The sequence below is a fragment of the Uloborus diversus genome, chromosome 2 (genome assembly GCF_026930045.1).
Source record: "Uloborus diversus isolate 005 chromosome 2, Udiv.v.3.1, whole genome shotgun sequence".
Taxonomy (NCBI): Eukaryota; Metazoa; Arthropoda; class Arachnida; order Araneae; family Uloboridae; genus Uloborus; species Uloborus diversus.
The window spans coordinates 132,170,140-132,314,318 of NC_072732.1; the positions used below are offsets into that span (position 1 = coordinate 132,170,140).

A 144,179-nucleotide genomic window follows, 5' to 3' on the forward strand; every position below is an offset into this window, starting at 1 on the left:
CGAAATGTGGTTTTTCAAACCGCAATTGTAACAAATTTTTTCTTTATAATTTTCGTTGTTAGTGTTATATTGCATCTTCTCATTTTTTTGTTCATAGTGTATCTTATTTTTATTGTTTAAATCTCTTTTGAAATTGGAAGTATACCCACTCTTTTTTAACCCATTCATGCCGGTTGGTACAAAAATATACCAACCGGGAAAAAAATTATAATTCGTCCTCACATGATGCTATCTCCCCAATAGCTGTACATTTTACATAGTAAATAATCACAAAAAGGGGAAAAAATATGTTTACTGTATCTTTGTTAAAAACGGTCGTAACAGTAGGCTTAAAACTTGAATAAATCATAACTCCAAAAGCATTCGTCTTCCGTCAAAAAGTAAAATGCAAGTTTTGCATGTATTTTAGTAATTTAAAAAAGGTTTAAAAATTGTACCATAATTGTAACAGTGTATTTGATTCAGATATACTTTTAAAACATTGTTTTTATCTTTGTTTCGTGTTATGAATTCTCTTTTACTTTCAATGGTAGAAAATTGTACCAACCGGCGAATATGTAGTCACTGTCTTGCTTCGGGCAAAGGAAGTGTTTAATCTAAAATTTGTACAAATAAGTGATATTTTTAAAAGATTTTTTAAGTATTTTAGTAGTGTTGTTAATTTATTATGGACGTCATGGACACAAAAAGCTGATAAGAGGAAATTCAATTAGATTTGAATATAAGCTGTGGGTGTTATTCTCGTAATACGGACTTTTATTTTTTTCGGTACCATATTGCGTCACCTAGATGAATTGGTATAGCATAAAATATTAGTATTGGTATAGTATTTGTATAGTATATTGGTACAGTATGGAAAAATAATAAGAACCTAAGTACCAGAGGAAACGCATGCCATTATGGGCAATTTTTTACTTTTATTCCTGTGCTAAATGATATTCTTTCAACTTATACATTGAAAGAGTATACAAATGTATGTTCCATTGGGTTCAAGAAATGAAATGAAGAAATACACACACAATCAGCCAAGAACAGCATGTGGTAATGCTGCAATAAAGATGATGCTGTAAAATGGAACGGCAGTACTGCAGTAGCAATTACAAGCAATAAAGTATTCAGGACATGATGTGAATCAAGCAGTAAATGAGATGCTTTTGAGAAAAATAATTTTATTATTCCAATATCGTAGTTATTGAAACACATAGCAAGTGCATCTGTCGGATAGACCTTTTTGATCCGTAGAAGAATACGGTATTAGAAATAGTTGCAAAAAAAAAAAAAAAATGTGGAGGTCACTTTTTTTTTGGGGGGGGGGGCAATTTCTGCAAAGTGCTGTAAAAGAATGGCGAATGTTCCAGACTTTTTGAAAAGAAGATTCGCTATTCATTCCGAGAAGATTGTGATGCATAAATATTCGGTTAAAAATATATTCAATTCGAAATTTTACTACATTTTTAGTATTGATTTTTTCAAGTTCATATTTCATAAAATTTTATTTTACAAAATGAACACATTTCTTTTTTCTTTTGAAATAAATGAAATTGTAATTAGAAAACTCTTTTATGTAAGTGTAAGTAATATTCTACAATTATAAATAATTATAAGTGGTAATCAATGCAATTATTGCAATCAAACAATAAATGTAAAATTTGCAAACAAAATGTGCTCACACCATACAATCGCCGGTTGGTAGAAAAATCGACCATAAAAATAAAAATAGAAAATTTAACGGGAAAAATTAAATTTGTATATAATGCACTTACTAGACATAAAATAAATAAATACTAATAAAATTATCACAGTTTATTGTTTTTTTTTGAAACCGGCATTAATGGGTTAAGCGATCATCATTTGACATTTTCAGCTTGGTTCTGTCGAAAGGTTTCTCATTTCTAGCTAAATCATTTTTCATTACTTCGTATACTTTGAGTTTTTCTTTAAAATCATTTATATCACGCGCTCCATAAAGAACTGTTTTATTTTCCGGATTATCTTGAATACCCTTTATTACATAACTGATAAGAGATATGTCATCAATACGTCCAGAAAGAGCCAATTGTTTCATCTTTAAAAAATATTCTTGCGTAGTCTCAGAATGTCGCATTTTACGCTCGCTCATTAAACTAAGAAGCGAAGCCGAATTAACTTGTGTTGAGTATTTGCTAATTAGCGCTTTCTTTAATTTTTCATAAGAATTAATATTTTGTTCGGTTTTGATAAATAATGCGGCATTTCCTCCAAAACAGCGTTTAGCAAAAATAAATTTTTGAACTTCAGTAAGGTTAAATAACTTTGAAACACTTTCAAAAGTTTCTGCCCAAGAAGAAATGTTCTCATGCGGTTCTTCATTTAAATTTCGGCAGGGAGTGTTCAATATCAGAATAATGTAAAAGATAGCTCGTAGCCAAAACATTACCTGAATCAGAATAATTAATTACAGGCGGTGGCACTACTTTGTTTTCAATTCCCACGGATAAATCGTCACTAATAATTTCCTCGTTCTCACCGGACTGTTGCTGATCCGAGAATGAATCATCTTCTGACTCGGAATGTTCGGCAAGCTTTGCCAGCGCAGCAATATCTGTCAGAAAAGAGAGAATGCTTTTTGCCAACTCAGCTTTATTTCCTTCCAAGGGTATGTTCAAAAAATTCGCAATACTTATTATTTCGTTAAGAAAAAAAAATTCAATGTCTTTTAATTTATTTTTGAATTCATCTGATTCTGGGTTGTATTCAAATCCCGTAAAATTTCTTAAGCGCTTTCTGTTGGAACTGTCCCCGTTATCAGAAAATATAAAACGGTGGAGAAGCACTATTTTTTCTCGCTTAAAGTTTCTGAGCGCAAAGTCAATGTTTTTAATCTCTTTCAATTGCATACTTGAAGAAAATAAATTCACAATTCACTCACCCCTTTTCCGGATGCTTTAAATCAGATAATCCAACAGGGAATTTCCGATAGTTCACAAGGCACAGTCACATTTCACTCAGTTCTTTCTCTCTTTTTTTTTTTTTTTTTTTTGCAATTTTTCGGAAACAGTTAGTATCAATCAATTTTCCAGTTAATCACACTTGCAAACATTATAGTCCAAAAGAATTTTGGTGTAGGCGTTCCTGATATCGATCCCACTTCTGAATTTTTGTGGAACGCCGAGCTACTGGTAATAACTATGAAAATGCTTGCATTCACTTATAAAACCACTCATTGATGACATAATTTTAGATACTAAATATTTAATGATAACTAAACTACACGTAACTAATATTTACAAAAATGATTACAATGCAGGAGTGCAGCCGTCTTGCTGCTCGTCTTTATACCACGTCTTACATCTTTCGTCTCCTCAAAGTGACTAACTAATCAAAAAAGTTTTACTGCCCTTGGCGCTGTTCGTTCTGTCGCCGGACTCTACGTCATCATCTCTTGGCGAGTTTTACATATAAAAAAGCTAAAATGTAAGAATGGCTATGCAAAGTGTACCAGGGTGTACCAAAGTCGGCACCACACATATATATATATATATATATATATATATATATATATATATATATATATATATATATATATATATATATATATATATATATGTGTGTGTGTGTGTGTGTGTGTGTGTGTGTGTGTTAAGCAGTGGAGTACATAGCAAGAGTGACACCCAGGGTGGTAATTTGTGGTACCCCCCTCCATACAAACGCAAAAAAAAAGTTTTCATATTCTATGAAAACATGAAATTTATACAATTTTTAGAAGCGATTACATTTGTGTTATAACGAAATTTTAAGTTATTTAATGTACAAAAGACAAATAAAAATATTAACGCTTTCTATATAACTTCCCGTCGACGCAAATGTTTAGGCGTCTCAGAAGTCAAAAAGTAAGGAGGTGTATGAAATTAATAGTACTTAGTTACTTCAAACGTATCTGAAGCGCCGAAAGAAATACTGGAAGGTTGCTTTCAATGGACCAGTTCCATGACTAGGCCGCGAAGATATTTCCTGCCAGAGTTTTCTGAGGCACTAAATCAGTTTTATTATCTTCTTTTGTCTCCAAACTGGTCCAGTGCAGAATCGTCAAGGAGCTTGAATAAATAGATCATATCGTTAAACGTCCAAATAAGATTTCTACTGTTCACTAACTAATGATTGACATTTACATTTTGTTTTTACATGCTTTGAATATAACTGAACAACTAAATGGGGACATTGACTTGAAAGAGTGCATTTTCAAGTACACTTCCCCATATTTAAAGTTTCATCATGAATCGTCACAGCAGTGACTACTATGAGAACATTCAAAATGACGTAGTTGCTATCATTGAACTGCTAGGTGGTTCTATGAATGAACCAGCTAACAAATGGTTTATTCACGGAATCTTACAAAATTTATTAAAGTTTCAGCTCAATTATCTTAAATAACTGATCAATGTTTTTAAATAAGTATGATAATAATAAAAAATATTTAAAAAAAAAGTTTTGGAAACTCCCCTCAGTTATTATATTTTCAATTCAAAAACTTGTATAGTCGATTCATTACTTGTTACAGTAAATTTTATTACAGTTTCAAGTACGTTTGTTGTTCAAAAAAAAATATACCAAAATAAGTGAAGTAAAGCCACTAGATAACTGAGGGCAATCAACGTGCTCTAGAAAAATCCTAGTTGTCAAGTAAAATCTTTGTAAATCAAAATTTTTGAACTTGGATGAAACAGGACTCCTATTTGTTCAAAGGAGGCCCCATGAAATTTCAGCTAAGAAGAGTAATTCACATGTTAGAAAATATCATGTGGTGAAAGAGGTGTGGTGAAAGCAGCTGTGTTTTGTGAGTCCTGAGGGTTTTATGGTTCTACTGAGATAAAAAAATCATTAAAAAAAAAAAAAGTTTTCTCTTTTTGAATAATTAACTATAATTTGTATTGTTTATCTCCTGTAATAAATATTTATATTTTTACTGTTTGTTTTTCTTATTTGGGCATGTGGTCCATCGTTGGAAACTCAATGGTCCATCCATAGCAAGTGGTTCCCATGAATATACCACATGCTAAAATATTTATTTTCAATTTTTAGTATTTATTGAATACAGTTAACACAAAAGCGAATATTTTTATTAAAGGCGAAATATACTGAGTAAATATTCATATTGTCAGTATAAAGTTTGAGTCTGAACTAATTTCTTAAAAAAGGTCAAAAGTGTAACAGTAAAGTGTGGCTGCTTGAGCCCTTAAGGGCTACTTGAACCCATGATAAAAAAAAGTGTTTAAATTCCGTCCTGCTCCTATAAAAGTCAATGTATAGATTTAAATTACCTTCTCCGTGACAGTTAGTAATATTAGTGAGAGGCTTAGAGCAGGAAACAAAGTTTCTGCTATTCCTGCCTTATTCTAATTAAAGTTATGATTGCAAGTTGTCTAAACAGTTGTTTTAAGTGCTTGCAAACTTTCACATTTAAGTTCATGGAGTTAGTAAAAGTGCACTGGTTGCTTTAAAATGGGATTATTTGAACCCAGCGTTCAAAACAGCCCTAGACCCCATTTCATTACTAAATTCTGTTAAGTAAGGTTTGTAATCTTTTTTTTTTTTAAAGGTTAGTTACCATTTATACCCATTTATTTGCAGATCTGTAGATAAAAAGGGTCCGAAAGTAAAAGAGAACCCTTTGAAGTAGAAAATATGCAAATTATTAAGAGGAAAAATTACAATTGTGTCCAGATGCAATTAATTCCGGAGAAATGTCTTGGAGAGTGGCATCAGCCCATTTTGACTTAAATATATCAACTCGAAAAAAGAAATTAAAAGATCACTCACAATACATGCCTGAGCATCCTCCAGTATTTGTAGCGAGGAAAAGCAGGCAACTAAATAATATCAGAGAAAAGAAATTCACCCAAGCCATTGAAGAGAGGATTTTTCATTCTTTCTAATGTTTAAAATAATGAGCATTTCAATTGGTTTTAGCTGTAGTTAGATTATATTTCAATTTGCGAAATTATGTATGCCTAAAAAATGTTTTTATGAATGTGCGTTGATTTATATTAATTTATGTAAATAATTTGCAATTTCTATACATAGTTCGCTTACTAGAAACATATGTTTTGAGTTTTTTTTTCAAAATCATTGGTCCTTCTTGATACCAATCACCTATTTTATAGCTTTTTTTTCTAATGGATTTGCTGAGTGGGACCAAGTAGCCCCAGCGCGGGGTTACTTGAACCCAATTTTTAAAAATAGAAAAAAAAAAAGAAATATTTAAAATTGTTGTTTAAAAAAAAAGCTTAAGGTGATAGCGTAATGTCTGAAAATTGGTAAAAAACAAGGTGATCAGTGCGCATTATGGGTTTAAACCCAAAAATCAGTGTAAAACTCGCAAAAAGTATGAAATTTCCGGTCCAAGTAGCCCTAGTTTACGGTATGTGATTCATTGACGGCAACCTTCCCCTAATGGAGCTCAGTTTTTTTTTTTTTATAAGAGGAAGTCACTACTTGATCTAAGTATTCAGAGTATGAACCTAATCTTGAGTATAGTATTAACTCTATGATCTGGGGTAGGACAGAGGGGGTCCGCTGATTTTCCCCTGGGAAAATTTTTCGAATTTGCCATCTGAAAAAATGCATTTTAGCTTCATATATTTTCAAAAACTTGCAATTCAGCATTGAGTGTCGCACCTCCACCCCCCTCCCAGACGGGTGACACCTCCGTAGCGACGCCACTGGTTTAAGTGTTCGTCTCTCTAACTCTGTTCTAAACATCCGACAATAACGTTCTGGTATTTTTTTCGGTTTAAAATTGAAACTGCGAAAGAGATTTTTTAGTTTTAATCACCAATTTAACCATAAAAAACTTGAATAGCTATAGACTATAAACTCATCATATTAGAAATCACGAAAAAGAATGATATTTTTCTTTGAATGAATTTTTTCCCTTCTGGAGAATATTTTTACCCAAAAAAAAAAAAAAATAATAATAATAATAATTTGAATTTTTGGCATCTTGAATTCAAATTATGTTTTTCGCAATCACGAGCGTGTGTGTTTGTGTAGGCGCATGTGTGTGGGTGCGTGGGTGCGTAAGTGTATGTATGCATGTGTGTGAGTGAGTGTTGTGTACGTGCGTGTGCGTGTAGGTGTTCGTGTGTGTGTGTAGGCGTTCGTGTGTGTGTGTGTGTGTAGGCGTTCGTGTGTGTGTGTGTAGGCGTTCGTGTGTGTGTGTGTAGGCGTTCGTGTGTGTGTGTGTGTAGGCGTTCGTGTGCGTGTGCAGGCGTTCGTGTGTGTGTGTGTGTATGTAGGCATGTGTTTGTATCTGTGTGCAGGCGTTCGTGTGTGTGTGTATGTAGGCATGTGTTTGTGTCTGTGTGTAGGCATGTGTGTGTAGGACATGGACGCCACCGCCCAGCAAAAGTGGATTCCGGGGGACAGTGCTCAAGACCAACCGCGCCGCCGCCGGTGGACGGTGGTGCTGCAGCCCTGTCCAATCTGAAAAAGGAACCGGAACATCAAGGACGGTCAAATGAGAACAATAAGCAATCGTGATTGCTCAAAAAAAAAAAAAAAAAAAAAAAAACAAGAAACTACAATTTCAAAGGAGCTTTTGCGAATTTAAAAAAATTTTCTGCGAAATTATATTTTGCTTATCTTTAATGTTTTTCAATGATTAAAAGAAAACCCTAATTTTTTAATAAAAACGAACTTATGTATTTTTGCTGTTTTCTAAGAATACGTTCCTTGTATTATCGCTTGAGGGTAATGTGCATAAATCAGGAAAATCACACGATCATTTTTTTTAGGGGGAAAGAAACAAAACCCCGGGCAATTAAAACAGTTATAACATTTTGTTTCGCACAATAATGCAATTTTTCTAATTGGATTTCTTACCGGAAATTACATTGCTTGCAGCTCTAAGCTGCCACTCTAAAGTGATCTGTTTAATGCATTTTTGTTACCTACAGTTTTTTATTCTTTTATGCTAATCATGCACGAATTTAACATATATAATGGCTAAATTTATAAGCAAATGTTGTTACTTTTATTTTGATTTTATTTGTAGAAAGTTATTAAAACTGTTCTTTTTAAAGTGAATTTCCTAAAATTGTGTTTGCAAAAAACAATTTTAGGAAAAAAAAACATTTTTAATAACTTTCTACATGGAAGTAAATTGCCTTTTTGTGAGTAAACGAGCTGATGTGTGCATCACATGACTTTCTGTATGCACCCATTTAATACTAATAGTGCCTTGTAATAAGCAAGGAAACACTTTAAACACTTTCACCTATGGTAAATAAAATATATATATATATATATATATGATGATTAAAAGAAATACGATGAATTATTCAGAAAGTTATAAAGCAATACGTAGTAAAGAAAATAATAATTACTTAAAGTTTATGCTTCTACTTTTTAAGTTTTTTTTAAAAGTTTCATTGGGATTTCAATTGATTTTTTTTGAGTTCTGCCCTGCTTCGAACTTGCGTCCTACTCATTATCAGAATAACGCGCTATCCTTTCGCGCCACTGTGTCTTCATTTCCGGATGATGTTTAGTGAAGTCAGTATGGCATTCAATTTACTAATTGAATGAAAAAACAGAAAATAAAAGGTTTATATGAATATTAAAATATTTTTTTACGTACGTTTGACATGCACATCACTAATTTAATGCAAAAAAAAAAAAAAAACAAATAAAAGGTTTAAATTCATATTTAAAATAAAAAATTGCCAAATTTGTCGCTAATTTGGCGATATATTTCCAATTTTCGGACAAAACTTGGCAATATATCGCCAAGTGCTCGCCGAATTATAACATCACTTGAAATTACATTGATATTAACACTGATTTCCCCCCAAAAAGGTGTAAAAGACATCCTTCGGAGCATTAGAATTCGACCAAAAGGGAGGTGCACAACTAGACCCCACTAGGAATCTGCGTGCCAAATTTCAACTCTTTAGGACATACTGTTCTTGAGTTATGCGACATACATACGCACATAGATACATACGTACATACAGACGTCACGAGAAAACTCGTTGTAATTAACTCGGGGATCGTCAAAATGGATATTTCGGGTGTCTATACGTTCTTAGGATCTTGTCCACGTGTGGTCGAGTTGAAAAAACAATCAAATAAAAAGCAAAATGGAAGTTTTTTCGCGAATATAATACTTCCTTTTTTGTAAAAGGAAGTAAAAATCGTTGACTTTAATAATAACAAAGTGAAGTTTGTAACATTTTAGACAGCATGTTTAAGAAATTACTGATTTAAGCGTGTTTGGTATCAAAACACAAGCATCTAAAATGCCTAAAATGTGTTTGCAAGACTAGAAATGCTCCTGCATTTAGGGAAAGGTTGCTGTCAGTGGACCGGTTCCATGACTGGACTTCGAAGATATTTTCCACACCAGAGTTTTCTCTGGCACGAAATCAGTTTTAGTGTATTCTTTTGACTCAAAACATTCGAATGCAGAATTGTCAGGGAGCTTATTGTGTGATGAGATTGCATCTAATCAAGTTAACGCACCGATGACTAATTTAATTAGTGCCCTTTTGAGTTGCAGAGTGTTATCGGAGTCCTTTGCAGAAAACAATACCTGTGGTTGAAATTATATGTTTTATTTCCCCCATGGTGATATAATGCAATGATATCCTTGGCGAGCTATTTACGTATGAAATTGGAAAATAAGTTCCCTCGAAGCATAGATAATTTAATAATAATAATAACGTACAACACCATATACTAAGTTTAATAATAATAACGTCAAAATGCACAATTTGCAGATTACTGCAGCCACGTGTTTCGGCGTAACGAGGAACGCCAATTTTCAATGGAAAAAGAGCTTATGGATGAAAAGACATTCGACAAAAGTTGATGTCTTTTCATCCATAAACTCATTACTTTTTGCATTGAAAAGGCGTTCCTTGTAACGCCAAAACACGTGTCTGCAGTAATATGCAAATTGTGTGTTTTGACGTTGTTATTTCTTACTTTACTATTCAGCACAAAGGTATTTATTTATTTTATTTATAAGATATCTTATCATAAGTGATTTATCTTAAGCGATAATAGTTCTCCCTCAACCATCTTGAAATTGCTTTTCTTTTTAAACTTATAATGTTGGTTAACTGCTTTATGTGTAAAAGAGAAATATATACCTATAGCATTTTAATAAATTTCAAATGCAATTTTTTTTTTGTTTCGTTTTATAATTTTACATCCTACAGATTTAAATCTCAGTCCATATTTCGTTAGCGGATGCATTTACAAAAAAATATTTCTTATCAAAAATGTACACTCTTTATCAAGCACGACTAACTACCCCATTTTTAGATATGCTTGCTTTTAAGTAAAGTAAAAGGTGTGTTGCCCACTAACCCATTCGTATGGGGCAAGTGGGACAAATCATCTATTTGTTTTCAAAAAAATAAGATCGTTAGAAATATTTAAAGGATTATTTTTTTAAATGATGATTAACTTTTGTTCATTAATGAAGGCCAATATAAAATGGGTCAATAAGTTTAAATATTTTTGTTTCAAAACTTTTATATTAGAGTTCAAAAACAAATTGTTCTGAAAACAACGTACCATATACCCCAAATTACCCTACCTTTCCGTTTAATGTATTTAGTTTCATCAAAATCAAACACATATAAAAAAGATAATATGATGTATGAAAGATATTCAACTCCGATAATGAGCTTTAAAGATTAAATAACGCAATTTTGTGAAGGAAAAAAGAACCTATTCTATTTTTCAGGAAAATTACAATCTTACATAATACAAGAGTATATTTCCTGAGACTTTATGCGAGACTAATTACTCTGTTTCCACCATCAGTGATGCAAAGCAATTAGGACCAAGAAAATGAATGCTTTAGGCATTCTAAAACATTTCTTTAATACGTAACGCAATGGGTTATTTCTTGAGGTCATTATATTTTTGTGTAGGTTTCTAGTATAGCATTTCACAATATTCTGGTTCATTAAGGTTTGCTTTTCTTATGGAGGTTTAATAAATAAATAATCATCATATAAGTTTTAAGGCGTAAAAGCGGGAGATTTTTTAAGCTGAATCTTTTTTATTTCCGATACATTTTAAATAGGTGAACCCGGTTAAATTAATAACCTGCAACTTCGTAACTATAGTAGTATTTTAAAAGTGTTTTAAAAATTTAAAAGTTCGATTATTTAAATTATAGCTTATTTAACTAGGTAATTTTGCATTAATAAACAAAACAAATGCTTTATAGACTTTTATTTAATTATATTTTTTTTAAAAATGGAGCAATATATGTTTTGAAATAAGCTGAACTATACATAAGTAGATTTTTCTACTCATTAAAAATAGTAAAGAGTGGCCACAAAACGAACGAAAATAGAATGATCTGCGTTGAGTTGCTAGTACCTTGAAAATAAATAATAAAAAGTAGAGTGTGTTTTTAATAAACTGCATAAAAAGTTATCTACATTTTTTCTTTGTTAATAATTATAGATTGTCAGATCCAATATATCAGAAAGATAGGCAAAGTGCGTAAAATGTCGCAATATCGTTCTCATCCAGCGTAGAACACATGTACATTATTTATTGTTGGGTACACAGTACATAGTTCAAAAACTACTAACGTTTCAAAAAAATACTTTTTCATTAAAATTTTGATATCATATGATAATTATTTCAACTACTGATTAATAAAAGATATGTGTCCTTGACGTTTAGTCTTCAATTTTTTATCTATATATTTTACAACTTTAAAAAATCCTTCTTCTACAGTTGATATACATACATAAAACTTTTTCTGATAATCTTCTAGAGAGTGTTCTTGGAATATACTTAAGACAGTTCATTGAAAGGAGAATAGTAAATAATATTTTCTAAAAACATGAGTTGCAATATTATCAGAGCACACAAATTTTCAATGTGAGTGAGAAACTTCAAAAGAAAATAAATACTATATAAGTATTTCAATGTACGAAGCAAGGATAATATTGAATGTATTTTGACCATTCCATGAAAAAGTCAATACTTTGTCCCGCACGTGACAATTCATATATTTCATTGAAAAGCAATAATTTTAAAGGGTATGACGAAATTTTTTGCTTAAGAAATTAAGTTTGTAATTTGTTAAGCAAAGTTTGTTAAGAAACAAATTGTTCAATAATGATTTTAAGTATTTTTGATGAAATATATGTGGCGTCACGTGCAGGACAAAAGGACAGTTCTTCGTGGAATAGCCCAACATTGTTTAAAAAAAGCTGTTTGTTTTTAAAAGTATTTTTCTGAAAGCAAAAGCAGTTATTCAAACGATTTTTTAAGGAAACATTTACATTGCCTGTTTACGAACACTCAAATGCGTTCTTTGCCAATTCTGAATCTCAAAACTGCTTTCAGAAATAATTTGTTATTTGAAATAGTTCTAGGAGCTTTTCCACATAATTCAGATGCAAATGAAGTTTTGAAGAAGGGGAGTCTTAACATCTAGTGAAATTTAAGTTTAACATATTTAATTATGTTTTTTTCTCACAAAAGTTCAAATTGTCTCTACAGATAATTTTTTTAATTACCTTTCTCTTTTATGTGTTTTACGCGAGATATTTTCATCCCGTTTTACTCAGTTTAATTGTCCTTTAATTGATAAATATAAGTTATTATTCGTAAGCTGCTCTAGTAATAAACAATAATTCTGTAATATTTCATAGGGAACCAATTCTAGTTTTACTCTAGTAATTGTACAGTAAAATATTTTTGAGATGTAAATTAGGTACAGAAAAGAACTTATTTTGGTTTATTTGAGGGGGGGAGCAGTTTAGACCGGTCCAAAAAAAAAACTTTTTTTTTTCTTTTAATGTCATAAAAGGTTAGTAAAACTACTCAAGAATATGTTGCCAAAATTTCAGTGAACACCTCCGATTAGTTACTATGCTATGAGCATTTAAAATGACTGTGGAGGTTTTGAAACGCTCACGGCACCTTTTTTGAAACACGTTTTCTCGAGAACCTTTTTTTCAACTATTGGGCATTCTAGCTTAAAGAGTTATTGACCAATCTTTCTGAAAATTTCTGTAAATGTTCTTAATTTGAATAAAATCTGTATGAACCTACTTCTTTAACGATATTATTGAAAAAGATATTGTTTTTAAATGCAAGAAGTGTGAAAAAAATAGTAGGAAAAAAACACTGTAAACAAAAAAAGTGCAATTTTCAACTTTTTTGATCGCAATTAGGTTTATATACAAGGGAAATATGCTTTTCACGAGAAAAAAAATGTAATGATTACAGACAAAATTGTTGCTTCGATAACCCCCCCCCCCCCTCCAGCAACAAGCATGACTGCCGATGGACAGTAGCTTCTAACTCCAGTAATTCTGGTATAAAAAACTTTAAAAAAAAAGTTACAAGGTGTACTTCAAAAACTGAATAAAGTATCCTCCAAGTTTAAAAAAATTCTGATTGTTTCTGTCCTGTTAAAAAAATTCACGAAAAACGCTAAAAGTGTATTCTACTAAACTAGTTTCCCCCTCTACAAAAAGTCCAATAATAATATCATACCCACGGGATTGGCAATATGCTTGTGGAATTTAAAAGCATATGCAAAACGAGAAGTGCATTTACCTTAGCCTTTAAGATACATCATATTAAACTAGTATCAAGAAATTGTTCACTCTGCGAATTTAGACTTGATTCATTTAGCAGTAATTGCGTTTTTCACAACTTAGTAAAATAGTTAGTGTACAGAAATACTTAATATGCAATTTATAATCAGGTACAGTCATTAAGTAACTAGTTTGAGAGTGTAATATTGTCTGTAATTTGTTATTTTCCAAATGTATACGTGTGTAAGACTTCGAACTAAAAAAAAATTCGAGAGCACTTCTTAATACGACTGAATGATGTCAATGTGCAATAGGGTGGATCGAAAAAAACGAAATTTCGAATCTTAATTTGGAATACCCACCAATAGCTGTGCATGTGTAAGTACAATACACATGTAAAATATTATCAAGTTTGAACACCTCCTTGAGGGTCCTACCAAGGCTTGAATTATTCCAAAAACAGAAAAAAACGGTCAATTTTCCAAAAATTTTATCAAAATACTAAGTTTCAAAATTTTTGTTCTAATCCCATTAAAATGCTTACTTTTAACACTATTTTCATGTATCTTCAAAATTATTTACATTCATTGCAGTATTAAGTTCGCACATAAGCCGTAAAATTTCACGAAATTACCAAAAACTCTTTTTTCAAGCTTTTTTGCACATTGCAATATTTCTTCTTTTAAAGTTCAATTTTTTTTTTGCAATGACTGTGGAGAATGCAGTTTGAAATGGAAATGAAACTATACCGTATTACATTAACGGCCCAGCACCCACTACAAGAAGCGTAATTGCTTTAACTGGGGAAAGTGGTAAATTGTTGCATAGGTAATTGCGACTATTATATGTAATTTCCCTTCTAGCAATCTACGTATTGGTCCTAAAAATTCACGTGGACCGGTAGTTTCACCATCAAAGAATGCGATCCGTTGACGCAAAGGCAGCTGGCATGCAGTTGGTAGATTAATCATTAAACAGGATGTCCAATTTTATTCTCTATGGCCACAATTGCACCGATCTTTCTTCTATTATTCGTGTCCGCGCCATCACAGCCAAAAGCTAAAAGTTCCTTGAGGCTTAAACCATTTTTAGTGCAAAAATGTTGCGACATGTTTTCCCGTTCCAAAAGTTGACGTCACGTGTCCCAAGAAAAGAGAACTGGGTTTTTCAATCTGTCTCCAACCATTTCTTTTTTCATAGGTTTGTCTTTTCGGCTATCGAAAAATATACTTTTCAAACCACTTTCACTTCTAGTTTACAGGTTTTGAAAAGAAGCACGTGCTTTCTGTCGCTATCTTCGAACTTTGTTCCTATCAACGACTGTAGAGCAATTAGTACTTGAGTACACCGTACCATTATCCTGCAATGTTGCTGAAGCAATAGCTGCAGCACATCTGTCAAAAATTCCGTGCTGGTCACACTCTTGATAGAGTTGGCAGAAAAACCTGCATTTGTTCCACTTTTGAACTTACATCAACACCAAAAGATGTTGATGGCTCTGTGTTAGCGAGAATATGGCCGTTGCACATTTTTCTTCTTCTGGAATTGAAACAAAGCTTTGCCATTCCTCATCAGTGTTTTTACAACATCTCGTTATCTAAGTGAAAATCTGAAAAAAATTATTGATCTTGTCATTCAATGAAATGCTTACTTTTGCCACCCGGAAACCATTCTCTTAATGATCACTGATAAACAAAAGCACATAAGATAACTCGCTTTTCGAAGAATTTGGAAGGCCAGACAAGTCGTGGCTTCTGTTCATGAAGAAGTAAGAGAATTCCGTATTCCAAAGATTAACTTTAATGCATAATTAACTTTAATGCAATAACTGCTCCCCCAGTTTTAGCTGGCATATCTATTGAAAGTGTTCAACAATCGATTGAAAATACCAACTCCAATTTAGAGTTTGTTCAGGTCCCCTGTCACACTCAGGTGGTGAAATCAGGTGGTGCGCTGTGTTAAGATAGTGACAGAAGCTTCTTTGTCTGTGATTAGTCAATCGGCAAGATATGGCTTCACGCGAGAAAAAAATCAAATCTCAAAGTATCATGTCATCGTTTGATTTTTTTTTTTTTTTAATGATTTGAAAGTGGTTTCATGAGTGGATGTCATGAACTGCTGTTTTTTGTCTTGAATTAACTGACACTTTTAAAGTTCTTCCTTTTGTATGTTGGAGCAACTACGTATGAGTAAATACACATTCTTTTTACATAATGCTCTTCGAACTATGTTTTTTAATTAATACTTCTAAGTCATTTTGATGGTTTGCTTACTTAATACATGTGGCTGGGCAGATGGAAAAGGCAGAATGGAACTCGAAATGCAGTCACTGCCTTGCAGTGGGTGCTAGGCTGTTAATATAATAAAGTATAATTTCACTTCCATTTAAAAATGCATTCTGCTCAGTCATTGCAATAAAGAAAAAGATGCTTAAAAGAAAATAGATTGAAATGTGCAGAAAAGCTTTAAAAAAGTCAAATTTTGGTTAAATTCACGAAACTTTACGGCTTATATGCGAACTTAATAATGCAAAGAATGTAAATAATGTTGAAGAAGCATGAAAAGGGTGTTCAAAGAAAGTATTTTCATAGAAATTTTAGAAAATTCATCTTTTTTTCTATTTTTGGAGAAATTTAAGCCTTGGTAGGACCCTCAAGGAGTTGTTCAATCTTGAAAATATTTTAAATGTGTATTGTACTTACACATGCACAGCTTTTGGTGTGTATTCCAAATTAAGATTCGAAATTTCGTTTTTTTCGATCAACCCTAATGTGCAAAGTCAATGATAATCACATGTACAAGGATTCAACATAGTGTGTACAAAGGCATTCAAAGATGCTTAAACTTGCTTCGTTTTTTTCCATTTATGCTTCCTTTCATGCAAATGTAAAGGACAGCTTTCGTTCAGTTTATTGTTTTTCTTAAATGAAGTATTAATTGAGTTTTTTGTTTTTTTTTTCTTACATAGTTTATAAAACATTTACGCAAATGAGAAAAAGCATTATAATGCTCGTGAAAAACTCATGTATATGAGATCACTTTTCTAAAAATAGATATAAATATTTATTTAAAGTGATAATTGACCATTATATCGCATTCTGTATGGTGTTAAAATTTTTCTTTTAACTTTTCGGAAGAAAATAAAAATTCTATCATTATTTTCCGAATTTTTCTAAAAGAGTATTGAAAATAATGAGAATATTGCTCATACCTATAGCAGTAGTATGTACGATACAGAATGCAATTTCCTACCATATCTTAAGCAATTTGCTAAATTTGAAGTCTATAAAGTTGTTACATAGGTCAATTTCACTCTCGAAGTCCTGACGTATATGCAACTAAACGGTATAGATAAGGCTTCATGTTGCATATTCTTCTGCGTAAACAAAACCTTGAATCTTGACATTTCTCGTTGCACCTTATGCAATTAGTCTTTGCTTTAATATCGGTTGCAAATCTTGATGATAAGTGAATAAATTACGTGTAATTAATTTTCAAGTACGTTGACTTAACTTTCCCATAAGAAGTGAAAGAAAAACGAAAAAAGCATTAAAGAAGATTTGATGCTTTCTTTTCTTAAACGTTTTTTTTTTTTTTTAAAGGTCAAAAATAAATAAAATAATTAAAAATTGGAAAGTAGAGATTCGAGATGAGGAAAATGTGTGTCGGTCTGTCTGTTGTTGATCGCTCTGCCCCGCACCAAGAACATTTGGGCGAGTAACTTTTAACCTCTTACGAAAACTATTTCTTTAAGAGTAATAGACAAAAAGCTACCTCTCTCTCCCCCATAGACCTCACATCTTTTACACAGGCAACATTTTTCTCCGCTTTCCGCCCGATTTTAATTGTTTTTGTACTCCTAAGCATCAATGTGGCGATCCATATGGTAGAAAAATTCATTACGACGGGCCCACAATCGAAAAAACCTGCTACTGATGGAGAAGCTGCAATTTGCTGCAGAGCCTTCTTAGAAATCATAGACACAATTGTACTAACTTCAAACAAAAGAACATAACTTCCAAAAAATGTAAAATGTTGCCTCAGTTCATCACATTAATTCATCAAAGGTATCTCGTTTCCTAATGGACGTAACAACTAATGTGTTATCAAGGATCAGGTGTTTGAACAAATTGGTTAATCAATGCTCAATGCATATAAAGATGACTTGCAATCTATCGTTCCCAAGATTGTAAATCCTTAATATTTTCTAAATATGCGAAATATGTTTACAAAAAAATCCTTACTTTTTTCTCTGGCAAAAAAAAAAAGTTGTAATATAGAATATTTGTGCTGAGACACTCGATTTTTTTTTTTTTTTTCAATTTTTCTAGCTTTTAAAGTTCTGGTGAAATTTAAAATCAGTGAAATTTGTCTTTTCGCAGAGAAAATCTAACTTCTATAGAAAATAAGAAGCATCAAATGTCAACATAAAAATGTAATACAAGAAATAAATGGAAATCGGAAACGATTCGACTTTGGAATTTAAGTGATCATTATTCAGGCACTCCACCAAATCAAACATTGCGGTTAAATTTGTTCGTAAATTCGATGTATGGGGAAACAATAACCATAATGTTAACTGAAAAAGCATTTTCAGAACAATAAAATGCAGATCATAAATAAAATAGCGACATTTTCTTCAAGTGCGTTTCATAAACAAAAAGGTTGTGTTAGACTAGAGGTACCCACTGGGAGGAATTGTGGCTCAAGTTGCGCCATCAAAATTTGAGAGGGGGATAGTTTAATTTTTTTCAAATTATTTATTTTAATTAATTTATTGATTTATTTTTAATTTAAAGTTTTTATTTTGATTTGTTTGTATTTTATTTCATTCATTTGTTTAGTTTATGTGTGTATGTCGCTGGAATGGCACATAACTTTTCTTAAAAATAATAGTAAACAATAATAATTAAAAATAAATAAATAAATAAATATATATATATATATATATATATATATATATATATATATATATATATATATATATATATATATATATATATATATATATATATATATATATAAATTAAATGAAAAAGTGAGCTGAAAACTAAATAATAAAAAAAGGAAAGAAGGTTGAAAAAAATAAGGGGGGTGGATTTTCGCCATTGATCTTAGGAGGGGGGAGGGGCACCCCTGTGTTAGACATCTTCGCGCTTCAAAGTTTTAACTACTTTTAAAACAAAATAAATGTTTGAACTTAAAATCTTAAAAAAATTAAGTTGAATACTGAAATGAAAAAGAAATAAGAGTCAGAAAATAATCAATTACTTATTTGTCTAAGCATCTGAATGAGGCATACTAATCAGAAAAAAAAGCGAATACCAGTATTTTTTTTTTAATTTTTTTTGTCTACCAGAGATATCTGTCTCTGCTATTATAATTTTTGTAGTTACTTAGTGGAAGTTTTAGCCATGTTCAATAAAGTGCTGAGAGAAAGTTTTTATTTTTTTGATCAGCAAAATCTAAGAAACATAAGCTATACGAGTTTCATGAATAGAGTTAGAAAAGAGACAAAAAATACTAACGGGAAACGAAATGAATTTTCGTAAATTGACTGTAACGTAAAAACTTTTTTTTTTTCATTTACTATCATTAATAGAATCACATTTTTTAACCCATTGCAAAAAAACACAACTTTCTTTATTAAATGTGGAGCATGGTAATGTAAAAAGAATTTTTTTCTTAAAGGTAAAGAACTTTAAAAATTGCTTTGCATTTCTTTTTCCTTTTTTTTTCTACTGTTTTACGCTATAAACATACGTACGCAAAATTGTCAGCACTTAGTGTTAATTCCTTTTCATACAACATTTTATGCAAATGCAAAAGAAAAATGCAAAGAACCAAATATACTCCCCCGTAAACAGCCCATGAAAAAACAGTAGCTGAAAATGTCATTTCTTGTCTCGTTAGCTAATAAATCTTTCATGGGAGAACAGAACATCTGAACTGATTTCACGAATAAATTTAAGTACTGGGCAAGATTATCTCACATAACGTGATATTTGTTTTTCTTCGCTGCATTTACATTGCATTTAAAAAAAAACCTTGTGCGAAGGAGAAATATGAAATAAAATGCATATTTTAAAAAAAATCTGAAGAATTAACCATAAAGTTGATTATGAAAAAAGGAAAATATTCTGAAGTCTTGTTTTAATTTCCTTCAAAATTTCATTTCAATCTGATTTACTGTTATTTTATTTTCATTTTTAACAAACACAAGTAAAACTAGATTGCAGGAGCAATAAACTTGAATCAAAACTAAAGTCTTAATTTTGATGATAAGCCATAGTTGAGGAGGTACCGTGCAAATGCAAACAGGTCCACTTTGAAAAACTTTCGGGGAAACCCGAAAAATTTATTTCTTTAATGTTGGACTTGACACCAAAAAAATTTGTTTATAATGTTCAGTTTGTACCAAATTTTATTATTTTACTTTTTGTTTGAATAGAAATATGCTAATTATTTATTTCTTAATGTTAAATAATGGATGTGTCCTTTTTTGCTTGAACTGCTTGCTTTGTTGGATATACATGAAATACAACGCCAACATAGTCCTTCCAGCCGAGGACTGCATTTTCGTGCTTATTAGCACTCATCAGCCCGGCATAGGAAGTGACTGAGCTGGAGATGGAAAACCTCTTAAGAAAACCGAGAGTGCCAAAAAAACTGGTAGCTAATATAGAATTAACACAGACCAGAAGAGTGACCGAAACAGTAGTTTGGTTCAACTCGAAGATTGAAGGCAAGGCATGGTATTTTTTGTAAGTTACCACCTATAGCAGGGGCTAAGGCAAAAATACACCACTAGCTCAGTCATTCCATCCAAGGACTGCAGTTTCGTGCTTTTTAGCATTCATTGGCCCGTAATAGGAAGTAACTGAGTTGGAGGTGGAAAACCTCTTGAGGGACCAAGAGAGCCAAACGAACTGGTAACTAATGTAGAATTAGCACTCCAGACGAGTGACTGCAGAAATGGTGCGGTTCAAATCAAAGAGTAATGGCAAAGCTAGGTATTTTGCAGTAAGTTAACGCCCTAAGCACAGGCAAAGGCAGAAAGACATAAAATACACCGCCAGCTCAGGGCCTGTTCACATATCGGCCGTCCGTTCCGTCCGTCACGTTTCTTTCCTCCAGAAACAGGTTTTCTTTGCTGGTTGCCATGACAGCAAGCCGTCTTGGACGGGACCGGTTTCGATCAGAAGAACCTTGGTATCTGACGGCCGTCAAAAGTAGGACAGCATTTCATTGGTTCCCGCCAAGCAGCGTGCTCTTTTCTCTGGTGGGTGAGTTCAGCCACGTGATTGATGTACGGTGACCGTATGTGAATGCTACTCTATTTTCGTCGGCAGTCCGTCACGTCAAAAAATGGGATGGACGGGACGGACAGCCGTAGTGTGAACAGACCTTTCAGTCATTCCATCCGAGGACTGCACTTTCGGTATTTTTAGCACTCATCAACCCGGAATTGGAAGTAACTGAGCTGGATTCGGAAAACTTCTTATATAAGAGGTTTCCCCCCCCCCGTGCTTAAGGTGGTAACTTACTGCAAAATATGATAAACATTGTTGTAATGCTCGTTGAACACATTATAATGCGAAGAGTATAATAGAAGTATATTAATTAAGATACCATACATATAAATGAATATACACTTTTAAAGGCACATTGGTATGTTTGCACGTTAGTTTTTACGTACATTTTTTTCTCAGCAAATGAGAAGCTTTTAAAAGGATAAACAAATCATTGTCGCATTATTCGACACTAAAACAGGTAAAGTCCTTGCAAAATGGAATGACACGCTTTTTTGAAATTTAAAACTGAAAGTTTCAGACGGTAATAACTAAATGATGTAATCCTATATTATGCGCTGCATTGCATTTATTGTCTAAAATAATATGCAGAGAAAAAGCTGTTATTAGATAAAATTAAAACAAAAATTAAAATCACTTTATGGATTCTGACCATAAGCGCACAAATTAAAATAACAAAGAGAAATAAAATAAAATAATAGATGTGCTGAGAATAAAGCGGTTATTTTAACTTTCCCTGGAAAAAAAAATCACAAAGCTTTTGAGCGCTTCGGAAAATGATTTTACTGATGAGCACCATTCATTTTTTTGCGTAATTTAGTAAAGCTGTTACTCGATATTCAGCAAAACAGTTTCCGAACGCAATACTTTTTTGAATGAAAAAAACTCAAACTATCAGTAATAGTGACGCTATTAAAATTAGAGTGTGTAATAATTTAAGTAAAAAATCGAAGAGCTTTTCTCTCTCAGAGGAAATTCGATCAATCGGCAGATGCGTTTTTATGTACCTAATGAGTCTTGTCAGTTTTTTTTTTTTTTTTTTTTTTTGTAAGCAAGAAAAGGTACTTGACTCTTATGACCAAATGTTCATTAATGAGTAATTTAACCATAACGGTAAAATTTTCGTAGTCGCAACATAAGTGTTTGTACCCAATTAATTGCATCAAAAATTTTTAAATGTTCCGCATTTTAGAAATAAAAAAAAAGTTTTAAAAAGTTTCATCATAAATTACATTCAGTAAATGTCTTCGTACTGTCAACTAGATAACAGTTTATTCAGTAAGTTACTGCCCCTTTAGTCAGGGCTACGGCAGAATTACATGAAATACACCACCAGCTCAGTCATTCCGTAAGAGAACTGCAGTTTCGTGCTTATTAGCCAGGCATAGGAAAAGACTGAGCATGTTTGGCACTCTTGGCTTCCTTAGAGGTTTTCCACCTTTTTGCTCAGTCACTGATGAGCGCTAATAAGCACGAAACTGCAGCCATCGGCTGGAATGACAGAGCTGGCGGTGTATTTCATGTATATATAAAGGTTTGTTTCTTTGGTACTGTATGATGTAAAATTTTGCAACATGAGGTAAAGTACCGTTGCAGAACTCTTTTCATAGACAATTGTTTCTATCACCGGGATTTAAAAGTATACCTTTCCAGTAGATTTTTTTATTTATTCCAGTCGTTTCGATCAGTTAAAAAAAAATTTACTTTTCACAGCATAATCTTCTGTTTTGGCTACTTCTTACTGTTTTTACTTTGTTTTCATAATCCAATAACGTAGCATGTAGGTTTATTAGGGCTGTTCAAAAGTAATAAAAATCAAAACATTTTCGAATATTTAAGTTGTTTATGCAGAGACATACCGGTTGTAGTTCTCAATTGAACAATCTTATTCAACGAATGGTTGAGCAAGAGTAGTTGAGTGTTTTCCAGTCAAATACAAATTATCGATACAACTCTGCAGAACACACCATTGCTCGCGTGCTTTCTTGAAGTGTTACAACACGTTCATATTTTTTAAGCTAATAACAAAAAGTTATTTTCTCCCAACAAAATTTCTAGGTAAAAAAAGGCAAAATAACTTTTGGGTGATAAATAAGTAAAATTTCAATTACAAATAAAATCTAATTTAAGCATTTTAAATTATTCAAAGTGCATTGTTGGAATGGTATTATTTTGTGTTTTAAAACAGTTAATAATTATGTATGTCAAATAATTTTGTTGAGGAATGTTATGCGCATTTCGGCGGTGTTAGCTTTTAACAATTACAAATTGGGGAAAGGGGCCAATACCTTCGATTAATAAGAAACTGTTTAAGACAAAACTGTTAAATAGGTGTTGTTAAAGATGTTAACTAAAACAGCTGATTTGGTTGAACACAAGATTTCGTCACTTTTTACGGTGGAAGTGAGACCTACATTTTGTATAGTCCATGTTTTTAATGAGATTAACCTTTTATCATCACAAATTGGGGAAGCGGGCAGATACCTCAAATCCGATGAATTCAAAGAAATATTCACTACAAAAAAGGTTAGTTGTTGATAAATTTAATTAGTTTTTCAATTTAAAGAAAGTTGACGCATTTGAATTTAAAGGGAAAAGGCTTATAAACATTAAAGATTTCGATAAATGTCTGGTTTAATTTCTACTTACTCAATCAATGTGATTTAAAAATCGTGTGCAGACGCTTTAATATCTAATAAGGCATTTGTTCAACTTTTAACTTTAAACTTTTGTAAGAACAAAAGTGACTGTATGCAAACGATTAGATTTTAATGATTAACATGAGCTAATTGTTTGGGTTTTTTTTTCTTTTTTTTTCTTTGCGGTTTTAAAACACGTTCAGCTTATCCTTTAAAATTAATTTGATATTTGCAATTGAGCGTTTTCTTAAATCTTCCTAAAAAATATAATTGTAAGTTATTCTACACTTTTATGCAAATGAAGTCATATTTGCTATTACCTAATCTATGGCTTTCCCAGACTAAGCTCTTAATCGGATTATGTTCCCATCCTAATAATTCCCTCAAACAGATTAGACTATCGATTTTCTCAGAGTTTGAAATCTGAAACTTTTCTAAAAACAGGTAGCATTAAAAATCATATCTTTACAATGTGCTAATGATTTATCATAAGGGTTATACTTCAGAAAGCGTAACTTTTATGTCATGCGCCTTTTACAGAAAAAACTTTACGAAACAATTTATTTAACAATGAGTTTTAATTTCATAAAAAATATATCTATTTAAACTCGCCAACAAGTTTTTAATAATAATTTTTATTTTAGTATATTTTTGGTTCACAACATGTGAATTATCAACTCCGTGGCATTCCACATACCTTGTGTGACTGTTTATGTTGCTTAATAATTTGTTTAATTAAAAATACATACTTATTTATTTATTATTCCTTTCACAAGTGTCTCAAATACTAATTATTTAAGTATATTTAATTTTTTAATTTTGTGTTTTAGTTCGTTTTATAAGGAGAAGTCATGTCACACAATAAATACTCACCTCCAAAAAGTCACCAAATACTCATATTGACCTAAACTCAAAATGCCATTCCTCATTAACACGTGGAAGTAATGACATCAAATTTTATTTCCCGTGATAGAACGGAGCCCCCTTGTTTATTTTTAACCATAGTTGAAGTTATGATATTTTTGTCGAAAACCAAGAAGATATATTTTGCTTTAAAAACTTAGTCTGGTTATTCTGACGTCTCACCTACATGAACTTGTTTGAAATTCAATTGTTTGCTGTGCACTCAAAAAGGTCTACCTACTGGTAAAACAGTTTAACAAACGGTAATTTTACTGTTATCTATAAAAATTGATACATTGAAAATAACTAAAAACGTCAAATAAAAAAAAAACATACATTATTTCGGCTCTCTTAAAAAGTGCCAATTCGTTTCCGAAATTTGCAAAGTTTTTTGTTGTTTCTTTCCCGAAAGAGCATGTTTAAAAACATAAGATTTGAACATTTTTAAAACAACTTTTAAAAGTTTTATGTTTTTTTTTTGAGCAATCACGATTGCTTATTGCTTTCATTTGACTGTTTTGATGTGCTATCATTTTATTTTCCCACCAGCACCCTCTGCAGCATCACCGTCTACCGGCTCCTCACGATGCTGCTCCTATAGCGAGAACCGTCTCGAGGTTGCGTCAATATCCTACACTTACAAGCATGCATACACGCACCTACACACACACACACACACATATATATATATATACATACATACATCTACACTCACCTATACAAACACATACATACAGACACCTGCACACAGACACAAACCCATATGCCCGCACACAAACACACATACCCCACACACACGCCTACATACATACACATACACACACTCGTGATTTCGAAAAACATAATTTGAATTAAAGATGTCAAAATTCAAATTATTTTTTTTACACTTATTTTTACCGGTGCCCCAAATTCAGTTTCATTTTTTAAGCTTTTGCACATGACAAAACAAGTGATGGAATGACATTCACTAATGCCATTAGCGCCGAGCGCAATATTTAATTCGCTTCTTTACTCAATTGTACTGGGCACAATATGGTTGATAGGAAGCGTAGAGCACAATACTTAATTCGCTTCTTAATTATCATAATCTGGAAACGCGGTAGACAGTAAGCATAAGCATTCGGCGAGCCAGGGGAGGAGCGTGCCAAAGTTCATCACTTGACGTCATTAAGACCACGCCTTGTTTGAAAAATCGAACATGTAAAAAAAATAATTAAACATTAAACGTTTTAGAAATAAAAGTTTTTCTTCATCTATGTTTATTATTATTATTATTCTATCAACTTTAGTGACTAAAAGTAGTACTTTTGACTGACGGAAACAACTCCATTTTCGCATTCGTTGGTTTAGACCGGTGCTAGCGATATATTCAGAGTTCATAAAAAGTATCCAAACTTCATTAATTACTTTCATTAGTTCAAGGTTCAAGCTTCAATGATGGATCATTCCATACAGATTCAACGGATGAGTTCGCTCGACCATTTTTAATTTTTTTGAAACTCATATCCCAAAAAGATGCATATGAATGATGTTTAAAACCACTTTTATTTTTTCTCTAACCTTAACCCTTGGTTCTTTAGGGGTCCTCAAAAGTGATTTTCGCAGTCAAAAACGGGACCTTTAGACCTTTGCATTTTGGTCAAAATCTATTTGAATTACATTTATGGCAGTTAATTTTACGCTTTGATGTTAAAGTTCATAAGATGATAGTCTCACATGCTAAGTTACGAGGCTGTAACTTAATAGTTAAAGTAATGGCAACAGGTTGAAGTTCAAGGTCAAATGTAAAATTTTTACTCATTTCAAAGTGTCATAACTCGCTTAGGGGACGGAAACACAAAATGAAATATGGCAAAAACTAATCACTGGAGTCACACTAATGAGAAAATATAGCTGTAATTGTGTTTTATTTACCCTTTATAAATTACAGCCCCTCAAAGATCAGAAAGTTGAGAAAAATGACATTTTTAGAGCCCTAAAAACCAAAAGGGGATGGAGTTAAAAATGAAATTTCTTGACCAATTCAATATTCCATTCGAGTTCTATACATGTTATATATATTGTTTTGTGTATTTCTTTTGTAAAAATGATACAGGTCTTTGAAATTGAGCAATTTTGCTAGTTAATTCACGCACTAAAACAGAAATAAAAAGTGTGAAAACTTCATTGCACCTTCTTAAATTTCGTATATTGTGTTCTATGTAAAATACTGAAAAAACATAATGTAAGTATAAAAATAATTATTTAATTTGAAAACTTAGAAATATTTGGACATAAATGAGTAGTTCATACATGACAGCTTAAGTAGTTAATTTATAGACTATCTACACACACAAATTTTCAATACATACAAACATACGCTCTGTACATTAACTTATGTAACTTGCCTAAACACATGCAAAAGCATTATCTACATAGTTGAAAGGGAAAAAAAGCTGAGTTTTTCATTTCTTGCTTCAGTGTAGTTTTAAGAAAATGAACTCACACAGTAGTACAATAGTTCTGGTGGTGACACAGCATGTGGCGTACTGAAATACTTTACTCAAATACACAACAAAAATAGAAAGTGATAAAGTTTGGGTACTAGATTTAATGGAGATTTATGAAGACACCAAAAGATAAGGGTTTGATGAATGAGTGCTGGTTTATTGTCACAATAAAAACATTATATGCCATGATCAAAAAAAGTATAGTGGTGTGTACATAAATTATAGCCATTACTAGAATAAATACTGTTTGACCTTGCTGATCAGCAAAAAGATTAAAATGATAATTTACATATCAGAATTAAAATATGATGAGCATTCAAAAATTATTATACTACATTTTAGCTTTAAACTATTGCAGCACAGGTGATCTATTTACAGATGATATGGAATGCTACAAAAATAAATCAAACATACAACCTCTAATGTCCAGACGCACGTGGATCGACGACACTTTCACTTTTCTAACTCAAAGTGCTATTTTCACAAGAAAAACACACAAATCGCCCCGCACACGATTTGGTGAACGGTTGTTGATTTTCTTTTAGCGCTTTTTATTACTGGATAGTTAAATACTTTCCCGATGCATGAGGATCTCCATTCGTGAGCATTGTGCTCATTAGATGCACGTGAGCCGGCAAGGAAACTTTGACCGTTCTTTCTATCTTTCCATAAGGCGTCTGCAAAAAATCAGGCGATCAAATCAGGGATCCGGATCTCCACATAAAGATCACTAAGCAGCATCGGCGGTTGTTGAGGTATATTTGTAACACTTCCAAAAATTCTCTTTTACACCATTGCAGCTGAGACAGTTCCACACAAGTTGTGTGCGTGACCCCCGAACACCAAAAAGTGCCGGGGAGTCGATGAGACTTCTTAACAAAACTACATTCTTGTAGAAAATTCCACGAATTACTGAAGAGTCGGAAAAACTGAGACCACGCCGGAATCTCACAATTAACTGTGCGGTTGCAGTTACAGATGGTCAAAACCGCGAGGTAGAAAAAGCAGCTTGGTGCGATAGAGTTATCACATGCGTGGAGGATGAAAATGCAGTTGGGGACAGGTGTGGCAAATCATGATTGTCACATTCCTCCCCCCCAAGAAAAAATCACGTAAAAGGTTAAATAGGCATTTCTTGAATAATCACCCGAAAATGAAAACATGAAAATTTGGTATATATAGAATACAACATGACAAACAATCAATACACAAATAAACCAGCAAAAATGTATACGTAAACACAAAACATAGGTAATACACATAATACCAGAAGTCACTTTAGACTTTCGTAAAAAATCTATTTAATGGCTAAAAAGACAAAAAACCAGCGTGAACTTCGATTAAATATGTTAAAAGGAAAAAAAAAAAATTCAATCACCCATAACAATTTTTTTTTTTTTTTTTTTTTTTTTTTAATACAGTACTATGTTGGACAAATTCTAATTATCTTCCATCACTTGCAATTTGCCAGACTGATTAACTTTTGACACATGAAGTAGTGAATTTCAATTGAATTTTCTCATGAACAAATTTTTTTTTTTTTTTTTTTTTTGCAAATCATAATTTTCATATTCATTTTATGATTTAACTTTCTTAATGCAATGATTGCAAATGATATTTTGCTTATGCGCATAAACTAAAACTTCAGATGTTCAAACAAAATGTAATGCAGCTAAATAATTTTGTATGTTTACATAGAGAAAAAATACATTTTTTGTTTATTTGCCAGTATTCATATTTGGTGGAGTAATGCAGTTCACAAAAAACTTTGTCTCTGTTGATCTATGAAAGCAAGATACCGACTGAAGAATGTGAACACAAGATAAATTTAAAAAAAAAATATTTTTGACACTTTTGAAAAAAATATTTTCTCTACAATCGAAAATTCGGACCAGCCAGACAAAAAACGACTGCGTTTTGTGAGCTCTCAAAACACTAGAAAATACCATTCCCAAAAAATATCAAAAGAGAAGAAAAAAAAATTATGCACTTATCACCTATGTGTTGACAAAACAGATGAGTAAAAATTTCACTATGCAACAAAAACATTTTTTGTGGAAGTTTTTTAATTCATTAATTTGCTAATTGCCATTTATGCGACATCATTGTTTACATCATTTTCATTATATATTTCATTGATACTTTCATTTTGAGCATTTGTCAATTTTGCATTTAGAGGTACTTGTAAAAACAGTTTGCTAACATGGTATTTTTTAATCAAGTCCCTGCTATCATCATGAAATTCAATGAGATAATTGTCATTTCTCAATTTTCTAGTGATTGTATGAGGACCATCATATTTTGCACAAAAGGTGTTTGTGTGAGAAGGTATTTCTACAAATACTTTATCTCCCACTTCAAAGTTAGGAATGGCACGACCCTTAATGTATTTCAGATGTTTAGAAAAATACTCATTTTCATTAAATTTTACCATTTCCCTAGTCTCTAGAATATGTTCTTTGAGCAATTTTAGATATTTAGATGGGCTTTCCCCTTCATTAGATTGAGTAGTCAGTGTAGAAGGTAAGTTCAGATTCCTACCAAAGAATATTTCAGCAGGTGTAAATTTTGCAACAGAATGTTTGGAACTATTATAATGAAGCTTAAAAAAAGTAACCTATCAGAGCACTCACAAACAGAGTTGGACATAGCAGACAGGCTTTCTTTCATTATTCTGTGAGTCCTTTCAATAACCCCGTTACTCTGTGGATAGTATATAGATGAATTTCTATGCTCAATATTGAGTGATTTCAAAAAATGTTCTAATTCCAAAGACTTGAAGTTAGGAGCATTGTCAGACAGCAGAGTCTTTGGAATTCCAAAACGTGAGAAATACTGATTCAAGGTGGAAATTATGGTGGAAGATTTAATGTTGTTTAAGGGTACAGCTTCCAAATACCTGGAAAAATGATCAATGATTGTTAAAATATAAAATTTTTGATCGTGTGACCTAGGTAGTTTTCCCACAACATCAATTGCAATTACTTCCCCACAGGTGAGATCTCTCTTTTGAATAAATTTTGTTGTTGTCAATTTTGCCTTAGGTTTATTTTCCATGCAAGCACTACAGTTGTTACAAAAGTTTTTTGTGTCTTTTAGCATCCCGTACCAGGAGTAAGTCTTCTTAAGAAAATCATATGTTTTAGTAATACCAAAATGTGAAGCATGTGCAGACTTAAGGCATTCTAAGATTAAAGAGTTTGGCATGAAAATTCTGACTAAAGTTCTATGTGGCTTGTGTTTTGGGTTTATTCTGATCATAAGTACATTGTTATCCTTATTAATAAAAAATTTCTTACAAATAAATTCATCGTTGGCATCTAGTTTGTCAATAATACATTTCGTATCTTTAGACTCCCTTTGTTTTTTGGCTATGTTTTCCAAAGTTAAATTAGGATTTGCCTCAAAGATATTAATGTTGTTTACAACCAAATTAGAACTAATTACTCTTGAAAGATAATCAGAAGGATTTTTTATGCCTATTATGTGTTCAAGTCTGTAGTTAAATTGCTGCAAATACATAAACCATCTTGCAACAATCTCAGGTTGCTTATCCAATTTCAAATGATATGTTAAAGGTTTTGCATCAGTTAATATTACAAAAGATTTCCCCCCAAGAAGATGTTGTTGAAAATGTTTAACAGAATCATAAATAGCCAGCAATTCTCTTCTAATTGAAGGATATCTAGATTCTGAGGGTAAAAGTTGTCTTGAATAGAATTCGACTGGAAAAAATTTATTGTCATGCTTTTGCATGAGAATTTCACAAAGAGCAATTTTACTAGCATCCGTTACAAGATAAAGTGTTTCTGATTCGACAATATTTTTCAAAGTAGGTTTTTTTAGCAGAGCATGCTGAATGGTATTAAAAGCTTCCTGACACTCATCATCCCATATAAATGTAGAATTTTTTTTTTGTTAATTTTACAATTGGATGGACAATCTTAGCAAAGTCATAAATCATGTGACGAAAATAATTGATCATTCCAAGAAAAGCTTGGACCTGTTTTACATTTTTAGGAATAGGTAATTCCAACAATTTAGTTACATTATCAGAAGATGGTGAAAAGCCATTTTTATGTACATTAAATCCCAGATAGGTTATTTCCTGTTTACAAAGTTGTAATTTCGCAGGATCGAGTGTTAAATTAAACTGAATAAATCTGTCAAAAACTTTTTGAAGCCATGAACAAAGTTCCTGAATTGAATTCCTTGCAACAATAATATCGTCGAGAAAAAACTGTACATTGGGACCCTTGATATCTCCTAGGCATTTTAGAATCAAACTATGAAAATACGACGTTGAATTGACACTGCCAAAAGGTAATTGTTTAGGAGCAAAATTTCCTAATTCACAACAAAATGCAAGCTTGTGTACATCTTCATCCCTAAGTTGAATTTGGAAGAATGCCGACTTTAAGTCAAGTACACAATAATATTCCTTTCCAGCTATGTCGTGTAAAATGTCTGTAATCAAAGGTAAACAAATTTTGAACGACTGAGTGACGCAATTTAAGAGACGATAATCTATTACCATTCTGAATTTTTGTTTTTTAGGATCGACCTCAAATGGTTTTTTTCTTACAAAAATGACCGGAAAACAATAATTTGAAGAACTTGGGATGATAATTTCAGAGTCGAGTAAATTTTTTATTTCCTGCTTGGCAAAATCCTTTGCAATGCTAGGAATCGGGTATGGTTTTGATTGAATTGGAAAATTATGCAACAAATTAAATTCAGGTGTGACAGCATTAGTCGAGCCAAGAGTTTGGTAAGACTTTGAAAACACCCTACTGTTTTCCATAAGTAAATTAAGAATATTACTCCTATCAGGTTCCTTAAGGTGTTCGATATTGAAGTCAGATTCATCGAGTTCTTTTTTTCTTAATTCAACTACCTCTTGCATGGTTAGACTGTTTACATGGTAATTATGCTCAGTAGAAGCAAAAATATTGTCATAGTCGACATTTTCAAGATTTCCAATTTTTGTATTCTTATTCACGACAATGGTCTTATTAGAATTATTTTCAATTATTGTGATTATTTTCCCATCATTGACAGTATGAAGAGATTCAGAAATTGTGTAATTCAATTTGTTCTTAAGAGGGTTTAAGATGAGATGAGTCTTTAGCGACAAAGATTTTGGAACAGAAAGTGCTACAATTTTGGAAGAATTTGGTTCCAAAGTTATCTTTTCAAAAGTTTTTGCAACAACTTCCTCAGAAGGAGCTTTTAAAATGTTATTGCAAGCATTACTATTATTTGGAGATTCTTCGAAAAAGTCAAATTTGTCATTCCCCATAATTAATTGCTTATTTGGGATGTCTAAAAGAACTTGGTTGGATTGTATAAAGTCATATCCGAGAATAATTTTGTATTTATATTTCCAATTATTTTGAGTGATAAAAAAAACATTACTGAACCATTTATTGTTGATCTTGAATTTAGAAGAAACTGCAGATAATATGGTACAGAAATATTGTCAATGGTGTGAATTTTGACGGATCTAGAAATATAACTAACTTTGGCATGATTTTTTATTAAAGTTAGTGTACTAGGTTCAACCAGCGATAAGTTGGCACCCGTATCAATAAGAGCAGGCACACAAAAATTTCCAAAATTTAGATTAATAATGGGCAATGAATCAGAGTTCGACCCCTCACATGACATTACATGTTTCTCCATCACCTCATTTGGAGTCTGTGGGTGGTCTTGTGTCATAATGTTGTCAACTTTGTGATGGTCATTGAATTTATTTTGTTTTGAAAAATTTTGGTTCGCAAAATCATCAGCATGGGTCCTTGTGGACAAATTGTTTGAAAATGAATCACAAGAACCCCTAACTAGTTTAAAGAATTAGAATTGCTCCCATGAAAATTTTCCTTAGCAAAATTTGAGTTATAAAATCTCTTCCCCCTATTGTTCCTGTTCTTTGCTTTGAAAGAATTTTGATTTCTCCTGTTTGGGTTATACCAACAATCAGCAGTACTATGTCTTTTATGGCAGATCCCACAGGAAATTCTTTCCACATTTGATCTCTGTCTACTTCCCTGTTTGAAAAATTGACGACCCCTAGAGAATGATCCCTGGACATTATTTACATTCTTGCTCTGAGTGTCTTCTAATTTTTTGTTAGCTCCTGAATTGCCTTGTTATTTTCAATTTGGTTTTTTAGAATCATTTCGATTTCAGAATTTTTTGAAACATTGTTGCAAACTAAATCTGTATTGTTAAGTGCAGATTCAATATTTTTTGCAGCCTTAGCTACCTCATCAAATTTGGTGAGACCTGACTTAATAATATCAAGTTTAATATCTGGTCGGAGAGCATCAATTAATTTTTGCGACTTTAATTTCTCAGACAAAATTATGATCTCTGATGAAGAATTATCATTTAAGTCAACATACTGGGCAGTAATTGTTGATATTTCATCGACCAGGTCAGAAACAGACTGATTTGGCTTTTGATGAAGGTTGGAGAATTTTGTCATAATTTCAGAAAAATTTGATGTTTTTGAAAATTTGTTCTTAAGCGCCTTTGAGAGATTTTTAAAATTATCTAACTTCAGATTTTTAGAGGCATTACTTATGAATTGAAGTGCTTTTCCTGTTAAATTTAGCTTAAGAATGAGGAATTTTCTGTCCGAAGACCAATTTTCAAGCTGTGCAACTTGTTCAATATTTTCCAAGAAAAATTCTAAATTTTCCCCTTCTTCTCCAGAAAACTTTTCTATATTATATGCTAGCGACATATTTGTTACACTACTATGACTCCCCTTTTTGTTTGCCATGATGTAAATACAGGTGAAAACACAAATTCAATTTAACAAGAAATCATACATAGAAAAACAAATCCCCCAAAATTTTGCATCACATAAAATTCAATAAAATTATACTATCATTTCATGATACTGAAGGAAAGATTGTAAAACATATCTGAAATACCATCATTCAACAATTCAATATGATCAAAATTTACCATGAGATACAATGTGTGATACCATGCAATATCACTTCAATACACATTTTTTTTGTTTTTTTTACTGCTACCCCTTACAGTTTGCATAAATGCACATATACGAAAAAGTTCATTTTAACCACAATATGGAAAAATATTTGTAGGATGATTGAAAAAACTTGTATTTTGAAATTAACATTTTGTTACTAACAAATTTTTTTTTTTTGAAAAAAATTGTTTCAAACAGCCAATAACCCGGCACGAAACCAAACGGCACCAATGATAAAGATTTTGGTACTAGATTTAATGGAGATTTATGAAGACACCAAAAGATAAGGGTTTGATGAATGAGTGCTGGTTTATTGTCACAATAAAAACATTATATGCCATGATCAAAAAAAGTATAGTGGTGTGTACATAAATTATAGCCATTACTAGAATAAATACTGTTTGACCTTGCTGATCAGCAAAAAGATTAAAATGATAATTTACATATCAGAATTAAAATATGATGAGCATTCAAAAATTATTATACTACATTTTAGCTTTAAACTATTGCAGCACAGGTGATCTATTTACAGATGATATGGAATGTTACAAAAATAAATCAAACATACAACCTCTAATGTCCAGACGCACGTGGATCGACGACACTTTCACTTTTCTAACTCAAAGTGCTATTTTCACAAGAAAAACACACAAATCGCCCCGCACACGATTTGGTGAACGGTTGTTGATTTTCTTTTAGCGCTTTTTATTACTGGATAGTTAAATACTTTCCCGATGCATGAGGATCTCCATTCGTGAGCATTGTGCTCATTAGATACACGTGAGCCGGCAAGGAAACTTTGACCGTTCTTTCTATCTTTCCATAAGGCGTCTGCAAAAATCAGGCGATCAAATCAGGGATCCGGATCTCCACATAAAGATCACTAAGCAGCATCGGCGGTTGTTGAGGTATATTTGTAACACTTCCAAAAATTCTCTTTTACACCATTGCAGCTGAGACAGTTCCACACAAGTTGTGTGCGTGACCCCCGAACACCAAAAAGTGCCGGGGAGTCGATGAGACTTCTTAACAAAACTACATTCTTGTAGAAAATTCCACGAATTACTGAAGAGTCGGAAAAACTGAGACCACGCCGGAATCTCACAATTAACTGTGCGGTTGCAGTTACAGATGGTCAAAACCGCGAGGTAGAAAAAGCAGCTTGGTGCGATAGAGTTATCACATGCGTGGAGGATGAAAATGCAGTTGGGGACAGGTGTGGCAAATCATGATTGTCACAGAAAGAACTTTCTTAATTTATGTAATCACGAAACGGATGTCAACTTGAGAGCTGAATGGCATTTCTATGCAATATCACACGGTAATGGACATAGTAACAGAATCTGAAGATCCGTAAAAAGAATTGATACTACTAAGACTAGCTTGCAAAGAACTACTAGAAGTCACATTTTAGTAGTTCTTTGCAAGCTAGTCTTAGTAGTATCAATTCTTTTTACGGATCTTTTTACGGAAGTCACATTTTAATTCCTACAGAAACGTATACCTTCTGCATTTTCGCTACTAAATATTGCATGTATCCTTGTGAGCATTCAGTATATTAAACTAGCTGAAAAAATGCTACACGAAAGGTTTGACTCTGCAAATAAAATTCCCAATACAACATTTAATCACTGCTTTATGCCACCGTATTTAAATATTATCACTGTAAAATTATTGTCCCCTAGCAATAAGTATGAAGAATAGCGTGTTACTAAAAAGACTATCAAAGGAAAATGCCCATTATTGTCAAAAAAGTTCTTACATAGCTTCTCTTGATCACTAAATTTAGAACACCTGTCATTGTCTTGCTCCTAGTACATTTTCGAAGTATCAAATTATAAATGTGCCTTGGTAAAGCATTTTAAAACGCCATATACTTGAGTCACCATTACAACTATAGGACTACTAGGTGAGTTCATTTTTTCAAAACTACACTCAAACAAGAAAAAAAAAACGCACTTTTCAAAATTTAAATTTTGTATATATAATGTTTTTGCATATGTTTAAGTCAATTTAGATATGTTAATGTACAGATCATATAATTGTGTGTATTGAAAATTTGTGTGTGTAGATAGTCTATAAATTAACTACTGAGGCTGTCAATCAAGTATGAACTACTCGTTCATGTCCAAATATTTCTAAGTTATCCAATTAAAATAGTTTTTTTTATACTTAAAATATGTTTTTTTCAGTATAATATATTATATAGGCCATTTAAGAAAGTGCAATGAAGTTTTCACACTTTTTATTTCTGTTTTAGTGCGTAAATTAACTAGCAAAATTGCTCAATTTCAAAGACCTGTATCTTTTTCACAAACCAAATACACAAAACAATATATATAAAATGTATAGTACTTGAACGGAATATTCGATTGGCCAAGAAATTTCATTTTTAATTTCATCCCCTTTTGGTTTACAGGGGTCTAAAAATGTCATTTTTCTCAATTTTCTGATCTTTGAGGGGCTGTAATTTGTAAAGGGTAAACAAACACACAATTACAGCTATATTTTCTCATTAGTGTCACTCCAGTGATTAGTTTTTGCCATATTTCATTTTGTGTTTCCGTCCCCTAAGTGAGTTAGGACCCTTTGAAATAAGCAAAAATTTTACATTTGACCTTGAACTTTAACCTATACCATTATTTTAATTATTAAGTTACACCCACGTAACTCAGCATGTGAGACTATCATTTTATGCACTTTAACATCAAAGCGTAAAATTAACTGCCATAAATGTAATTCAAATAGATTTTGGCCAAAATGAAAAGGTCTAAAAGTCCCATTTTGACTGCAAAAATCACTTTTGATGACCCCTAAAAAATCAAGGGTTAAGGTTAGAGAAAAAATAAAAGTGGTTTTAACCATCATTCATATTCATCTTTTTGGGATATGAGTTTCAAAGAAATTAGAAATGGTCGAGCGGACTCATCCGTTGAATCTATATGGAATGACCCTTATGTTAAAGCACAAGTCTTAAAAATTCAAGATTATTTATTTTTACATAAAATTTTACCGTATAACTCTAATCATGATTTCAAAACTTACTCAATTGCCTGAAAAGGACTGCATCACAGCAAGTGATTACGGTCATATACAAAGGCACAAGCACAGAATTTAATTGCATAAATAATTCTAACAATCTTCAGGATGGAATACCATTTTGTGAAGTAACATTTCAATTGCATACCAAGTATGTTAAAAGTTTGAAGTACGAACTGTAATTCTATACATTTAAAATACATTTTGAAACGTAAGCTGTTTTTTCCCCTACTTTCCCCTTCCATCTTTTGTGATTTTTTTTTATTGCACTGGACATAGTTATGTATAGTTCTGCTATTCTCTAAATCAAATGCTAACTCACAGACTGTGTTTCAGGTTGCAAAAATAACCATTCCTTGCAGTAAAATTAGAATTTCGCGAGTGAAAATTGGGGGCAAATGACAATTTCAAAGACTTTAAGTATTCCTCGAAAACAATAACGCAAGAAAGAGACAATAAGACAGTTCAAAGCATATGAACCAATCTCTTTTTGTACTGTTCAGAGACATAAAAACAAGCCAATGTTTTTTTATGATTTTTGCAAGATACCGTTTTTTTTTTTTTTTTTTTACTAGCACTCTGTTACAACTAGCAAGTATGCAGTCCATTTGCACGTTATGAGCATATTTGACTGCATTAAGAAGCAGAAACAGCATCGGTTCCTAGAATTTCAATGTGTTTAATTAAAATCAACTGGCAGTAATATTTTACGTATAGGGGAGTCGGTATTGTGTATATCATATTATTAAAATGCTAAACTTTATATCCCTGTTTTAAAAAGTTTTACTGGTAGAACATCCGTTTCACCGTGTTTTCAAAAGATATCAAAGATCCTACTAAAGTAAAATTTTAAGTCAATTTATTTTTTTTAATGGTTTATGAAATTTTATTCAATAGTCACCATTAAAATTTAAAAACAAAATTGTACCATAAAAACAGCTGTTTACGAAAAGTGAATCCTAAACCGAAACTATTTTCTAAGTATAATTATAAACATGCAAATAAAAGGTGGTGGAAATTTCAAATCAATATGCAAAGTAGTTTTCTAGAAAAAGGTTTAAAGGTTAAGGAGTTTTTAAAATTAAAGTTTTGAGAAAACCGCGTTTGAAAGTAAAATTGTACTTACGTTTCAATGTATTCCTGCCCCATTAATATTTAAATTGAGTTACTGTTAATCGACATATAAACATGAACTCAATGTCATTTTAGAGCTCTTGATTTGAATATTTTGAATACATAAAAACTTTTTTTAAAAAACGTTTTTAAGGTTTTAGTACTAACTGAATCGTATGGATTAAAACCTTTCTTTTAACCTCTTTCTCTTTCCATTTTCCTATATAAAATATTTAATTTATTAATGAACTCTATTTTTTTTACTTGCCTCATTCTAAGGAATTGTAAGAATATTTTAAAGGGGAAAGGCTTCTTGAATTTTTACCAAGACACGCTAGTTTTGGTAAAAATTCAAGACATTTCAAGAGAAAAATCCAAAACATTTTCGACATTCTTTAGCCTGAAATAGCGCAAAGTTTCGACACGTAAGAAAAACAATTATTTTCATGCATAACTAATTTACATATTTTTGATAGGTAAACTTAAAATTTAATGGTAAAAGAAACAAAAGAAAAGTTAAATTCCAGGGTCAGACACCGCAGCGTCTCTGATAATTTCCTGCGCCTAGAAAAAGTCTTAAAAAGACAAATATAACAAAAACCTGATTTAGAATCCTTCTTCTTGCATTGGTTTAGTCAACAGATTTCCTTACCCTGAGAGGATTTGCGATTCGATCTTGATACATATAAAATGACTGTATCGAAGTCCAATAGATTTTCTATTAAGTCAAGAAATCGAGGTTTTGTCTTTTTTCGAAGTTTTGATCCCGAGGGTTATTATAAATTCTTAGAAGTTATCAGGAACTAGTATCAATTTATTATCTAAAATTATACAAAATGAAGGTATTATTTTGACAGCACGTTGTTGATGTGTCTATTGTTTTCGATATTTTTCCTTGAAGTGGAGCCACAACAATGTTTAAAGAACGTAAATATAACAATTTCAGCAAATTCTAAGAAAAAATTTGCATGAATAAGTGTATTCTACTGATACATAAGATGCAGCATGTGTATTTATCACCTTACTTTCATTTGCTTTTTCTTTGTTTTTTATTATTTATTTTTTTAAATTTTATTTTTGATATTTATTTACTAATTATTGTAATTTCATTTATGAATTTCTATAATAAATTATCGGATCGAAAATTTTCTTTTTTAACACCAGGAAAACATAGTGATAGATTCTCTCCGTCTCCCTCTCTCTCTCTCTTTCGGCCTTCTGTTATGTTCAATATATAAGAAGAGGATAGTGAAAATTCCATAATTTGAGTTTTACTGTGTCACAAAAATACATAAATATTTTTTCTTAAATATTGTGTAATTTTAAGCAAAAGTTTCTCATAAATTCAGAGAAAACAGTTATCCCATTCTTTTTATTAGGATATCAGTTGAAATTCTATTTTATATTGATAAGAACATCCTAATTTAAGGTTTAAAAACAATAAAACCAATTGATGGTGAAAATTGAATAAACACTTTTGTGCCGAAATCTACTAAATAGTTAAATAACGTTTTAGAGCATAGATTTTCAATAAAATTTCACATCGTGTTATGGGATTAAATAGAAGCCCTTTGACAATGCAAGCGATGTGAACTTACAAGCACGTGATAAAAAATGTGCGAAACATGTAGTGTGGCAGAAATAAATCAGAAATAAAATCATTAAATATTTTTCTGCGTTACTGTTAACAATTCTACTAGCTATTTGTAAAAAAGCTATTTATTTTTGAAGCTAAACTTTTTATATGCGGGCTTTGAAATTCTGATCGGAAAACTTTTGTATGATGGAAGTGACGTAGTTGTTTTTCATCCGACAAAAAAGACTCACGTGCGCGTTTCTCGTTTTCTTTCCTTCTTCCTCGTTGCCCGTGGTTGCGTGCACTGCGTTGAGTGCATCTGTTGTTTATAAAAACAGCGTCCGGTCAAAACAATTAAAAAGAGATAGTGGAGGGAGAGTAGATTTCAATTCATGAAGCAAAGATCCCAAGTCATGTGATAGATTTAAAAAAACAATGCTTAAAAGGTTAAACATTAGGCACAAACTTAAACTTGAAGTTAAATATTCGATGGTTGAAGCTATCCAGATTTTTTAAAGGATCAAGTAATAATTTCTTTTTAAACGTTTTAAATTTAAAGTAGAAAAAGAAATTAGAAGGTTGCAATACTTGAAATTTCGTTACAACAGTATAAAGAAAAATCTTGCTAGAAATCCCTTGTTTTTTCGTCTCCTTACAGCTTTTGATTTCAATCATTCGCATATTCAATATTTATCAAGTTCGTGCTTTTTCATAACCAATATACTCCAATTATTTATTTTTTTAATATGCTAGCAAGACATTTTTTCCCCACTAAGAGAGGAAAATGTGCCGGAATACCTGAGTGGTGTCTGAACCCACAACGCTAGTCATAGACAGGTTGCAAAGCAAGACTTTTTACCTTTTAGTCCACAAAGGCCGGTCTTCGTTTATCAAATAAGAGTTTACCAGCTCTAAGCAGATGATGATCTTTACGCATGGTGGTACATCAATGGTACTACATACTCCAGTATTTGTGTAAAGTTATTCCCATCAATACTGTAACCTTTACACAATTTTTTAGTGATTCACATGAACGAATCATTTACTCACATTTTAATTTTTGGCAAATGATGCAGGGTTTTTTCTGTTTTTTTTCCTTGTGTGTGTGCACCACAAAATTTCACTACATTTTATTGCGAAAACTATTTGGTTTTAAAACATCATTTCATTCTTCGAGATATTAGGATTAAAAAACTTCCAAATCCATACAAAATGTGAATAGAAAAAACTTTTTCACGATTTCACAAGGATGCATTTTTTGAGCAATCACGATTGCTTATTGCTTTCATTTGACTGTTTTTGATGTCCTATCATTTTATTTTCCCACCGTCACCCTCTGCACCATCACCTTGGACAGGCGGGCTCCCCACGATGCTGCTCCTATAGCGAAAGCCGTCTCCAGGTTGCATCCATGTCCTACACACACGCGCATACATTCACAACTACACACACACGCGCACATACACACACACACAAACACATACACACACAAACACATACACCTACACACACTTAAACGCATACACACACATACACACACGCATACATACACACACTTACACACAACTACCCACACATTCATGCCTGCACACACACACAAACACATATGCCGACATACACATACGCATACATACACACACATACACACAACTATCCACACATTCCTGCCTGCACACAGACACATATGCCTACACACATACCCCACCACACACACATGCTTATACCCCCCTCCCCCACACTTATGCCAGCACACAGACACAAACACACATACCCCGCACACACAAACACCCCCACACACACAAACACACATGCCTACATACACACACTCGTGATTGCGAAAAACATAATTTGAATTCAAGATGTCAAAATTCAAACTATTTTTTTTTTTTTTTTTGTAACCCGCTTTATGCAAAAATTGAAGCAACATTAAGTAGCATAGGTATAAATTACAGGCACGGAAAAATAATACAAATGATCAAAAAAAAAAAAAATCAGTGAATGTAAAATATTATAAATAAAGCACGGTTTATCTTTAATGTTATACTTCTTAAATCCCAATTGGAAAAAAAAATCACATCGGTCGTAAATTATATTGGAAAAATTTCTAAAATAATATAACTTCAGAAGAATTTTGAACCTGTCCCAACTTCAGAAAAAAATACACATTTGATGTGACACTTAAGTAAGCAAACAGTAATTACTTCTTTTCTTCTTCAAATTTTCCTGCGCAAACACTTTAAAATGAGTCAAGACCTAGTGTAAATATCATTTCAATAGATTTTTTTTTTCCTTTTTAAATAAAAAGGAGGCAAAAAAGTACGTTTAGTAAAGTCTCGCAAAGGTTTGGCAAATATATAATAAAATAATTATGGTAATTATAAGTTTGTGCAAAAAATTCTTTTTTTATAGTATCATTTCAAATAGTTATGATAGACAAAAAAGAAAAAAATAATAATTAAAAAAATTCTTTAGTAAGGATAAAGGCACGACATGAATAAAATGCATATGCATATGCGTTTTGGAATATAGAATTCTTAAAAACTCAAGAGAGATCTGAAGTTTTACTGAAGTTAAAATTTTCAAGCCCATAAAATACAGAGTAGTTCTTAAAGAAAAAAAGTTGTAATGGATTATACGATAATTTCGTCTTTTTTTTCTCGTCTTCCCTTGCATTATCCCGATCATTAATTTGGTGTCTTAGCGGAATTTGAAATTTATGTACAACGACAGGATTGGTAAAAATGAATGCTGCGTCGAAACTTCTGATTTTTGTATAACATGCTGATAATTATGAAAATATTCGCCATAAATTACAATATATGACTTCCATTTTTTTTCGATCTCTAAAACACTTTGCATGAGACAAAAAAGTTGGAGACAAAAAGTTGGAAGTCAGACTGATGCTCAGCAAAAAATATTTTAACACTTCTGGCATGAGGTACATTTACACTATCGTCCATGAAGTATCCGTAGCCTTCAGGATAAAAATAGAACATTGCAGGGTGCACTTGATTTGCCAGTATATCTAGGTATCGCATGGCTTTTTGTTTACCCTCGAAAAACACCAGGTCTCCGATTTTTATTCCAGCAGAACATGCTCCATATCATGATACTCCTTCCAGACCCTTGCACAGTGCACGCATTCAAATACAAATCTCAAAGGCTTCTATTGGCCAGTGAGTGTAGTTTGCTTCGAAAATCAATTGATTTATTTTAGTCCAGGGTTTGAGGTTTTCATGCTAGATGGTAAAAGGGTGTTGATAACAAGGATTCAAGACACTTTAAGAAGTGTCACTGATAACACTTCTTCAATAAGTGAACACTTCAAGAAGTGTATCACTTATTGAAACTAAGACTTTTAAAAATTTATGTGCTTGAAAAAAAAAAAAAAAAAAACACGACATTTTATTTTTGATCCCAAATATGATTACCTGCTGCTTATGGCGAACGACTGTTGTGCTAATCATACATTTATAGCAATATCGCAACAAAAGTTTTAATTTTCACCATTTAAGTGAATTTATTAACTTAAAAGCCGCTGAGGGAACAAGAAGTTATCTTGAAAACAGAAAACTAAAACGTGAACTGCAGTATATTCCCATTAAAATGTATTTTGAAAATAAACGAAAATGTAACACTATATATTATCTCTGCGAAGGATGACTTTTGTTAGATTGCTGATGAATTGAAAAAGGTGTTTTTCTGCAGGAACATTACCACTTTGCGGGGGCAACTAGAACATAATACTACGTCGTAAGATTGTACCCCTCTCCTCTCTCACAGAAGTGTTACGTATAATTTCTGCCAAAATATTAAACAAAAAAGGAGTAAAATCGAAATTTTTAAGAAAAAAATTGATAAGAATCACATTAACGGAGCGTAAATTAAATATCTGTTAGCCTGTATTTAGAAAGGACAGAGATGGTAAGACAAAAATACATGATGAGTTATTATTAGTAAATATATGTTTATAGAATGGTTACCAAAATTGAGTATTCTTTACCTGTCTCATAGTTACATCGCTTGTTTCAGTTTAAAAAATAAAGAATAACTTAATGTAGTAAACTTCTTTAAACTTTTAAGTTTATTATGCCTTTCTGTCCTTCAGCAAAACATTTAGCTTCGCATTTCAAAACAACAATCTTAATATGCATTTAATTTATTGGCAGGTGCTTGAACAGAAAAAAGAATGGAAAACCGAAGCTGTGGTTCCGGAAGAGATGTTGTATGTGAGGAACCCACAAAAATCTTTTTTGAAACACCAGAAGATATGCTCAATCCGCTTGCGATCAATCCATCCTTTATGCCCATAGTGATAACGCATGCAATTATATTTCTCCTCGGAATCATCGGGAACACTGTTGTTATTGTAACATGGGCAGGATCCAAGCCCACGAGGTAAGTTCTGGCAGTTCATTTCCACTTGTATCACCTGTTCCTATTGGTGTGGTTTTTATGGACTTTGTTCCACACTGTCACACATGGGCAGTTCCAATTTGATAAATAAATATTTTGTTGCCATAAATTCTCTACACAGACTTTCAATATGTTAGATTCAAGTTTCATTCCATGCACTTTGAGAATATATAGACTTTATCTATATTCTGCAAAGAAGTTCTAAAGGTTTCTGTAAACACTTAAACACTAATGAAATCAGTGGTTCGTGAACTACTATAGGTTCGGATGCAAAAAAACAGTTTGAAATATTTATTAAAAAACATATTAAAAAATAAAGCAGCAGCATGGACCTTAGTGGAGAAAAAACTGCACACGTTTGGTTTCCCAAATGTTTGATATGTGTACTTTTCGGAATTTCGTTTTCGCAGATACCAAGTCCAAAATCTAATTCATGTTCACTCGCTGTAAAAATTTACAAGCAATGGTCGCTAATTTTTCGACACCCCATAGATGTAGTATAACTAGACACACAACAAGAAACCGGTTCCATGGGCATCTGAATAGACGGGCAAGCGTCCGAAAAGCAAATGCGTGCAAACAACTATTGCCGAAGATTTATTCGGCGTTGCATTTGCACCTACTGGAGATTAGTGGTTGCAGTTGCATCCTGAGTAGACTATTCCTTTGTCCGTCCAATTCAAGACTCGCACGTTAAATAGCAACTGCTACGGAGTCGTGTATCTAGTTATACAATATCTATGGGGCACTCCCCATTATCTGGCATGCATTTTTTATGCTGTTACATTAAAGATCTTGTGTTCGGGCCCCATGTGCAAGATTTACGCCAAAAGATCGCAACCGCATTTGCTGCCATTGATCGTGATTTGTTATAGCGAGCAAAACAAAAAATTAGACTTTTTGACATTGTGTCGCATTTTTGTATTTCGATATCTTAGTTTCGATAATGGGCGCATTACGGAAGGTTCACATATCGAGCATTTAGGAAACAAAACTAGTCAGTTTTTTTCCAGTTAAGTTAAAGTTGTTGTTAATATACTGGTAATATGTTTTCAAAAAAGCCTTCAAACACTAAAGGAAATTGTAACATACAATGCAAATGACTCTTCAAAAAATTATACCGAATCTAAGAATTTATTTATACGAAAGATATTTAGTCCAATTTATTTAGAAAGTGGCTTTCACTTTTCGTTTGTCTGCTTAAACCCTTACTTTTTTTTTAAAGCACATTTTTTTTCCACTCGTGTGCAGCAATTGAGCACAATTTTTACTGAAAAAATAATTTACTTTCTAAACATTGTTTTATGCATTATCAAACAACTTTTTATTGTGATAAAGTTTATTTATGTTATTTTCTTGTGACATTTGCAGGTAATGCAGAACATAAAAGGTGGTCAGCAAATTTTTCACACAACTGTAACTTTTAAAAGCGCACATTGATCAGCTTAGAACATACAAACTATAAAAAAAAGGAATAATAATATTTAAAAACTAACAAAAACCTGGCTTCAATCTTTGATGGCAAAAATCTTAAGTTTTAAGAATGAAGTTGAAATTTTGTTCAAGACAAGCTTTGTATGGGCATTCAAGTGTAGTGGGTTAGTCCTTTTTTTGGTGGTAATGGTATTCCTGCAGATAAAAATATTTTAGATATTCCCACAAATTTTCTGCAAAATAATCTTCAACCCCAAGCGTTTTCGGAAGAAATTCCACTTGATTTTAACTGACTTGGATAAACTGCTGGACAAAATTATAGACTACAAAAATATTAATTCTGTTTTATTTATAACTTAACACAGTAAATTTTTCTTCATTAAAATGAAGATTAATATTTCAAAAATCCAATATAAAAAAACTTATCAAATAAATATTTAAAAAAAAACTTTATTTAACAAAACTTAACTGTAATATTTTATCATTACGGAAAAAACCTGGAGGATAGTATACACTCAATGGTAAAAACTAGTGGATTGCAACACAATATTATTCGTAACAATCTATTAAAAAATATTACATGAATCATGTGAGCGTAAGTGACTTTATTTTTTACATTAAGGAAAAACAATGAATCTATGAATTGAAAATGAAAATTCTCACATATAATATACGTTCTAAATTTCTGATCTTCTCCATTAAAATGTGTTTTGTTGCTGTAAAAAAACTTTCAACATTTTATTTAGTGAAGGTTTTTTTTTAAATATTGACATCAAGGGTTACAAAATTCAACTTCGTGCAAATAAAATATTGGATCAAGAAGGTCATAAGGCTTCCTAGATATTAATTTGACTTTTTAGTATGCTGCAACAATAAAAGGTTGATTAATGACTGCATAAAATAGCATGGTAATTACAATCGTACTTGGAAAACCTGTTTTACAATTACTGTTTCCATACACTGTGACTTATTTACGTGAGTATCTTAATAATAATTAACACAATGTATGTATAAGGTAACCAATAAAGTTCTTGCCGTTTTTATTTTGCTATTGAAAGAAATGATAATATGTATGCAAAACTTGCGTATCACTTGGTGTAAGCAGCTCTCAGGTATCTAAATTAGTGTATCACGTATTTTAAACACCTGTCAGATGAGATTAGTTTTAGCGGGAGTCGTACAGTAGAATACAGAAATGGAAGTGTTAAGGGATCTTGTTCGATATTGTTTGCTTTATGGTTTTAAAATAGACTTTTCAGCAGCTACATCAATTCGTCGAACGTATCAAGCGTTTGAGGACAGTGCGGTGAGTGAACGTACAGAAAGGCAATAGTTTCAAAAATTCAGATCTGGAGTTTTGTCTCTTTGTAATGAACCTCCTTAGTGGACGACCACTAACCTTGGATAATGAAGCCCTGGAGTCTGTCATTAACGAGGACAGTAGCCTAACATGTGGTGAACTTATCAAATTTCTGATAAAACAATTATACTTCATCTGAACAGGACAGACAGGAAAGTCCGGGTTTGAATCCTGGGTCGGGCATGGACTCACTTTCTCTCTCCTGTCCTTGTCCTATCTTTGTGTGAATGTGTTGTTATGCTGTGAATGGTTGCTTACTCCATAAACGGGCTCTTATGGCATGTGTGTAATGTAGAAGTCGGACTTTACACCAAATTACGGTACAGTTGGAAAAGTGAAGCAGCGCACCCCAAATTGCCAGCCTGGCTGGCACACGACGACAACAACAACAACAACAACTTCATCTGCAACGCTTAGGTAAGTCTTATAGGCTAAGCAAGCGATTTCCATGCCAGCTGATGGAAATTCACAAGAACCAATGAGTGTCAGCCTATATTTCGTTGCTTAGAAGGCACTGTAGTGCTCACATACTCGATCGAGTGATTTCAAGTGATGAAAAACGAGTCCTGTATGACATTCCCAAGTGTCTCAAGCATTGGGTTGTCATCACAGGTCACTGCTTCTTACACCATATGGCCACCCATGCACCCACACGAGATCATGCTTTATTTCTGGTGTTCTAGTCGCCAAGTTGTTCGCTATGAGCTGATTCCAATGCCCAAAACCATCACTACGGTCATGTACTCACAGCTACTGGAACGTGTACAACAAGCATGGCAAACAAAGGATACATCACTGGTGAAACGTAAATGAGTTCCTGCATGAAAACGCACAACTGCATGTGGCACCGGTAGCCATGGATACTATTTGGCAACTTTATGCGAGAACTGTGACATCTTTTGTATTCATCTGACTCTTTGGCAACAAATTACCACATCTTTCAATCCCTGCACAATTATCTTCGGGGAAAACCCTTCATGAAAGTAGATGCTCTGCGCAAAGCACTCAGACTTATTTGCATCAAGACACCCGAGTTTGACCTGAAAGGGATTGCACAGCTAGAGACACGTTGGCAGAAGATCTTTGATGACGATGCAGAATACTTCAAGGACTAACAATAAGCAATAAATTCTCTAGGCTATATCTTTTTCCATCATTAAAAACGGCAAGAACTTTATTGGTTACCTTACATAAAACGATGCTTTGATTCCCCTAGTTTCAGCGAGAATGATTCTGATTTTCTAAAATTATGTTTGCGAATGGTTTCGAGAAAAAAACATTATGTTTGCACAAAAAAGGAACTTATGAAAAATAATCTTCTATCACATAAAAAAAAGTTTCTTTCTTTTTTTTTTGTATGATAAATCACCTTAGCGTTTAAACGCGTTATGTTTACTATTCTTTAGCTTTACTAACTCCCGCTCCTGCATGATATTCAGTCTATTCTTTTATACAGTGACACTAAGAAAAGGTGTATTTATGAATGGGCTTACGTAATGACTGACGATTACAAAGAAAAAAAAAACAACTGAAGTTTATTCATCCGTTATGCATAAGTAATTGTCGTTCACGTAACGAAATCTGAAAGTAAATGGTAATACTTCTTAGCGCTTAATCTATTGAAAAGCCCTGGTTAAAGCTTGGGCCATTCTCACATAAATGATATGAATCATAAATAATGAACAAAAATCTTTGTGCTTGAAAATTAAATGAATGACGTACCGACGTATTAATGCACAAAATTTGTAAATTTTGTGCATTAAAACGTTGGTAACTCATTCATTTAATGATACAAATCATGTGCAACACTTTGGGTTTTTTTCTCAGTTTTTGCAATTACCACCAATTAATCATGTATTTCATTACCAGTTTTATTGTTCTATTTAGAATCAATGGTTTGTGCATAAGTAATTTGCAAGGGGCTTTAAAAAAATATTTTAGAACAAGAAGGACAATATTAGGTATTCCAGATTCAAATCGTAAGGACTTAAAAGCTATTTAAAATAGTGCTAAAACACAGCAAGAGTGGAAAATATCACACGATTTGCATCTTTACATAAGAATAATTATCGCTGTTAAATTTGGAAAAAAAAAGGATACCAAAATTATGTTTTTTATTCATGATCCATCATTTTTTATGTTTCATATTGTTTACACTGTTATAGCCATTTCGTAAAGAAGTATAGAGTTACATTGAATCAAATACAGTCGAGTCCCAACATACGCGAGGGATACGTTCCAAGACACCTCGCGTAAGTCGGAATTTCGCGTTGTGGATCAAGGTATGTTTAGTAATTTTTTATAAGCATACCCAATTGTTTCAGACGTTTTTAAACATCTCTCATATTGTTTCAAACCATTTATTAACTATATATTGCAGTATCTTTTACAAATAACCGACGTTTTCTGTATTTTAGAAAAAGCGTTATTATTTGACATAAAATTCTGTAATTTAGCACAAAATCAACGATTAATGGGGGAGATAAACATAAAATAAAGCAGTATGGTACTTGCAGTATGTACACTACGGTATTATTATAGCACTTAACAGTATAGATATAGTAAATATATTTATAATTTTAAAAATGAAGAAGGTTTATGCAGCGCGATCAGAATGTATTTTATCAACGTTCATATGTAAAATGAAAAAAAAAGTTAAGAATCGGAGCGGTTATTTGTATGAACTAAAGCAAAGCGTTGTTTAGACTAATACAGTGGGTGAACTTCCGCTTTCAGTTATGCTAAAGGGATGAAAGTCCATTCACAAAACCAATTTTTAGTGTCAACTAACTAACGAATTCTAACTCTCCACCGCTCTTTTCCGAAAAATTTCATGTTGCAGGAGAGTAATTTGTGTCCTCACTAGAAAAATCATTACTCATGAAAAACTCGCGTTATAGCCATATCGCGTAAGTCGGATCGCGTTGTAGCGGGATCTGACTGTAATATATTTTAATAAGTATATCTTGTTTTTTTTTTTTTTTTCTTTTTTTGCTTTATTAGCTTATTTAATTTCTACAGATGACAGCAAGGTGAGTCTTATTTTTTTCCGATAGTTATTTAAAAATCTCGAATATGTCTACTCCTACTACAGTTACTATATTTGAAGTAATAATTAATAAAAAAAATATTTAAATATTCAAAAACAATAAGTTTTATTACCATTATTTCATGGCATTCTTGTTTTGTAAATGTAAGTTTTCTTTACTATTAAAACGATTTTTTGAGGCTAATACTTTTACTCAGTTACACGATGTGGACAAAATATTTAAACTATTCTTCATAAATTACATAAACCATTAATTGTTTAAAAATACACACAAATAAACGGCTAATAAAATTGTTAAACGCCAGTAAAAAGTGTCGCACATGATTCGTACTATGCGGGGTGCCGGCAAACCAACCCATAACCAGAAAATTGATTCAATATTTATTTTCAAACCATGATTATGCAATTTTAATTTAGCAGGTACACAAAAATTCATGGACTTGTTATTGAGAAACACATTATCTGATGCGATTAAGGAGACTGATTAAAAAGAAAATTACATTCGAAATCTAAAAACATTAATGAATGATCCTTATGCATATGCTGTTCATTATTTCATGAAACAAGACAGTAAAACATATTTTCCGTTTTAGTTTACCGCACAGAATCGCAGGTAACTTTCAACATTATTTTTCAATCGAAACGTTACTCTTTTGTTTGATAGATGAACGTATTTGAAAAGCATTTTGAAACCTGTTAGCTCAGAACAGTGCCATACACACTAATTCAATTTTATGCTTCCTGGTAGAGGATATCATTTTACACATTCAAAAAATACGCGTTACGCTTTAATCGTTATTTGATATATCATGACATGAAAACATATTGTCTTTATTTTAAGAATCCCCGATTACTCGGATATTAAAATATTTGTATCAATATGAGTATTTCATCTAAGATTTTGTGAATTTTCTCAAGTTTATTCATAAAACATCCTTATCTCTTTACGGTATAATATTTTTAGCCCCGTTGTTTAAACGCTCAGTATTAGTATTATTTCTTTACTTTGAAGTAATTATTGGCATACAACTATTTTCCTAAATTGTTTTCCTAAAAGGCCAGCAACTGCATCTTTTGATTTGATAACATATTTTTCTACTTTTTTTTTCTTTTCCCCTCCTCCTCCTCCTTTTCAGTTTTTGATAAAGGTACTCCAGACAAGTTGTTTCCTCGTTAATCTGCTCTCGGATAAGTAAGAAATTATTGTGGCTTAGTTTCGTTTTTCTTTCTCTAGATTAAAGGAATATAGATAATATGCATTGCTTCTTGACGCAAAAACTTTCTCTTGCATAATCATAAAGGTAGCAATAATTATAAAGATATTAGTAATGAATGACTAAATTTTAACTATTCATAAAATTAAAAATTATAAAAAGATATAAGCATTTAAAACATAGCATAAGTTCTGTAATGTTGAATGGCTGCCGTACTTTTTAGCCTACTTTCCCAGTAAAAGTGAGAGAAAGAAGAAAAAAGCATGAAAGAAGGCTTAATGCATTTTAAAAATATCGCGAAAAATAAAAAAAAAATCAAAAACAAATAAAATTCATAAATAAATATCGAAAAATTAAAAATTGGAAAGTAGGGTATTGAGCTGGGGAAAAAGTCTGTCGGTCTGTCTGACGGTCCGTCTGTCGGTATGTCTGTCTATCTGTCTGCCCCCCCCCCTAATAACTTTTGAATGAATAGTCTGACTCGAACAAACTTTTCTTTTGTTCGAAAGATCTCGGCGAGGACACCTCATTCCCATATTTCACTTTTTGATTTGAACTATTTTTTGTTTAATTTTGAACAGTTCAAAAAAACTTAACATTAGCGCCTACGGGGAAATTCAAGGGAATTCCGAACTGGGAGGCGAATTTGCTTCAAACAAACTTTGTAGGAAAATGCTTTTGACGAAAAACTTGTATATAAAATATCTTTTTGATTTGAACAATTTTCCTTTCAATTTTGAACAGTTCAAATCCCTTAACATTTGCACCTACGGGGAAACTGAAAGTCAATATAGATTCCGTACTTGAAGGCGGATTTACTTCAAACAAATTTTGCTGGAAATAGCTCTTGACGCCAAACTCCGGACTCCGACTCCAAGAATTTAGGGGCACCTGACTCCGACTCCTGTGCCCGATAATTAATCGGACTCTGACTTCGTAGCTTTGGCAAAAATTTATACACGGAGGACAAATGACTGACTCCGATTCTTGGATATTCGACTCCGACTCCTTTATCCCAAAATGAGATTGACTCCGACTCTGCAGCTATGGTTTTAACTGTGAAATAATTATTGTTGATATGACTTGTTTTTATTTTCACGCTAAAGTTTTAATTTAGGTATTCAGTTTTTATCGAATGAACTCGAAGTCATTTATGTTTCCACATAAAGGTATGCGCAGACTTTTTTTTTTTTTGACAATGAAAATTATTTCTTTAAGTTGACATTTTATTGTTTTTATTTGTTTTGGTAAGTGCATTAATTCATTTAAAAAATTATTTTTGGCAACAGGGGGAAAAGAAACGATTTTTTTAATATGATGTTTTTTTTTAATGAGCTTATTAATTTTAATTATTATTTTTTCGTTTTCAAAGCTGTTAAATTTTTTTTTAATGGAAAAAAGTGTAATAGCTGCTTTGTTTAAAAAATGCTGCTATTTTATTTGTTCGGCTTTTTTTTACGCATCTAATTTTTTTAGATGAGTAAAGAATATTTTATTCCTAGAAATCAGCTTAAAATATTCAAAAAATATGTTTGAAAAAAAATTTGCGATTTTAGCTATTTTTGGGAATATTGATCAGGTACTAGAAAGTAGTATGGGTAGAGGAAACCCGGGCAACGTGAATACCTTAAGCTTTTCTTGATTATTGTCGTTTAGTCATTGCTTTGGAAATTGAAACAATTGTTTAAAATCATTCTTCATTTAATGAACTTACGTAATTCAGTAACATTTTTACTTAATATAAATTACACTGTTAGATATAAGGCCAGTTTTCAACAATGGTATAAATATCCACTTTGCCCAACACCCCGGGTAAAGTGGATTCGGTACCATGGCAAAGCGAACACCAACATTATTTGCCATAAAACTAAACATTAAAAATAAAATAATCATCGAAAACTAAAGGAACATATCCGAAAAACATTTTTTTGCTACAATGCTAATTATTGTAGTTATTACAAACGAAGAAATTGAATTTAAAAATAAAATAAACATCAAAAATTAAAGGAGCATATTAAAAAACATTTTTTGCTACAATGCTAATTATTGTAGTTACTACAAACAAAGAAATAGAACTAAAAAAAAACAGCATCAAAAATTAAAAGCTCATATAAAAGAATCATTTTTTTACAATACTAATCATTGCAGTTATCACAAAGAAAATCATTACTATTTTGGAATGCTGAACACTTTTTATGAAACCACTGAGTTCAAATACACATTGTATCCGTTGGCCGATCATCTTCTTCAATGAACATTTCATCACAGAAAATGCACCCCCCTTCATCATCAAATTTCTTATCGTTCTTTTATGCAGTCCTATGTTTTTTACCAGAGATCTTTTTGGCAGTGGTCTTTTTAAAAGTCTTTTGAGGAGCTTTAGTTGAAACATCATCTAGTTACTTCATGACAGTCTTTTTTTTATTTTTAAAATTTTTGTTTCTGATTCTCCTTTACTGGAGTACTTGTCAGAAGTGTAGAACTCTGTAGCCTTAGCTTACGTGTTGTTATTGGTTTAGCAGGCTGAGAAATAGGCCGTAAAACTGAAAGACTGTAGTAGTTTTTAGCACATCCAAGTTTGGGTGAAGCGGCAGGAACATCATTGCCTTGGACTTATTCTGTTGTTTCAGGTCCCATGGGAGTATAAGGACGGTCTTCAATGGTAGCATTGTCTTGAGATCTTAAAATTGAAGAACTTCCAGGTTCGGATGAAGTTACTTGTCATGACCGGGCATAGTGAATATGGTATCCACTTTGCCCAATCCGCTTTGCCCTCCAGGTACATTTTTGAAGTTACTAAAAACTACTAAAAAATCAGAGCATCTAAACTCGTCGTCTACGGATAGTTGAAAGCTACATAATCGTACATCAAATCCTAGTCATAACTAAGAACATGTCACTAATAGTATTAAAGTTATAGATGAAACACTAACCTCTGTAAACTAATATTGTTTTCCCCAAAACATACTTTGTTCCGTCACTGGCGTCGCGTGACGCGAACTCGTCCTGACGTGTATGCCGCACACGGAGCGGCAACAGGCGACCGTTGCTATGATAACACGGCTGCCGGCCAACTAATTATTTGGGAGTTATAGGCAAAATTCGCTTTGCCCGGGGTATTCACTTTAGACAGGTTTCCCCTATGCGGGAAAGTAGGCTCGTTTAGTTCTAGACGGAACTTCTTGTTAATAAAGTAGATGTATATAATGAAAAAAAATTCATATCAACTGCAAAACTACTACTTTAATTTTGTAGTAAGTTACCGCCCTATGCCAGTGCAGACAGAAATACATAAAATACACCGTCTGCATATTTTTTCCTTCCGAGGGCTGCAGTTTCGACGTTTTTAGCACTTATCATCCCGGAATAATAAATAACTGAGTTGGAGGCGGAAAACCTCTTAAAGGAGTTAAGAAAGACTTAACAAACAGGTCCTCCGATGGAATAACTGAGCTGGCGGTGTATTTTATGTGCTACGTCAATGTTACTTTTCAATTACTTAAACGTAATTTCAAAAGTTTCTACTCTCATTCAAAGCCAGTAATGTAACGTACTTTCAAAGTAAATATTTTTAGGATATTGTCGCCTATTTCTAACTATATGTTTAATTCTGCTCTTTCAGGTCGCCAACATGTACGTTTCTTGTAAGCCTTGCAGTGGCGGATCTATTACTACTGGTTATTTACGTTCCTCTTGAAACGTTAGGCTACTTTGTAATCACCTGGGATGCAGGAGGCACAGTTTGCAAACTTAGCTCCTACGTTGAAATGTTATCAGGAATGGCATCTGTGCTCAATTTAACAGCAGTAAGCATAGAAAGGTACGTATTTCTGTTTTAAGGGATTGAGAAGATAAGAAAAGGGAAAAAAAGAAAAGAAGGTGAAAGGTATTGGCGTTGCAACGTAAGAACATACTAACGAAGAAACGCGTTAGCTTTTCTGAGAGAAATTAATCCTTAAAACTCAGAGAGGAAATTAGCGCGAGAGAGTTTATGTTTTAACTTTAGGCGGCGCTGAAGATTTATGTTCTTAAAGTAATTTCAGATTTAAATAGGAATTTACATTGCACTGCTTGTCCAAACATTACCGTCGCTGCTCGGAATGCATATCTTTTCCGGATTATTAAAGATTTTGCTAAAAATACATTTGTACGCATTCCCTTATACAATCTTTAGATATGCAAATGCCTCAGTAGTTTATCGTGCTTGGTTGTAGTTTTAGTAACTTTATAGGTGTCTAACTATTTTATTTGAGAGAAAAGTATTCACTTTTAGTATAGTAGTACTATATGAACAACAATCCGCGAAAAATCAGGGAAAATACTTGACATACAGGCTGCCGCACAATATATGATACAATTTTCTCTTTTCCTTTTTTTACTGCACTTAAATTTATTTGAAACTGATTTTTAAAAAAAGTATGTCGAAAAAACACAGGAGCAAAGCTCTTATTTCTTCATTTCTTTACTTTTTAAACTGCCACTTCACTCTTTTTCTGAAACCACGCTGTTGTACCTTTTGTGCCTGGCTTAAGCATATTCACAAAAGTGTATATTTAAATAAATAAAATCTCAGCAAAAACAACCCTGTTGTAAAAATTTCCCCACCAAAAAAACCTTTACCTCATTCCCACAAAAAAGAAAGCCTTCATCCTAAGCCAACAACCCTCTGCCATAAAAAGTCATGATATTTAGTTTGCCCGCCAAGTATCTGCTAAACTATCATCCTACCTGTTCCCCTCTTTCATCACACCTACTTCCATTGGAAACCTCCGCCCACGTTCAACTCCTCAGAAGTATGGATAAATCCTTCATATTGTTTATCTTGTTTGGCGGGAAGCTTTTCTAATTGAGGTGGTTACTTGGTGAGTAAAAAGAGTACAGGGGTGCAAGTGGATTCAAGTAAAATGTTTTGAACACAGTGTGAAATTTTCAGAAGCTCCCCTCCCCCTCATTCGCAAAAGCTCTTAATTTACGCATACAAAAATCACTGGAAAAAAAAACATTTTAAAAGTTTTTTTTCTTTATTAATCATAATTTTTCAGTATCAGAATGTTGCTAGACCAAAATTTACAGAAACGTCAACCCAAAATTTTCGAAAATTTCGGATCACAAACACCCTTGGAGAGTCCTATTCCGCATCGACCCATGTGATTGTAATTCTAAAAAAAATCCTTTGTAATTATTTGCCAGCATTAAAACAGCTCTCGCGTCCTATCTTTTGCATACGCAAAACAACCTTTTTCCTCTCTCATATAAAATCGCGATTTTGTGACTTACATTGCTCCGGCTACGAATTTCAAAAGTTTAAAATGCCTAAAATCCACAAATATCTGCTTGCTTATGTTTAGCATTCTAATTAATTTATTAAGTTTATCAACAAAGCTTACTTTATAATTTCTATTATTTTTCTCTTTTTTTTTTGGCAACAGATAAAAACAACTGCGTCACTTCCGTCACGCAAAAAAAAATTGCGGATCAAAACTTCAAAGCCCTCGCATAAAAAGTTTAACTGCAAAAGTAATAAGCAACAACAGTGACATAGCTGACATGGCCCCCCTAAGAGGCACATGTGAACAATTGAAGATATTTTATAAAAATCCCATAAAGAAATAATATTTAAAGAAATCTGAAAAAATCCAGGGCACAAAGTGTAGACTACTCAAGCATGGAGACACTTTTGCTCTGAGAAATTGTGATAATATTTTTAGAGAAATCAGGAAAGGAAAAAAAAAATTGTTCTCATGTGCTTCCCTTTCTCCTTCCTAGCTATTTATCTGTAGTATACATCTTTATTTCATCGCTATAAATTACGTAAATTTGCAATTTAAAATGAAACAAAATGATATTTATATTAAATTTAAATTATTATCCGAAACGATAGGATAAAAAAAATACTAAGATGAGTAACTCTACGTAACTATACCCAACTCTAACGTCACGCGATATAAAAATTAACAAAAAAGAACCTAATATAACATTAATTAAATAATCATACTTCAATCCAAATTGAAGATGAACCTTTTATAAATTTTAATTATTGAAAAATACATAAAACTTAGACGGATATAAAATAAAATACATTCCTTTCATTTCAAGGGTAATTTGATAAAATTGGAAATACATTGTTAACTGACAATAATAACTTTAATTTCACAAAGCAAAAGCAGATGCAGAAAATGTCAAACATTAATGAAGTTAAACTGATATAAGGTAGCAAGGATTAAACCAGGGAATCAAAAGAACTAATACTTAAAAAAGAAATGAGGATGTAAACGGGCAGAAAAGTAACAAGTATTTTCTAAAAGGGCAAAAATCGGTAAAATTAAAACGCATATGAGCAGAAAGTAAAATTATAGTTCAAGTAGAATCCATAAGTTAGCAATAAAAATCGGCAACTAAACTGTTTCAAATGCAACTTTAGTTAAGATTAGTAAACCAATTCAAATGTAAGAAAATACTAAATAGCTAATAACCCCCTCCCCCCCCCCCCCCCCGAATTGAAAAAAGAAGAAAAGGATAAAGTAACAGAATCGCACAGCTTAGAAAAACTCAAATTTATAGTAGGGTAAAGTGGAGCACATTGTTACCCGGAGTACACTGTTACAGCGCACATGCACATTGCTCCGTCTCTGCCTTTCCTTTTTATGATGTTGGTATACTTGTTTGTCATCCTCACAAGCAGCCATTTTTAAGCAGGTGTCTATGCCGTAGTTTGTACCGCTTTAAAAAAATAAATAACAAAAAATGGTTTTTGTGGGATCAAACTACGAAAAAAAAAATAACTTTAAAGCTTTTAATTTCTTTCCGAGTGTTAGGGTAAGTTATGTGAGTTTTCCTCTTTATAATTTAGTTACAAATTACCGTTAAGTAGTTTTTTTTTTTTTTTTTTTTTTTTTTGTAAATATAACTCTAAAGACTCACTTGAATTTTTGAATCGTTTTACCTCTAAGAAGCACCGTGTGACACTGTACTGAAAAATTACTAATAATAAATATGACGTTAGGTATTTACGTAGAAGTGGCAAAGTTGACAATAAATTTCTACTTTCCTATGGAACCCGATATGGCGACAGTTATCGTACATTATATCGGATATTAAAATGATACCGGATATTAAAATTGTGCTTCCTCTTGTAAATGTTACAGAAAGAAGGATCAAATGTTATGAAGATGTCAACACGTTCCTAAAGAATACTATAAAAAATTTCATATTTGTTAAAAAAAACATTGCAGCTCTTAAACTGTAACAGAGTGCCCCAGACACGGGGCTAAATGTTACGATCGACTTATTAAATAAACGGACAATTTAAATGAAGTAGTTGTGTATATGAAGTAGTTGTAATAATGTTCATGTGTAAATTAAAGAGAGATAGCTATAGTTTATTTTAATTACAAGAATACACTGATTAAAACAATATTTTCGACTCTAAATTCTAATCTTTTTCCTAACACCGTACCGTACTCCACCTTACCCTACTTAAATGGAGTAAAAGTTATGCAACGTCAAATTTGTCTGAGCATTGCACAGATTTATACAAAAAAATTCATTCTACACTAGCGCGCGCGCGTGTGTATGTGCGTGTGTAAACGCGCATTCCACTTAGTATAAGAGTGTACATTCCACTTCGAAAAATTGTCTCCCAAGTGAAAATGTTCTGTTTTTTTTTTTTTTATTAACAATTTAACTTACGCAGATTTTAGATTGCAGCATCATTAGAACTTACAAAACAACGCTGTTAATAGTAGAAAATTTCTAATGTTACTGTTCCTTGAAGAAGGCAGAAAAAGAAGCAGGTGAAAGTTTTCTCAGAATATATCCCCGCCGCATAAGAAGCAAATGATTCGCTAAAAAAACAGCTTAATCCCTCTTCTAAATATATATATATATATATATATATATATATATATATATATATATATATATATATATATATATATATATATATATATATATATATATCATGAAGATATCTACACGTTCCCAAAGAATACTATAAAAAATTTCATATTTGTTTAAAAAAAAAATACTTTTTTCTTATTGTTATTTTTTTTTTTGTATTATTTTTATATTGTAACATTGTTGTAACATTGCACCTCTTAAACTGTAACAGAGTGCCCCAGACACGGGGCTAGATGTTACGATCGACCTATTAACAATTTGAGGTAATTAAGTAAAACTTCTCTCTCTCTCTCTCTCTCTCTCTTTGGCAATGTCTAGCATCAATTATAAAGGATACATTTTTTTTTTTAAATCGGGATAACTAAACTTAAACTCCACTTGTATGCATTCTTAGACAGTTAATTTACAGTTGGAGCTATTACTTTCGATATGGTGCTCACTGAAATTATCTTAGACAACTTTTGAATTGAGATTGAATAAAGATTCGTATTATCTTCTTAGTGTTTTAAAGCTAAATTTATTATTTGATTAGAATTGATTTCACGACATACTTTTAAGACTTACACTATTTCACCATTTTTCACAAAATGAGTTAAAACATTTAACAAATTTACTCATGTTATTAATAACAGCGTATGGTAGTGAAAATAGCAGTAATTCAGACTCAACAACAATCTTAATGGATTAACAAACTCATATATAAAACCAGCGTTTTTAAACTTTACATGACCCACAGACCATTACATTTTTTAAAAATTTCGCAAAACTGGTGAGATTTTTTCACAAAAAAAAGAAATAATAAAACTACACAAATTATAAAAGAACTGTTACCTAAACAAAGTAAAAATATTTTAAGTTTATTTACTTACACTAATAACATAGGCCTGCGATGAAAAATACAAGAGAAGTAATGAATGAGCTTTGTGTACTTTTTGGTGCTGATTTTTGGAAAAAAATTTTGAAAAAATCCTGTTATGTCAGGGTTTTTTTTGTAAAATTCATTATTTTTGCTGAAATTTTCTATGAAAAAGTATTCTCTGAAACAATTTGTTCGGCAAAAGTGGGGGTTTTTTTTCTCATTTAAATATATAGAAAATATCCTATTTTTGGTTATATTGATTCTTCAGCAATCAATTGCTTTTTATTTGGTCTAAATGGAAGAAAACGGATTAAAAATGCTGAATGATTCTCATCCCCGGAGCAAAAATTACTATGTCTCAGGAATAGAGAAATTTCAAGAAAAAAATAAAACTGTTTGTAAGTAAAGAATACTGATGCAGATTTCCTACTAAATTTCATCAAGATAAAAATTATCCGGCACGAAAATGTCAGAAAATTTGTTGAGTTCACATGCAATGACACTGTAATCAGGTTGCACTAACGTCCTTTGGGGGGAAACAACTCAAAGGCGTCTGGAGTGTAAGGTTTTTGCATCGAATTATGATAACAGAAACCTTTTTTTTATTAATGTTTTTGCTTTTTGAAATTTGCTTCAGCAATCTGGACGCAGGGTCATTTCATATAAATGAATTTTTTTTTTTAAACTTTCATGCCATACCATTTTTGATCTTGATGAAATTTTGTAGGCAATCTGCATCAATATTCTCTACTCCCAAACAGTTTTTTCTTTTTAAACAAATTTTATTGCTCCATGGAAGAGCAAAATTTGAAATTTTTGATCCTTTTTCTTACATTTAGACCAATAAAAAGTTACTTGTAGCTGAAGAATCAATATGTATCGCCAATAACATGATACTTTATATGCATCTCAATGAAAAAAAAACCACTTTACCGGATTCATTTTTTGAGAATGTACATTTAGATGAAACATTTCAGCAAAAATTAAATTCAATTTAACAAAACATTCTTGCGTGATGGAAACAAATGGAGATCGAAATCAGCACACCAAACAATATAAAGATCAGCAAAAAATTTATTTTGCACTTTTCAAAAAGTTTAATTTTGCAGGGTTGCGGAATTTAATACAAAAGAAAGTAATTATTTTGAATGAAGTACATAATTAATTCTTTGATGGCAAAAATACTTTTGTGAGCTGCTAGAAAAATAATGAAAAAGAACTTCGCACAAAGATAATTTACTCGTCTTTCAGTTGGAAAACCTTTTCAACTCAAAACATTAAATGTCTACGTGGACCGGTGAAGTTTTTTCCCTGGATCGGTGTAAGTTTCGGATATTAATAGAAATCACATAGCTGCATATGGAGAGAAAGTTTATCCGTGTGCAAAAAAGCTCCTTCCTTTGAAGTCTATACCGAAAATATATAGATATACGCTGTATCTTATACTATCAAGGAATTCTAAACTGAGCAAGAACTTTTTTTTATTTATCTTTAAGTTTTTTAGATTTTTTAAATCATTATCTGAGATCTCAGTAGTATCTTTCTATTTTTTCAAAGAAAAAATTTTATTTTCTGCTTAGTTTCTAAATTCCTTTTTTCCTGTCTTTATTATTATTGCTCTGTTTGTTTTTATTCGAAAGTTAATTTGTTCTACCGAAAAAAAAATGCTTGTACCAGCGAAGGCACTCCAATTTTCATACACTCATATTTGTGAAAAGTGCAACAACATGGAGGACTCATTGAAAATGAAAAAAAATTACTGCACATATTACTCATAGTGCTACAAACAAACGATCAAAATTACAAATCAATGAAGTGAAAATAACTGGCGTAAAATAATGTTTGTATGTATACTAATGGGAATAATAATGAACCCCGCGAAGCTGTGCGAGCCTGTATACGTTTTGGCATCGAATCATAGAGGTGCTGAATGTAACAATTGGGAATAGCATCCCGTATGGCTTCAATCTGAAGCCAAAGTTCATCCGTACCAACTGCCGGACGAAACACAAGGGCGAGTCTCTGATCAACGAGTTCCGTGACATGCTTGACGGGTGTCTTATCCGGCGATCGAGCAGACCAAGGAAGTAGCGTAACTTGTCGTGCACCGAAGAACTCTTGTACGTTACGTATGAAATGTGGGCGTGCATTGTCTTGCTGAAACACTGCACCAGGAATGCTCTGAAAAAGAGTAGTACCTACGGCGTCGCAACGTCCCTGAAGTAGCGCTTGCTATTGATTTCCCCGTAATTCCGAATAGATGGGACTGCCCTTGATATTCAATGGAGTTTCAGACCATGACGCCTGGCGTTATGCCAGTATGACATCGAATTACACAACCTGAAAGGTGACGTTCTCATGTATAACGTCTGACGCGTACGCGTCCATCGTTATAGTGCAGATTAAATCTACACTCATCCGAGAAGATGACTTGTTGCTAATTCGCACGCCATTGGGTGTGTTGGTGGGTCCATTGAAGACGGAAGTGGCAATGGCTGAGAATAAAGAGAATGCTGTATAGGGTAATCTTTGCATGCAGGCGCTGGAGCAACAGACGTGGACGAACTGTGGATGCAACAAGTGTGACACCTGTAACCATACTCAAACGTTCTGCTAGCGTATGAGAGTACGCTATACGATCCATCACAGCTAGGCGGGTGATGTGTCGAGAATCCCGTGGCGTCATTCGGCTGCGTGAGCTGGTACGAACATTTCGGCTAATTTCATCGTTCTCAGTCCATTTTTTATCAATTTGCATCACAGTTGAGGCATTACGCCACTTGCGGACCCTGATTACTCTATACGTAAATTTATCCTCACGCACGCAGATCATGCGGCCTCATTCGAACGCCGTTACACATTCGTATGACGCTCTGCGTTTTGGACGAAGCGTATTGAGTACTAGAGAAACATCTACCATCGGCAGATAATCATACAATGATTCCAAAAAAACTTTACAGCCTTTTATATAGTCTACACCGCAGTTCAAGGGACGTAACTCGGTCCACGCATGCGTGACGTCTCTGTAATTCTAATCATTTGCATATCTTATCCTGCTTTACATTTCCTCTAAATTTCAGATCATTTGCATAATTAATTCTTGGTGTTGCAATTTTCAAACATGAGTGTATTTTTTCACCGATTTACTTAAAAAATAATTTATACAATCTATATAAGAATAAAAATTGCTCTTAGAAATTTGCAATTTGAACCAAACTAGCAGGAATTTCTGAAATATTTGAAATATCTGATTAAATGTATATTTAAAGCAGATTGTTCGATTCGTATTTCCTAATAAGGCATTCACGTAGCATGATTATATTGAGAAACGTTGCTAACTGATTCTATTTCATGCTACTTAACACATGCATTAACAAATGTCGTCGATGTTAATCCCTTTGTTTACAAAATCAGTGCAGCCTTCAAAGTCCGTAAGGAACATAATTCCTCGCTTTCATACAAAGCAGAAAATTTTGATTCCCTGATTAAAAGCTTAGTACTTTTGCGACGGCATTGCAAAACTTTAAAAAGTACCAACACTAATGTTAACATTAATGCTATAAATGTACATTTACCTTTTTTTTCAAAGATATAATTTTACTTTCTGATTTATTATTTACATAGTTACATTTTTTAAACACATAAAATTTTTTAAAGATTTTTCCCCCAAAAAAGACTTTATGTTCTTAAAATCAAGAGCATATAAACATTAAAATTAACCTAATGAACAGAATTGTTTTTGTGAAGAAATTCTAAAACAACAGTTCGTTGCTTCAGATTGCCAATAATCACTGATGTCGTCTAGAAAAATTACGTTTCATATTCATATGTCCGAACGTGTTGTGTCTGACTATGTTTTTCTTTCAAAGAACTCCAAAAACGTATATAATATCTGTCTAAACATTAAATATATCACTACCTGCTACCTACATCATCACTAAATAAGCAATGAACGAAACTGCAGCTTAAACGCAGATATAAAACACCAAGGTGACCATTCAATCCTTCACCTGACCTGAGGCTTTCACTTCCTGCCGGTAACCAAAGATAATTGTTTTTATTTAAGAAAAAAAAATTGACAAACAAAATCCAAACACGCCTAGAAGAAACTGATTGTAGTTTAGTGGAATGTTATTAAAAGAAACGATTTGTTAGGTAATATTTTTGTTATTTTTTTCTGTTAAAATTTAAACTTTACTGATCATTTCCTGACGTCAAGGGACTTTTTCGGTTTCAAGTTCAAAGAGGAGTAAAATGAAACCTCACATCACTTCAAAAAAGTTCAGAGGACTTTTGTTCGAAACAATTTTTTTTCAGGTAGCACATTCGTTTGATTTGAGTTTTCATGATGTTAGTGTTGAATATTCTCCAGAAGATATACTTTAACCGGTAAATGATGATCAAGTATTAACTGCTGCAGTTGCTAGAATTTTAATTGAAAGTGTGGAAACATGCAAGTTTTTTCCTCTTGGGGTGCTTAGTGCTATTTCTCAAACGATTGCCCAGTCTTTTATACTTTTCCTGTTCTATCAGCAAACAACTTTTTCTGGTTGTGTATGTACGAGATTATCCACCTATCCTATAAAGTCCCACACTTGTTCATTTGATAGGACTAGTGTTTTTCAATCTCAAGACACTATATAGGACAGAGATAATGATGGAAAAGGTAGTATGGGGGGTATGTTTGTGTGTGGGGGGTATGTGTATGTGTGGGTAGTTGTGTGTATGTGTATGTGTGGGTAATTGTGTGTAGGTGTTTGTGCGTGTGTATGTGTGCGTGTGTGTATGTGTTTGTGTGTGTGAAAATCAAAAGTTCAAAGATTATGAGAAACACATTTTCGTATTACATGCCTCAAAATGACAATTCAATGAACAAAATCGCTGCTATGTCTATCAAGTTTGTCGCCAATGAGAATTGAATACTATCATGACTACTTCTACTTTCAGGGGAAATCTGCAGACTATAACTCCTAGTGCAAGTCCAGTGCATGTACCACATATAGGTTGGCTGTAACACACATTATTACCTTCTACTACCTACACATGTCCACTACTGCTACCAAGCAGAAATTACCCTCATCTTAGAATCCAAAATACATCCAAAGAGTTCCAGCCTAATAGCATTGATTTCACAAATGACATAGATTTTCATTTATTTTTACGACTACGTGAACTCTTTACGAAATGGTACTTACTCGTTTATTTACAAGATCAAAATGGATACTTTGACAGCCATGCACGCACCGTTAAAAACTTTGGAAAGCCATGTAACATTATCGGGGCTTAATGTTCCCGTGAAATGAATCAAAAAAATACATGACCTTTTCAAAGTCGTTTACTTATTTCAAACTATAATTACAGCCAACATTAACAATATTTATGGAAGATACTTCGGACGTCTTTCTAGCGGGAACCTTTGGTTCATGTAACCTATCGACTGCGAGGGAAAGAGTCGCTAGCTTGCTCTCTTTCCCTCGCAGTTACCTGAACTTTTCTTTAGAGTGGAGCTGCTTAATGGAAGTGTTCAATGTTCGCTTACATATTGGCAGACAATTTTGACACTCTTTAAAATTGCTTTGCCAGAAATTTTAAGCCTTAATGAAAATAGCGTGAAATTATGAATTCTAAGATAACATCATATCACACCAAATGGAGAATCTTGATGGATCAACAAATATCAAGTTCTCGAAAGATCAAGACTATATCTAAAATCCACATTGCTGGATTTCCTGGGAAATGACGACTAAGGGGTTTTGTGATTAGGTGCCTGCGGAGCCACCATGGTATCATCGATGATGAAGACAAAACTGTGTACCAGCTTAGTATATCTTTCTCAAAGTCTTAGTATGTCTTTATCGACAAGAATTTCTAGATCGCCTCCAACAGGTCAATTTTAAAAAATGAACATATAAAGAAGGAAAATCAGTACAACCAGTTGTAAATAGTTAATTAAATTTCTCCTACCTTTTTTTTTGCTCTCCTAAATGTTTTTAATTTTTCTGTTCGAAAAAGACTCTTTATAACATTCTCCTTAAGTATGTTCCTGCACTGAAGAAATATGAGGAACTATTCGGGATTCCTTCTTTACACATGGATTTTTACATTTTTGCAAAGACTTTTTACATTTGTCTTTTGAATAATTTCGACTGTATCGTTTATATTTTTTTTTTTTTTTGCGTTTGCAGATTCTTAGTCATTGCTCATCCAATCACAGCGAGGCGATATTGTACAGCAGGTACGTGCAGAACAGGATTGTGCATCGTATGGGGTGCTGCTATTTTCTTAGCTTTTCCTGTATGCTTCACGAAAGTAAGTACATTAGTGTAAAAATATATACGAGTATGTATTTTTTTTTTTTTAATGAGCTCACCATTTATGCAACATCTAAGTAAATTTTTTTTTAATCGAATTGCTAAAAGGTTTAGCCGACATTTCTAGGCTTCCAAACTCTAGGCTCGAACAAAGATTAGTTTCGGAAGCAACTTATAATTATTGGGACAATAACGGGCCTTTATGCTATAGCAAATAAGCAGCTAAACGTAGGTTTTCAAGCAAGGCATGCAGACCACATCAATTGTAGAAATCATGTATTACGGTTGGATATAGACCTCGTTTTACAAGCCCTTCAAAACAGTTTAGTTTTCTATTTAAACAAAGGTGAAACACTTATAATAGAAAAATTATTTATTATTGTTTTTATCTGCTCTACAGTTTTGAAAGATTCAATTTGAGCTCAAGGAGATCGAACTACAGGACAAGTGAACTAAGTTGGTTCACTTGACCTGTGTGTGATTGGCTTTTCATGAACCATAATTTTACACCGATGAAAAAGATGGATTTGTCAACCGTGAAACAGTTGTTCACTAGGTTTTTTAAAACTTTTTTTCCTTCTTTTTTTTACTTTGTCACATTTTACTTTCACGTAGGGCAGAAAAGAGCACCATTTTTGCAAATTTCAGTTCGTATGTTTAAAAAAAAAATTCTAAAAAGGATATCAAAATTTTATTTGATTCTTACGTTTTTATAACGAACATAAAAAATCAGTTTTAAAGTAGGAAGAAAAAAATGGCTCTCATATTTTAAAAAGTACCTCGTTGGCTATTAGCTGTAAATTATTCCCAGTATTTAAAAAAAATTAAAATGCTCGCCACGCCACCAAAAGTTTCGAACATTTCTATGCCACAGATAAGCATAAAAAATAATAATATTTGTATCTTTCAATTAGCGGAAGATCCAGTCTTTCTTCAGCAGCTGTTTAATTTGATAATTCAACAGTATTTTAGTTGTTTATTTGAAAAAGGTTCTTATATGTAATACGAGAAACTGCTTTATTTTCAATTGGATAAAATCACAGTGAAAAAAACTATGTTTAGATGTTAAACAGTGACAAAAACTATTAAAGTTTATAATTTAGTATATCCAGAGATCTTAGAAATTTGTTGACAATGTTTATGAGTTTCTGAACCTACTCGTTGATATTTTGCCGTTTAAGAAGTTACTGACTCTCAGTTAATGTACTTTTAGTTTTTCGGATGTTTAGTTATGTTAGAACAATTCGTCGTAATTTGGCTGTTTGGCATAGTGAATATAATGATTTTAAAGATAACGATATTTATACATATATTGGAATGTTTTCAGAAATGTATGAATGAATGAAATGTTGTATGAATTTATAATCATGTGTTTCCGAGACTAATAGTTTTTTTTTTCTTTCTATCATTTTCATTTCTTGTTTTCGAAGTTGCACCACACACACACCCGTTAGTTTAGACGGGTCAAAAAATCGATTTTTTTTAAATGTCATAAATTGTTAGTAGAACTGTTCAAGAATATGTCGCCAAAATTTCAATTCAAAATTTCGTTTAGTTCAAATGCTATGAGCACTTAAAAAACTGTAAAGATTAGAAATTGTTCACAGCAGTTCTTTTAGATAGCTTTTTTTTTTCAAACAACTGGTATGCATTCTAGCACAAAATGTTATAGACCGATCGTTCTGAAATTTTGTGTGGATATTTTTTATTCAATAACACTCTATATGTGTCTCATTCTTGAATGCTATTATTACTTAAAATATTTTTCAATGCAAAAAAGGTGAACAAAAATGGTAGAAAAACGTTAATTTTGTGATCAAACGTCTCAAAAACATGAATTATTTTATTTTTTAAACTAGAATTAGGTTTATATTCAGAGGAAATATGTTGTTAACGATTAAAAAAATTGTAATGATTACGTATAAAAATTTTGACTTCAAGAATGCACACTGGGAACAAGCTCTGATGCCGACCATCCATGGACATCAGTTCTTAACTGTTCTATTTCTGGCAGCTTCATTCTTCTTTCAATGACTTGAAAAAGATACAAATACTTAAAAATATGAATAACATATCCTTCAAGTTTGAACAAATTCTGATTATTTCTTCCCTGTTAAAAAAATTCACGAAAAACACTAAAATTTCTGCTTCGTAAAATTGGTCTACTCCTCTAAACTCTAAAAGTTTCAGATAAAACAAAAAAAAGTAACTTTTAACCCTTTTCATACCAATATTTTTTCACCAATCAGAAATGTTCAAAACTGTCGTTTTCGGAAGTGTAAAAACTAATTCGAGAGATTTCTTTCGGCGAACTTGGGAGCAATATTTGTGTTTGGTTTAATGTAAGTGATATTTATTTGAAAAGCGAAAACCAAAAGTCGTAAATTTTATCCTGAAAAAAACCTAACCAATCAGTAACGCAATTTTTTCAAGAAGTACAATGGCGTAAAAGTTTTAATAATTATGGTGCTTGCAAGTAAATACTTGGTAGCTTGGGACTGCAGATAGCATAGTGCCAAAAGTCACTAAATTGTACTGTTTTTGAGAGAAAATTCGGTATTTTGAATAATTTCTTGCCCATTCTTTTTTTTTTTAATATTACTTTTACTTCTCATTAAGTCAGTTTCACATAATGCATTACATATGTATATAATGACAAAAATGTTTAAAATTGAGTAGACATTTATAGAAGACGGACATATATAACTACAGAACTATTTCAGTGGATATCTGAAAAGAATGTACAATAAAATTTTTCTGTGTGTACATAAAAGAATTAATTTTAAAGTACAACTTTTTTCTTAAGTTCAAATAAAAAAATGGTCGACATCTGGTAAGTGCCGGACTAAAAGTAACTTTCAAAACGAAAACTCGTAAAATCTGGTGATTAAATTAGTTTTATTCCTGCTGCTTAGAATACATTATAACTAAAAACTAAATTTGGATTTTTTTTCTCTTTTTTTTTTTTGAGCCCTCTTGGAAAAAAGAAGATTAAAGAATCGACATTAACATTTTTTGTGTTTTAAACTTTTGATGTGCCAACAAAAGATATTTTAGATGATATACGTTAAGAGAATTCTGTTTGTATGGTAACAGTAAGAAATGCAAATGGAATCCCCGCTGATGTATTAATAATGTATGTTGAGAAACCTGAACGTGAAGAAAATTAGCACTACTTTAAGCACACGTGCTGTATATTGGCGGGGAGGGAGGGAGAAGGAGCTGAGAATTTCCATATGAAAAAGATGATTGCCGTTTTTTTTTTTTTTTTTCCTTCCTTTCAAACTTTTTTATTTTAAACTTGAATATTTCTGAAAATATCAGTTTGAAGCAGATAGTACAAAAAATGTATCATTCACAGAAATATCCAGAGTAAAGGATCTGAATAGCCCCAGATATAGATGGGTGTTAATAGCAGTGAAGTTTTTAGTACGGGTGGTAAGCCTGTGAAAGTTTAAGGGCCATTTCACTACTTTTGTCAAAATGTAGATTCCGCGACATGACACATTTTTGCCATAACTATTTAATTTACTGTTTAATTTGCACATCATTTTATTTTGAGTTAGTACTACTAACACACAAACTAAAAATAAAATAATGTGCTAATCATTTGGATAAAATACTGTGAAATGGTCCTTAAGTTAGCTGGTGTTAATTAAAAGGCAAATAAAAATTGTGCAGGTATTTTGTGATGAATTCATTGTTAAAAACATAAGGCATAATTTTGAAGGATTACACATAATTCAAAATACTATGGGGCATTTTCTCAGAACACATATATATATATATATATATATCATAAAATTTCAAATCCATTTCGGGTGTCAGCCACCAGAATGATGTCATCCGGACTGCCTTTTCCGTCTTCCTGTGCATAGTATCGCAACTGCTAAGTAGTCATTAGCAGTTACACTAAAAATGCAAAATTTGCTTTTATGGAACTCTTCCGTTAACTTGCTAAAAAATCTTTTCATCATTTGTTATAAAATATGGGATTTTAATTGGCAGTGGATGCTCTACATCAGAAAAGGGTGCTTACCTTTTACGAATATGTATACATTAATAATTTTAATGTATACATATTCATCGTTTAATGAATCATAATTCGGTATACATTTATTTTTCTTTTTAGTAATGAACTGCTTTTTAATGTTGTTTATTTATTTATATACGAAATAATTTAATATTATTTGCCCATTATTTGTCTTTTTTAAGAGAAGAAACACACATACAAAGTAGCTGAATTAGTTTGTCCTCTCTTAAGGTCAAAAGCGTTTTACGGTTTTCCAAATTCCCAAAGTGTTCGAGTAAACTTAGGCCGGTATTCAGATAATTCTATTACAGACGCTAGAAGAACGCAAGAGATTGTTCCGGTAAATTAATTTCGTCGACTAATAAGGTACTAATCAAATTACTAGAAAAGTATCTTTTGAGCCATTTGAGAGTATTGTAGCAGATGTGGGTTTAGCATTTAAAGACATATTACTCGCGTCTGCTGACTCTTATTAGATTTTGAGATGGAAAATGCTGCTTCTTCGAACTTAAACTTTGAATTTCTTTTGGAATGTTCGCAGCGTTTTTGAGGGAATAACTGTTGGTTAATTTTTGATACTATATTTTTTTTCTACTATGCAGCTTTTTACTGAAAAATAATATTACTCAGACATTTTCTCGATCATTATACTGAGATTTTCTGTAAATAGTACACAAAAGCTTTTTTTTTTTTTGCAAGTGTTCACGAAAATATGAGAAACAATGAGTTTTTTAGAAAAAAATATGAAAAATTACAGAAAAATACTCTTCTTACAAATGAAAAACTAGCACCAAATCGTTATTTTTCCGATGTGTACAGTTCTTCACTTGTTTATTTGTAATTAAAGCATTTTTTCATTACAGCCAAAGTTATTTCTTACTGTGCTTTAGTTCTGGATTTTAAAAAAAAAACCATTCAGACCACATTAATATTTTATTTGATCCTATCAGTTTGTTGCTTCTGAAAATGATTCTAATTTCTGACTTCAGAAACTTCATTGTAAAATTTTAGAAGCAGGTTACCCAAACAGAGTGTTTTACTCTAATTAAACCGAGTTGTATCAAATTTAAAATAGTTTTACAGGTACATCAGTAAATAAGGTACATTTCAAATATTTAAAAAACAAATGGCGGAAAAAAGAAACACTAAAACTTTTTCTTTTTAAAAAATCCTATGTTAGTATTATTATTATTATTATTTCTAAATTTCTCACAAACTTAAAGGTATAATTCGTCATGTAATTTTTCCGATTTATCGGAGCTATAAATGATGCGAATACACGTGCATTCACACATTTAAGATTATATACAGGAAACATAAAAAAAAATCTACGATTGCAAAGTTTTAACTTCACACTCGTGTTACGAGAACACTCGCATTGTAAATAGAATATACATCGTATATATGAACGAAAAGAAAATAATTTTCTTGCACCTGTAAAAAATTTCACATTTAAATTTGTCTTGCATGTGATACAAAAATTATGTGTGAAATTATTAAAATATGTTTTAATATTTTTTCAAAAGTACGAAAATCAATAAATTACGATATCAATGTTAGTATTATTTGAATCCATAAACAAATTAAAATAAGGAAAAAAAGAAAAAAACATTCAGATTTTTTGACAAAAAAAAGAGTGTAAAATCGCTTAAAGCAACACGGGGCCAGCTAGTCGCGTGTGGTTTTTTTTTTTTTTTTTTCTTTTCGTAAGAAAACTTGATTGCACGCAATACCATAGTAGGAGTTACTAATTCAAATTAATACCAAACAAAGTTGCTATAAAAACCGGTTTTTTTGGAAAAAAACGGGGTTTTTTTTAACGAGGTTTTTTGGTTTAAACCGGGTTTTATTTGGTTTTTATTACTATTTTTAAGAAAAATAATTTTATTTTAGGAAAGTCATGAAGACTTTGTGAATTAATTGTTAATTAATGTTTAATATTCATATTTGTACATAATTTCTTCATAATTAAATAAATAATAAAGAGTAAAATCTTGTTATTTAATTTCCTCTTACTTAGAGATTTCTATAGGAGAATATTGTTTGAAAATCTTTAACTATTATAAAAAAATACAAACGTAAACTGGTCTTGCCACCATTCATACATGAGATTTTTATTATAATGGGGTAAAAAAAAGTTTTTGAAAGGTGAAAGTTTGGCATTAATTTTTTTTATAAGAGCACAGAGTTACATGAATGTTATCTGTTCTCATAATTTTATTCATTTTCTTTTTTTGCTCTGACTGCATCGTCTATCGGGGACGCAAAACGTGTGCAGGTATAAGTGCAATTTTATGCTTGCTCCAAGTGTTCTTTAACTTCTTTCGTTATTTTTTTTTCTCTAGTCATTTAAATATTCTAGTGTTAAGATATTTTTACACTATGCATAGCTTCAATGGTACACAATCTATCTCAATAAATCTTAAGTAATAAAACAAATTAGGTAGTATATGAAGTTTCGGTTGAAATATGCCTTTTAGACTATTTTGAAATGCAAATAATGATAATTAAAAATTATAAAAGAGTTACTAGGACTTTTTTCCCCTGTATTTTTTTCAAAAACTTTGTTTGTCTGCCTTGTATATTTATGTACCTTATAGAAAAGTTGTATTTATTAAAAAACATAAAAAAAATAAAATCGAAACTATTTAGCAAACTTGCATTACCTTCAAAAATATTAGTTTCTAAATTTATTAAATATGTAATTTATCAAAAAAGTTTTGCTACTTACTTTGCATTAATTTGATTTTATTCTTTGCAATAATATGTAAAATTTATGAAAACATTTGGGGAAAACAATGAAATTAAAAAAAAAAAACATTTTTGAAAAAACTACATGGTTTAAAAAAAAGCTTGGTTTAAACCAACGTGGTTTAAACCAAACAACCCTGATACGAAATGTAACGTACAGTGCTGGAATTTAAAATGCAGTAGCAGCGAGAAAACAATTAGATGTAAGAGCACAAAATATTCGAAAACAGCAAAACAAATAATAAATAAATAAATAAACTGGGAGTATATCGAGACAAACCTTAGAGATTAAACAGCCTTAAACCTGTAGAAATCACGAAATTCTGTAACTAACGGATAATTCGTATACATAAGGTGAAGTTCTGCTTTAAATCCCGATGTCATGCTGATAAATTTTTACACGATGATAAGGGCTTACAACTACAAAAATAGGGAAAATAATGCATATGGTAATGGCACCAGTTACAGAAAAGGGTCCAGTAACATACAGTAATAAGTTTGGACTTAAATAATAAGAATTTTAGGCGGTTAAATCTAATGTTGCTGCGACCCATGACTGCGGGGCAACCATCTATAGTGTTATCAGATTGAGTTTTATGAGCCAGTTGGTATTTACAGGACAGTGGTGGATGGTTATGAACACCCACCACGAGGCACGAGGTCTACCAGTGTTTCATGTTCATTTGAGTTTAATAACGTTTTAGATCTAAAAATAAAGAACTTTTGCACATATTGAAAACAAAAGGGGAATTATGTCCATTACTCATCCTTTCCTCAACCTATCGGTTGCCGGGTATCATCAGAATTCTCGGTGTCTGTTACTGGTGGGTTGGACATTTTTTCGAAATTGAGCAAATAAGAATAGAATTAGCTAATTCAGAAGCAGCCAAACGTTGGATGAGATGTTGTTGCATGCGACAAAAATAGTTTTAAAACTCTAAATGCATTAAGAGGCTCAGGAAATTGCGTTAACCTGAGAGAGATGTCTTAAGCATGCCTGTGACTGGTGCTGTTACCTTAATTGTTCAAGATACAATAAATTGTGCGTGTAATCACGTGATTTAAATTTCACTAAAATAGTTCTCTAATTTTATCAAAAACTCAGCACTGCTCATGACTTTCTTAATAGCTGTCAACTTTGGTTTATAAAATCTGAAGCATTGAAAACATAAGTCTCAGTTAATACCCAAACTAACACCTGTACACATTGTAATGCTTGACACGCTTTTGTTACGTGCCTTTTCTGCTTCATTCCAAATCAAACATTTGTTCTTTAGTTTCTTTTGGGTAACGGTTTTTTCTCTCAGCACTTCTTCTTCAAGAAAATTTAAAAAAAAAAAAAAAAAAATGGTAATACTGATGCAATATTAGCTTTTGCATTAGGAAATGGGAAAAAACTACATTATAAGTACTTCGTGTTGTTTTTCACTTTTAAGAAATATTTTTTAACATTCTACACCAGATTGGAATTTTCTGGGTTTTTTTTTTTTTTTTTGCCTTTTTTTTGTATTCTTTTGAACGTTTGGAATGTGTTCGAACCATTTTAACCAACTTAATGGTAGTTACTCAGAGCAATTCCTTGCTCTTCGGAGAGAAAATGTAGCCCAAAATTCCCCTTACTACGTCGAAGAAAAAAAAACTGCATCAAATTTCTGAAAAGGGCATTGTAATATGAATTTACAAAAACAGGGCTTATGAGCACGAATCCTTATTGGCAGGAAAAACTGAGTTGTTGTCATGAATATAATTGTTGAATTTTGTTAAAATAATTACCAAAGTAGAGCGATAACGTTTTGCTTAATTACTCTATTAGACTAGGTGATCTTGCTCAGAACTTCAGCTCCTTCTTAAGGAAGCATAATAGCAAAAGATGAACTCATGCAGTTTTGATAAACAGAAGGTTTACCTACTCTGGTTTAAAAACGAACTGATAGTTGCCATTTGCAAGAAAGAAATGAAGGCTTGTTTTGCATCCATACAATGAAGGATATTCCATGCAGATTACGCACCACATTACGGATACATTTAACAATCTAGGGATTTGATAGATGATGGCAAAAAGAAAAATCGTATAACGTGCAGTAAAAAGTATTGAGAAGTCAAAGAATGTTTTTTATTAGTCAAGAAACCAGAATTTCATTCACTTCTTCTCTCTACTCGAACGTTCTGGAAAGAGTTACACATAAATGAAAAGCGTTACTTTACTGTCATTTATTTCTGTTAAAAAAATAATTTTAATATTATTTTCAAATTTTTTTGAAGCATAAGTTTATTTTTCTTACGTTCCTAAACGATATTGAAAACAAATTCCTCTGTATTTAAAAGTAATTTTTTCTTTCATTTACTGTTGACAGTTGCAGTGAGATTAGGAATATTTTAGGTCATGGACATTTTGAGTTGATTGAAAGAAATTTTCAAGTGCTCTTTTTTGAAACACTCACTAATATATTTTCACAAGATGCACGTATTATTACTCAGATACAATCCAATCACTTAATGTCAATTACTGAAATATCGTTATTTCATTCTGTAAATTTAGCAAAAACTCAGTCTTCGAAAAAATAAATAAATCTGAGTTGCTTAATATCAAAATCTTATCTTACATGTTTGCAAAAATAATTTTCTCATTTTCTGATATTTTTTTATAATTTTTCTTTCTTTCAGTAATTTGCGGCTTAAGAGAACTATGTTATTAAGATGTTGTTCCATGAAAAAGTTGTCAAAATTCATTTTTGAAGTATAACAAAATATTACAATATGAGTATCATTTTTTAAAAATTGCCTGCATTACCAAATGCTTCAATCTTCGGCGGTACTTTTTTACTGAATGGAATGGACTACAAAAAGTACGATATACTGAAAATAATACCAGATAGATGGAGCTAAAAGTAGAGTAAATATTTCACCATTTCACTTTGCCCGGCTATTTCACTTTACCCCATTTTTTCCTACTTAAAATTGTTGAGTTAAAAATGTCTTATTGGGTTTAATAAAATTAAAGGTTTAAGAGATTTATACAGTTAACTATATAAATTGTAATACTTGTTTTTACCATTTTTTGAAAAAAGAGGAAGTTTATAAATTTTTTTTATAAAGCATAATTTAGCTTTTTTTACAAGCTGTAATTATTTCCACAGTGAAGATGGACTACGTAATATACAATATGCATTTCAACTTCAGTGGATTTCAAAGAACAAAGCATTTAAATGTGACATCCATGCATTCATATTTGTTACAAAGAACTTTCAGCATAAAATTGTTTTTAAGACATTATCTTTTCATTAATTTTTTATGTATATTTTGAAACAATTTAGAATCATAACATTCATCACAACTAAAAGATTAAGGAATATAATTTCATTAGTTTTACACATAACTGATAAAGATTACTGAAACTAATGTATAGAGGCTCATAGTCTGTGCTCCATCCAGAATGCCATTTTCTGCAAGTATGGAAATCAGTTACAAACTGAAGTGAGCATAAAAGCCTTATAATAAAACTGTCCAATGATGGGAAATAAATCCTTTACGATTCACATGTTAGCTTCATTAAATTATACTTAAAAGGGTAAAATGTAGCTTTCGAGTCTTCTGATAATTCTATTTTAGAGTCAAAAGCTCAAATAGCTCTTCAAAGCATTTATGAAGGAATTATGAATCTGACAACATTTATTAAAAGACTGATTTCTATGTCATTAACTTAATAGATATGAGCATAGAGCACAATTAGCAGCTGCTACATATTATTTGCAAATGATACGTGCACCAGTAAATACATTTTATAAGACAATTTCCGAACTCAGGCGATTTCAAATCAGGAAGCTTTGAAAGCATTCAGTTAGTTATTTTGCTTGTACTATAGATGCACATGCATTCCACTATAAACATTTTCATAACACTAAAACACAACGACTGGATATTGTAAAGAAACTTAAATGACTTTTCTGCATTTTGATTCATGCGTTTTCTCTTGGAATTTGAAATAATTATATCTCTTCTAAAAATTGACGTCAATATTTTATGAATTCTTTAAGATTAAGAAATGAGGCTTATTTTAATCTGAATGAGTTCATAATTTAGGTACTTAAAAAAATAAATGTAAGTGAAATAACTGAAATTTTGTAGTATGCCTTCCGCATTTATTTTGCTGTATACTTGCCAGATTATGCCACGTGCCTAGTCAATAAGTATGCAACAAAAGTTTCAATTGCAATTTTTTGATCCCTGTTCCCTTCGCAGTCTAAGCGCAGTCGCTGTTATACTTTCGCTGTAGTATTTTGTGAAATACAGCGGAAGTATTAAATTGGAAACCAAAGTATAAGAGAGAAATTTGAAAATGAGTTTTTTGTTTTAAAAAAAAAGTCGGTTAAATCACAACTTTTGTTAAACAAGATCAAGTATTATGCGTTCTGCCTCTTGAATATCAGATACATATTGAAGTACCTTTGTTTTGGAATTATTGGAACATACAGCAACACATTCATAATACTTTTTTGTAAAATGTAGAAAGCGAATTTCAACTGCATTATGACAGGTGAATACTTCATGGCTAGATCTGTGGTCGTCGCAGAGACAGTCTGCAAGCAGTGATCATGTCACTGCGCTCTTAATTATGATAGTGTAGGGTCTGGTGGGGGAAAGTGGTCAATGGGGTAAAGTGGTCATACGTCAAATAAATGACTACAGCTTGGAAATAAATGTTCGAATGAATGTGAAAATTTTATTTTAGATTCGGGGAGTTAGAAACTACATTTTTAATACAAAATTTCCAAACCTGGAAAAATTTTATTTGGTAAACAAAATATTTTGTGTAAATATGAAAATTTTAAAAATCTAAAAACCTCTTTTAACTTCTTTGGGAAATTTTGTCTGTTAGAATTATGAACAGATTGGCGGCACAGGAAGCTTCCTACATGTCTTAAGATCGCTTACTCATTAGCAGTTAGCTGAATATATTTTAGATCATTTTTTAGAACAATTTCAGTAAGATGGGGTAAAGTGGTCATAATATTAGGCTTAACGAATATTGTTCTTCTAATGTCACTTAAGAGTTATGTATAAGGCAGATATAAATTAAATATTAATTTCACTTAATATGTATTGTTTTTTCCGTAAATGGGGTTAAATATACGAGTATATACGTATGCATACGCATATACTCGTGTAGGCACGTATACAAACGTATTCACATTAATGCACCAATAAATACGTATATGGGTATCTGCGATATGGGTATTTTTTATCTATGCAGACTTACATTCGACTATGCAAGTATATACTTGCTTTTACTCGTATGTATACGAACACTTATATACTCAGGTAGACACGTATATACACGTACGTACTCGAGTAGATACTTACATACAAGCATATGACATACAAGTAAGTTTAACTCTTGTTTAAACTTACAACAGAGTTTAAACTCTTGGGAAAATTTTTACCAGGTGCTAGAGGGGAAGATAAGAAGCAAGAATCCCAAGGAACATATGGTCACAAACACAATGCTGACGCGCTACATGCACGCAAAGCCAAAGACTGATGGATGCGAAACAGGTCACAAATTTGTTACACTAAGACAATTTTGCACAACATTTTAGGTTGTAAGAAGGTTTTAAAGCGGTTGAAGAAATTTGCGGCCTGCAGCTGTAATGCATGCGTCGCAATCACAAAGCACTCTCTGTTTTAATAACGAGACTTTTGAAAAACTTTCATCCGTCGCTGCACCTTTGTTGCGATGCGTGTATTAGAACTACTACGGGCCGTAACTTTTAAAAAGTGCTCTAAATATTCTTAAGAACTAAATTTTGAGTAAAATCATCTTTGTGTAAAAAATTTTGCATCCATCAGTTTCTGGCTTTGTGTGCATGTAGCGCGTCAACGACCATAAACTCCTTATTGTTCTTTGCTTTTTATCCTCACTTCTCACACCCCTTAGATTTTTGCTCAAGAGCTTGGATTCACTCTGTAGGCATACATGTATGTAAGCGTATATACTCGTGAATACATATATGTACTGGTTGACGAGTATGTACGGACACATAAATGTACGTATATACGTTTTTTCAGGTATATAATTGTGCTTACACGTATACATACGTATATACTCGTGCTTCCATATATACGTGTATATACGTGAGTAGACACGTGCAAACACGCACTGGATGAATCCACGAATTAACTCGTGTATACCCGTATATACATTTATGTACAGTTATGTTATATACCCACATGTACACTTGTACATATATGCGTATATACGTCTACTATACACGTATATACTCAGAAATGCACGGTATCTACTCATATATGAACGTGATTACTCATGTTTACACGACACGTATATACTCGTGAATACACGCATATATTAGTGCATATACTTGTAACCGTAAAAATAACTGAAATATACAAATATTAGGGTTATTTAATACGGTTTTGCATTTATTTTTAACTATGACCACTTTACCCCATGCTATGACCACTTTCTCCCGTCCCATGGGGTAAAGTGGTCATAAATACAAAGGGAAAAGAAAGTGTTATAAAACTAATTAAATCAATATTTGTTTTTCTAAACTTCAGTGTACTGTGTTCTCTAATAATGCAATGTAAAATAACAACAAAAAAGGTTGAGGTGTTTAAATTATTTGTTGTATTTATTATCCACCAAAGTTGAAAACCTCCGATTTTATGACCACTTTACCCCACCAGACCCTATAAAATAATAGTAATAGCATGTTTTTGAAAAAATCTTGTATTTAATTGAACTTGGTAATAGCTGATAAGGGTGTGTACCTATATTATAATGCAATTTTCATAGTAGTTGAACTTCAGGTTGAGTGATCCGAGATATTTTCAGAATAGGAACAACTACTTTGGAGACAAAATGACATATAACAAAAACTAAAATTGAAAGATTCAACAAAAATGTATTATGGTTAAATGTTTTATATGTATATAATCCAGTAGGGTGTAACCAATCTAATCTTGGAGTAGCTCTTAATAAAATGGTTAAGTTGTAAATGTATAACTGCATCAAAAGCTCTTGTTTTAAAAATCTTAATATCAGCTGGAGGTTTCTCAAAATTCAAGTTAGAATGACCATAAAAATGAAAGAATTGAAAAAAAAGATCACAAGTTGCAGCGCAAAAATGGATTAAACTCAGTAGAAATGTATCAAGATAATTTAATGACACCATAAGTAATATCCAGTTCCGTAATGCATATAAACTTGGAAAATATTTCTACAGTGCATTTGGAATGGTATAACATAGCAAAATAGTAAGAGACGGAGCTGAAAAAATGCTGACTATTCTATTCATTTAATTGATATACACTCAAATATTAATCATAATTCAGTGACTTAAATCAAAAGAATAATTATAATCATAAAACTAATAATGCACGGCTAGTAACTCATAATAACCTGCTTTTTTTCCCCCCAAGTTTCACCATTTTCAAATAAATAAGTAAATGTGAATCATACGCATGATATTTTATGAAAGACAACTTAAGATGTTTGTCATTACAAAGATAAATGCTTAAACAAGTATTAAATAATTAAGCATTTGCTAATACATTTTCTTTGTCAAAATGCAGGCTATTGAAATCATCAGGGGAAGTAAAATGTCTTTGTTGCAGAACACAATTATGTGGGAAATTTAATCAACTTGTTATCTATTTCAGGTGAAAGCAATTAATGAGACTACACAAAACGTGATTAATGATTTAAGTAGTTTTACCTTACTTTTTTTAATTATTGTGTTAAAATCACATTTGGGGGTTTAGAGATAGTGTAACTTGAATAGCTAAAACTTAGAAACTTCTTATTTATTTTAGTAGCAGATATTTTGATAAAAGATCCAGAAATGTATCTGGTAATTCTGAAAACTGAGATAAAATATTCATTAAAGTGCCTTTAGTTGCTGGATTCAAAATGTCTCACATAATGAAAAAAGTATTTCATATTGAAAGAGTCTTCTTAGAAATCATAGATACAATTGTACTAACTTCAAACAAAAGAACATAACTTCCAAGAAATGCAATATCTTGCCTCAGTTCAAATTAATTCATCATAGGTATCTCGATTCCTTTGAGTAACTACCACTCTCCGTAGCTGTAACAATGAGACGTAACAACTAATGTGTTATCAAGGATCAGGTGTTTGAACAAATTGGCTAATCAATGCATATAAAGACAGCTTGCAATCTATCGTTCCCAAGTCTAAATCCTTAATATTTTCTAAATATGCGAAATACTTTTAAATCCCTACGGTTTTCTCTAGCAAAAAGAAAAAGATGTATTATAGAATATTTGTGTTGAGACACTCGATTTTTTTTTTTTCAAATTTTCTAGCTTTTAAAGTTCTGGTGAAATTTAAAATCAGTATAAAATTTGTCTTTTCGCAGAGAAAATCAAACTTCTATAGCAAATAATGACTATCAAATGTCAACATAAAATAGTAATATAAGAAATTAATTAGAAATGAGAAACGATTCGACTTTGGAATTTAAGTGATCGCTATTTAAGCACTCCACCGTATCAAACATTGCGGTTAAATTTATTCGTAAATTTGATGTATGGGAAAACAATAACCATAGTGTTAACTGAAAAAGCATTGTCAGAACAATAAATTGCAGAAGATCATAAATAAAATAGCGAAATTTTCCTCAAGTTCGTTTCATAAACAAAAAGAGTGTATTAGACTAGGGGTGCCTACAGGGAGGAATTATGCCGCAAGTTCCACCATCAAAATTTAAGAGGAGGGGCATTTTAAATTCTTTAAAATTATTTATTTAAATTAATTTATTGATTTATTTTTAATTTAAAGTATTTATTTTATTTTGTTTGTACTTTATTTCATTTATTTAGTTTAAGTGTGTGTATGTCGTTGGAATAGCACATGACTTTTCTAAAAAAATAATAGTAAACATTAATAATTAAAAATAAATAAATAAATAAATAAAAAATATATTTTTTAAAAATAAATAAAATGAAAAAGTGAGCTGAAAAATAAATAGTAAAAAAGGAAAGAGGGTTGAGAGGAATGGGGATTTTCGTCATTGAACTTAGGAAGGGGGAGGGGCCCCCCTGTGTTAGACATCTTCGCGCTTCGAAGTTTTAACTACTTTTAAAACAAAAGAAATGTTTGGACTCAAAATCTTTAAAAAATTCAGTTCAATACTGAAATGAAAAAGAAATAAGAGTCAGAAAATAATCAATTACTTAATTGTCTAAGCACTTGAATGAGGCATACTAATCAAAAAAAGAAGCGAATACCAGTTTTTTTTTTTTTTTTTTGGTCTACGAGAGATATCTTTCTCTGCTATTATCATTTTTGTAGTTACTTAGTGGAATTTTTAACCATGTTCAGTAAAGTACTGAGAGAAAGTTTTTATTTTTTTGATCAGCAAAATCTAAGAAACATTAGCTGTACGAGTTTCATGAATAGAGTTAGAAAAGAGTCAAAAAATACTAACTGGAAACTAAATGAATTTTCGTAAATTGACTGTAACGTAAAAACTTTTTTTTTCATTTACTATCAACAATAGAATCATATTCTCAACCCATTGCAAAAAAAAAAACACCACTTTCTTTATCAAATGCGGAGCATGGTAATGTAAAAAGAATTTTCTTAAAGGTAAAGAACTTTGCAAATTGCTTTGCATTTCTTTTTCCTTCTTTTTCCATTGTTTTACGCTATAAAAATACGTACGCAAAATTGTCAGCACTTAGTGTTAATTCCATTTCATACAACATTTTATGCAAATGCAAAAGAAAAATGGACTGGTTACAAAGAACCAAATCTACTCCCCCGTAAACAGCCCACGAAAAAACAGTAGCTGAAAATGTTATTTCTTGTCTTGTTAGCTAATAAATCTTTCATGGGAGACTAAAACATCTGAACTGATTTCACGAATAAATGTAAGTACTGCGCAAGATTATCTCACATAACGTGATATTTGTTTTTCTTCACTGCATTTATACCGCGTTAAAAAAAAAAAAAAAAAAAAAAAAAACCTTGTGCGAAGGAGAAACATGAAAAAAGTGCACATTTTAAAAAATCTGAAGAATTAACCATAAAGTTGATTATGAAAAAAAATCTGAAGCTTTGTTTTAATTTCCTTCAAAATTTCATTTCAATCTGATTTACTGTTATTTTATTTTCTTTTTTAACAAACACAAGTATAACTTGATTGCATGAACAATAAATTTGAATCAAAACTCCGAAACTAAAGTCTTACTTTTGGTGATAAGCGATAGTTGAGGAGGTGCCGTGCAAACGTATACAGGTCCACTTTAAAAAAACTTTCTGGAAAACACGAAAAACTTATTTCTTTAATGTTGGACTTGACACCGACAAAATTTGTTAATAATGTTCAGTTTGCTCCAAATGTTATTATTTTACTTCTTGTTTGGATAGAAATATGGTTATTATTTAATTACTTAACGTTAAATAATAGATGTGTCCTTTTTTGCTTGAACTATGTTGGAGATACATGTAATACACTGAAAAATCAGTCATTCCAGCTGAAGACTGCATTTTCGTGCTTATTAGCACTCATCAGCCTGGCATAGAAAGTGACTGAGCTGGAGATGGAAAACATCTTAAGGAAGTCAAGAGTGGCAAACAAACTGGTAACTAATATAGAATTAGCACAGACCAGACGAGTGACCGAAGCAATGGTTCGGTTGAACTCGAAGATTGAAGGCAAAGCATGGTATTTTCTGTAAATTACGCCATATAGCCAAGGCTAAGGCAGAAATACACCGCCAACTCAGTCATTCCAGCCAAGGACTACAGTTTCGTGCTTATTAGCACTCATCAACCCGGCATAGGAAGTGACTGAGTTGGACATGGAGAACCTCTAAAGGAAGCCAAGAGTGCCTAACAAACTGGTAGCTAATACGGAATTAGCACAGACCAGACGAGCGACCGAAGCAAATGGTTCGGTTCAACTCGAGGACTGAAGGCAAAGCATGGTATTTTCTGCAAGTTACCACTCTATAGCCAGGGCTAAGACAGAAATATATGAAATACTCAACCAACTCAGTCATTCCAGCCGGAGACTGCAGTTCCTTCGGCTGGAGTGGCGGAATGCTGTTCCAACCTTCAATCTTCGAGTTAAACCGAACCAATGCTTCGGTCACTCGTCTGGTCTGTGCTAATTGTATATTAGGTACCAGTTTGTTTGGCAATCTTGGCTTCCTTAAGAGGTTTTCCATCTCCAGCTCAGTCACTTCCTATGCCGGGCTTATGAGTGCTAATAAGCACGAAACTGCAATCCTCGGCTGGAATGACTGAGTTTGTGGTGTATTTCATGCATTTCTGCCTTAACCCTGGCTATAAGGCGGTAACTTACAGAAAATATGTTCGATATATTGCCTGAACAGTTTGTTTTCTCAATCTATTTAGTAACTTCTTCCCCTTCCAAAAAAAAAAAAAATATGTATATGTACTGGCTGGTAGTTTCAATTTCAAATCCAATCCGTTGCAATAGCTGCAAATATCACTATCTGGTGATTTAAGGCCAATGTTAAACTCGCAAAATTTTCTACGAACTTTTTACTTGCAATATTGCATCAACAGGATTATTGTATAATTTGAAAAGTGTTGTAATATTAAATTAGTCAGAATGCAAATAAATTCTCTTTAAATTTTTGCTATCATAATGACTTTCTCATCCTTCTAGCTTTTTCAAAAACTCTCAAATATAATTTATCCCTTACAGATTTTCTGCTAGCTTAATCACCACCACGATTCCCTTTTAGACTTCTAATCAACTTTTTAGCTGTATTACTTAACCTTGATGGTTTCAGTTGAGAAGGTGCATGTAAAAATTTTTACTTGCTTCATTTACTCTTTCTGTTACTGTTAAAAACGCTACAGTTAACATTGAATCCACATGTGCATTGTGGAATTCACTTGACCAAACTACGGCTTTCCTTTAGCTAAAAGGGATTTATTCAGTAAGTTACCGCCCTATAGCCAGGGCTAAGGCAGAAATACATGAAATTCACCGCCAGCTCAGTCAATTCCAGCCGAGGATTGCAGTTTCGTGCTTATTAGCACTCATCAGCCCCGCATAGGAGTGACTGAGCTGGAGGTGGAAAAATCTCTTAAGAAAGCCTAGAGTGCCAAACAAAATGGTAGCTAATACAGAATTAGCGTTGACCAGACGAGTGACCGAAAAAAAAGGTTTGGTTCAACTCGAATATTGAAGGTAAGGAAGGTATATTCAGTAAGTTACCTCCCTATAGCCAGGGTTAAGGCAGAAATACATGAAATACACCTCCAGCTCTGAGCTGGCGGTGTATTTCATGTAAAGTGGATTTGTTCTTGCTCGCTTAAGACGCAAGTATGGATATGTTCTTTTATGTACAGAACGTCTATTTTCGAAGCTATTAAATTACAGGATTTGATTTTCTTGGGGTGAAATCAACTACATCATAAACATAGGATTGAGGCTGACAAATAAAAATCAGTCGTTGACTCAACTTTGAGTTTTTGTGGATACGTTTGCTTTTGCATGGTATTTCTTCAGTTATACTTTGTTAATAATTCTGCTTGTAAATTTTGTATTTTTTCATTCACTTAATTTATTAAAATAAAAAAATTATTTGATTTATAAAAGAGTTCTATTATTCTTATTAGTCTATGTAAATAAAATCGTGCTTAATTTTAAACAAAATATTTTCTGCAATAAAGGTTAATTTTACACAAAAGGCTTTCTAGAACAACAGATATTATGACTAACTTGGATTCTAATTTTGCCCTAAGAGATAAAATCAATTGCGCGTTTCCTCATATATTATTTAAATAGAGATCTGAAAGGATGGATTAAAATCAAAACTTCCTTTTAATATAAAGTCTGTAATCATGGAGACCGGCAGTGATTACAGAGCCCTACTAAGATAAGAAAACAATCCTTTATAATATGTATTTCCAATCATGGATTCGAAACTACTCTCTGCAGCTTGCAGAGATAAATAACGATTTTAACATTGGACTAACGATACTGACTTGAATTTACATCATTAAAGCTAGAATGATAAAGTTAAATTGAAGCGGAGCTCTAAATTTGTGCAAACTCAAATTCGGCGTGATAATTGCTACTGTATTTCTGCATATTTATTGAATTTGATAAATTTGATAAATGTGGAATTAATGTGTTTGTGTCAGTTTGTTTCTCTTTGGTGATATTAGATGGCTAGAGCAATAAAATAAACTTTTAATAGGATAGGTTGATTTGTACATGTTTTTTATGCAAGTTTTTGTGCGAAAAACCGCATTGAACATTGTAGAAAAACAAATTAGGAAAAATTCAAAAAAAAAAAAAAAACATAGAAAATAAAACATTTTAAGAACTTCGTTTAAATTTAGATAAAATTAATTTAATTGAAAGGAAGGACGTGATACTCTCACCTTATAAGTTTAAAATCGTATGATGCTTTGTTTTTCACTATCGCGCATTTTTTTTCGTATAATTATAAAAATAACTGATTTTTTTAATTTACTTATTTGAAACAATTTATCGAGATATTATTTTTGAAAGTGTTTTTAAAGTGTACTCCATTGTCTGGCTTGGATGTGGAAACACTTGAAGTCTTTACATGGGACTAAACCATTTAAAAATAGCACAAAACCTTTATATTACAGGGAAAGATATAACAATTTTGTTTCATGTTTAAAAATAATCGATAAGCTAAAAAAAATATGGGTAAACAAAGTTTAAAATATTTTACAAACATTGAATCTTTAACCAATCTTGGTTTCCTTTATAAAATGGTTTAAAATTTTGCAAAAATAAAAACAATCTGTTGCCTAAAATATTATAAGTTTAGTATGTTGGTTAAATTTGTTTTTCCCATTTAACTTTAGAAGTAAAATGTTATGCATAACACTTTATTTCTAGTGTTAAAAAATACCTCATTAAAACATATACCTGAGATGTTTAATTTAAACGTAATGTTACATAGCACATAATGTTTAACTTAGTTTTCTGGTGTGAAAGTTATGTTTAACTAGGCAACAACTTACCAGACATTTTAAAAATTTAGTAGCTCTGATGTAAAACTAAAATCTGCCCATGAGAAATACAACAAGAACTACTTTTAGTAAAGCTACGAATGACATGTAACACAGAGCCAGTCGTGCTGCCGTTGATTTAAATAAATATTTGAAGCAAAAATAAGCTGGAACAAAAATGCTGAAGCTTTAGCTTCAAAAATAAATACAACATTTTCATCCTTTTCGGAAAAGAAGGTGAATGTTTGAAACGTGTCTGTTGACATATTCTTCCTCTTTTCACCTTTCAGAAGAAGTTTCTTAAAACCTGTCAAGTGTAGAGTAAAAATAGAGATATAGGTGCTTCTCATATATATGTTATTTACTTTATTTACGGGTACATATTTCCTGTATGTTTGAACATTGGTCTGAAAAGTAATGCAATTTTTTGTAGACATTAAATTTAAAACTTGCTTTTTACGTTTTATACATATACTTTAAAGCTTAATTCCATTAATAAATTAATTTTTGCAATACGTTAAAAATAAATACGAAAAATTATTTAATTAAAAAAAACCTTGACTGTGACTTTTTTTTTTAATTTTTCGGTAGATATGCTGTTATTACAAGTTTTTTTTTCCTTGCTCTTTTTTCTTTCTTTTTGATATTCATAAACACTCTTTTAACACAAACTTATTACATTAAAAATAGAACGTCCTAAACGACTAACTTAACTCTTAATGACTCACTTTGATTAAGATTACGAGACCGAATACGGTTGAAGTGTATGCCAAGAGGAGTTGCAAAATGTATGGCACAATGTGAAAAAGAATTGTTCGTTTAATGTACAGCTTTAAAACTGCGTATTACTTGCAAGTTTAAGCCACATAAATTTTCTGATGCTTTTGATTTTGACGAAATAATACACGATTATTAACAGCTGAATTCATTTATCATACTCATTGGCAGGAAAAATTATGATACTTGGACAGGTGTAGTAATAGTACTAAGTTAGAGAAATCTTAAAGGAAATTAAGTATTCACTAGTATAACGGCTAATTACTTAGATACTATTACTAAATTTTAAAAACAGCTTGGTTCGAGGAAACTGCCCCGCTCTGTCTCGCCGTCTCAGGCAGCATCGACCATATATTTCTGAAGTCAGTGCCTAGCAAGAACCTATTCTGTAATGTTTGCCCGTAATGGATAATTGCAGACCATTTCAGCAGACCAAATTGCTTTCAACTTATACGACTAAATTATTCCAACTTCTAGTCAGTACGACATGAGCGTAGGATCAAAACTTTTACTTGTAAGAATAAAAGAGATTAAATTTTACATTTTCTGTAAATTAACACTTCGACATGTTGACTCTCTTGCAAACAAAAATTTATTGCATTTTTTTCTGTATTAATGCTTAAAAAAACCCGTTGACCAGATTGTATAATATAATCACCGTTTTAAGAAAGCTTTGTTTAACTGTTTCCCAAAAAATAGTTATTTTAGAAACATGTCATTACTTTCTCACCCAATGCTATTTATTTAATAACTAAGAGTAATTGGTTCGATTAATATATCAACCTTAGTTTTCCCCACATAACTTTACTGATCAAATTAATCCCACCCTTTGTCTAACTATTGAAGACTTTTCTTTTATTTCTTTGAGCTGACATTTCGCTTTTTCAATCCTGTTTTATTGGTAGGTCGAAAATTTAGTGACTCTAAATTACATAGGTGAAATTGTTAAAAAATATTTGCCATTATTTATGAAGGGCTGAAACCGGTTGAGCTGTTGGTTAACTAGTGGAAAATGAAAAAAAAAATGAGCACTGATCAGTCCTGTTAATCATAAGGCCAACAAAAAGTGAGTTCTACGTAATACACGGGTTTCGATGAGAAAGTTCTCTCATGAAGTAACTCATCAGAACGGCTAAATGGCAAAAAAAACTTCGATCCTAGGCCGTTGAAATTCAAATCGTTCAGCCATTCACTGAAGCAAACTCGTGCGGCTCCAAAGATGCCAAAACTTCTGAGACAGGCCTAAAGTCAGCTGTGAGAGAGATTCATTTTTACTGATAAGAAGCTCTTTACCGTCCATCTAACCCGCAACTTCTAGACCGATAGGATTTGATCAATATGCACTCCAAACACTCGGGAATTGTTAAACATTGTCAAAATCCAAAGTCTGTCTTGATCTAGGGAGCAAACAGCGAAATACTTCTGTTTTTTGAGGATGAGAACATTGAAGTTAATTGAAAAGTGCGCCCTCGGAGCATTTTAAAAACTGCTGTACTTCCGTGGGCGAAAAAGCACTTTTTCGATCCAAACAGGACGTTTCAACCCGACTCCGCAACAAGACATGCGGAGACAAGCCAAGACAAGTCAACAAGACATGAGAGGAGAATGGCAAATTTTTCGGACATTGTATTATCTGTACAGTGGACACTCTACTCGCCAGATCTTAATACCATGCATGAGTGTTTGTTCTATTTTGGGGTCTAGTGTCTGCACTAAAACACACAAAGCTTGGACTCTCTAAAGTAATCATTTTGGTGGGAATGGGATAGTTTTAAAGTAGAATACTTGCAACCCATGGTTGAAAAATTTAATTAGCGATTGTGCATCTGCATTGCTGCAAAAGGCATCCACTTAGAAGCAAAAAAAAATCTTACTCAAGTTCTACTTATATGAGTTTGTTTTATGTTGTACTTCCTTATTTAATTTTAATGAAATTATATTAAAAAATGCTAATCCAAGCTTTTTCTGCTGCACTTACTGTGTTTTCCTTTCTTGAGAAAATTAACTTACTTTACATGGTGTGATTTCTTCTCGCAGTAAGAGTTGAAATTTTTAAAATATGACGCAAGGACATTAAAAGCAGGGAAATAGCACGAACTCTTTCAGATGCCTAGATACTTTTTTGCTTGTATCATTCTATATATTTCATCATCTATTGTGGTCACTATCAGATATCTTATAGCTATTTTTAAACATAATATTTTTATCCATTTTCCAGAGAATCTATCCCATCACTTATTTCAACAACAGTACAAGCATCACCGCTTTCTATTGCTGGGACTCAAACGATAGTGTAGCTTTTGGAATCGCCATCTATCAGCTGGTTGCTATATTTCTGTTGCCTGCCGTATTCATGACCGCCTGCTACATCTGCGTCATTCGCGAACTTTGGAGTAGTACTAGGACTGTTGCTGCTATGACAAGACCAAACGAGTAAGCACTATACCGGAAATTTTCATTTTCCATGCATAATTAAATACTTATCAGATGGCTTATAATGTTATCGTATATAATCACGTTTAAGAAGTAGTTAAATTTTATCTTACAAAAAAATTTTACTTTATATGTGTTACAGATAAGAATGAAATTTAGCTTTGAAAATTATGAAAATCCGTCAAATCTGACTATGGTCATCATTGTATCAGTTAAATTATTCATTATGTATATTTAATTATCTTTCAGAAAATAAAAACATATCTGCAACGGAAATACATAACATTGTTGTAAGATTCTTACCATGTCGTAACCAATCTTCAATGTGTCTCTTCAAAGTATTCATAAAATCTGTACCTCAGTAACCGGTTGCTAACCGCAGTGAGTAACTGATTGCTAACCGCAGCGTTCTTGAAAGCTACCGGTTAACTGATTGCTTCCGATGTCTTTTTATGAGCCTCACCGGTTGATCTACCGATTGAGCGCAACTCTAGCTGGTTGATTGGTTGATGGAACCACGTGACATTTTTCACCAATTATATGTATTTTTCACCTGAGTGTTATTCGTCTGTGTCATGTCTTTGCAAGTAACCGGTGACCAACCGAAAGCGTTCGATGAAGCATTGGTTCGTGAACAACCGGTTAGTAACCACTGACATCATTGTTGTCACGTGATTAACCAACCGGTCGCTACCGGTCGTGCTCGTCGAACGTAAAGTCAGAGACAGACTAACGTAAGTCACATAATCGCTACTTTACAGGAGGGCGGGTAAACGGTCACTTGGATACAAAGAATTTTACTCCCACTCTTTTAACACTAGTAATTTATTACAAATGAACCTTTTTTAGGATTATCCCCATATGGCTCGATGCGGAATAAGATTATACATACAATGTACTAATAAACGTAAAATCGTAATTTTGGGACTTTAGTCTGGCTGTGAGGTTCATATATTTGAACAAATAACGTATTAATTTACTAATTAATTCATTTATGACAAGATCTACTAGCGTTTAGTTACGAAGCCAAACATCGTTCTACAAGACAATCTTAATATAAGGCAAAAATGGATGTAAATGCCAAAATTTAAAACTTCATGATAATGGGTAAAAATGGTAGAAGAACCGCTCCTATGTTTTGAAACAAGGGATAGTAATACCTGGAGCAAATGAATTGTAGTGCCGAAACTTAAACTTTGATGATAATTGGTACAAATGGTAGGCAAACATCTCCTATGCTTTGAGGAAAGAGATAGTAGTAGTGGGCCAGGAGGGTGCTGCTATACAGCATGATTTAGAAAACATTTGTAATGAAAGCTTACCTAAGATCAGAACTTTAAGCCCTTTTTACTCAAAACTTCGAAAAAAAAATCTACATCCTTTTGCTTATCTTTGCCTCATATGAAATAGAATTGATTTACGTAATGAAAATTTTTAACGTGATACTCTTTGACGGCAAGGGCGGCAATGTAGAAATATGAAGCAATGAATGATTGAACGCAGATTTAAGTGCTTTTAGATCTCTATCTTATAAAACAATGAAAACATCCGTGCTTTTAAAACCTTTAATTACAAAATGTCTACTTTGTGATCAAATGATATTTAGACATTAAAAACTATTTCTATTTCAATTCATAAAAAATAACAATTTTTGTTGAAAACAAAACTGTAGAGTTATCGAAAAACAGAGACCGACAGAGCTCATCTTCTAAGTCAGTCATACAGTTATCGGTAAATCTTGAATTCTATTTTATCACACTACATTATTGAGAAAGCTAGTTGATTTCGAACATTTATTTTTCATGTATTAATATATTCTCATAAGCTTAGAAACGCTAAAAATGATTTAAAAACCTTTATCAAATAGAAATCTTAAGTGTTGCACCAATACTTTAGACATTAATTGCAAAACTACGGCACAGTGGAAGTTTGTTTCGCTGTAATAAATTATTTTTAGTTGTCCTTAATTAAAAATGTACAAAACTGTGGCAACAAAATAATGTAGACAAGGAATGTTTTAATTTCTGATTTTAAAGTTTCAATGTTTAAATCTTAAACAACTAAAATTAAGGAATGCGTACACTTCACAAAAATAGAATAAACACTAGTAGTAGAACTAAGAAATAATGCCCAACTCTTGAAATTTAATGCTCCACATTAGTTATAGAATTTCGCAGGAATAAATCACTTCACCAAATGAAAGGAAAATTCAGTCTGGATTTCCTTATTAGTACAGCAGCTGTGAAAAACAATACGGACATTTAATTATCAGCCTCCCAAGTACACTTGAGACGATAACCAAAATTCACGTAATAAACAAAGTAAAGAGAACAGTACTACTAATTCCATTTTCGAGCTAAAGAAACCCAAAATCAATTACATGGAAAACTTGTCAACAATTCCTTTTGTTCTTTACTTTCTCTTTCTATAGGGTAGTTTCAAGCATAAAAATTACCTTTTGAAACGTTGCAAAATCAATTTCAAACATTTTCCAGATTGTAAATGTCTTAAGAATGAAAAATACTTAAAGAATGACAGAACTGTCGCTATTTCGAACTTATTTGCTAATAAAAATTGAAATGTTTAGCATGTAATAAAATACAACAAACAAATTATTGGGTACTTTTAAACATTCCACGTTGCATACATTGGCATAAATCATTAAAAGGAATGGATAGAACTGGAGTGGAGAGAGTTGATAAATAAACACTAATTATGCATAAGTATTTTTACATGACTATTTTTTCAAAAGTAAAGTTTCGGAGTGTAATTAAACGCAAGAATAAGAATAAAGATTTTTAGCAGGTGTTGGATTTTAAATTCATGAGTTCTGTGTCAAAACATTCTTCAGTACATTAGACTTTTTCAGAATGCTAATTAACTGTAATAAAACATTGTGTTGTTTAAATGAATTTCCATTCTGTTTAAGTGATTTTGTAGAACGTGCTTCGAACTTTATTAAGGTTATTTACTAAAATAATCGGCGCCGATCAAAGAGTTTTCGTTAAAAGCTTTTCAAATCAATCAACTTGGAAATTATTTATTCCTCCTCCTTTTCTTCTTGTACATTCCAATTATCGTGAAAATTTTAAAATCACAGTAGCATTTATTTCAGATGCAGTAATTAGATAGATTTTGCATTCTAAAAACGTACTCCACGTTTACATTCAAACGCATTTCATTTGAGAAAGTAAAAATGAGTTGCAAAAGTTACATTTTGCATTTTTAATATCAGGAGCTAGTTAATTTTTTAATAGCATCTTCGTAAATGCTTTTTTTTCTTTTGTTTTTTACATTTTAAAAGAGCTGAATGTTTTTGAGGGGACAATATTCTGTTACGGACTTTTTTAAATCTGCTCGGACAAAAATTGAAAAATAGAAAATATCCTGATTTTCTTCTTTTTTTTTTTTTTTTTTTTTTTTTCATCATTTTGATGATTACATGCTTTGATCCTGAAAATCGATTATTTTTTTTTCCAACCATGCAGCTCGTGTTGTGTGTTGATTGATAAAGGTGCTCCAGCTATTTGTACCGTTGAATTTACATTTTAAAAGAACCGAATACGTTAAGGGACTAATAATTTGTTCATTATTTTTTGTTATTTATTCAAATACAAATCGTTATAAGCAGATAATAGTCAGGCTTTTTTTACTTACATTATTACGATGGAAAAATGTTATGTTTCAGAAATTATCACGTTGCACCAAAGTAGCATTTATTGTGCATTGATTGGCAAAGATTTGTTGAACATTACGCATGATTTTAACGCGTTTTTTTTTTTTTTTTTTCAATTTAAAAGTGAAAAAGAGAAAGGTGAAGCAATGTTACGATAAACAGTTTGAAAAATAAAAATAGTTTGATCAAACTACCAGCATATACATTTTTCAACTAAAAAAGAAGGAGGGGGGGGGGCAGACTTTAAAATGAAAAAAGTTAACAAATCTGAGGCAATGTTTTTAAAAAGTTGGGAACAATGTTTAATGTAAATTTTATCGTTTTTTTTTTTTTTTTGTCAAAATTTTTATGCAAAACTATCTCAAATATGTTCTTTAAACTTTAAAAATTTGCGATTTTTTTTTTTCAAAACGTATTCAGTTACATTCAATTCTCTTTAAAATGAAACATGCTTCAATTCCATAGCTCGCATAAAACTAAATTCATAGCATTTTAAACAGATTTTAGTAAAATTTTCAACAAAAAAGTGTCCCACATTATTTGATGAAACTGCTGATCTCTTCATGATCGCACTCTGAAACTTCGAAATGAATTCTTTAAAATGCCTTAAAAGTTACGTTAATTTCTAAAACTTTCAAAAGACTTTACCTCCTAACTTCTTAAATTTTAAAATTTTTTGATTGTGTGATTTTTTTTTCGAAAAGTATTTTATGTTACGTATCAAGTTATAATGCATGTAATGGTATTTAAAGTTAGTTTTTATACAATTCTACATCTTCCACAGAACTTGAGTAATAACGTTTTAAAGCGTAACTAGGGGTAATAAAAAGTTATTTACAAGGAATTTCAAAGCTAACTACTGATCAATTATGAATGATAATTTCTTTTAAAAATTACATAAAGTGCTTACGAGTAAAATCTTTAGAAATTTACAAAAAACTCAGGTGGTCAGGTTTAGAGGGGTTTTTTTTCTTTTTTTTTGGGGGGGGGGGAGAGTTGATTTTTTTTAAATACCCAAACTGGTTGACTAAAATTATGCAACTGTCTAATTTAACTTATTGAAGTGACAAAAAACTGCGAAAATTAACTTAAATGACCATTTATTTAAGAATAAGAAAATAACCCACTAAGGTCTATTATTTCTTAAGAAAAGAAATAAAAATGTCTGTTGGAATATCTAACTCAATATGAAAACGAAAAAATATTGTTTTAAAGGGAGCTAGAAGTGGTATTTCCAGTGTCTTTATAAACAAGGTAAATGAGGAAAATAATACATGCCAATAGAGTATTCGAAACGTTTTTTCTATTTGCTTTATCTTTACTAATAACAAAGCTGAAAGTCTGGATGTCTGGATCTCTGTGACGCGCATAGCGCCTAGACCGTTTGGCCGATTTTTATGAAATTAGGCACAAAACTAGTTTGAACTATAAATTGTGCACCTCGAAGCGATTTTTCAAAAATTCGATTTCGTTCTTTTTCTATTCCAATTTTAAGAACATTTTACCGAGAAAATTATAATTACATGGACGAGTATATTATCATAACATGGGTAAGCAAATTACCATAATATGAGCGAGCAAATTGGCGAGAAATTCATCATCCATTCTTTGTAAATATGCAGGTGAACCAAATGGTCTTTTAATTTTCTACTACGGGTAAAGCTGTGCGCGTACCGCTTTTCCATCATAAAATCAATATTATTTCGACTTAATATATAGTTTAGCAATAAACATTAAGTTATAAGTGTTTTTTCATCAATTTTAAAGTGTAGTCATCCAAGCTCTTAATTTGTCGAAAACTAAAAAATTTTAATAACTGCTACTTTTTTATAGATTTAGAATAAGAAAAAAAATAATATTCCATCGCCTCCATTTTTCAAAATCCAAAAGCAACGGTAAATATTTAATTGAATCAAAATTGAAATGCATGGAAAGATTCTTGCGATTCAGACTTTTCAAAATCTGTGAAGATAATGCTTTGTAATAATTTACCGAGAAAAAATATAATTTAATTTTCCTACGGCAATTAAATAATGAAATATTCAAGATTTGAAAATACTTTCATTAGGGTTCAAATATTTTCTTTTCGCCGAAGCTAAACATCAATTACTAAAGTCAATTTTATTTTAGCTTGGCTTAGCCAGGCTAATTAACTTTTAAGAGACACATGTAATGGAAGTGGTGAAGGAATGGAAGCAACTTTATGCTTGATAGAATAAATATGTTTTAATCAAACGAAAGAAAATTGTTTAATTAAAAATTGATTGCCCTGTTGAATAAAATAGAGATATAATGCACTCAAAACGATTTAATGAAATTTGGTTGCTTTTCTCTATTGGAGTATTTTATATATTACATAAGTTAAACTCTATAATATATGGGAAAATCAATCAGTAATGGCTTTAATTGGATTTTTAACATATGTTGTAGCAGTTTTAATATTCTATTTAAAATATTTTTAAACAAGTTAATAAAAGATTTTTTAAAAAACTAAAATTTAACGGCTAATATTATTATTTTTTTTTTTTACTATTGCTTTTAGAAATTTTGTCAGTTGGGTCGTGGCAAACAGTTCGGCGATAAATATTATACATATACATATATATATATATATATATACACACACACTTTATGACCAAAAGTTTTAGGACACTTTCAAAAATTCTTATTTTTAACGATTTATCAAGAAATAAAAGACCGATTGCTTTTTAACTTTAATCACAAAAAAGATAAGTTCGAGCTGTCATTTTCCATTAAAAGTTATAACCCCCATAAATGTAGAGAATCAGCAATAAATTGAGGAAAACAAAAATGATTTTTGATCATCGTTCATTATTAATAGCTGAAAATGAGGTATAAATCTCAAAAATCAGTTACCTTACTATGTCCAATTTTCTAACGAACATTCGAGAAAATATCACTAATTTTTATGATATCAGATAAGGGCATTTCTTTCAGAACTACAAATTTTATTTGAAGGTTTTTGGCTCGTAACACGCAAAGTTTTCCATCAAAACTTACCAAACTCTCAGAAAACATGACAGTATACCCGAGAAGTATGAAACTTAAATTTGAAGTCAAAATGTTAAAAATTGGATAAAATATGAACATTTAAAGCAATTAATTTTTCACTGCGCATGCGTGAAAGATAATAATTTATAACTTTAATAATATAAACTCCAGCTAAATTCTAAAAATTCCAATTCAATATCTTAAAAATTTAGAAAGTTATCAGCTAAATTTTTAAGATATTGAATTGGAATTTTGTTATGAGTTGAAAAATCTAGTTAAAATTAAGATTACAAAAATTAAAAATTGCTATCTTTAACGCATGCGCTGTGAAAAAATAATTGCTTTAAACGTTCATATTTCATTAAATTTTCAGCATTTTAACTTCAATTTTGAGTATTATACTTCTCTTGTATGTTGTCATGTTTTCTGAAAAATTGGCAAGTTTTGATCAAAAGCTTTGCGTGTTATGATCCTAAAACCTCCAAATAAAATTTGTAGTTCTGAAAGAAATGCTTATATCTTCATGATTATCAGTGATATTTTCTCGAAAGTACGTAAAATAATTGTATATAGTAAGGTAACTTATTTCTGAAATTTACAGCTCAATCTCAGCAATTTATGATGAACGATGATCTAAAGCATTTTTGTTTTCCTCAAATTGTAACTGATTCCCTAAATGCATGGGTGATATAACTGTCAATGGAAAATGACAGATGAAACACACCTTTTATGTGACTAAAGATGAAGAGCAATTGGTTTCCTATTTCTCGAGAAATCCTAAAATATGTGAAAATGTTCCAATACTTCTGGTCATATATATATATATATATATATATATATATATATATATATATATATATATATATATATATATATATATATATATATATATATATATATGACCTTAAGATATAGGAAGTCATTTCATTGGTTTAATAAAAAATAATAAAAGAAAAAGAAACATACAAAATTGTTGTATTTTCTAAAACTTGTTAGCCCTCTACATGTGCCTCCAAATGTATGGAAAACAAAGTTTGAAAAAAAAAAAAACATAATTGTTCTAAATTTATTTTTTTTTTTATTTTCCACCTTTTTATTATGTAGTCGATATTAGGAGCACCTGGTTTGCGGTATTAGAAACATATTTTTAGAAACTGAAGAATGCTATTGTTCAGTTATTTTTTATATCAGGATATATAACTTTAAGATCTATACATTTCATATTGTTACTAGCTGTACCCGACACGCGTTGCTACGCCAACAAAAAAATACATCATTATACTGATTTTCATGACAATCGGTTGAACGGGGCAGAAGTTGCTACTCTGCAGTGCCACCTGGTGGCGAGTGGCCTTAATGAGCATATTATGCACCTTCTCCGTGGAAAAATACATATATATATATATAGCAATTTTTATAATAATCGGTTCAGGTATCAAGTGAAGCCGTGACTATACTCAAATTTTGTACTCACGCAGTTTGCAAGATCAATCAATCGCTAAAAATATCAAATAGAAAATCGTATTTATCCAATGCATTGTGACTTAAATTGGAATAAAAAAGGAACTATTGATCGGATTTTTTTCGAACTGGTCTATAAACATTCCCAGTAGCAAAAATAACAAACGGTGTAAGTTTCAGCCAAATCTGCCGGGTAGTTTTTGAGTTCATGGATGACATACAGACAAACATTCATTTATATATATATAGATTTACACTCAACAGGCTAATAATATTAACATTTTATTGAATGAATATTTAGACACATACTATCACAACAACTTCAGAATAGTTTCACGTTTTTTGCGAAACATTTATACCTTTTGGAAGTAAATTGAAAAGTTCATTTATAACATTTTATAACTGTAAAAATAAAACTTAATAGGATCGATCTGGTTCATTAGTAAAAAGACCTTTTCATTTAAATGCATACTTTGACTTTAAAGGAACAATATTTTAATTTATAAAAATCGCTGAAAGTTGATTGCTTTGAACAAATGCATTAAGAAAAACAATTGCTTTCAGTCCATTAAGTAATGTAAAATATGAATACATATGCAAGATACACCTTGATTCCAATGGGAATAATTACATTTAAATTGATTGCTTTTAGCGAAAACAATAAGTATGCTTTTCTTTTCAGAAATTCGAAACATTTTATTCTGGGACAGATTTTTTCATTTTGCAAGGAACATAAAAGATTTCTAACAAGCAACTCTTGAATAATAGGATGGCAAACATATGTTTTTGTTCTGCACTGAAAAAAGCTTTTATAAAAAAAAATAATCTTAATGAAGTTCTTTACAAAATGTAGGTATTTTTAGGATTAAAAGATTAGCAGTTTTATTTTTAATCGTGGACTTTGAAAAACAATGATGATTAAAATAAGACAATCAAGTGATAAACGAAAGAGTATTTTAATCGTTGTAGACATATTGAAAATGATTTACGGATTAGCTCAAGCTTCTAATCAGTTGAAAAATTATTCCTTTTTTTATGTAAAGCAAATATTTCAAAAGAACTCTTAACTGTTATTTCCATCCTTTTAAATTTATTGTTGGCAACTCATTTTACGGTTTGTTTTTATCCAGCTGAAACCTTACGAAAACTTTTCAGAACCAAACCTTTTGTTGTCTATAAATTATAAATCTCGAAAAACTGTCTGCTTTTAGTATTAGTTTACATGTCTCAAATATTTAAACTTTCTAATGCATTCAAACTGAAGAAAAAGATCAAGAAAAAGTTAGGTGCATTTGAACGTAAGATGTGCATCTAATATTTATAGCAACACGAAGTAGAAAAATATTTTCATGGATCTGTTGTATGCTGTCTTTTAAACTTTTCCAAACCTTTAATCAATAAATAAACGATTTAAAAGAACTGTTGTTTGGATCAATTTTATAAATAGCTTATGCAATTACAAAGGATATTTTATTAAACAATTTTCACAACCTAAATGAAGTTTTTTAATTCTTCGGTTATCTCGAGTACGGTTCTGACACTGCAGGTTTTTGATTCAGATAGCCCATCCCGTTTTAACACAAAAATGAGTTATTGAAACTTTATATTGTGCTTGTGTTATCATATAATTATTTAGAAATCCGTTTTTCCCTACCTCTATTCGGGCGATCAAGCAGACTTTGTACTTATTTATGTAGAATGAACCTTTTCAATGCCCGAAGTAGTCTCTTTTTATATCATCCAATTACATTGCAACCTTGAGCTATAGTCTATGAAACCAGAACCGACTTGTCAAGGTCAAATAACTTTCCTGCTTACGTGACCCTTTTCCCATTCTGGTTGTCATGGTTATGGCATTATGAACTTTTTCACCGTGTTGCTTCTTCCACCAATAACATTTGCAAAAGCAGCGTGGGGAAAAAGTTCATAGCACCGTAACCATGACAACCAGAAGGGGGAAAAAGTGGAGGGTGAAAAAGTTCTTTGGCCTTGACACGCCGATTCTAGTTCGATACAATATAAGATAAACTTCAACTACTCCGCTTTCTACCTGCTGAGGAGTAGGCAAAAAATTCTATCGGAATTGATTTCCTCATCCTTTCTGCATGGGATTTTTCTAATTGCGGTTAGTAAGTATCTGCAATGAGTTAGCGTTTTGGGCAATGAAAATAGGCTCTCAAATTGCTCTGACTCCTAACCTGAACGGGAGTTGGAAGTATTTCAGATCTAATCATTCACAATGTTATACAGAGTTGTCGGAAGGTACCCCCTCCCCCCATTTTATTTCAACTTTATGTTTGTTATGGTTGAGTGTTTGTTATACACAGTTACTTTAAAGTCATAAGAGTCATAAGCATTGGCAGAACACCATCGACGTCGTAACACAACTGGTTTCTGGACAATATTTCAATAATTTGAATATCTGCCAGTAAAGAAACCAACTGGTTGGGTTTATGTCGTCATAATCAACTTTATATGCATATAAATTAACTTATAATTAACATCAATATGTATTAAGGCAAAGAGTTCTAAGAGGGGGGGTGGACCCAAAACCTCCCCTACTGCGCTACTGAAATCCACATAACATCTAAGAGAACGTGGAACAAAGTTCAGCTTTGTTACGACATCGATGGTGTTATGCCAACGTTTATGACTCTTTCGACTTTAAAATATAACAAGCATTCAACCGTAGTTTTACAATGTTGAACATAAAAGGGAAGTACGTCCACTATGGGTTCACTCTGTACGTTAAACAATGTGGATGGCATTATACTTAACGATCATTTGCAATATCACTACACATGTTGCATTCCTCTTTCGGTAGTGTTGTCTATGAACTCGACAACAATGTTATCTAGTTCATAAACAACACTATGGAAAGAGGGGTTCTATTGCCTCAAAAGGTTGGATTTCTTTTTCTGCTCAAAATTTGGCGTTATTCACTTCAAACAGTGGAATTCGGAGACAAGGACACCACGAAACTTCAAATGCATGCAGATGCTAAACAATTTGAAGGCTATCAGACGCATTTAACGGACATTATGTTATTTGATACGGGTCGAAGTGAGAACTAAATATCAATTGGATGACGAGTCATCCGAGCCGACCGAGCATTCGACCGAGAATATCGTGGCAATTTACATAATTATGCATAAAAGCATAGTAGTGTCAAATATTTTTGCTCCAATCTAAAAAAAATTCTTTTAACAAGTACTGACTTTTTGCAACATTATGTAATTGTTTCATACGAACTGATTTGTTCCAGCGCGGTTTTTTAACGCATTTACTGTTATTTATCAATAACACAGCAAACGTTTGGCAATTTTATGTTAATTGCCTTCAAGTCACTCAATATTTTTGGACAATTCAGTTAAAATTACCAAATGCACGTGCCCAGATAACAACCATTTAAGCCCATTAAGCTGGTAAACCCTTAAGTGGTAGATACGGCAGACCCTGGGGTAACATCGTGACGTTGTACATTACGGCATTAAAACTGGACATCCAGATGATATAGTAACGGTTAGAATGCAGATAATACTTCGTATTCCTGACTCAAGACAAAATCCGAGCAACTTTGTACTGATTTCAACAGAAGCTCCATATCGCAGCTTGAAAAAAATAGAGGCAAAACACAAAAATGCAACTTTTTCAGGAGACCATTTTCTGATATTGTTGTGATTGGAAATTTATTGTTTTTTTATTCATAACAGTTCCTAATTTTTGTAATTCCCCTTAAAAATGCTTAATACTACTATTTTTGTTTACTTCATGCAGTTTTTGTGCTTGCCTTTGAGGGTTCCTACAAATTTTATTCAAATTAGGTCAAATTAGGTTTTAATCAAAGTTGAATCCACCGGCAACTGTGCTATCTACAACTTGTGTCTTTATACCATATTAAAGATCAATTTTTTAAAAGCATTATCAATTAAAAATTCACATTTTCGGTATCTTTGGAATTGTGTCACTATTTTCTTCAAGCAACGATATGTTCATTAGGGTGGGCCGAAAAAACTTTTTTTGGAAATCTGTTTTTGGATAGTGCGGAAAAGTTGCTATATGGACCCGTTATTACCCATAAAAAATTTCGCTAAATTTGTTTAATATTTAGCCGGCGCTATTTGACATTGAAAAACGGAAAAAAAGGACAAAGATGCACTTTTTTCAAAAAAAAAAAAAGAGGGGGGGGGGGCAAAAATAAAAGTTTGAAGCTAGTTTCAACAAACATTAGAAGTATCTGTCAGTGCATTAGTTGAAATCCTCAAAGATTTTTATACATTTCGTAGAATATTTAGCTACGCTCCTTTAATACTGAAACATTGGAAAAATGAAAAAAAAAAAAAAAAAAAAAATTAAAAATAGTTTTGAAATAAGTAAGTACTGAAATGTTACGCAATACGTTACCTAGAAAAAACAGTGAAAATTCAATCAATTTTATGCGACATTTGTACGCCAATTTTAAAAAATGCACACACTCAAATAAAAAATAGTTACATAAGATGCTATTTTTTTAATCTTTGGTTCCAGTAGTTTCTTCGGGATAATAAACGGCGCTCAACTACTTCTATTATTCCTAAGATTATTTTATAACTATTTATATATATTTGACAAATAGAGCCCTTGAGTATTAAAAAAATGTGAATCCTCTGAAGTCCTTTAAACTGATTAATGAATTGAACGCAAGTATTCTTCTTTAAGAAATGCTGTAATTCTACACCTCCACAGCTGGGAGTTAAGCAATTAAAGGGGTGCTCTCTTGCGTCCAACGTCCACAATGAGTTGCCACTGAGGCATCTTATACTGGAATTGAACGGTTGCACAAAGTGGTCACATTCATATTCTGGAGCTATCGAACAACTTCTTAGAGATTGTAAAAAAATCCGGTGGTCAAATTTGATAAAATTGACTGCAATCTTCTGGTTTTGGACATGGAAGATATAAAAAATTTAAGTATTGAACAACAATATTTGTATGGAATCTGTCTTGCTGTAAATATGGTCAGTTGTCCTTCAAGCGTGGCTGACAGTAGCCCAGGCAAACTCAGTCAGTCGTGCGCGATGGCTGACAACTGCAAACCATTTGTTACGCTTGTATATAGGCACTTCAACTCCATCAGAAAATCTTACAATACTTGTAAAGTATGTAATGTTAGTTTATGCTCCAATGTGGTTTGAAATAAAAATAAAACCGAACTGCCAGTACGGCGCCCAACATTTTTGGAAAATGATTTCTCTTGGAAGGCAGTTTCCAGACAACGTTAAGGAGATAATTTTCAAAGTTCTCTCAAGTAATGCATATTTCGCTCATCCTGAACAGCTACTGTTGACAATGTTGTTTGACTCAAGAAAATACATTCGGGAATTAACTGTTAGGCGCATTCTGAACTCTAGAAATAAGAAGACGAAGAGCTCGGATGGTGTACGATTTTTTGAGCGTCCTAAACTCAATTTTGAAGCCGTTGACTATGTTGATTTAGTTGATTGTGCAAACTGTGTTGTAACAGAGCCAACTCTTACAATGCATCTAAAAGACCAACAATGGAAAGAAATGTGCAAAGAACATTCTACAGAGTTTACTTTCGAGAAATTTCCCTGTCACACGCAAGCTGTGAAACGTTGTGTGAAACTAATAACCGAAGCTGCAATAAAAGTTCGTGGTGAAACTGCACGAGATGGATACATTCGTGCAAAACTTCATGCTAGGAAAGAACTTCCATCATTTGATAACAAGGGACAATATTATTCCAAAAAATAATATTCATTATGCATGAGGTATTATAAATCAAATTTGAAGATTTCTTTTTTAAAATTTTATTATCTATATATGTAATTCTAGAAAATGTATGATACTATTGCGTGATAATGATTACTATGATTGATAGTGCTATTTAATTAATTAGTCTATGATTTAATTTTGAAAAATAATTTTCACATTGGTTTTTAAAGAAATTCAATATTTTTTCATTTTTCTCCAATTTTTGATGTCGGAAAGGAGCGGTTAAATGCTCATTAAAATCAATGAAACATTTTATGGGCTCGAACTGGCTCATTATATAACATTTTCGGTGCATTCCAGCAAAATATTTGGAATTTAGTTTTTTTAAAAAAATTTCGACAAAAATTCATTTTTCTCTTTTTTTACGGTTTTTCAATGTCAAATAGCGCCGGCTAGATATTTTTTAATATCCAAGAAATTTTTTGTGAGTGCTAACTAGCTCACTACGCAACTTTTGCGCGCTATCCAAAAATTGATTTCGAAAAAAAAATTTTTTCGGCTTATTTCGGCCCACCCTAATGTTCATACTAACTGATGTTCGTATGACAAAACATAAATTTTACTTTCCCCGAAAAGATATAATTCTTCATTGAGCATCCCTCCAAGACCTTTTCCTGGTATTCTACTAGTTCCAGTGGAGAACCGTTTATACGTTTCTCTTTTATACGTTTTTATCAATTATACGTTTTTTAAATTGGTCCCTACAGAGTCTAATCCACATTAACCTATACCTATTATACGTTTTCTCATTTGTACGCTTGTTTCATACAGTCCCTTCAAAAACGTATAAACGGTGCTTCACTACATTCCAAAGATTCCTTCATGGATTTTACCTGGTTTCAGATCATTTATAAAAAAAATCAGAAACCAATTTATTCTGAAATAACAGCGATATTCCTTAACTTATGTATAGATGGAGTTGCAAAAATACTATTTTAATTTCCATGAAGAAGTTATAATTCTTCATTAAGCATCCTTCCAACAAGTTTCTTGATTTTCTACAATTTAAGCCAAAGACTCCTTGTTACCCAGTTTCAGATCCTTTACAAAAAAAAATCAGAAACCAATTTATTCTCAACTATCAGCGATGTTCCTTAAGTTATGAATACGGAGGTCAAAAATGCTATTTTACTTTCCCTGAAGAAGTACAATTCTTCATTGAGCATCCTTCCAGCAACTTCCCTAATGTTCTACTATTTAATTCAAAGATTCCTTGATAGATTTTACCCACTTCTAGGTCATTTATAAAAAAAAAAAATCAGAAACCAATTTATTCTCAAAAAACAGCGATGTTCTTCAAATTATGAATAGATGGAGAAAATTCATTTTCACAACCAAAAAAATATTTCTGACAATAATTACTTAAGACAAGCAATCATACAAATATATAAATAAAGAGTTTTGCGTCTGTACCATTAACAGCTGAATTTGTCAGTTTTTATTTTTATTATTTATTTATTCAATCATTTTTTATCATTATTATCACACCAGTCTTTTTTCATGCCATAAATTTATTACCGCTTAATTATCGTACAAGAATGAACTTGATAAGAATCTTGCTATTTTCAAAAGCAAGAAAGTTGCCTTGAGCGAAAACTTCATACAAGAATAGAAATTCTTAAAATGAATTCTTTAGCACGCATGAAGTAATTTTCTCGCTTTGTTTAATTTGAAAGCATTGAAAGAAAAAGATCTTTAGATGACGCCCTAATATGGCCATATGAATACTAATTATTCTTGTGAATAAAATGATTAAAATAAGAAAAGATTTTTTTATTATTATTAGTTCCGCGTATCTTCACTTCCAATACTTTTTGAAGCTTGCGAAGCGTGATGATAAAATGAATATATCAAGCAAATGAAAGTTGTTCTGATTACTGTGATTCATTTTATTCACAAAACAACTTCTAGTTTAAATTAATTTTCTGATTTTTATTATTTTATTGAAAAAATTAATTTATCGCTATTTGTAATTAATTAATTTTCAAAAGCTATTATAGATATTAAACATAAACGTTTTCTGCCCATATTTTATTTTATTTATGTTTTTAAAGAAGAAGCTCACGTAAATTGCTAAAACGAAATCATGTTTTCATCACTATAAATATTTATTGCATTAAAAAGAGGTAAAATGCAAAAACAGGAGTATTTACACTAAATGTATTCAAGTTAAGCAAGATCCAGATGGATAAATTGACAACTTTGGAAATTCGATAATCAATTCTAGGCTTTAAAAACAATAATAAGTGAATGAAAAAAAAATTGGTGGATAGCAGTTTTAAACTTGTTAAAATATATTTTTTAGCTTCACGATGATTGAAGGTCATTAGTAGTTACGTTTATCTCAGTTAAGTTTAAAAAATAAGGGGCATTTTTAGAAAAAAAAAATAAAAAATGGAAATATTTCCGAGACAGTTTAAGTTAAAATGAAGTCTTGTGATGTCGGCGATATTGTAATTTCACCCTTACCGCTGAAACTAGCAAGCCGTTTACAGGTGAAAAAAGTTCGAAAAAAATGGTGGTAGGTGCAAGACACACACACACGCACACAACGAATATTTTAGCGAATGAGAAGATAGAAAATGTACTCTTTCTGCCATCAGTAAGCTGAAAAATCCGTTAACAGAACTAAAATAGAAATAGGAATGCCAATGATTTTTATTAATGTTATCAGTGCCTATTTATTCAGTGCAATAGATCTTTTCGGTGCTCCACACTTGAAGATGTAGTCAAAATATTATTAACAAAGAATAATTTCAACTTTCAACAAAATTTGAACTGCAGAATATCGTCACTCAGATTTGCAAAGGCTATACCTTTCTACATGTCTTTGCTTTATTTTTACGGAAAATGTAATTGATGACTCTAGTAATTATGACAATTCAGCAAAGATTTGTCATTAATGCTAGGATTAGAACTTGTAAATATGATACTTATATTTTACTTATTGCCGGGTTCGGCAAATATCGTAACCTGTAAATAGTTTTTTGTAATGAATATAGAGCCCCCGTACATTCGACTAAAGTATACGGTCCCCTCATTTCTGAATGATAAATCGACTAAAGTATACGGTCCCCTCATTTCTGAATGATAAAATGTGTGAATGAAAGAAATAAAATAACGGTCTACAATTTTCGAGAATCTTGTGGAATATTTGAGAATTCTCTTTCGATGTGTATAAATAGCAGTCCGCATGATAAAAAGTCAGTTTCGATTGAGAATTTGTACTGAGAGTGTATTATCTCTGTTTATTGCGAGGCATTTCGCCGTGTTGTTTTTCGTATTTTGATGTAAACACGCGTGTAATCGTTGAGTTTACGGTGTTGATTGATATTTGCTTAACTGCTGATGATTAATTTAGCAGTTGTTAACGATCTTTCCTGTACATAGTGTAAATAAATCTATTCTATTCAAGAGTCACAACTGACTTCAACTGTATTTATGTCGAGGACTGCATACTAAGTGCCTTGCCTCCATTATTTTATATACCGATAGATGGCAGCACCATCACCGGATCGAACAGTTATTGAGAATTTAGAACTAGTCCAAGAGCTAATAGCTACCTGGTACTAGCACCCCCAGAGGTATCGTTTCACTTGGAGGACATTGAGACCACGAGCATATTTAACGTCGCCCAGTCCCCTTTAATGACGACGGTGGGTCTTCGACCAGCGGGGATCGAACCCGAGCCCCTCCGGCCCCGAGTCCAATGCCCTACCGATCAGGCTACCACGGCCCTTAAATAAATCTCCTGTGTGTTCTCAAGAACTGTGTCTTCATTTCAAGAAAGTTGAAGTCGCACCGGAACCTTATAACAATGTATTTTGTAAAACACTTCGTTTTTTGTTTTTTGATACTTTATCCGGACAATTTTCAAGACCTTTAAAAACTATATAAATCATTTATTTACACGTGTTCTTTGATCGAATGAAATTATGTGCAACACCTGGAGAACGGTTTTTCTCAGAAAAAATGCTATTGCTTTATACCTTTGCTCTAACGTTTCCAGAATAAAGTTAAATAAACACCTTTGTGCTAAAAAGTAAAGTAAGTGATCAACAACGTCAAAAAGCAAAAATTGCGAATTACTGCTGACGGGTGTTTCAGACTTACAAAGAACGCCTTTTTCAATGCAAAATAAATGAGCTTATGGATGAAAAAACATCCGACAGAATCCAAGATAAACAAACAGCTTAAAGAATAAATATAGCGGATTAGCCAAACGCAAAAAAAGAGCAAGAGCTCTCGCTCTATGTTTGCATTCATAAAAAATGTTTATTTGTTTATAATTTTCTCATTAGTGTTTGGTTAATCCACTTTTATTTTTTAAGCTGTTTGCTTATCTGGCTCTTGGTTTTCGTCCCTAAGTCTTTTCATCCCTAAGTTCATTTCTTTTACATTGAAAAAGGCGTTCCTTGGAACGCCGATGCAATAATCTGCAATTTGTGCCTTTTGGCGTTGTTATTTCTTATTTAATCCCCAGAAGTGTTCACAGTTTTGCCTAATGTGAACAGTTATAATAAAAGTAAGCAATAGCTCGAAAGATTAGAGCAGAAAATGTTGAAAACAATGTGAATGCTGAAAATTAATGTTAAAAGCGAATTGCCCGTTATCTTAGCAATTCGATTTCAGTCTGTTTCGAAAACTCTCGAAAATACTAAAATCATCTATACGTTGTTAATTATTTCAAGAAAAATGAGCTTCGTGTCGAAATGCATAAAGCTGAAAATTTAATCGCTGTGAATCAAATCCGGAATTCGCGTAAATGAAATTCAGAGGAAAAAGCTTACATAAAGATTTTTGATTTCGTTTGATATCAATTGAAAGTTTTTAATTGAGAAATCGGTGAACTTACCTTTCGTAATTAAGTGGTTGACATTAAAATCCTTGGTTTCATAAACGCTTTAAAATAGTTGTTAACGTTGTGACAACCATTGTGACAACGTTGCATGCTACCTCTGGGAGGGTAGTTAAGTGACAAATACGAATTCTTAATTGATAAATTGAAAGATCATACAATTTACGTGACAAAAGTTGCTGAACAGTTCAGGGGTGCCCACAGGGGGGGATTATGGCGCAAGTTGCGCCATCAAAATTTTTGGGGGGGGATTTTTTTTTCTTGGGGGAATATGAAATTTTTTAATTGCGGAAAGAAAAAATATTTAAACTCATTCAACAAGATATATATGCATTAATAATACTTTTTCCACGTACTCTTCAGAGACATCGCGAAGGGGGGGGGGATGTTCACCCCCTCCCACAGTTTTTCAGAAGTGGGGTCACCAATATCATTTTAGAGATGCAAGTAACAAAGAAAAATTGAAACTCTTCGTTGTTTTAAAAGAAATAAAATAGTAATTATAAATGAACAATTGAAATAATAGTGACAAAAAGTTTTCTTTTTCTGTAAAATTTGTATAGAAAACGTAGTCTTAAAATACAATTTAGTAGCATCCATGATATCCTTTTACTAAGAGTATCTAAGTAAGGCCCGCGCGGAAATGTACACTTCAAACATTCAAAAAAAAAAAAAAAAGGATTCAGTACAGTACACTAGGCCGCAGAGTGAGTATGTCTGCCTAGTTGGAAACTGTGGGCTCGGCTTAAATTAAAGTATTGTGCATAGAGTAAAATTAGCATAATGGGAGGGAGGACCGTCTACAAAATTAACATGGTGCACGCCTTGTCTCTCGGCGGCCTTGGTCATAAAAAACTATGCTTCATGGTTCTTCAGTTAAAAAAAAAGAAAAAATACAAAAATAAATAGGGCAGCTTCATTAGGACAGCCCTTAGGGTAGTGGTCGCGAAACATTCCCGTATGTTTTTATTATATATATATTTTTTTTAATGACAAATATTTTCCTGAAAATCATTGCTAAGTGGAGAAACATGTATGGGTCGTCGAAATAAATTTGAAATAGACACAGAGAGAGAGAGAGAGAGAGAGAAACACTTAAATACAAAGAGATTCAAATTATAAGTATTGTAATGAATACTCACACTAAAAGTTCTAAATGTTTGAATGGAAAAATCGTAAGTAAATCAAAACTTGATCAAGAGATGCAGGTGGCATATTTACAATAACATGAAGTGGAATAGAGACCTAAGGTATCACAGAAAATTACTACATCCGTTCAAAATGTTAAAAGTCTTTTCTCTAAGGCCGTAAACACTTGTATTGCAAGAAAACAAAAATATTAGGCCGGGAAATTGAAAATTTTACTAAAAAAAATCCAAGTCAACAATCGTGTTTGGCAAATGAAAATTGGAAGAAAATAGTGCCACAATATTTTTAGCAATACTTAAAATTTACAATGAAGATAGGAGGAACGTAGCCAAACTGAAAGGAAGAGTGGAGAACTCCAAACCCTTCCTTTTACGTCCCCAAAGCTGGCCTGGAAGTGAGTTTTTAGAATTTAGGTTTTGAAAAAATCCCCGGAAAACGTTCTCAAACACCACCCTTTTCCCCGTACCCTTAAGTCATTAAAGATGGCCTACACCTGAGTATTTAGGACAGTAATTTCGAAAAACCATGAGAGTGCTCCCAACGTAACCTCCGAGAAACGCCCTCTCAATTAATCATTCATCATCATTCAAGGTCGAATAAATTTCGTCGTTTGGATTTTAATTTAAAAAAACTCCCTGAGGTATCCCGAAACTGTGTGTGTTGTCCTCCAAATATTACCGTAGAACCTCAAAAATTTCATTTTTAAGGTTTCAATTCAGAAAAATTTTCGGAGGAGACCAAACCTTCTATTCCTCTTACAATATTGAAAATCGTCTACGACTGCGTTAATTAAATTTTAATTTTGAAAATTTGCCACGGGAGGACTCCGAATCTCTCCACCCGTTAACATTACCAAAAATCTTCTGAAACTGCGGTTTCTATAGATCGTATTTTTTCCGAGAGAATGCCCCCTCCCCCTCTCTCGCCAACATCATCGAAAAATGTCTTAAACCTCGGTTTTAGTGCTTCAATTACGGAACATTTCTGGTCGCGAGCCCCTTCAAAACTCCCCCCCCCCCCCCCACCACTTTTCATCGAAAGTTGGCTTAAATTTCGTTTTTGAAGCTGTAATTTCAAGTAACTGGTAGTGCACAAAATTTAAAAAAAAAAAAAAACTCTACATTCATGTTTTTGAGTTTTCAAAATTTCAAAAAATTTCGAGGGAGGGTCGCCCTTGCCTTTAATATTACCATACATCGTCTAAAACTGCATCTTCCGAACTACAATTTTCAAATTTTTCCCGAGGGAGAGCCTACGAACCCTCCTTTACGTGTGTGTCACAATCAGAAATAATTCACAATTAGGAATGCGTGCTTGAAGTTTGCATTGGGAAAAATTATAGAACGATGCCCCAGATTCTCTTTCTCCCTTAACATCACCATAGATTCCAATCTCGGAAATTCCGGGAGAGAGCTCCCGAACCCAATCTTCTGAACATAATTAAATATAACGTATGATTGCGTTGGGAACTTAAATTTGGGAAAATTATCTGAAGATGCTATCCTGGACATCCACTCTCCTTCTTCCCAAACTTAAAATGTAGTCTAAGCCTGCGTTTTTATATCTTCAATTTCGAAATAATGCAAGAAGGTAGCCCTCCGACACCCCCTAAATCTGATTGAATGTTATCCTAGCGATTAAATTTATATTGCTAGTACTAAGGTCTAGTAATATCCCTGACTATCCCTGCTAAACCAGAAGCCATATTTTATCTCTCTCTGCATATTGGAACATGCGTTTGAAACAATTAAGGGGCCACCAAAAGCTTACAAACCCCCTCCCCCAGTTTTGTGACCTGACGACGGCCCTGGTACTCTTTCCAAAATTTAATGACCGTGTCTCTTTTTTAATGAAGGGAACGTCCCGGACGGCAGGGAGTTAGTGTCCGTTTTAAAGCTGGATCAGACGATTTGATTTCTTTTAAATTTTTTATAAATTTTCTAGAAGTAGCACAATTTTGCATGATGAATACGTGTGACAGTGATGAGAGGGAGAGAGGTCAAAAATGTTTTATTCTTTGTAATAATTCTGACCAGTGTGCTCTAGTGGTCTTTCTTTGAAGTTTACGAATAACATTTTTTTTATCCCTCCAATCGACAATTAATGTATTTTCTTCATTAACTAGCTTAAGCTTATGAATAATTTTTCATTTCACTTCACTCCCATTTTCTCTACCATTTTTAAACTGATTGTTTTAATTTATCATTAGATGATTTTTATTAAAACTTTCAGTGATGTTGGTTTTCGCTGATGGAAGTGGAACAGTCTGTTCTTAAGGTGTTTATATTATTTTTCATAAATTTCATTTACTTTCTTCCATCTCTGATATGTATAGAAGGATATTTGATTCGTTAAAATTCTCGAGTTCTGATTTTTGATGTGCGCTGAATAGCTGAATCCATTTTCAGAATTTCCGAAAAATATCTGTCACGGTGTGTGCGATTCATCTTTTTTGGCTATGCGACTTTAATTTTGGAAAATTTCCAGGAGAGTGATCCCACTGTAAGGCCAGAATAACACCCTCATTATCATCAAGAGTCATCTAAAACTGCGTTTCTAGTACTGCAATTTTGAAAAATTTATAAGAGAAAGCCTTCCTCATTGCCCCCCTTTTCTTAACACGATCAAAGACAAGCCTGGAATTGCGTTTTTGGAGTATCAATTTCAAAAAATTGCCGGAGGAATGGCATCGAAATTCACTTTCCACTAACATTATCAAGATCGATCAAAACTGCATTTTTAAAGCTACAAGTTCGAAAATTTAAGTAGAGCGCCCCTCTTCCTCCCTTTCCCCCACTCTCGTCAACATTATTAAAAAATCGTCTTAAATTTGGTTTTCAGGGCTTCAATGTCGAGAAAAATTCCGGATGAGCTTCCGAAAACTCTTTTTCTTCACGTCACAAGGGTCGACTACAATTGCGATTTTAGAACTTCAATTTCAGAAAATTGCTTGGCCCCCAACCATAGATAAGCGTTTTTAAAACTTTAATTTTAAATATTTTACTGGGGCGAGCCCTAGGATCTCTTCTTTTTCTAACATTACCACAGATAGTCTAAAACTGCATTGAAAATAAAGGAGAGCCCCCCTTAACACAACGGTAGACTAACCACAATTAAAGTTTCAATATTGAAAAATTACCGGGAAGGGGCCACCAAACCTTTTATACCCCCAAAATCACCAGAGATTATCTAAAACTGTGGTTTTAAAGCTACAATTTAAAAAAATTTCCGGGGGAGAAACCCCCGGACCCCCTATTTAAGTGACAATAAATTTCTGTTTCAAGTTTCATATTGTATACATCTCGTGATGCTTTCATCCCAAGCCAGAAAGTTGAATTCAATCTATCCGTAAGTATCCATACACTTCAAAAAAAAAAATGCAAATAAGGTGTAGCAAAAGACAGGGGTACCCAAAACTAGTTTACTCAAGATCCATATTGTAAAATTCGGGAAAGCAAGGTGGGTCAACAATACAACAATACTTCAGTTCAAATGGTATTTGTTATCGCTACCCCCCCCCCCCCCGAGTAAATTTGACTGGAAATTAGACACTAAAAACTGTTATGTTTAACACGATTCGAAAACAAGAAAAAATTTTTTTTTTGGGGGGGGGGGGAATTTGCGCCATTGAGCTTGGGGGGGATGGGCACCCCTGGAACAGTTGGTCTCTTTTTTCTGTAGAAATTTGTAACCATTTTTTGCAAGTGTATTGGAATGAATGAACGGCATTGTTTTTTAAATACTTACTTTATATGTAAAATATAGTATTGTTCTTTCTGCCCACTACACAAATTGTAACACACTATCATATTTGTAGTTAGATTGCGAAAATGGAAAGAAAGGGCGGGGGGGGGACAGAAAAATTTATTTATGAAAAAAAAGGGAGTGCAAAAGTAAAAGTTTTGGAAACCACTGTTAAGCAGTTGATTAAATGAGTACCAATAATTGTATTTTTTTATTTTTTGTTTAATATTTTGTTTTTATCTCGCTTTGAATGTCAACTACTTCAGTTTATGAAAGATATTTGCATTAATCTTCCAACTATCCATTGCTCGCGCAGATTAAAGAGTTTTTTTTTTTTTTTTTTACTGCTTTGATTTTGAAACAAAAAGTATATTGTAAGTTTTAATAAGTTTTTAACATTAAAATATGTTTAGCCAATTTTTTTAAAGAACATTGTTTTTCCAACTTTTTTGCAAGAAGTAAGAAAAATAGGAACGTTAAATATTATTCAGCTGAATAATGTTGTTTTGTGGTTTGGTCTGTTATTTTATGCACAATGTGCATAACTACAAGAATTATTTATCATTTGCAATTTAAGAAAAGAGTTTCAGTAAAAATAATTCACAAAACGTGTGAAAACCTTAAATTTGTTGAATAATGAATAGCCCAAAATAGAAAATTGACAGGATTGGAATCACAATGTAAATCAAAAGAGAAAAAAGTTGAAATTCTTGTTTTGAAAGTTTTAGAAATTAAAAGTGCATCTGATATTTCTTTTACATCCTGTGCACTTTATAGTGATTAAACAATGATTCGACACTACCAATTATTTTGATGTTTTTACTTTCTAATTTCTATTTCCTTACAACGGCTGATACTTTTCTCGTGCTGCCATCTAGGAACGATTTGGAGAAAGAAACATGCAAGGTTAATAATCCTTCCAAAATAAGATTTACCTGCAGTCGTCAACAGAGGGCGCCAAGAAGCAAAGTATTAAGCATACACAGACAAGGTTTGGAAGTTCAGCACGCACGAAAACAGGTAAAATTGTACAAGGAAAAGTAAAATATAACCTATAGTTTTCTCGGCAAGACTTCTAATTAATTTAAAACACTTCACTGACCACAACTCCAATCGAACTGATCAAACATATTTTCTCTTTCCATTTGAATAAATTTAATTCTTAAAAATTCTGATAAACTGTAATTCATGTGTTATTTTTAAAAAAAATCCCATTCTTGAGCTGTTTTAACTTGAAGTAAATTATGATAAAAATGGCTAAGTGAAAAGAAAAAAAATGACATGGGTAATGTACTTTTTTTCGACCTTCATAAATTTTACTTTCTCCAGGAATAATATTCCTCCCCCTTATTAATTGATTATATAACTCAGTTTTGAAGTTTACTTTGCCCCTTTGTCCCCTTTAGTTACAGACTAGCATCTTGTATTTTATTAACTTTGTTGTGTAAGTAGCTTTTAAGTCTTTGTTTACAGATATGTATAAGTGCATATCTATATTTAGTTTTCTAGGTTCACTGTTTTAATATTTTAGATTTTTATTTGTTTTTATAGTTTATATTTTTATGTTTTTTTTTTCTACATTAACTGAGAACTTTGTTTTATACTTTGCAGCAGATACGTTTTCGATGCATGACAATTATTTTCGTGTAAAAAGGTACTGTTCTTTCTCTTATGTTTTAAGTTTTATAGTTTTGTTTTAATTATTTCATGTAGCTTTGCTATGTAGCTTTTGTTATTTTTATTTTGAATAATACAACTCTACTCTTAAAACGTAAACGGTTCTAAAATTTAAAAAAAAAATGTAAAGAAAAAAATAATAAAAGATTAAGGCGAATAAAAATAGCAAAATGTTTTTTTTTTTTTTTTAACTCTGCATTCGTTTTACTTTTTATCTTTAAAAATGCGAAAGATAAACTGATTGCTTTATTCGGAGCATTGATATAAACTTTTTGTGCTCATACACTTTTAAAATATAATAAATTGGATAATACTAAATGATAAAAATAAATGCTAAAAATGAAGTACACATTTTGAGCCTTGGTAAATATCTTTGTAAAAATACTAATAGAATTAAATTCATTCCTTATTTATCTTGATTTTCATATTGGTCAGCTCTGATTTTTTTTTATTGATTTTAGTTCAAGAGATAAACGGAAAATGCCTTTGAAATACAAGTGAAGGAGTTAATTCTGTGAAGCCAAAGATTCGTTTTGAACTTTTGTCTGGGTTTTTTAACTTGACGTTGTTAATAAATGAAAAATACTTTTAAGACTTTATTTAAATATTGTACAAACATTCAGTACAACAATATTTTTGAGCGAAAATACATAAAATAGCTGAGAAACATTTCATTCCAACTGCAATTTTTAACATTAAAAAAAGTGAAGTTCCACCTTTAGAAAAATCTAAAATCTTGTTGCATTTCGAAATACAAAAGGAGAGTTTTTAAACGTTTAGAAAAATAATTTTACTACTATAAAGTTGTACAACTTTTATTACAATAATTCAACTTTCATCCCATCAATAAGATGGCTCAAAGTTTCAGGAATAAATGCAAGATAGTTTTAAGCCAGTCTAAATGTTTATTTTAAATGTATCTAAAGTTTATTATTTCTTAATTTTAGAATACTAAACAATATTTATCAGTGCTTCTCTCTGTTTGTACCCACAAATACAATAAAACGATCAAGGTATGCGTAGGATACCATAAAATAGAGATATTGTGGTTATTGTGTTATCCTGAATCATACATGTTGTGCATAAGGACGTCAAAATTTCGAACACACTTCACATGAAATTTGAGCACATTTTTCTTCACGTTCGGTAAACATTATCAGTTTATGTTTGTTAGTTTTTTTTAAAAAATAACTACGTACTGTTGAGTTATGTGCATACATAACGTATAACCATCAATCAATTATACTCAAACCTGTTTTTGTGCTTTTTTTTTTTTTTTTTTTTTTTTTTTTTGTCGATTTATTGTGCGGTGTATTAAAATTTCAATGAAATTCTACTGCAATTGACGAAGTTATTTATAAAACAAGTGCTAGGTAACATCTTCACGAGACGAAAGTGGCTTTGAACCAGCTCGTGTATTGTAATACCACAAAGGACTATACGTTTTGAAAAGATTTGTATGTGAAAAATAAGCACACATTTAAATAAAATATTTTAAAATGTTCGTATGTGTATTTTCTAAAGCTGATTAAAAAATTATCGACAAAATTCCAAGTAGCTGCAGTGAGTAGATTTCTTTGATAAAATTCATTTTCTAGATATTTTGTAAGGCTTTGAGTTGTTTTTTTACGTGAGATTTTTTTTCATGCAGTCCATATCCACCGCATGAAAAAAGGACAAAAAAAAAAAAAAACGAAAACTTTTTATAGCTACTCGTTACGTTTGGAGCAATTTTTTAGGCTTTTTTATAAAAAAACTAAAAATATCCCAAGCACAAAACAGATTTTAGTGTAAGTAAATGGCATACTATTTCCTCAAACGGAATTTTCTTGGTTATTTTCGAAAATTCGAATTTCCTGGGGTCACAATTATTTTGAATTTTTGACGTTATACTGTATTCTATTTCCTTCATTTGCTAACTGTTTGTCCCTTTTCATTAATCCAGGTTATAAAGATGCTCATTTTAGTGATCGTGCTTTTCATGATATGTTGGGGACCCCGACTCATCATGCACGTCCTCATCAAGCACGGGCTGAGCACGTTCACAGTTCACGTTTACAACCTCCGAATCGCCGTGTATCTCCTCTCGTTCATTCATTCTGCCATCAACCCAGTTATCTACGGCTTCATGTCCTCGAATTTTCGCAAGATGATGCTCCAGTGCTGCAAAGATGGCGTCTGCGGCAAGATGACCTGTAGCATTTGTGGGAGAAGGAAGAAGACGGGGGATCGGCCACAGCGCCGGACCCTGTCCGATTCTTACGAGTTTAGCACCTTGACCACGAGCACTCGACGCTCCAGACTGGCCAACTCGATCAACGTGGATGATGCAAGGATGAGACGAACGGAGGAGCAATGGACTACTGTGTAAACAAAGAACTGTGGATGGCCATTTGGGAATTCTAAAGTCCAAATTATCAACTTGTCATATCATTCGACTTGACTGCGTGAGAAACGCGCGACGAGACGAATTATTTACTAAAAATTTTTATATATGAATGAATGGTAAAAGTAGGATAAAGGTACATTGACGCTTGACGACTTTTAGCTTTCTACCTTGGCGTTTTGCTGAGACCCATAATTTTTTTTTTTTAAACACTTGATTTATTTCTTAGGAATATTATTCTACGTTTTAATGTGTGTGATTTTTAATGGTCAACTTTACTTAGTTGGCGGATTTTTTTTAAAGTGTATAAAAAAGAACTTTTAATGCTATTTGATTATTTCTTTATTTATTCGACGAAATAATGTACATTTTAATGTTTTTAATGTCTTAATTAACATAATGGGTGACTTTTTTTTTTACATTTTATGGAACCTTCTAAATTCCTTTTTAGATTTCTTTCACATGAAAGTCTATTTCAAAGAGAAAATACATGATATCGCCAAAATTGTTGATTCCATAAAATCTTGAACAATCTGGGCGGAAAGTAATAGAGTCGCCATACATTTGGAAAATGTTGCCAACAAGATAATCCTTGGTTTCCAAAAGCGCTAAATCATACATATCGCCAATGTACTTCTATTATACGCTATTGCCGAATAATCAGTCGGAATATGATGAAAAAGCAGGATAAATGCAGTTGTGCATATTGCTTTATATAGGTTTTGTTATTTACATATTTTATTAAAATGATTCATTATTTTGATACAAATAGTAAACACTTCGGAGAACTATTATAAAATAGGATAATTAGTAAATCCAAGACAAAAAAAAAATGGGCTTCAATCATTGATTTTGTGGCTGTATTTATAAAAGCTTCGGCTCCATATTAATAAACAATTTTATTTCCTCATAAAAAACGTTTTTAACTTTTTTCAAGTATTAGGTTTTAAAACAATGACATTGTTGTTCTTGTCCAGATAAAAATACAATTGTCCTCATAAAAAACGTTTTTAACTTTTTTCAAGTATTAGGTTTTAAAACAATGACATTGTTGTTCTTGTCCAGATAAAAATACAATTGTCATTGTTAAAGTAAACACATCCATTAGTAGAGCTTAAACTCTTTCACATAATTTAAATGCTGATTACAGTAACAAAAAAATAAGCTCAATTATCGGCTGTAGGACTCCTTTTACATGCCTATGAAGTTTCGGAAAGAATAAACTTTGTTTCAGAATAACGGACCGTTCCTGTACCAGTTTTTGCAGACATGAATGTTTTCAGCTACTTGTGAAGCGTAAACTATTTCACAAGATATTGATTCAATTCATTCACCATTATTGTGAAACTTATTACAATAATATCGATATGTTATTAGATATAGTTTGTGTTCATGTTTTTTGGTTTATCTTAAACTTATGGTGCTTTAAAACTAGTGTAATAGTATAAGCAAACTTATTTTATGCTTTTAAAAGTTCCCAACAGTTTTTTTTTTTTTTTTTAATGAATAATAGTGTACACTATTGTCTTACTTACTCTTGTCAATAAGAAAATGCAAATTTAAGTATGAAAAACTATATTATTGCATAAAATCTACTTGCTTATCTTCAAAAACTGTTTTTGTAGTGCTTTTCTAGCTTATACTTTCTTTTGTTCTAAGCTTGAAATAAAGATAAATTCCTTGCCGGAAAAAAATTCAGTGATGCAAAGTAGTCATATTTTTTGTAAAGAAAACAAAATACTGATTTATTGCGAAACTTAGGATTTTAGAACACAAAACAACTAAGTTAAATAATTTGAAAAAATCAATTTTTATTTTTCAAAGCTAATACAGCCTGTCATTTTTCTAGAGGATGAATAAACTTTAATTGCAGCAAACACTACTAAAATATATCAAGATGTAAAGTCATACAGGATATTCTCGCATGAGATTTGAAGCATGAAATATAAGACAGTGTGTGAAAAGTACTTAAACTACAAGGAGTTCGTTTCCAAACCTTTAAAGTATTTTTTTCTGAAAGAGCATGCTTAAAAACATAGGATCTGACCATTTTTTAAATAATTAATTTAAGTTTAATATTTTTTAAAAATTACTTAAATCGGAGCGCTTTTATTGTTTACACTTCTGTCGTGTGACATCACAAATGATGAAATGCCATTCAATGTTGCCATTCACAGAACAAAATATTTAATTCGCATCTTTACTCACGTGTATTGGCAACGATAGGGTTGATAGCAAGCGTAGAGCGCAATTTTAATTCGTTGCTGATTATCATAACGTGGAAACGTGGTAGAAAGATGCGCCAAATTGCATCATTTGTGACGTCATAAGGATCACGCCTTGTTTGAAAATCGGACATTTTAAAAAATTAATTTAAAAAAATAAACCGTTGGAAAAATCAGTATTTTCTAGGTCCATGTATTTTTTTTTTCGTTCATTCTTTCCATTACAATGACTAAAAGTAGTACTTTTGACTGAAGGAAACCACCCCATTATTTTTGCATACCTACTTTGAGTATAGTAACATTAGAACATATCCATGCTAATACATACTACTAGTGCAGCTGACGAAATTATATTTTTAACTCTGTTATATTTTCTTTAAATATCTCTTGAAAATCTTAATAAAAAAGTGTTTCATAAAAAATAAACATTGAACGTGTTTAATGCATTTGGAACGAAATCCGAGGGACCTTATGATTATAACCATAAATATGGTGTAAGAACATAGGACTATTATAACAGGAAGCATACTAAAGTGTAAAACGTGAAAATAAGTTCACACACTTTTTTAAATTAAAACGTTACTGTTGAACATTATGTAACTCAGGTAATTTAAGAGTTTTAGTTTTTCGCTCAAACCAAACCTAATAGATTACTTTTACAGTACATCATACTTCTTCGTTTAAGTCTTCCCTTTCTGCAACATGTTGTGCGACTCTCAAAAATTTGTATTACAGTATACTCCCGATTATCCGTGCTAATCACCGGGCGGCGTAGCACGGATAACCGAAAAACACGGATAATCCGAAAAATCATTTAAGGAATATGCAGGGTAACTATTTAAGGGGAAATTAGAAAAAACAATGTATATACTCACACAAACCAGGAACTTTTCTTCAAAATTTATTGTGCTTAAAAAAAATAGGTGATACATTTTTTTTTCTTTGTTTGTTTAAATTGTTGCGTATGTCCGTACGATTTTTTCTTACTGCAATCATTTCTCCGTAATCGTAACTTCTTTCACTCATGTAATCCAATAAATGTTCCACAGATTGTAGAGCAGTAGAATATGAAATTGTATTTTCTTCATGTTCTTCATCTTCGTTTTCGGTATCATCACTTGCCTTTGATTCAGTAACAAGTTCAATGATATTTTCGTCAGTTACGACATTGAAGTCCTGATTCACATTCGTCGCTTTTAAACCACTCTTCGACATTTTCAGCGTCAACTGATTCGAAACCTTCAATTTCTTTAACTTCCTCAATGATGTTATCGATATTACCGATAACATCATCGAAGCTTTAGAAAAGTGTGATTCCGAAATGATGCACGGATAATCCGCAAACCGGATAATCCGCACACGGATAATCGGGAGTATACTGTACCTCCAGAAAAGATGCTGCGGATATTGGATCTTAGGTTTTTACGCTTCTGACATACCGCACGAAAGACTGAGGCTAGGCGAGAAAGGAATAGAACTTTTCTCGACTTTAAATAAGAAAAGCTTTGCTAAAATGAGAAAGCAAATCAGATCCTAAATTTTTACCCGGGACTTTAAGAAGGATTTGTTGTTTTTCTGGTTTGTTTATTTTGTGAAAGATATATTAAGGGATCGACATTTTTTATGGATTTCACAGAAAGCATGTTAAAGAATGGGTTGCAATGGAAACAACGGATTCAGTATAAATCCTATATTTATACATGAGGGAAAAAGATAGTAGGAATGTTATTGGTAATATTTAATATTTTAAGTACATTTGCTTTTTTGCCTACATCATCTTTAAAGTGAACGAAATATATAAAAAGCATGACAAAGGCTAATTGCATCTTTAAAATATTGCTAAACACAAAAAAAAGTTTGAAATAAATAAAATAATTAAACAAATATTAAAAATTTGAAAATTGGATAGAGACTTTGGAGTAAGGAAAATGTGGACCTCTCGGTCTGTCTAACGGGTGATCCACCAATCTATCTACCCCCTCCCCCCTCCCATCCCCAATAACTTTTGACTGAATAGTTCAATTCGAACTTTTTTTTTTTTTTGCATTCAAAAGACTGTCGGAGACACCTCATTCCCACATTTGACTTTTTGATTTGAACAACAGTTCGTTCAATTTTGAAGTGTTCCAACAACTTAATGTTCTGTGCTTGCGGGGAAATATTTGCCAAATGTAGAAATAATTCATTTATTGATTTTTTGTTTTCTTTCTTTTAGTCAGTCAGGTCTTTTTACACCCGTTTACACAACATATCCGTGTGAAATTATTCTTGATAAGTATCCTTCACAAAAGTGGGGAGATGAACAGGCTTAAACATATCAGCCGTTAAAGCACAAACGATGCGCATTTGAAAAAGGGGTGCTTTTTGTTCGTCAATACAGGTTTCTGTTTTTCCTTCGTGTTTTCATTTTACCTTGTACATGGCGGCGTTCCTTGGCATCAGTATTTTTCTTTCTTCCCAAAAAATAGAGCTGACAATGGTTTTTACTGTTAACTTAAGGAGGGTTAACAATGATGTTACAGGTCTAAATTCGCTGCATATTAATTTCACTATAAACGGAACTGATTGTACTTTTTACAACGATGTATCTGAAAACAAAAATGTATTTGTATATTTTAAAATCAATTAAAATTAACTTAATTTAAATGTTGTATTTAAAAAAAAATGTTGTTTGAATCTTGTGTTAATTCATATAAAGTAGCTTCTGGAATTACATTTTTTACAGTATTAAAACAGAATTTGATACTCATAACTTAGGCTATTGTGAAGTACTAAATATGGCTTACGCTCCCAACTGAAGATAATATGTCGTTAATTAAAGTATTCTGTCAACTCTGCTTAGCAGCTCCTCGCTTTTTACTTCTTTAGCATTAACTTTCTTTTATTCAAGAAGTTTTACTTTAACATGTAAGCTGCTACGTTTCTTCAACTGTACAATACAGTTAAACTAATTGAGCGTTTTAGTTGTTAATTGCTGTTAATGTAGTATTTTTTAATTAAAAACAAGTTTAATGGTGCTATCTGTCTATAGAGTTATAGACGGGATTTGCATCCCACGTTTTTTACACATTGTATAATTTTTCAAAGTTCTATATTTCGTCATTATATGAATACAAACGCGCACATTTATGCGGTAAGTATGACACCGGTCAATGCAGTTTCAGATTTGAGTAAGATACACATAAAAAATTGATTGATTTATGTGTTTTGTGATTTTTTTATTCTACCTTTGGTTAACCACTGACATTGCCTTCATTGTAAAACATAACTTTAAAATTCAGTAATTCATTTGTTAATTTTCTGTTCAACATCATTTTCTTTTGAAAGCAAATTGACACTAGACCATGCACAAAAGTTTAGCAATAAAAATAATAAATTTATTTTCCCCAATATGTCTTTCTCCTCGAAGAAGTCTAAGTTTCAGTGTAGTATTTATTCTGTGGTCCACGAAAATGGGTTATAAAATATTCCTTTCTCTGAATCAATCGTAAAGCATTTTACGTAAGATTTTTTTAAAGATCATACAGCGATTCAACATTGAAGAGGTAATCAGGTTTACATTGATGAAATCAATGTAGTATTATGAATAATTTGATTTTTTTAACGTAAGAGATTAATAGTACACGGATATCACAAAAAATAACAACTAAAAGAATCAGTAAAAAGTGTCAGTCTTGGGGCTGGCCGACAGAATCGATTTTAGTTTGCAATTTCAAGGAGAACAACTTTTGAATAACAAAAATACAAATTTGATATATTGGGCGTTCAGCAGTTTCAATAACCTATCAAAACTTAAGAAAAAGACTCAATTTGTTTGCTGACTGCTGAGTTCAAAATGGCTTACTAAGCGCAGAGGGTATAGCACTTAGACTTCCTAAAAGTATTACCAGACTAAATGTAATTGTTTGTTTTATTTTCGAAATAACTGTAACAGAGTGGTCCATTTGAACGTTGTGGAAAACGTTTAGATAGAAATAAGAATCCATTTTCTGTTGTTATTTTTTTATAAGTTGCATTGGTGTAATTAATTTTACGAGAAAGATATAATTTACATGATATTTTATATTCTTGCTGAGTTTCAGCGCGATTTTAAATCAAATTTCAAGTCATTATAATTTTAAGCTGAGGCACCTAATAATCTCCTTTTTGTTTTAAACCATAAAATTTTATCCCTTTAGCAATAACTAATGTTTAAACCATTGGCACATGATAAAACACAATTAAAAGAACTTAATTAGGTGGCAGGAAATTGAAAAAAAAAAAGTGTCTGACATGATTTGTGCTATTTCGTGGGTATGCCCCCTTTTTTCATGTTTTTTGTAAAGAAATATGTCTTAGAAACTACTTTTGTTTCTTCCTGTAGGAGAGTTTCATGATTTTAATTCTTAAGGTTGGCCATTGAAAAATATACGTGGAACGTGGTAAAAATATATTACGGTGTTAAGTAATAGATCAAGGTTGCACATTGATTTCTTAATGTTTCTCTAATTATTTAGCTTTTATTTATTTTGTCATTGTTTTTATTGAACAGTTCCTTGCAACAAATGCCCTACTATATCTTTGACGTCCTGAAGCAAAGAAGTGAGCATGTGTTGAAATATTGTTGTTATTATGAGTTACTTAAAATAAAAATATAAATAGTAAACTCTAAACGTGAGAACATGCCAAAACACGTGTGACTTATAAAATATATGTAAAATTTAATTATTCATTTTAAAAATATAGCTGTTCCAATTTAGAAGCGAATATAGTTATACATTTAATGATTTCTGAAGAAAAAAGTTGCTGCAAATCAAGCAATATAATCTTAACACGGGAGAACGCGCGCTTCCTGGGCGAACGTTAGGACGCACGGGGGTCATTGAATGACCACAGATCAAAACCTAGTCAAACGCTAATAAATACATCGTTTTTAGACTTCTTTACTGTTAAAACCATAACGTCTTATAGTTTTCGACATTAAAATTGAATTTTAGACGTAAGTGCGATTTATAAATGAACTTTACATCGCACTAAAAATGAAAGCATTTCTGCATTGGTTCTTTAGTTCAAGTTCAGACACACAGCGAAAAATAACGCTTTACATGAGTTTTACAAACATTATAACAACTATAAAGTTATTGGCATTTTTAATGCAGAAATTTTTAGAATTAATGCTAAAAATGTTTTTTTTTTTTTTATCAAAACTAAAAAAAAAAGAAAAAATCGCTTCATTCAAGCCAGTCTTGTCTTACTTTACTCCACTTTACATTTTATTTTGTCATTAAAAAATCACAGTAATTCACTTTATTTAAAGTATTTCCATCCTTTTTCAACTCTGTAGCATATTCGCTGAAATTTTCATGATCTAAGAATTTCTCTTCTAAAAAATTCTTTAGCTCCATATTCTTCATTAATGAAACAATTATTTGATTCAATTTCAGCAATAAGTGTTCGAAAAGGACCTATTTCTTTCTCGCATGGAATTTTCATATCTATTTCCATGAAATAACTTCAATATTGAAATGATATATACAAAAAAAAAAAAAAAAAACCGTATTGACCATTCGAAATAGTTGGTCTGTAAAACAAACGGCAGGACGCGCGGGATCATTCTATGACCCCAGTAACTGACTAAACGTGTTTTAGTGTAGCACAAATGCCCCAAATCCATTCAGACTACTATCAGAAGATGGGGGCACCAAGCTTAGCTAGTGATAAGAAAAGAATAAACTGGTGGCTAGTTTTCTGGCAATTACTATTTGCAGAAGGCTTGCGGTCATGAAATGACCCCCGCGCGTCCTCCCGGGTTAAGTTTATTCCAAGACAAGTATAAGTAATTCATTTCATTAATGTCGTGTTGTACATTGAAAGGAATAGTGTAAATGAGTTCTACAAATTTTTTATTTTAGATGCATCACCGAACTCGCTCTTACAGAAAATGCAATGGCAGCTTTTCTTATATTACTAAAATCTGCTGAGGATTTTTTTTTTCCTTTTTACTTAATTTTTTTTATTGAGTTTTCCTTTTAATTATTTATTTTTAAATATATTTATTGCAAAAAATACACTTATACTAAAGATAATAATCACTTAAAAGATTTCTTTTTCTTGCTGGATTCTATCTTTAGACTGTGTTCAATAGTAAAAGCATACTCCCAAACGCTTTGAAATGTCTGAAATATTAAGTTTTGTTACAAATACTCTTATGAAATTTGTAATATAAACCAAAGCTAACATTTGTATTTTAACAAAAGGAAAAGAAGGAACGAAAAGGAAAAATATATTTCTTTATTTCTTTGATGTAAAACTCTAGATGTGCAACAAATTATTATGTTTTCGTCATTTTTTCGATGGTGTTATGTAAACGTGGATCAATGCAGATATATGTAACGCATACTAAATGTATGATTATTTTTGAAAATAATTTTTGCTGTGTTGCTTCGTTTGTGCATTTTATTTTAGTTTCAAATAAATGTAGTGATTCTATTACGAGTACTTTCTTCATTAAAAACATTCCTACTTTCCTCTCTCTCTGTCTCTCTCTCTCTCTCTCTCTCTCTCTCTCTCTATATATATATATATATATATATATATATATATATATATATATATATATATATATATATATATCTTCTCAAAAATAAAGAAAAATTTTGCCTAAAAATGTTTTGTATGCATTTACTTACATCATGTTGGTGTGTTTGAGAGTGCAAAACTCGCTAAATGTGTGGCCGATTTCGCTGAAAACTTCACATTTTGTTTCTTTTTGCACCGAAAAGATTTAGAGACCGGTTTAAAATAATTTCGATAAGTAGCCTTTTTTTTTTATTATTATTCCCACAAAATTTTCACATTAATTCCTGAATATGGTAATGAAAAATTACTTGCACACGTACTCTTTTAAATGATATGTATCATTTACATCTTTCTGTGTCCATTTTTTTTAATTGTCTAACTTTATTACGGTGTGTGTTATTCGTATTTTTAATTCATTTTTTTTTCAAGACAGTTTTTTTTACACTATTCCAAAATATTAGTTCCTTTACTCAAAACCAATGCGACTTGCGGTCGAAGCTCCAAGTTTCTATTTTGATTAAATAAAAATCATAAGGTTTTTAAATTGGTGCCATGGTTATAAGTTGCGTTTTTTAGGTTCTTCATTTGTTTCTTCACTTTTATTTTAACTTTTTAAAACCTTTTTTTTTTTTTTTTCTTTACGAGTCCTTTCATGTTGGTCAAAACAGGAAAAATATTACTTTTTAGCTCAGGGGTCAATTTAACATGACTTTTTTGATGTAAAAGAAAAGCTTAATTGATTACAGTAAAATTGCTTTCATTAAAACTCTCTCATTGTTTTCTCCTCATTTAATCGTTAACAATTTCAATACGAAAACCAAATAAAAACAAATAATGTTCATTGTTTTTCCTAATGTTTGTGATATGTTTTAAAAGCGAAAATGTTTGTTCTGAACAAAATGTATGTGTATTATACACTCCTGTTGTGAAAATTGCAACACTAAGAAGACATTGTGCAAAGGAACTGAAATTCACACTAAATGTATAGCAAGATAAGATATGCAAATGATTAGAATTACAGAGACGTCGCGCATGCGTGGCCGAGTTCCGCCCTCTGAACTGCAGCGTCGACTCTGTGTATAAAAAGCCGTAAAGGTGTTTCGAAATCAGTTTATGATCTTCTGCCGATGGTAGATGTTTCTCTAGTACTCAATATGCCTCGTCCAAAACGCAGAGCGTCATACGGAGTAACGGAGTTCGAATTGGGTCGGCTGATCTGCGTGTGTGAGGGTGAACTTATATATAGAGAAATGAGTGCCGGAACGGTAAGTACGTAATCCCTCAACTGTGATGCGTATTTGTAAAAGATGGACAGAGGACGATGAAATTAGCCGAAGGACTCACCCCAGCCCACGCAAACGAAAGACGTCACGAGATTATCGACACCTCACCCGCCTAGCTGTGATGGATCGTATAGCGTCCTCTTGCACGCAGCACAACGTTGGAGTATGGCTACAGGTGTCACACTTGCTGCATCCACGGTTCGTCGACGTCTGCTGCGCCAGCCTCCCCCCCCCACATGCAAGGATACCCCTACACAGGATACCCTTTACCCTCAACCATTGTCACTTCCAGCTTCAATGGGCTCACTAACACACCCAAGGGCGTGCGAACTAGCAACAGGTCGTCTTCTCGGATGAGTCTGGATTTAATCTACACTAAAACAATGGACGTGTACGCGGCAGAAGTTACGCATGGGAACGTCACCTCCCAGAGTGTGTAATCCGACGCCATACTGGTATAACACCAGGCACCATGGTCTTGAGAACTATTGAATATCAAGGGCAGTCCCATCTATTCCGAATTACGGGCAACATCAATAGCGAGCACTACTTTAGGGACGCTGTGACGCCGGAGGTACTACCTTTTTTTCAAAGCATTCTGGTGCACTGTTTCAGCAGGACAATACTTCCATATGTCGCGAGTAACGTTCAAGTGTTCTTTGCTGCACGACAGGTTACGTTACTTCCTTGGTTTGCCGGTTCTCCGGCTGTGACACCCGTCGATTACATCTCGGAATGTGTTAGTCTGAGACTCGCCCATGTGTCTCGTCCGGCAGTTGGTACGGATGAACTTTGGCTTCAGATTGAAGCCATATGAGATGATATTCCCAATCGTGACATTCAGCATCTCTACACTGTAAAAAAATTCCGAAACATTACTGATTATTCCCACGTAACGTTTCAAGATTTCAATGGTTTTATCCACTTCCTGGAAATATCAAGTATCATTCAAAAAGTTTCCTGAATTGCTACAAGTTGCACAAAAGCAGACTTCTGTCTGTTGTAAAAATATTTTTAGCTCCCAGTTTAAAGATTAACTGAGAATTTTTATAAAGTGTATCGGCTTCAGTTCAACTAAGGCTCGTCCATGCTGATTAAACTCCCAAAGGGAGTGAATAAGTATGGACTAAGTAGCTTTCCAAGAATTGCAATCAAGTGAGATGCTTGACACTTACTTGTAATTCTGGCTTAGCTTTGGCCATGTTTGCAATACTGCTTTTAGAAATGTCTTGATATATCACTAAGGTGCCAAGCTATTATATTATACTTACTTAAGATTACTCAAAATCCAGAGACAAGCCTTGCTTTAAATGGGAAGATTTCAGGATTTTTCAGGAAGGTTACTAAATTTAAGCGGGAAACATTCCTGGATTTGCGAGATGTGCTACTGGTAGAAATTGGGCATATCAGCTGCCTATTATTTTTCAGGAACGTTTCTGAATCCTTTTTACAGTGTATGATGCAAAAACGTGTACAGACTGGCATAGCTGCGCGTGGTAGCTACATTCGATATTAATTTACGCCAGTTTCATTTCATTGATTTGTAATTTTAATCGTTTATTTGTAGCACTAGGAATAATATGTACAATAAATTTTATCCCTTTTCAATGAGTCCTTCATGTTGTTGCAATTTTCACAAATATGAATATATAATCAAATTTTTAACTGATGAAAAATTTTTTGATAAAAGAATAACAATAAGAAACTTTTCCGTCCCTAAGATCAAAAAAATAAACATTTTACGTGTTGTGATGGAATGACAAGCCTTTTCAATGTCCATTTTCTGAAATAAAACGGATCTTATTTTTACAGAAATAATAAAAATATACAGCAATTGGCTGTTATAACGTTACTGAATAAAGTACAGGGTTACTACAAAGAATAGGGTAGGCCGGGGCACGTTTACGCGGATTTTTTCCAATGAATTTTCTAATTTTCTTGTTTAAAACTAGGAAGTTTTAGACATTGTGGTTTTATAAAACAGTTAATGAAGTCCAAATTTGTATATTCAGTTGTTGTTCAGCTTGTGTTTTTTGACTCCAAGTCGGTTGCGTAAACTTGCCCTGAAAACGGAGCAAGTTTACGCATCAAGAGAGGCACGTTTACGCATATTAAAAATGAGAGTAAGTGAAATAGATTTTTAACCAAGTTTAAACGTTTTATTTATTTTAAAACACTTTTAAAATAAGAAAATTACAATCAATTAATTGAAGAACATTTTATAGGCTGAACTAAAATCATCGGGCTCACTGCTAATTAAAAACAAACTATTTATTCATCTTCTTCATCACTGTTAGACTTGACTAACAAAACTACTTGTCATGGGACCAAGTTTTGAAATCTAAGACATTGAACTCTGTCTTGTCTTTTTTTTTTCTGAATTGGTTGTGTGTATTCAAACAATAGATGCAAGCACAACTTTCTACTTAGTCATCATAATCGTTCACTGATTTTTTTTTTTTTTTAGAGTGTACTAACTTTTTCCCTGTCGCAGGTTTGGTTTAATATTTTTTCTTTTCTGTCTCCTAGTTCTGCTTCAATGGAAATGTTTAAGTAATTTCTTCTTTTTGTTTTGTGCTATACCCATTCTGTTTTTTTTTCTTTGTAGCTTCAAACTGCTCTTGTCTGAGGGCTTCTCTAATCCTAGTATCAAGTAGGATTTCGAGTATCCTCTTTCTTTTCCTTTCCTGGTTCCTAAGCTTTGGTCCTACTTTTTAAATGGTCTCAGTTGGGTAAGTCCATATGTGACTACTGGGAGAAATACTTGGGCTATCGATTAGCCTTTTCATAACATTTACGCCTAACGTGGTTCTGTTAGTGTTTTGAACGTAATGTCTTACAAACTTTTAAATGAAGAAAATGTATTACAGGCTGAATAGTGTATTAAGTTAAAGCTGCACAGGCACGAAGGCAACATTATATGATTGCAAGCTGTAAGATACGAATATGTTACTCAATTTAAAATGAATGATGATTTTCAAAACTAAATAGCCTGAAAATACTAAAGGTTTGCGATAGTACAAAACGAAAAAAAATTCAGGGACACATTTAGAAGTAAGACAGAGTAGTAAGATACAATAAGAACGTGCGTAAATGTTCCCCGATGGGAATGCGTAAACTTGCCCCAACGTCAAGTTTGGATTTATTTTTAACGTGCAACAAAATTTAATAACATGTGTGTTCATACAACTACAAATCTCAAAAAGAGATAAAATTCTGGAAATTTTTATATATTTATTTTTAACTAAGCATTAGTTACTCACAATAAACTTCAAAACGTTCAACACAAAATTTGCTCAACTTGGTAAAACACAGATTATCCTTTCCGCATGCTAAACCGAGGCTCAACTGAAGCTCAAAAACTTGTGAGAGTATTTGCTAGTGAGCAGCATCAATCTATCATGATTGCTGGCTCTCCAGTTATAACTCGTTTCGGAAAAAGGGCACTGCGTAAACGTGCCCCGGTCTACCCTACATACAATTTTCAAAACGCTATCTATCCAAAAGTATTGCACGAAAAACTACTATGATGAAACTACTATGTATTGTCATACACATAATAGTCAAAATTTGTAATCGAGTAATGCTCTGACTTCACCAATTATGAAATTCGTGCACTAGCATGCGAAACCAGGAAATCTCTTTGTTGGAGCACTTAAAATTCCGTAACTACATTTATTCGCAATTCCAGAGCTTAAGTGCGCTACGTTGAAGTAATTTACAAAACTACAAAAAATGCTAAAACATTGCGTTGAACGTGTAACTTTTGGGGTAAAACATAGGCAGATTGTTATGTGTTTTTATTTATTTATTTTTTTTACGTGATTTATCATTTGGATCATCATCTATTACCGCGTAATAATGAAACATCTGTTGAAAAACGGGAAATAAATATTTTTATTTATATTATTATAAATGAATGTAAAGAGATATGAGTTTTTCATCTAAAGCTCAAAAAGCGGATTTAATAACACTAGCTGAAAAATTACTGCTTTCATCCTTGCCTAATTCAAAAATAGTTAATTTTGAATTAGGCAAGGATGAAAGCAGTAATTTTTCAGTTAGTGTTATTAAATCCGCTTTTTGAGCTTTAGATGAAAAGTAGTTAATTTTGCTAATCGTATTGCTTCAACATCTCACTGGAATGGACATCATGCAAAAAAATATTCTTGAAAATATTATGGAACAACAGAATGAAAAATTTTCAGCGAGAGAGAATGTTTAGAATTTTAACTAGAAAAACTAAAAATTGAGAATTTTAATTGCCAAAATAACTCGCCAAGCTCACAATATACGAAAAGGATGAGTTATCCCAACAATTAAAAAAAGGCTTTTGATGCTAATGAAAGTGATATAAGTACATATTTAACATTATTTGAAAGCCAAGCAAAACGAGTAAATGCCGATAAAAATGAATTGAATTTGTAACTACGATTACTTCCGCTTCACATAGTCAAAACTATTGCTCAAGAATTCGAGGAATCAGCATCCAATTATGACTATGTAAAAACTTTATGGTTATAAAAATTAAAATTATCAACTGGAGAATTTCGTCAAAAGAATGTTTATTAAACGAAATAATATCTTGGAGAGATTTTACATTTTAATTGAAGCATTTCTATAATAAAACGGATTAACCCGAGAGAGATCGCGCGGGGTACACAGTCACCCCATTCTTATCCAAACACGTGTCACAGAGTAATTATTTATTTATAGTTAACCACCCTTTCAAAAAATTAAAAACTATAGGCGCCAGTCAAAAAAAAAAAATAATAAGAAATATCATCTTCCTTTTTTTACAACCAATAATATAACCATGGAATAGCCCATTCATATTGCGAGAAAAAAGAAAAAAAATGTGATTAGGAATGCTCATTGTGCAGAAAGAGAGGGAGCTCTTCCATTTGAAGTGTACAAGAAAATGGTGAATTCAATACTTCACGACAGACATGAACGTTTTGAGAAAAATACAGAAAACTTTTCATTTCACGAAAAAACGCTTGGTTACATTTGGAAGTGCTACTTTAAATAGTTTGATTTACTAAAACCAAATGTAAAAGTCATTTAAAGGTTCAAAATTGAAAAAATAAAGTAAAATAATATAAAAAAAAATGAAACATGAGACATGACAAATGAAACATTAATTTTTAGGGAAAGATCCTTCGAAAAAAAAAACATTCTTTAAAATCTTATTAGGGCGTATTGAAAAATGGATACATAGAAAGACAGAACATAAAACGCGCATTTTCATAAACTTGATCATAGTTTTAAAAAAGTTTTGCTTTCAAAAACATACTGAATTAATTATTTTATTCTCTGATTTTGTTACTTTTCTTTATTAATTTGATATATTTTTTGTCGAAATATTTTGCTGTCCATAATGCTTCCATTTATATATTTTATTTTTTATGTATTTATTGTAATAATTATAATAATAGCAATCATTATTATTAGTATTTTATTTTGATTTACTGGAAGGTAGGCAAAAACTCATTCAGCTAATTCGTATTTCGTTCTTTTCTTTCTTTTTTTTAATTTTAAGTTTCAAATCGAGAATTTTTTTATTCTATTTTACCAACTTATTGTGAAACTCTTATAGATTTTAAAACATTGACATAGAATAAAAACACTAATTTATCGAACTTTAAGTAACAAATGTTTAAAATATTATTTCATAAAAATGAATGGGCAGGTTATGTTTTTTTTAAATTAAGGTACTGCAGTACCTTAATGTAAAAAGGTAGGGGAGACCGGGGCAAGATGACTATGCTAACAATTTTTGTTGTTTATTAATTTAGTTTTAAGGAAAATAAAATTTTCTTTACATGAGCTGTTAGAGTGATCCTTTTTAGTATTAAATATAGTACCATTTAATTTTTCAAATGAAATAAATGAAGGATATTTTTATTTTTTCATAACCTTAACAAATCGTCATCTTGCCTCAGTACTGGGGCAAGATGACTTTGGCCTCGGGGCAAGATGATAACACTGAAAAAGGTTGACCACAGTTTATTTTTTGAATATATTACATAGTTTAAAAATTTTTTACTGTGTTTTTACATCTTACAAAGCATCAAATTAAGCGTAATGAATTGCAAAGTAATGTTGAAGTGTTTAATTGTGCAGCTAACAATAGTCACAAATAAAAATGCCATTTTCATAGTTGGAACATTCTTCACGCCACCACTCTTGGCATTGCAGCACTAGAACCATTCTTCTGTTGGAGGGTCACAATAGTCTTCTTTACAAGCAGGAATTGTACAGAAGAAGTATTGTCATCTTGCCCCGTGTTTCGGCCCGCCATCTTGCCCCGGACTGCCTGTTTGAAAGGATTCGTCTTCATTGCCATAAAGAACGTTATTCATGGTAATAGGCAGTATATAAACTAAGTTACTCATAAAAACTAAAAAGAAACAATCCATTCCTGTATCTTTAGCAGAGCTTATTTACACATGCATGAAAGTTATAACGTAGCAGCGGTAAACAATCAGAGCTTCAGAACTAACCCGAATATGACAATTTCAGCGTCTTTAAACTATTGCTGAATGAACAGCCGATATGCTGTTTCCAAACGGAAAACAGAAAAAGTAAGACATTCGTCATCTTACCCGGCTCGTCATCTTGCCCCGGTCTTCCCTACCTGTTATTAAAAATCTAAAAGTGCAAAAACATGTTTGATTTACATCTTTACATGATTTAAAAATTAGAAAAAAAATAATTTGAATTTTGACATCTTGAATTCAAATTATGCTTTTCGTAATCACGAGTGTGTGTGTGTATGTAGTGGTGTGTTTGTGTGGTATGCGTGTATTTGTGTTGGTATGTATGTGTGTATGGGTGTGGGTAAGTGTGTGTGTTTGTATGTGTTTGTGTATGTGTGTGTGTTTGTGGTGGCATGTTTGTGTGTGTGTGTTTGTGTTTGTGTGTGTGTGTGTTTGTGTTTGTGTGTGTTTGTGTGTGTGTGTGTGTGTGTGTGTGTGTGTGTTTGTGTCAGTGTGCAGGCATGAGTGTGTGGGTATGTAGGTAGGTGTGTGTGTATGTATGTATGTATGGATGTGTGTAGGATATGGACCATCGCTAGAGGAGCAGCATCGTGAGGCCGGTCGACGGTGGTGCTGCAGAGGGAGGCGCGGGGGGGGGGGGAATAAAATCATAGGACATCATAACAGTCAAGCAATGTGATTGCTCAAGAATATTTATGTCTTATACCACAACCTTTAGTTATTTGTTTCAGAGTACCTATAAAAACTTCAAAAATTAAATTTGAACTTCACAAACAAATGACGATTATGTGTAATTTCTTTAGCAGAAGTTTCGGTAAAATCGATTGCTAATTCATCACTGTGAAGAGACAGTTTATAATTAAGAGACCAAGCGTGACAAGAATAAGTTATGAGGCACACTGTCAGAAAAAATGTTTAATTCAACAAATATTTATTATTCGGGCACACTTTTCCACTCTTTGTTTAAAGGCATTAGTTGTAAGGTTTAATGGAAGATGTTCCGTATGTATAAAAGAATAATGCATTATAAAAAGTAAAAAATAAGTTCTAGTGACGTGAAATATGCAGATATGTGTTAAATTTATCAAAGAATGCTCAAATAGTTTAACTTTCTGCTCAAATAGTTTAACTTTTTGTTTTCCTTTTTTGTGATATTTGTGCTGATGTTAGAACAAAAACTTTAAAAGCGATTTCATTTTACGTTTGCGCTAATTGACATCATTAAGACATTGTTAGTTTTTATCAGTTTTCAAAGAAAACGTCATGAAGATGTTTCAGAGTTACAAATAAATCCTTTTCGCTAGTGCGAAATGGAATTGCTTCATTTTCTGACCTCGTTGGCCGAGTGGTCAAAAAAGCTCAGCTGCAGTTTTTTCCCGTAAAAGAAAAAAAAAGAGATATTATTGAGACCCAGTTTGATGTTTATAAGCTGGTAAATTTCCAAAAAATTGAATGTAAGGGAATAGAAGCAAAGTGAAATAGCGGGGCCAAGTAAAATAGTGAAATATTTGCTCCATTTTTAGTGCCACTTATCTCGTAATATTTTAACTATGTAGTAACATATGTCCCAGTCAAGAAAACAATACGTCAGAAAATCAAAGCATAAGATAATGCAAGCAATTTTAAAAATTAATAATCAAATTGTAACATTTTGTTGTAAGTCAAAAACTATTTTGACATTAGCAAATGATAAAGTTCTTATTAAGAATTTAAATATTAATTGGGACCTTCTCTCTCTAATATTTGGGACAGTATTTATTTACTAATAATAAGCTTATTTGTATTTTTAATATTTTTCACAATTAGTCAAGTGCATGCGGAGCAAAGAGACAAAGTGAAATAGTTTACTTCGTTTACTAATTCAATCATTTACTAAATCACTTACGTATTCATTTATTAACTAATTTATTTGCATTCCTGCATTTAATAATTCTCTTATATTGCTTCATTCATTCACTTATTTTCATATTCATTCACTAGTTTAATTCGGTCATCTACTTTTCTTCATGAATGAATTATTTAATTTGTTTATTTATTAGTTTAATGTTTCTTTATCTTTTCATTTATTCAATTATTCTTTTATTTTCTCATTAATTTGCTCAAAAAATGTTTTTCACAATCGAAGAAAAAGGGAATATTTTCCACTATTTTTTAAAGGAACAATTTTCTGCCAAAAATAAAAAATAATGTTTCAGACAAGTTTTATTATAAATACAATGTTCTTTCTTTATGTACTGTAATTTTCAAAAAAAAAAAATTCAATTCGTTTATTTTGAAAAAGCACAGTCATTTTAACCAATGCCTTACTTTTCACTTTTCTTAAAATTTTGACTTATTTTTAAATAAAGAAAGTAACCACAGATTCAAAAATACAGCCTATTCTAGCATTCGAAAATCAAATTTATGAAATCTACAATATGCAGTGGAGTTTTCACATCGATTGAAATTTTCGAGTTAAAAACAAAAATAAATCAGGAAAGTATCGAGATATTAAGAGTTTTATTTTCTTGGAGAATATACCTTTCCGTTCCGTTCGTTTTGTTTTCAACAATTACTTTTTACATTCAAAAGCAATTTTCAAAATAAATCAGAGTTTTTATCTTGGATTTTATTTTTTCCTTTACAAACATAAAGTTTAAAATAAAGACTAATTGTTCGATGGACAAATATATTCGAGAAGTATGGCGATAGAAAAAATTAGTATAAAAAACAATGCAAATACAGTATCAATATTTTTTAAGAAGTAACATTGGTAATCATAAGTATGTAGGAATGAAAATAAATTGCGACTTTTAAAGTTTTTTTTAAATTTGAATTCAGATAAAATTTCATAAATAATTAGTGTCAACTCCTTTTAGGTCGATGTATTGTTTCAGTTTTTATAAATGGTGACAGGACAGAGGTGTAACAACAATTAACTTTGAACTTAACTCTTAGGACTTTAATATTTTATTCTTCCTGCTTCTTGTTTTCAGAAAAGCTAAGAACAATGAGACGTAGCATCGACGATAATTCATTTAAAAAAGCGATGGAGATAAAAGCGCCGAATATAAAGTACTTTTGTTTTTATCACTTACTACTAACCTTACTTAAAATAAGAAATAAATAAATTTCATAAAATGAAATTCAGGGCTCTTGGATTTGGATTATTTTAGTTTAACAGCTTAAACCACACATATTAGCTCTAAATTTTAATTTTAAAAAAGGGGGGAGACATTTGCTTTTCTCATTATGGGGAATGTCGGATCTCCGCCAAATTTGGCAGGAAGGTACTTGGACACCCGAGAAGGAACGTAGGGTGGTTTACGATCGGCAAAAAGGTACCGAACCGTTCGAATTTAAATTTTAGGGCCCGAAAATGGCATTAAATGGCTCTTTCTACCCGAAATAATTATTTGACAGTTCAAATTTAGTGCCATTCGAAAGCCCGCGAAAACTATCCCTCAAATTGATTTAATTCCTCCGAATTTTCAAAAAGACCAACGCTGCTACACCACCGGGGAAAAATTTGAAAGCATTTTTAAGCCTAATGGAGCAGAATTTTGAATCGGAAAATTATTGATTGCGCAATCTTATTTTAAATTAGCGTGAATAAAACGCTAGGTTGCCACTAGGTCAGCTAAACGCTAGGTCAGAAGGTTGCCACTTATATTTTTTTGACTGTGACTAAATAAAATTTGTTTTGACAACCGAAAATTTATAATTAGGTTTAACTTAAATCATTTCTTTCTATGCACAAATAAATTTCATTTTTTCACCTTTAAAATAAGACGTGTTTGATCTTCTTACTAATTTAAATAAATTTACTAGAGCTTTTTGAAAAAGGATCAAAAATGCCAAATTTTACTCATCGGAGGAGCAAAAAAAAAAAAGGGTTTATCTCAGGAATAAAAAAATTTTCCAGAAAAAATATAACACTTTTGGGATACAGAATATTGGTACATAGGGGAGGGTGGCCCAAAGCGAAGAACGCTCGAAAATTGTTATTTTTGGATTTTTATCCCAACAATGTCGGTTTTATTTCCTAGCAGGGTTCTTGAACTTCAAAATAAAAAGTGGTTTTTGTATTATTTCAAACGCAATATTTATTTATTATCAATTTTTACAAACATTTGAAAACCCGGTTTGTCCTACCAGGGAGCCCAAAGCGGGTAAGTTAACTAATTGTGATTTGGTACATTTGCCAATGAAACATGAAGTTATAAATGATTAAAATAGATGACTAGCTACCTATCATTATATTTAAAAAAAATAAACAGTTGTACTTACCCAATTTAAAGTCAGCACATTTGTTTATAAAACATAAAGAAATAACAGATTAAATTAATAGACTAAATAATTGCCTTCCTAAAAAATAACTTTTTTAAAGTTATACTTATCTTATTGAAATAGAAAATCTATGTCAGCCCACGAGTAAAGAAATTATAAATAAATATATGATCAAATCCTACACCCGCTTTGCCCAAAGGCACGTTTTTTATTTCAGTAATTATAGCCTTAAATTTAAAAAAGAAACAAACGAAATGATTATCGTAGTTTGTAGGTGGATGGAGTCAAAAAAACGTAATATTATTGACAATCAAAAAAAAAAAAATAAATAAGCTGGTCTTTGACTAATCAAAAGTTTCAAAACTTCATTTATTTTTAGAATTGTATCATTTTTTATTTTAAACCTGTTCGCGCCATGCCGCTTCACTGCTGCTTCGTTGGGACTGATAAAAACTCGGAGGCGTTCATGTAAACACGACTTACGTATGCATCGCCGCTTACACACTATGGGGGGACATACGAAGGCCTACCCGCTTTGGGCCACCCTCCACTATTACCTACCAAATTTGATCAAAATCAAAAATGGTGCGGCACGGCATATTTGTTGATTTAATATGGAATGACGTTACAATGTTATAATTTTCTGCTTATAAGAGATAATGCAACCGAACTACTGCAGTACTGCAAAACATTGCGGAATATAACTGAAGACCACGACCTTAAAAGCGACTTTTCAAACGCACAGATCTGCTGCTTTACTATGTCTTCGACCCACAGTTTTACTATGCCCTTAGCGCCTACAGCTGATCTTTTAGTCCAAACTAATTTTGATCCGGGGAGGTGGGGTGCCCTTCGAAGAGTTCTTGAAGAAAAAAAACACCTTTGTTATGCATATTTTAATCAAGTTCTTTATGGATAGGGGAATTTTATATTGTTCTAATTACAATGTTCTTTACTTTAATTTTATTTTCTAAAGGAAGGGGAGCAGAATTATCATTTTGTTCTAATTGTAACGCGAATTTCAATCCGACTCGTCCTAGCACGCGACTTAAATCTTCGTTAACCAAATATGATTGCGAAGCAACTATCGGTGTAAAGTAAGAAATACCAACGTCAAAAGACACAATTGCAGAACACTGCAGACACGTGTTTCGGCGTTACAAGGAACACCTTTTTCAATGCGGCAAAAGAAATGAGCTTATGGATGAAAAGACATCCGACAAAAGCTTTGAGAGCGTTAGTATTTCATTTAAAATAAAAATTAAAACTATTAGTTGTTGAAAAAATAGTATGCAAAAAATACTCTGCTGAATTGAACTAGAATCTTTATCTTCACAGGCATTTTATTAACAGCAATTTTTAAAAATAAATTAACGTCAAAAGCTAAATCTCCAAAAAAAAAACATGAACTTAACTTAGTAGATGAATGTTAGAAAATTAACTTACATAAGGACGTTTAGTTACTGTTTCCAAGTTTCAAGTTTACCCTTTCACAAATTTGCTCCGGAAATAATATGAATTTTCAATGCTTCTATTGTCTTATTAGATTATAATAAATTGGAGTGATAGAAATAAAACTAAACATACATGATCCATTTAAACTCCTTTATTTTTTTTGGACAACTGATAAATTTTTCGGGTTGAACAAAATCAAATACTACATGCAAAACGCAAATATAATAGAGACAAATTCTCAAACGTCAATAATTCATGTAAGCATGAATTTCATTAGATAAATGTTTTTATTGGATTCTTGGAAAGTTAAAATGCCTTTCAGCTAGATGTCAATGTAGATCAAATGAATTTTCTCCTAAATTTAAAAACAAATGGAAAGATAAACAATGAAGGATTGTAAAGGCCCATAATTAGATTCAGAGCTTTAGAGGAAATATTTTAATTCGAATTTAAATTTAACTGTCATTTCAATCAAACAAGTTTCCGAACTTTTCATGTTTGTCCTGGGGCTACCATCAGCACATCATTCACGGGGTACATATTTCAAATTACTATACTTAGCTTCCAGAAATGAATCATTAATGATATTTTTTGTTATCTTTTAGAAACGCATTCATACATAAAATTATATCTATGCTGCAAAGTTCAAGTTTTACGCACGGAGGGAGAAAATCAAGACGGAAAAGGGAGGGGGGGACATATTATTTTTTGTAGAAATTCTATTCACAAATGCAACAATTTTCGAAAGCATACGGGAATGATCAATAATAATCAGACTGAAAATGAATTTGAAATTCAGCAGGGATCCACTCCGCGTTATTCGAAAGTTTTAAATTTTCAGTGGGTTCACTTTTCCTTTAAGGATCGCTTTTCATGCCAATCTAAACAACTCAGTGAACAAACAACCCAAAGATAAATATTGCTCTATCTCATTGGAATTCCGCGATGGAAAACCTAAGCATAGAATAGAAATACCTTAGAAACCCCCATCCCTTTTTTAAACCTCCGAATCCAACTTATTCAATTGAACGCTCTTTTAAAGGAATAATTAGATGCAAATTATGTCTATAAACGATCTTTGAAATGAATTCAATAAGTGAGTTTATTTGATCCATATTATTTATTTAAGGACCAATAAAACCAACTTTAATTTCAAATGAAAAAATATTAAAAATTATTTCTTCTAAAATATGAAGGGAAAAAAGCGTGAATAAATCAAATTTAGAAGAATATTCTGCATATAGCAATTTTAAGGCTAGACTGGAACTCCTTCATATGTGCAAAAAAGAGCTTAAACACAACAAAAATTAATTCGTTCCATTTATAAACCCTGGTTTCCTCTGTGTGTGTTCACTCACAAATATTCTCTACTGTGTATTTAGCAGTTTCATAACTAATGTGGCCATGATTATAGTCTTGAGACTTTCCCCTTCCCCCTTCTTAGACTTATTTAAGCATTTTCTTGACAATTTGTACTTTGTTTAAGTTTCTTTCTTTTCATTTTAATCACTTCTTTAAAGTTATTGGATAGACACAAATAAACTATTCATTTACACAAGAAGTAAATTAATGAATATCCAAACTTTGAGTGCCTATACGAGGACAAAAAGATATCATCACTGGACGCAAAAACTTGTCTTAATCATTGAACCCGAAAACACAAAAATAACACAACATTCAAATATTTTTGTCCTTTTTTTTGGGGTGAGGGGGGCAAAAATTTTTAGTGAGATTGTTTTTGCAAATGTTAAAAATTTGGCTGTTTGTCACAGTAAGAATAAATATTTGATTTAATTATCAAAAGAAAATGCACTCCCGTCCTCCGCCCATTGGCAAATAAAACTCATCGCGAAATTTTAAATGTCAAATTACTTATACTTGGGTCAGCCAATCTCTAACGCCATTGGAAATTCCTTCTGCTTACTTTTAGTTTTTAACTTCTGATTTATTTTTTTTAATATTTAAAGTAAAATATTGTTTTAAATGGTGAAAGTTTACATTTTTTATTTACTTCTTTTTATGACGTAAAAGAAGCACTGTAATCGCGAAAAGGTTTTCACTAGAATTTCGTCCCAAATTTCATTTTTAATCACCCCTGAGGAAATGTTGAGTTGTTTCAGCGGAATATATACCCATTACCGAATGTTACAGAAAGATTTCTCAGGAAGATAAAGAGGAGATTGGATCTAGAAAAATAACTTGCAATGACTAACTTTGTGTACAAAATACCATACAAAATAAATTATGCAAAAAATGTCCTCACAAGTCCTATTGAAATATTGCTTTATCGAATGAAAACACGAGATTGAGTAAGATTTTATCCGAAGAAAATAAAAACTTTATGGAAATGAAAATATTTTTACTGAAATGAAATTAATTACGACCAAAAACCCGCGAATTGGATCGCAAACAAGTTTACAATTTTTATTTTCAGAACAAAATTAAAAGACAATTGAAAAAGCACCGACGAAAAAAAGTTTCAATATTATATTAGTTGCCAGTTTGCCAGTTTCCAAAACCTAAATTTTTGAAGATTTTGGCCTATATTGACTGCTTTGTAACATAGCTTTTAATTTATTCTCTGAGTTATTGATCTACTTCAGTGAACAATAATAATGCTTTCTCCTGGGTTCTAGCAGCTCATGTCAATAGCAAAATGCCCATGGCTCTTTTCGTTGGGAAAGTTTTACTTGTTGACAGATATTTTGAGGTTTTTCTTGTAACTGAATTAGTGAAAGTTAAAATTTAATCGAGTAGCTTTCTGAAAGTAAATAAATTTTAAAATGGAATATGCCTACAAAGTTCCGTTGAGCTTTTGTTTCTTGATACTCATGTACATATAAAAGCGAATTCATTGTTAGAGTAAGGCTCTGACGTCATCGACAATGAAACTCGTGCCATAGCATGATAATTTGATAATATTGTTTAGTTATGTTTGACAGGCAAGCACTTTATTTTGACAAGGCTGAACTAGATCCGATAAATAAAATGTTTTACTGGTAAACTGTCATTTTAGGAGAATGAAGAAACGAAAACGTGGTCAACAATGAAAGCTATCTTCTTCTTCTTCTTCTCTATCTTGAGGTATATGCTTCATTCTAACACAGTGTCTTCATCTCTATTACTCCAAAAATTTTCCTGTTTCTACTTGAAACAAATGGAAGGACAAGCTTCAATAATCAGAAAATTCGACAAAACAATAAAGAACGAAAGACTGAGAGCAGAGGGCAAGGAAGATGCAAAAAGGAACAAAGCTTAACCCCAACTAGGGGAAAGTCTAGGAAGAAGAACACCAAAGGGAAAAGGAAATTATGAATCAATAGCCTTGAGCAAACCAATGAGAAGGGACATCAAGTGGCGAGAAGCATGAGCGGCCGAGAAAACAAGAGAAAAGGACAAGGGGACACATCCCATATAAACACGAATTCTGTCTCTTTCCTTATATTTATTGCAGACTAGAATGGTATGGTCTACTGTGTCAGGAGTATTACATGTTAAACACAGGAGGGAGTTACTATGTTTGACTCGGTGCTGGTTGAATTGAGTGAGAGTGGTACGGCTCTGAGCTCTTGATAGCAGGACATCTTCGTATCGATTTTTGTTAAATTGTGTTTGCTCTTTCCTTGACCATTTAAATGGCTGTATCCGGTATAGTATTTAGATCTGTTCCAGGAAGTTGTAGCTCTATCTCTGTACTTTTGTTTCAGGTTTTGTATTATGTCTTCAGGGGCAATCCAATGGATAATGATATTTTCCCCGTCTCCCATGCTAGCCAGTCTGTCTGCGGCTTCATTTGCTTTGATACCCACGTGGGCAGGGGTCCAAACGAATTCGAGTGCATGACCGTTTGAAGTGTGATTGGCAATACTTTTTGTAATCATCGTGATGATAGTCGATTACTGTTTCAGCATCCCGGGAGTCATTATCACTACCAAAGGAGGTG

General features: G+C 32.0%; 1 protein-coding gene across 1 annotated transcript; it reads left to right on the forward strand.

The window, feature by feature from the left end:
• Positions 1-35,565: 35,565 nt before the first annotated feature.
• On the forward strand, positions 35,566-117,928 carry LOC129216543 (galanin receptor type 1-like; the record flags this gene model as incomplete). The annotated part of the gene is made up of 8 exons (XM_054850758.1): positions 35,566-35,613; positions 37,065-37,119; positions 43,828-44,044; positions 54,742-54,939; positions 66,063-66,186; positions 89,991-90,205; positions 114,759-114,900; positions 117,503-117,928. Coding segments are annotated over 8 exons (1,425 nt in total), but the record flags the coding sequence as incomplete, so codon positions are not given.
• Between the last annotated feature and the right edge of the window lie 26,251 nt (positions 117,929-144,179).